General features: G+C 42.7%; 1 protein-coding gene across 4 annotated transcripts; it reads left to right on the forward strand.

The window, feature by feature from the left end:
* The first annotated feature begins 6,166 nt into the window (after positions 1-6,166).
* Positions 6,167-93,550, forward strand: TJP2 (tight junction protein 2). 4 transcript variants are annotated; one of them, XM_016214265.2, is made up of 24 exons: positions 6,167-6,308; positions 12,873-12,993; positions 57,117-57,170; positions 59,776-59,900; positions 61,026-61,128; positions 62,737-63,358; positions 67,034-67,137; positions 67,733-67,886; positions 69,096-69,204; positions 69,308-69,441; positions 71,066-71,132; positions 71,924-72,074; positions 75,640-75,748; positions 76,994-77,204; positions 77,883-78,070; positions 78,499-78,594; positions 79,293-79,372; positions 79,767-79,977; positions 85,873-85,973; positions 87,168-87,380; positions 88,500-88,610; positions 89,750-90,082; positions 91,415-91,500; positions 92,429-93,550. In XM_016214265.2, exons 1-24 carry the CDS (start codon positions 6,193-6,195, stop codon positions 92,592-92,594), a joined length of 3,765 nt encoding a protein of 1,254 aa, XP_016069751.2. In that variant the 5' UTR covers positions 6,167-6,192; the 3' UTR covers positions 92,595-93,550. The 4 variants fall into 4 exon arrangements, with proteins under 4 accessions (XP_016069751.2, XP_016069752.2, XP_016069753.1 ...); XM_087822696.1 differs by lacking the exons at positions 6,167-6,308; positions 12,873-12,993 and adding exons at positions 48,967-49,117; positions 56,811-56,821; XM_016214266.2 differs by lacking the exon at positions 88,500-88,610.
* Positions 93,551-118,930: the final 25,380 nt, after the last annotated feature.

Here is a 118,930-nt window from a genome sequence, read left to right on the forward strand (position 1 = left end):
GCCTTCTTTGAAGGCTTTTCCAAGCTAAGATCCTTGGACAGAATTGTCCTCTCTCTCCTTTGTCACATTCCTGTTCCACGGTCCCTCACATCTCTATTATAGCATGCTGGGTTGCAGTTAGTTGTCACTCCATGAGACTGGGTCATTCTCTTGGGCAGAAATGGTTTGATACTATTTGTATGTCCAATGTCAGGTCAGAGTGTTTGATAGGGAGGAGCTCAGTGGTGTCCGGGGAGGAAATGAATGAATGAGTGTTAGGTTGGACTAGAAAACTCCACAGGAATTGGAAGCAATGTCAGCAAAATAGGTCTCTGCCTTCAGAACAGAGCTTGCAGTCTAGAGAGGAAGACAAGTGGTAAACAGGTAAACACAAATATGGAATTAGATACTGAGAAGTGACTCAAGGAAAACAGTGTGGTTCAGCAGCAGGTGCAAGGGGAGCTCGAACAAGGAGAAATGGGGGGTCCACATGTCGATGCCCTGGGCAGTGTGCAGTTATCTTCTGGAGGCTGGAAGGACTGGTCAGCACAGAGCCACACCAGGAATCCTCCAGATGGGGCTAGAAAGGCAGGTCAAAGGTTACCAGTACCTCAGCTGCCAAAGGGTAAGGACCACAAGGAGATCTAAGTGGACACTTGGAAGGTCAAAGTGGTCCAGTTGGGAGCATGGAAAACTGGGGTTTTGCATATATTCATTAAGTTTGATTCTTTCAGAACCTCAACAAATAGATGCTATTATTATCCCTTGTTTACAGATGAGGAAACTGAGGCCCTGGAGAGATTTAAAGAATTGCCCAGTTCACACAGTTAAGTAAGTGTGAAGCTGTGATTCAGACACAGGCAGTCTGTTCTGGAGTGCAGGATCTTTGCCATTGCACCTTGCTAACTCTTAATTATGAAGTAAATGCTAATATTATTGGGTACCTCTTATATGCTGATTCCTGAGCAAAGAGAGACACTAGAAATACAAAGATAAATATGACATCATACCTACCATTTAAGTCATTAGAGAATACTGAGGGAGACAGACCTGTAAAAATACGATCTTTTGAAGTCAATTAAAATTTGTTGAGACTAACAAGAAGCTTTTGTTACTTTTCATTTAACTGTAGTACATTGAACCATTGGCAGAGGGAAGAGTTTTGCTATTTCAAATGTGTCTGGAGGGTGAACTGCTCACAAAAAATATATTTTTTAGGGAATAGTGGGCTGACTCATTAAGTTAAAATTTACTATTTATTTATTTAAATATATCTTTATTGATTTCAGAGAGGAAAGGAGAGGGAGAGAGAGAGATAGAAACATCAATGATGAGAGAGTCATTGATCAGCCTCCTCCTGCACGTCCCCGACTGGGAATTGAGCCCGCAACTCGGGCATGTGCCCTGACTGGGAATCGAACCCCGATCGCCTGGATCCTAGGTCGATGCTCAACTGCTGAGCCACGCCCGACCGGGCAAAATTTACTATTTTTAAAAAAAAATATCTTTATTGATTTCAGAAAGCAGAAGGGAGAGGGAAAGAGAGATAGAAACATCAATGATGAGTCATTAATCGACTGCCACCTGCACGCCCCCCCACTGGGGATCAAGCCTACAACCCAGGCATGTGCCCTGACCAGGAATCAAACTGTGATCTCCAGGTTCATGGGTCGATGCTCAACACTGAGACATCCCAGCTGGGCAATAATTTTTGCTTTTAATTATTCTGTAGCAGAGATTAAAAATCTGGGGAAATTGAAAGGGAGAGCCTCCCTAGTTGGTAGGTACCACCTAAGCTGGGCCCCAAGATTCTACATTTCCTTCTTTTTTAAGGGCCTCCTTCCCTCACTCCAGCCCCTGGGTCTCTGTACCCTTCAGCCAGCCTGTTTTCCAGTCTGCTTTTCCTACAAAACCACTCAGCCTTAGACTTCTCCGGTTCTTTCTTTGTGTTGAAGGCAGTTGTAGCTGCAAAGGAGGGTTAAGTTTGTAAGTGCACCTTGTTCTTGCCTGCAGAGAAATGCGGCTTGAGGACGAATTCTTGAAGAGGTATCGGGAACAGGAGGTCAGGTGGGAGAGGTGGAAGGAAGGGAGGGAAGAGGTGAGGAGATGACATCCATCGATGCATGTACATCATCTCGTTTATTATGGAAACCGCCCCGGTGATGTGGCCTTATTCCAGTTGTACAGAGGATGAAACCATTTCTGAAGGCTCAGGTAATTTGTTCGAGGCCGCAAGGTGTTCAACAGCGGCAGTGGGATTCAAATCACGCCTTCCCGTTCAGGCACAGCTCTCTTTCCCAGCGTCATGCGTGGAGGTGGTATGATTGGGCACCACCAGGACGGTGGGAATGGCTTCAGGGTCTCATGCCAGGAGAACCAGGAGGGAGACACACGGACCAGGAACAGGAAAGAGGCGGCTGCTGCTGGGGGCTGGGCAGTGGTTATTTCAGATGTCTGTTGGGGCGGGGGGGGCAGGACAGGATTGGAATGTCGGATTTGGTGGCATCAGTTCAAGGTGACAGTGTAAATCCAGTAGTGAGTGCATTATGAAGAGAAGGGGTAGTTCGGGCTGTCGGGGCTTGAATCTAGGAGAGCCACAGCTAATCTTCTCAAACCCTTGAATAATTCTTTTATATCATGCAGCCTGTTTTCCTTACAGTGTTCTGATGGGTCACCTGAGTAGCAAATATGTAAATATGTATTCTATATGAAGACATTAAGCTGGGCAATGAAGTGACTTGCATGAAGTCCTCTGGTTTATTTGTAGTAGAGCTTAAACATAAAAAAGAAAGAGAAATAGCTGTTTCCCTGACTCTTCTACTTTTAGTAAGGCTTTTTCCAGCTCCCTGAAAAGCAGACCACACCCTGTAAAATGGCCTGTTTGTGGCATTAGTTCATTTCCATGTTTATACTTCTAAAGCACAGGAGCAGTTAAGTGCCCAGTAAAGAAGGAGGCCCATTGTTTTCCTCCAGCAGAAATAAAGTAGAAATAATCCGTTCACAGGAACGTCATTCTGGTCTGTGAAGTTTTATGTTCCATTTCAATCATTCAGAAACGCATCCTGATCATCCTGACATAAAAGACATTTTGAATCATGTATATTAAAGAAAAACAAATAGATAAGTGATTTTTAATCCGAGAGTTGCAGTTGTAAAGAACTTCTAGAACTCAGGTAATTAACCAAATTAATGCATATTTCTGAAGAATTTCTAGAATTTTAAAGGCAATGCCAAAAAATTACATATTTGGATGGGGTATGTTGACTAATTTTCCCCCTTGTGTTATTGGCCTTATGTCCTGTTATGAAGGAGTTCATACAAAGATGACAGTTTTAAAAAATGAATAAATAAATTAGAAAACGGAACAATCTCATTTATGGGAGAAAAGCAGATTCTTTCTAATTATTTGCGAAGGCAGAATTCTTTTCCTAATGAAAGACCCGATTTTAATTTTGTATGAGATCATCATAGATAAGAGTCACTTTGTAAGAGTTGTGTGTTAAATGCATAAAACATTCCTGTAGAAAATGAAACTTTAAAACATGCCATTTGTAAAGTATTGTGTCATTTTCACTGTAGTAAAACACCTTCCAAGGGGTAACAAGTTTAACTGGATATTTTTTTCTAGCTCAGGCTTCATTTCTTATTTGAGAGGGTTGTATAGTAATTTTTATCACGCGTCATTAGAAATACAATTTGTTAGAACAAAGCCTGTTGTGTAAGTATAATTACATCTTCCTGTATGATTAAATGAGGGCTGTACTGGAGCTTTTTTTCAGCCGTGGCAGCTGTAGCCATCCAAGTTCAGCCTATAAAAGAATTCCTGTGACTAACTGGTACTCATTGTTTGCAGAACAACCAGTGGGAGTCACATTCACGAATACTGTGGAAATGAAATATTCCAAATCCAAACCCAAATGGTTTATCCCTTGTTTTCACCACTTTGTTGTGCTCAGATTATTTGTACAGCCAGACCAAGTGAAGTGGGAGCTCTTAGTCTTTTTTTTTTTTTAATATATCTTTATTGATTTCAGAGAGAGGAAGGGAGATGGGGAGAGAAAGATAGAAACATCAATGATGAGAGAGTCATTGGGGATCGAGCATGCAAGCCTGCAACCTGGGCATGTGCCCTGACTAGGAGTTGAACCGTGATCTCCTGGATCCTAGGTCGATGCTGAACCGCTGAGCGAGGCCCGGCGAGGCAGGAGCTCTTAGTCTTTTGTTGTTGTTGGAAGATAACTCAGCATTCATTTGTTCGGGCCTCTGTCTTATAAGTGGGGAAATTGAGGCTTAGGGAGCAGTTGAAGGCAGTTAAAGGTTTAAACTATTAAAAACCTTTAAACTATTTTAAAAAATTGATTAGAGAGAGAGGGAAGAAGAGAGAGAAAAAGAAACATCGATTTGTTGTTCCACTTATTTATGCATTTATTGGTTGATTTTTGTATGTGCCCTGACCGGGGATTAAACCCGCAACATTGGTGTACCAGGACAATGCTCTAACCAACTGAACTACCTAATCAGGGCCCTTTAAACTTTTTTGCTCACACACTCCTATCTGAACCCTACCATGTATATGAGTATATTAATTTATAAATGATACACCTTAATGTAATTTAATATATATTAGTTATCAAAATACATATGAATATTTAAAAAAATAAATACTCAAACCAAAATTTAAATGTATGAGAGAGAAAAAGGAAATAGATGATTTAATATTTTCTTTCCACAGCCCAAAGATTGTTGGTATGTGTAACCCACTTTGGAGACCACTGATTTAGGTCATTCAGCTTAAAAGAAAAAAACAAGGGGAAAAAAAGGAAACTTGCATTTGAAGAAAGAATCTGTAGAAGAAGGTTCAAGATTTGGGGCCTTGGGGTGGGTCTGGGACACATCACTGTGGGTATCTAAGTCAATCAGAATTTTTACATAATGACTCGCTCTTCTATTTTAGTTCCTCTTTAGGTATGAGTTCGTTTAGGCAAGGATCAGCACAACTCCGATAGCATATTAAATAGGAAAAATGTAACTTGAGGAAGTTGGTCAGGGAGGTGTAGAGGTCAGAACTCCTTCAGAGTGACAGAAATGCGGCTAAAACTAAATTTCACAAATGCTGGTTTATTAGCTTTAATAAAAGTGTACCTGGGATCTCCTGGGATGACAGTGGCCTTTAGGTATAGCTGGATCCAGAAACTCCGTGTCATCACTTTTCCATTGGTACTGTTTTTTTTCAACTACTAGTGAGCCCTCTCTACGTGAGGGGGAACATGACCAGCAGCCCTAACTTCCTATCAGCCCTGGTTAGCAACCCCAGTGAGAGGGCATCTCTCTCTAATTGTCATATTTTCATCCCAGGGGAGACTGGTTGACCCAGTCTAGGTCATTGTGTACCGTGACACATCCGGTGGGCCACTATGATGGGTAATCCAACTTTACCCCATGGAAAGCCATCCAGAAAGGTCCCCAAAGCAGAGGGGAGACACCAAAAAAAAGGAGAGGGGGTAGTTTTGGAACATCCCCAAACAATATATTTTCATGCTAGCAGAACTCACCCATGTTGGGTTCTAAAGGTATTTTGAAAAATATTTAAAACAAAAAACAACCCAAAGCGGAATAGGTTCTCAATGAGTTAATCTTTGCTATTGACTCAAAGAGTGTGTAGCATTAAGAAATGCATTGCTGTAGAGTGACGACCACCTCCTTCATTTGTCGGAGTGCAGCCTGTTAGGTTTTTGTAGAATGAGCACATCTGCTTCTGATTTTAGTTCACCCAGGGGCACGCAGGCTTTTTGGACCAATTATTACCAGACCTGGAGATAAGTCACCTCCTACGCTATTAGTACTTGAAGGATTATCGGTCTCAAAGATTTATGGGCGGATTAATTGGGGAGTGTACCATAGATTGCTGTGTTTAGAACCACAGTCCTGCAAATCATTTTCATTAGTGCTTTATTCAAAATTCTGCAGCCTTATATAATACGGATGTTGCCGGGAAATCTGAGCGAGCCCTTTGGTTATTTATCCCTGGTTTGGCCTCAGCCTGGCCCCCACCCTTACCCCCCACCTAGACTTTAAGAGTTCTGTCTGGGGATCACGGAGCATCTAAAAGCGCAGCGGCTTCTAGCTCCCAGTATTGCAGATGACTTCAGTTGCTTCAGCTGAACAGTGACCGAAATTTGCAAGACCTTGTAGTGAGAGAGAGAGAGAGACAAGATGAGGTACAAAAAATACATGGCTATTCTGGAAGCAGCAGTTGGTATCACCCCTCTTAACAAAAGAGAACTTTTACCTGAGAGCAGAAGACATGTGAACCTTTGGCAGCACCCCGGGTAAGCAGGAGGCCAGAAGATGCTTGGGGGGTGTTTGGGGGTGTTTGGGGGCCTCGGTGAAGAAAAGGGTTATCTCTGTTATGAGGGAGTAAATGTTGAGTACTTCAGTGAGAACTTGGTGGGTATGGCCTTCCCATACGGATTTAAAAATAGTCAGTAATGAAATTGATGGTCATAATACTCTAGAAAATTCCTGGTGTAACAGCCAAGAAGATGGAGAAGATGAAGTCTAGAGCAGATTTTTACAACCAGATATTTTAATTTTCTGATTTTGATGTTTTCCCCATGGTCTAGCAATGTAGCAATTCTTAAAGATGAAGTAATCATGCCTTATTTTTTCCCCTATAATGCAAGTATTTCTCTGAAGAGTATGTGTTGACTATGTTTCAGGTAAATACTTTTCTTAAAGCAGCAGTTTTTATTTCACATCTGTTCCTGAAGCCCCACCAATGTACCCCATTCAAGAAGGGTTCAGACATTCTTGTCTGAATGGTTAGAGGCCTCAATCCTGACTTTTTTCCCTGAACTCCCTCTCTGTGTCTTTTACACATTGAGGAGAAGCTTAGGTTAAGGTGGCTGTGTGCTGCTATTTTTAGGGACTGAATTTAATTTTCAAAACTGAATGAGCCACACATTGGCACTCACCCAAGGATCACCTCCAGGAATCTGTGTAACTAATAATATTTCTTTTTAAAAAGTAGAAAGTCACTACCTTTCAAAAGAAATCATATAAGCAATTTGCATTTATTATGGAAGGTTTAGAAAATACAGAAAAATAAGGGGGGGGAATCACACATAGTCTCATCTCCCTAAGGTAATTACTATAGTTATTTAGGTTCTCAGTTGGGGTGGAAGGGAGGCATGATGGTGGTGGAGGGATCGGGGGACATTTGGCAATGTCTGGGCACATTTTTGTTACAACCAGGGGCCGGGGGGAGGTGTGCTACTGGTATGTAGTAGGTAGAAGCCAAAGATTTTTTTTTTTTTTAAACATATCCTCATTGATTTCAGAGAGAGGAAAGGAGAGGAAGAGAGATAGAAACATCAATGATGAGAGAGTCATTGATCGAGCCCGCAACCCGGGCATGTGCCCTGACCGGAACCGAACCCCGATCGCCTGGATCCTAGGTCGATGCTCAACCGCTGAGCCACGCCCAGCCGGGCGAAGCCAGAGATCTTAAAATGGACAGGCCAGTCTCCCACAGCAAAGACTTATCCAGCCCAAAATGTCAGTAGTGCTGCTGTTGAGATGCGTGATTTAGGTAGATTTTCTTCCCATCTGTCAAAGGGAGTTTTTATTAGAAATAAATGACACACTTCTCTCAGAAATGTTAGGGATGCTTTGGAATGGAATCCTGAGACAGTATTATTATGATGACTGTTATTATCATGTTACTGTTCTCTTAAAAAGTAAAAGGAGTGTTTATATGTGTGGCGGGGACAGGGGCCTCTGGTGACTCTAGGAGAGTCCATGTGGGTTCATGTTCCTCATTGGGGGTTATGGAAAACATGTTCTAATGATCAAATTCTGATTCTTCAAGTGGCCCCTAGAGATTGGACATATTGTAGCCCTGGACCGTTGCTGTAGAATGATGGGTGATGAGAGCTGGAGGAGAGTTTTGTCGGGGAGGTAAATAGGTTTCGTGTGGCACACCACAGCCAGCTGACGTGTAGGCTGCTTAGAGTGTCAAGTTAGGGAGGACCACGAGGCCACGTCTGGGCTTAGCAGGAAAGGAATGTGAATGATGATGCATATTTGTTCTGGAAGTATAACTGGAGAATCAGAGAGCTGCAACACCTGATTTTACCATTCCTTAATCTCCTCTTAGCCTTAAAATTTTACAAGTGTGAAACTCAGTCTCATTTGAGTCGTGATCAAGGGCTTGCCCTCAGACAGCAACTGGATGCTCTTAGTTTCTGACTCAGGGTCATTCATTAAGGGATTCACCTAAACAAACTCACATGATTCAGATGTGTGTATTGATTGCCAAATTATTCTAAGTTATTCATTTTCCTCTTCTTCAATGTGTTTTTTTAGAGAGAGAGAAACATTGCTATTAGACACATCGATTGGTTGCTTCCCACACACACTGGGCATCGAACTGCAACGGAGATACATGCTCTTGCCCGGGAATTGAGACCGGGAATTGAACTGGCGACCCTTCGGTTTGTGGCGAAGGGCTGACGCTCTAACCACTGAGCCAAAGCAGCTGGGGCTGGGGCTATTCATTTCTTTTTGGAGGTAACCTTTTCCAGCAATTGGAATAAGTACCCTAAGTAGAACCATCTCTGCTGCTTCTCATTTCCTCAAGCCAAACGAAACAGAAGTCAAATTATTCATTCTACCATAATCCTTATTAAGGGAAGGCGAAAGTTACTTTTTTTTTTTTTTAAGTAGCACTATGCCACAGGGCAATAAGGTCTTCTTATATATGTAATACTTTGAATACGCATGGACAAAATACTGTTTGGCTGATCCCCGTTTTTTTGTTTGCTGCTCCCTTGTCACCTGACACAGCCTTCCTTTGGAAATACTATTATCCCTCACTAATGATGGGTTATCTTCTACTTTCATTTTATTCATCAGTTCTAAATCTTTCAGTGGCACCTCCATGTCTTATTTCTCAAACTTTAATGTGCATAAGAATCACCCTGTTAAAATGCAGATTTTAATTTTGTAGTTATGGTGGAGCCCGAGAGTCTGCATTTTAATATAAGCTTCCAGGCAATGCTGTCAGCTCAGGTGAGCCCAATGGATGGTCCAAATGATTCAGTCCGTGAACCATACTTTGAGGAGCAAGCAGCTAGAGAAGTCCTTTTTCATCATAGCCTACTTGCTTTTCCTTGACCTTGAACTTTCTGATCTTCCTAATGACTTTGAGTCCCAAGCCCCCCCCTCCCTGCAGTTGTTTAGCGATCTCAGTGGTAAGAAGTTAGGTGGTTGGCTGTGCTTCTGTGGAGGGAGGTCTGCCCATGAGCATTCTGACCGGAGATTTCTGTTGGGCTGGGACTAAATAGTGAAGCCAATTTTTCTTGCAAAAATTCTGTCTCATTTTTCTCAAGAAGTATTCTGATTACTACAATATGCAGTAAGTGCTCACTTAATGTCGATAGGTTTTCTGTAACTGCAACTTTAAGTGAAATGATGTATAATGAAACCATTTTTGCCATAGGCTAATTGATATAAGCAAGAGTTAAGTTCCTGTGGCCTATTTCTGGTCTCAGAAACATCACCAAACTTCTAAATAAAGACCTAAAACACTTCCAAATCGCAAACATGAAGTAAATGGGAGCTATACAAACATTTAAGAGAGATTGATAAAAACAAGATAATTCTTTTCCGTACTGCTGGTTCTAGTTCAGGGTCACTGGTGACCAGCGCCCATCTCAGCAGCTCACGGTGAAAGGTGGGAACTCACCCTGGACAGTATACCCTTTCATTGCAGGGCCACCCACACCCACACTTACACTCACTCAGACTGGGACAATTGAGACATGCCGTTCACCTTGCGTGCATATCTGTGGGATGTGGGAGGAAATGGAAGGAAACCAGAGGCCCCAGAGAAAACCCACGTGGACATGGCGAGAACATGCAACTCCCTCCAACAAACAGTGGTCCTGACTGGGAATCATATTTTTTTGTGTGTTAATCCCACCCACGGATATTTTTTCCATTGATTTTTAGAGAGAGTGGAAGGGATGGAGGAGAGAGAGATGGAGAGAGAAACAGAAATATTGATGTGAGAGAGACACATTGATTGGTTGCCTCCCAAACATGCCTCAAACAGGGCTGGGGATCGAACCTGCAACCCCGGTATGTGCCCTTGACTGGGAATTGAACCCGAGACCCTATGATGCTTGGGCCGACGCTCTAACCACTGAGCCACACCAGCCAGGGCTCAGTTTTTTTGTTTAATTAACATTATAAGAAAACCAGATAAAAAGAAATGACATCGCTCAAGAACCTGCTGTCCTTGTAAGACTACATAGTATTCAAGAGCAGCTGCTTTTGCCTTTTAAAACATAATTGGGAGTCAGGTCATGGTTCAGTTTTCAAAACACCCTGGAGTTCATTCAGCACCAACTGCCTCCTCCTTTTTGTACTGTTTCTTGTTGTCTGCTAACAGGGCTGTGCTTGGCCTTCTCTTCTGCAAACAGTGCAGTCTCATGGTAAGCCCAAACCACCAGCTACCAACCAATCAGCTAAATGTTGCAAGGTTGCTGAAGCTCAGATTAGAGGATTTATAAACATGTGCATATAGTAGGTGCTTAGCACATAGTAGGTGCTTAGCAAATATCTGCCCCTACTTACTTAGTTTTAGTATAGTCACAAATGGAGACAAAAGAATATAAGAAAGAAATTGACACCCAAACCAAAAAATTTCTGAGCTCCCTATGGATTTTTCTTGTAAAATTTTGTAGTTTTCTAGCTCCCACTCATGTTACCTGTGAATAATTTTAAGTATTTGTTAATACTATTGCAAACTGAGCTCTTCCTGCCAAGTTTTTCCTTAATTGAAAAGTGGCCCTCGTCAAGAATGGTGTACATTAGAAATGGCTGCTTGTTATTGTTGGTTCCTAAACATGTCAAAAACTTTGGGAATATTATAAAAGAGAGTTAAAATGAGGGTGGCATAGAAGTGCAGAAAACTTAATTAAAAGGCAAGCCAGTTTAATAAAAGAAGCAAGCTCTCTGGAGCTGATATGTGTAGAAACATTTCATTTTAAGGCCAAAAGCATAACCAAGCCCATCTTGATGGACTAACTGTTTATTTATCTTTGGAAGTAATAAAAGAAACCATGTATGGGGCGGGCTGTAAACCCGTTGCTTGCTTTGTAGGATGTCCAGATGGCCTTGCTTGAGCCAGTGTCTACATTTCCTGCTGATCCTTGGAGAAGGGAAATGTGTCCCCTGCCTGTACAAATAAAATCGGCACTATCTTTGATTTCTCTTTCATTGTGTAGGGAGTGTTTTGCACACACGCCACAATATCACTTTGTTTAGCAAACAGAAGAGTATGTCCAGAATGGGGGAGAGGCCACGTTCTTCCTCCTGGAACAGCTCTCAGTGACCGCCCTGCGTGGAGACGCTGGGGCCCAGGCCTAGCCCCGAAGTGAGCCTGTTTCCTTGTGCCATTTGAAAGGCACGTGCAGGATTAATGCAAATGCCCAGAAGGGCTATTTCTTGGATTTTCTAAGGATAAGGCATTAAAAAAGGAAAAGTGTTCGCTGTCTTTTGTGCTTGTGGGCAAACCACACACATAAAGATGAGCCTGTATTATAAATGCTGTGGAAAACGAATTCCCATTTAGTTTTAAATGTTTTCTCTATTGTATACTTTAAAATGGTAATTTTTATGTTAAGTGTATTTTACTACAATTAAGAAAAAAGTTTTCTTGAAATATTTTCCCACCTGCTGAGTATTTTTTTAACCTCACATTCTTATAAGATCTTACTCCTTAGGGGGACCTTCAGGGGATTGATGATGCTAACTTTTACATGGGCAATCATTTTCTCCAATTATTTATTTATTGTTAATCCTCACATGAGGGTATTTTTTCCATTGCTTTTCAGGGAGAGTGGAAGGGAGAGAGAGAAACATCAATGTGAAAGAGATGCATCGATTGGTTGCCTCCCTCATGTGCTCCGATGGGGGCCAGGGACCAAGCCTGCAACTGAGGCACGTGCCCTTGGCTGGAATTGAACCTGGGACCCTTCAGTCCTCAGGCTGATGCTCTCACCACTGAGCCAAACTGGCCAGGGCCTTCTCCAGTTTTTAAAAAATTTATATTTATTGGCTTGTGGGAGAGATAGATAGATACTGATTTGTTACACTTATTTGTGCATTCATTGGTTACTTCTTGTATGTGCCCTGACCAGGGATCGAACCTGCAACCTTGGTGTATCAAGACGATGCTCTAACCAGTTGAGCTACCCAGCCAGGGTGATTTACTCCAATTTTTGAAGACTGAAAACATTAGGGGCAGCAATTCTATTCCTAGATATAGATCTGAGAAAAATTAAAATACCCACATAGACGCTTGTGCATGTGTGTTCACAAGTGGAAACAGTAGAAACAACCTAAATGTCCATCAGCTGATGAAAAGATGAATGAAATATGATAATCTATACATCTAAATATGATACATCCGTTATTTGGCCATAAAATGGAATGAAGTGCTGATACGTGTTATAGTATGGATGAAACTTGGGAATATTATGCTAAGTCAAAGAAGCCAGTCACAAAAGGTTACACATTATATGACTTCATTTATATGAAATCTCCAGAAGAGGTAAATGTACAGAGACAAAAATTAGATTGATGGTGCCTAGGGCCCGGGTGTGATGAGGAGAGGGAATTAGAGGATGGTGGGTAATGTTTACAGGGGTTTTTTCTTTAAATAGTGAAGTTGTTCTAAAATGGGTTGTGGGGATGGTGAATGTACTAAAAGTCATGCTATAAATGGGTTAATTGCACTGTAGGCGATCTTCAGTGCGTTTCCCCAACATCTCACCCTGCCGGGAACGACCGTGTTGGGTTCCTGACAATGCTGTCTTTTTCAGGGTGAGGAGTACCACACGGTTGTCATCTCCCTGTGAGTGGGACTGGCACCCCAGCTGCACCTCCGGGCACAGGTGCTCCACGAAACACAGACTCACGCCGGCACACAGCCTGCTTCACCAGGTACTTGTTTCTTCTTGTCTCCCATCAACCTGGTTACTGGCTCTCTTCCACCAGAATCTGATGTCAATTATTTTGTGTCCTTGAGGTAATCAAGGGCACCACTGTCAATGTTTCTGATGGAGAAATTGCTTACCATCAAAGAAAATGTAATTGTAACATCCGATTTACTAAAAACATTTTGCCTGTATTTATGGTCTGAATTGATAGGTATAACTTTGGGTGAATGTTCACCGAGGCTCTTCCTGGCTAAAGCATGTAAGTTCAACTCCTGTAGTTCAGAATAAAGGCCAACGAAGTGTCTTGGTGTCTGTGGTTACAGGTCGTTCTGGTAGGTCACGTTTTCCCCATTATCTTTGAGGTAGCAGAGTTATGTAAAAGATGTCAGTCACACTGGCTTCTAAAGATTAATTATGTACATGCTTTTAGTGAAAGATTAAGAGCGAGTATTATCTAATTGCTGATTCAGTTTTAAGTACGAATTAAATGAGATTTACAGGGTATTAAGCCGTATTTTGACAGATGCTGGGATGTGTTTGTTCTTAGTTACACTCTAACCCCTGCTTGTGGACCAGTCTGCGATGGCTGCTGGGATGGGGCTGGAACTTTTCTCATCACTTGTTTCGTCACTCCTGGTGGTTTAAGCTCGCAGCCCCTGGTGAGGTGGATTCCAAGCTCCTGCCTTCTAATTGCATAATCTCGGGCACACGTCTTAGTTTCTTTGAGCCCCAGACCCTGTAAAAAGGGAATGTTAACGTGAAGCTAAATGAATTAACATGTAGCAAGCACTGGGCACATACCAAGGCTTTTCTGGGAGTCTAGTTGTCCAAATGGGTCCACTTTAATGGGGAAGTCCTCAGTTTCCACTGCCCTGACAGGGCTGGGAATGGGTTGCTTATGAGATGATCTATATGGAGCTCTTAAAGGTTCCAAACATAAGAAGACACACTTGCCTGGGCTCTAGAAGTGGCTTTCCTGAAAGATCTCTAGGTTGGATTGATTGATGGAGTCAAATGAGTTGGAGGGACAGCATGGAATATGGCAAAGGGGGGTTGAAGCTGACATCATCTGGTGGAAGGAAGGTCTTTTATGACTTAAGCAGAATCACTCCTGATAAAGACCTTCCTGGTTCTGATTTCCTGCACTCGTAACCACACATTCTTCCACATCAGTTTGGTTTTCCCAAGGCAGTGCCTTACTCCGAAGCTCTTTTACGTATGAGCACTGAAGGGTGTCTTTCTAAGATGAATTAGCCTCTGGAAAGCTTGGGTGGTGAGGATTTTTCCCAGAGCATCCACATCTCCCTAGTTTCAGATCCAGCAAATATTTAAGAGCCTTTTATTTGACAGGCACTGAGTTTTCCCTCATATTGTTTATACTCAGAACACCCTGAGAGGAAGGTATTACCAGCTCCCTTTTGCAAATAAGGAAACTGAGATTCAGTGATTTTTAAATGATTTCTCCAAGCTTGCATAGCCCTTGCCTCCCAAGTTTGGTGAGATTCCTATAATACTAGCTGGTTTCTATACGACAAACTCCACAGAGCTTGAAGATTGAACACCTAAACTCAGATAGTAAACAGCTTTTTCTCAGTTCTGATCAATTGGTAGTGCTGCCTGGAGTAAGGATTTGTAGGCCAGGTTTACTGAGCAAGAATGTTGAGATCCGTTAGCAATGTCTGGCATGGGTAGAGGAAGGTACCTGTGGAACCTGCCCTGGCCCTGAGGTTTCCGATCATCACCCTCTAACTGTTCTGTCCTCCTTTTCAATCTTGGAGTCTGGAGAGCACTGTTTGCCTGGTATTTCTTTCTTGATACTTGAAGGGGCTTTATGATCACATTTATGACATGTCAAAGGCATCTTCCCCTCTTTGCCTTCAGAAAGGATGTTAAGAATTTGGGCAGAGAATCACTTCCTAGACATGAGTTCTCATTGTTGGGTAATTTAGGCACCTTAAAGTTATCACCACCTCACCCCATAATATGGGCTTAGAAAAAGTGAGTTGTAAGTGAAAGCTTAAACCTCTTACTTCAGTGCCCGTAGGAGCCCCTCTGTAGTCCTCTCTCCCTTAGGGGCTCCTTAGTCTATAATAATAGTCGGGGAGCTCACTCCCGAAGCCAAAGCCCCTATAATGAACCGTATAAACCCAGAACAGTCATTCTCAAACTTCAGCCGCATCAGAATCACCTGGAGGGCTTATTAAAAACACGATTCCTGGGTCCCAGCTCCAGAGTTTCTGCTTAGTTAGGTCCAGGAATTTGCATTTCTAACAAGTCCCCAACAGGCTGATACTTCTGGTGTCCAGACCGCACCTTGAGAATCACTAAGCATGGCTTAGTTTGTAGTTGAGAGCATGGGCTTGTTTGTAGATGGTGTGTGGCCCCTTTCCCTACCTGTGGTGAAGAGATTTGTCTTCAACATTTAATGAGCATCGCACACAGTGCTGCCTGAGGGAAACCTAGAGGGATGGAAGGCTTGCCTTGAGGGACATGGGACTTTAATTTGGATAGGTAATTGCATTGCTGTGTGGAAAGGTCTGCACTCACCCCTGACAGTGCCTGAGGCATGACTAAGTGTGTGTGTGTGTGGGGGGGGGGCTCCCTTGGGAGGTGGCATTTGAGAGGACACTTGAGGATGAAACCTTGTTGGCCAGGTGTGCAAAGAGGGGAGAAGAAACTCGGGAGCTGAGACTTCATCAAAGGGCCTGGAGATGCTGCACTAGGCTCCAAGAAGAGTTGGGTGCTCGTGCTGAGGATTCCATTGTGATTCCAGAATGACTTGAAGTGTCAACCCACAGTAATAACAGTGAAAGCTTTATGCTCTTGGTTTGGGTGCTATTCTGGTATAGCTGGTACTGTGCCAAATGTTTTACCTACACTGTCTTCATTTAATTCTCCTACCTGCTTTGTGAGGTGTCGGTTCAACTATAATCCCGATTTGTATTCGTTTCCTAGGGCTGCAGTAAGAAAGTACCTCAGGGTGGGTAGCTTAAACAATAGGAATGTATTGTCTCAGTTCTGGAGGCCAGGAGCCTGTCAGGGTTGGCTCCTTCTGAGGATTATGAGGGATGGACCTGTTCCCGCTCGCTGTCATTGGAGTGTCTCACTGTGTCTAGATTTCCCCTGTGTATAGAGACACCGGTCATACTGGATGAGGGCCTAACCTAAAGATATCACTTTAACTTGATGACCTCTGCAAAGACCTACCTCCAAATAAGGTTCACATTCTCAGGTACCGGGGGTTAGGAACTTCAATGTGCAAAGTTTGAGGAGTCACAGTACGACACATAAAACCGTTTTATAGATGAAGAAATGGAAGCTCAGGGAGTTTAGATAAGCTGCCCAAATCACATAGCCCTCAGGCTGAACCACGCAGACTGGTCATTTTTAGTTTTATAGGTAAAAAAAAAAAAAAGCCAGATAGTGGCAATATATAGGTTAAACCCAAGAAGTAGCAGGACTGGGACTTGTTGAAACATAGGTCTGTCTGACTTCACAGTTGTGCTCTTTCACCCTGTGGTTTCCTGGCTTCTAGCATTTTCTTTGTTTCTGCTGTTTCCTCCTGGTTCCCTAGGAAGAGCAGTGATATGGAGATAGGGGACCAAGCCACGAGCCTGTTAGTTAGAGGTGCTTGAGTTTCTGAGTAAGATACTTTTAAAGTACAGTTTACAGTTTTCTATCTTATCTGTTTAAGAAGACCATGGGAAATTATGAAACATTTAAAATTCATGAAAGAAATAGGCCATATTTTTCAAGACGATGTGCTGTTTTGCTGTTAAAATGTTAAAATACCTGTAAATACACAGGTTATCTGAGTATAGGTGTCCGATTCTTAATTTCCTTCTCAAACCAGCCTAAATGTTTATAAACAGTGTGTTAGCCTTATACTTGTATTAGAAGTACATTTACTTGGAATTTTTTCAGCATTCAGGGATTTCAAGCAACCTAATTTTTAGCCATAGGGATTTAGACAAGTGGTTTTGTCAGGGCCCACACAGTAATGCCATGTTTTCCTAAGGATTTAAAATAAAAGAGCATTGCTTCAAATACTTGTCTATAAAGACTGACATTTTAGCAGTTCCAGCAGACTTTCATCATGAGAAATTGGTATTCCATTTAAGTGGAAGAAAAATAAAAATAAGATGGGTTCTTATTTTCCGATGCTTTTGCTATAATCTAACATGGTTTCCAAGCAAAAATTAGAATGCATGTCCTTACTCATAAAATCAGCAAGACAAGTGTTGGCCACTTGGCCTGTGGCCTATCTCTGGAAATCTGAGATGTCTGGACAGTTTAAGTATAGTACACAGATGAGTAATAATCAAAAGCTAGCTTCTGAAACATAAAATGTTAATTATACTCCTGCATGTTGACTACAATCCAGAACCTAAGAATTAAACAATGAGTAGGGGATTGAAAACCCAGAGCTTGCTCTCTCTTACCTTTCACAGCCACATTTCTTTTTTTTTTAAAAAAGTATATATATATATATATATATATATATATATATATATATATATATTTTTTTTTTAGAGAGGGAGGGAGAGAGAGAAACATCAGTGTGAGAGAGAAACATTGATCGGGTGCCTGACTGGGTATTGCGCCTGCAGCCTGGGTATGTGCCTGGCCAGGAGTCAACCTCACGACCTTGGGGTGTGTGGGATGACACTCCAACCGAGTCACACCAGCCAGGGCCTCACAGTCACATTTCTCAAAGGAATTCTCCCTGCTTATTTTCCTTACCACCACCTGCCCTTCTCTTGAAGAGTTTTCCCTCCACCTATTCCAGCCACTTCGGGGTCTAGTAACTGGTGTCAGGTACCCTGTGGGCTTGCCCTGCACTGCCTGAGGACATTTTCATGGTGTCCAGTTCTTCCCTGGCTGGGAGTTGCTGTCTAATTTGCGATCAGCAGTCACAGTGCTGAGCAGCTGCCTGGGTTGGGCCCCTGGTGCTGTGGCTGTGTGGGGAAGCCCGGAGGCAGCTTCTTTTATGATTCCCAAATAACCTGATAAAACTGAGGTAGAGAATTTGCACCTAGCTCCTGGTTGAGAGGGATGTCCTCATTGGAGTCCTGATTTTGGTCCTTATCACATTTTCATCAGCTGAGTGGTTGATGACAGCAGTTTTCAATTCAGCCACGTTTTTAATTTGTCTAGAGAATCCAGCTGTATAGTGAGATTAGACAAAACATCCTGGATGGGATTTCCTCGCCTAATCATAATTATATTGATATTTGAAATGATTGGTTTTTGAAAATGTAATTATTATTATTATTTGATATTGGTATTGTAATATAATTATGATATTCAAAAATAAAAATAATTATATATGATTATTTTTAATTTATTTATTACTTTATATATTTTTAAGGACACATACCAGTATTAGGTCTTTATTCAGTTTGTTACCTGACCAAGGTCTGCGTAATATATGATTATTTTTAATGTAGATGTTAAGTCTGGTTACTAAAATAACACTGCCAACCCACTTGGAAAGAGACTCATAGTCTGTAAAAGTTAAATCTGTCTCTTCTGATGGCTTTGGCTCAGCAGAGTACATATAGTAAGGAAGAGGGATGCCTTCTCAAGATTTAGAACAAGAATGAAAATACTTTGGCAACTGAAGGATGGTTCCATAGAGGCAGAATTACATCAAAGAGAGAGAAGATAGGTAAAAAAATAGGGTGTTATCGGGAATAATAGCTAGGATTTCTTCCAAAAAGTAATAGAAAAGCGCTTTGTTTATGTGACTTACTGTACAGAATGTAAATCTCAGAGAGATCTAAATCTCTTAGAAATAAATCTTGATTGATTTGTTTAAAAACTTAGATAATAACTTTAGAGGCAGGAAAAGCTGAAAGCCGCAGACATCCCCGAAACTGAGTAGATTTCGCTCTGTTAATCTCAGTCTCACTTCCCAGGTTAGCAGGGAATTTGAGGTACCTGCTGTAAACCTGGCTGCACATCGTGGCTCCCCAGCCTGCTCGCTTCTCTTCAGTGCTCTGGGATGCAGCCTTGTCTGAGAGCACTGCCAGGCAAGCTTCACCAGAGGTCATGGGACACCGAGGCTCGGAGACCAAAGCCAGCTGTCCTGCTCACACCATTGATTCCGTTTATTTGACTTGAAAACACAGCAAGAAGCAAGGGGAAAGAGATAAGAACACATTAACATAATTAGGTTGGGCTGCAAATAGGCTAAAAGGTCCACACTTGTGGAACCCTGTGCTTGCAGTGGTCACATGTCCTGTCTTTCTGTGATGTCTGCTTTCCTGGTGATGGTCACAAAGAACAGAGTTGAGGTTGAACAAGGGTCTCAACTCATAGAAGGTACCTGAAGCCAGCTCATGCTTGCTTATCAGAGGAATGCAGGGCAAGAATGCCTGGCCAGTAGCTCACCAGCGATCTGTGTTTAATCTGTGTTTCAGCTCAGAGTATACTGGGGCTAGACTTGGACATATTGGGTGTCACCAATGAGTGATCAATTTAGGAATGACATAGCTGACAATCAGGAGGTGACATGAGCTGAGCTTTATGTATTATTAATATTAAATAGAAAATATTTGTTATTAACAATAAAAGTTCTTGCATACACTATTTTATATTATATTATATCTAAAATGATATTAAATTTATGAATATATTTTGTGAAATATGATTACTATTTAAGATTTACTTTGTCCTTCCATCCCCTTCTATTAATAAGTAACTCTCTTTTGTTTCATTCTTTTCATCTATATTTAACACACAAATGCTCCAGTTATCCTGTTTATCTTTAACACATCTTACAGTTACTTACTATCGACACTAGATACATCTTATGAATTCCCTCTCAGTCTCACAAGCCACTTGCTTCCTCATTATCACTGCAATATAAATCTTAGGAGTGTCATCCATTTGATTTTTCTCCTGTCCTCTATACCAATTAAAAAAATAACTTTAAATAGAAGAATTTATGTAGCAGATTATAGTACTATAGTCATACAAATGGAACCTTGTGCAGATAAAAATGATGATATAGCTTTGTATTGCCATGAAAAAAGAGTCAAGCAATATTCTTATGTAGAATAAAAGGTAGCAGAAGAGCATGTCTGGTATAGTCCAGGTGCGTGAGGTCATGTGCAATATCTACATGTTTACCTGTTCAGAGAGGTACTTGGGAGGATGCTCCTCCAGTTACTAACAGCAGTTTGCTCCAGAAAGTGACATTTGAATTGCATTGTGCTACATTTTTAAATCTACAGTATGGTTTGGGTAAACAAACAAGTATCATTTATATAAAAATGATAGAAATACAAATTATGTCAGCATACAAATACACATGTAAATAAACATAACAGAAAGAATTGTAGGACTAGACCTTTTCTTTTGTATACCAAAGACAACATTTTGCAGAGAGAATTATTTTCTGATCTTCAAAATGTTTTCCTTTAGTATGGTAATCTTTCTTTCGTCAGAAAATCCCAACCCTGTCCCTTGAGCAGAATTTCCCAACCCTCCCTCATGATGAGACCCACCTGAGGGTGAATGTTAAAAATATCAATTCCCCAGACCCCTTTCAGACCTACTGAAGCAGAATCCCTGGGGACAGGTCTTGGATGCGTCAGATGATCGTTATCATCAGAGGAATTTAGGACTCTGTCCTATAGGAACAGAAATGTTACCAGCCACATTTTCCATTTTTATTGAATGTGTCCTGGAAGTGCCCTGTCCAGGCCCAGCTTCCTTTGTTTTAAGAGGCTGTGCTAATTTGCATGGCTGCCCTGGAAAACGATCTCTTTGCAGCATTTTTCTAAGGCCCCTTTCAGGTCTGAGACTTTGAAAATCTAGGAGACTCTTCAACAACTTTTATCTGTTTGGGTAAACAGATAAACACCAGGGGAGGATGCTGGTGTTTGGGATTTGTGCCATTGTTCAGGGATACTGAATTCTTAGGGTTAGAGGAGTCTGGAGATAATTTTTTTTAAAGCAATTCAGGTGTTGCCAGAGGCCCCTCTGGTTTCCCTGGAGGACCATGTGCCTCATGCAGACAGTCCCCTGGGCCTCTCTGACCTCAGATTCCCTCCTACGCCTGTGAGATGAGGGCCTTTTTACTTAGTGAAAATGTTAACTTACTGATGCTTTTTTCAATAAGAACTTATTTAGGGAGGGGGAGCTCTGAAATCCAGTTAGACACCAGAATCACGTTTGAATCGAAGGCTCTAATTTACTGGCTCATAGGCTGGAGTCAAATGGCACTGGTGGCATCTACCTTTTCAGTGTTGCACAGGAAGTTTCAAAGACATGATGCTGCAACATTGTTCAATTGCTGAGTCAGCAAAAGCCCTCTTGTGTTCTGTTAAAAGGAGCCAAAGGGAAACAACCATATCAACAAAGCCCCCCTCTCCCCTCGCTCCAGGCGGTGGTCTCACTGCTGTAGGGGCAGTGGACACAGGGACAAGTGATGGGAAGGGGCTTTGAATCCCGCAGACCCGAGCTGGGATTCTCACTTACCCCCTGCTCCGAGATGACCTCTCTGCAGCAGTTTCCTCATCTCTAAAGGGGGGCAGTGATAGCAAGTATGCAGGGCACTGTGAGGATTTACATTGAATGAGCTAAAAGAGTGTTTGAAAGCTTTTGGCACATAATATTCCTTTCAATGATCATTGTCTATCAGCATTTTATTTTTTCATGGAGGGTTAAGAAGTGGCATCTGTCCCTGAAAGAGTATGGGTTTCGTATAGTCTGTAATATAAACAGGAATAAAATAATAGAAGCTGTGGAAAAACGGAGCACAGTGCCTGTGAGGACCCAGGGCAGCCTGCAGGAGGGGAGGACTCCTGCATAGCGCAGAGCTCTCGTCCTAGCAGGGCCTATCTAGACCAGACTGCTCCAGAAGGTGCTTCTAGGATCTCTAAGCTTGGAGTTGAATCGTGCTGTGCCTCAGCCCTGGTTGACCTAGCTGACCTTGACCTCTGCCTGAACACTCCCAAACCAGCCCCGTTCGTCTCCTTGGAGTCTGCACGTGGGCAGCCTGGTACCATGAGGCCAGCCCAGACAACAGCCACTGTCTTCCAGCCAGAACGCTCCACACCAGTCCAGGGCTTGTAATCCACAGCTAATATTTTTGTGAACTTTGTGGCCAGCTAAACCCATCATATGCCCAGAAACACCATGGGGAGGATGCCAGTGTTTGGGATTTGTGTCATTGGTAGGGAGAGGAGAGGGCGAAAGGAAGGCATCATCCATTGAGAACTGAGAGCTTTCTCTCCCTGGAAGTGTCACTGCTTTGTTTTCATCACTCTTCGTTGTAGTGATAACAGTCATGCCAATGTTTTACCAATAATAATAATAATAATAAAGTTTAAAAGGTAAAGATATGGAAAATAGGCTCCTTTGCGTGTTTCGGACATTTCCCTTTCTGCTCTAGCTCCCCTCTAGACCTCTCCTACCCTAAGCAGACCACCCCCTGCCCCCATCTTTTCACACCTTTGCACTTCACAGTAAGCAAAACACTCAGCCGGACCCCACCTCTTCCTTTTAACTTAAACTCGGCGCTCTCTGGCGGGCACTGCTTTCTGGTAGCCACCTCAAGGGCTGCCTCCTACTTTAGATGGAAAGAGCCATCTAAGCAGGACCTGGCCCTGTGGTCCAGGAATGAGCTTGGCAGGGCCTCAAGATCAACAGGCACAAGGAAAGGCCAGTGTGGCTCCAGGAAGTGAGCGTGGGAGAGCGGGGAAGGCGGCAGGTCAACTCGCGCAGGATTGAGAGGCAGCCTCAGCTCGGCGGCTGCAACAAAACACCGCAGCCTGGGCGCTCACGTCACCCCTTGATTCTCTGCCTGTTACTTATTCCCTGTACCGGGAAAGCTTTCCCCCCTCTTTTTGTCTCACAAACGCATTCCTGCCCATCCTTTAGGATATGTAAGTGACCCCATCTCTGGAAAGCCATCTCTAACCCCCGCCCCTCAGTCCGGGTGAGGAACCTCTTCTGAAAGCGCTCACACCACCCCGAGTCTGCCGGGATCTCAGCCCCGACACCGTTCCCTCCCTGCCTTCCTTCCCATTCACTGATTACTGCAATCCACCGAGCTCCCACAGGTGAGAGCCTCCGTCTTTTATCAGGAGGTTCTGGCTCGACAGAAAGTGTTCAGTAATTTCTTGTTGAATAGAAGTTCTTTGGAGAAACAAATTCTTGGAGTGGGGTTCAAATGTGGCAACTCCACACGTGAAAAATGGGGACTGCAAATCGCTTCTCCAAAGGGTTGTATTGATTTATACTGCCACTAGCAGGGCTCCTCTTATCGACTGAATCATGTGTTTTCAACAACGATCTGAATCGGAGCTATTTATTGTGCCAGAATATTGGTATTTCTGCTATATTCGTAGTTCATCATTTGGAGCAATGTAGTCCATCAGGACTCTCTGCAATGATATTCTGTATCTACATTGTCCAATATTGTAGCCATTAGGTGCATGTGGCTACTGACTGAGCACTGGAGATGTGACTAGTGTCATTAACAAACTGAATTTTTCGTTTCCTTTCATTTTAGTTAATTTAAATACATCAAATATCCGCATGTGGCAACTGGTTATCATATTGGACAACACAACCCTAGAGAGAAAAAAGGAATAATTGGGCAGATGTAATTGCCACATTCTGGATTCCTTTCTTCCTTTTTTAAATGCTGGTGGTATAAGCTCCCTGCTAAGGTGTGACCAGTTCACAAATGCTGTCATTGTTATTATTACTCAGCGCCACCTAATTTGGGAAACATTTTTTTATATGGTGCTCAGATCGGGGGAGTAACACCTTACATCAGGAATACAACCGAAACCTCTGAAGTCTGGAGACCTGGAGGAAACTGGGAAATGTTACTCACAGTGCTTTTTACTCAGAGGCATGCACTTAGCTGCTCCGAAGGAGGCCAGGAGCCTGACACTTACCGAGAGGCATCTGCTGGACTGGTTTTTCCAGGCCAACTGCCAAACTTGTTTTGATTAGGCAGGAAGTGAAGCAAGTTTTCAGGGAGAGAGCCCAACATCTGCATCCTATCAGACCTTTTACCTTTTACCTTCTGCTTGGGAGCCTAGGCGCAGTTTTGCATTTCGACTTAAGAGAATGAGCCGAGTGGGCTGCACTTTTTTCTCTTACAAAGTGGTTTCCTTGAACTTCAAATCCAAAGTCATATTTTTTAATCATTGTACCTGTTTTGATTCTCCAAATAATCTGCATGCCCTTAAAATAAGGAAGCTTTTATGTTGGACAATTCTTTGTACATAGAGGTCTCTAAAACGAATGAATGTACTGAATTGAATTAGGTGAATCCCACCATCAAGTATCTGTGACCTACTGGTAGCCTTTTAAAAGTTGACGATGGGGGGTGGGGGAGTCTCAATCTCTTTATTGGAGTTGTTGGAAACGTGTCAAAGAGATAACCTGGAGTATATTGACTCAAAAGTCATGCTTTATTCTTGAACAGCAACATCTTATACCCTTGGAATTGGGGTAATCAGTTGCTGCGCAGGGAAACGCGGGCACACTGAATGCCGCGTATGTGTCGCTGGCCGGGCAGGCCTCCGGCAGGACAGAAAACTTTGGAATTCCCCGGTTCTCCCTTTCGGGAGAGAGCTGCAGAGGCTCCGCCATCCCCTCCAAAAGTGTTCTTACGGGGCGCGCACGCCGGCTCCGCGTTAGCACCCGCGACCGGCAGGCCAGCCCCGCCCCCCGCCCCCGCCCCCCGCCGCAGGCACAGCTCACAACTCGCCGCGCTGCCCGGGCGCGCGCGGAGCGAGACCCGCCGGCCCGTGCGCGCCGCGGAGCGAACCATGTGGCGGCCCGGGGAGGGTGGTGGCGCGGCCTGGGGGCGGCGCGACGCCGGGGCCCCGGGGCCGCCGGCTGCCGCCGCGACCTCCCGCTCCCGGCCCGGAACGGCGCGTGGCCCCGCCCGCTGCGGGGGCCCCGGGGCGGGGCGCCCCTGAGCCCGCCCCCGGCCGCGCGGGGTGGTAGCGGCCCATTCGAGAGTTTCCCGGGCCTCGCGGCCGGCGCAGAGGCGCTAAGCTCCGGGGCGAGGGGCGGACCTACGCCGCAGCCGCGGGAGGAGGGACAAAGGGGTGCGTCCCCGCTGGCCCGCACCCAGGCGGCAGGTCCGAGGACCGACCCGCAGCGCAGAGGAGGCGGAGGAGGAGCGGGGCCCGCGCGGAACCCGCGCCCAAGATGCTGGTGCGAGGAGACCGCGGGTTTCCACCCAGGCGGGAGCTGTCAGGTTGGCACCATGTAAGTGTCCTCTCGCGCTCAGGAGTTGGGAGAAGGGTCGCGGGGAGGGAGCCTGGGCGCGCGTGGTGCGCTTCCCTCGCGTGCTGAGGGTTACCTGGGATTCTCCCACCGGAGGAGGGGCTGAGGCCGGGGTTGGGCTGGTGGCTTCCCGAGCTCCTGGATGCCCCCCCGCCCCCGTTGGGTTTCAGATTAAGCCACAGAGTGGGAGAAACTGTCTTGAACTCTGTCCTGGAACCCTGCTACCTTGGAGGCATCTCCGAGCCTGTCGTAAGCACCTGCTGTGTGTGCCTTTGTGTTTCCTTCTCTGTTTCAAACCACACTCTCTACTCGATCAAAGTCCCTGGCGTGTGTGCTTGAGACAAACTGACAGCTCTTTGGAAACCAGGATCTTCATTTCCCGCTTTAATCAGCTCCCTCTGCAACATAAGTAAAAGTTGTTTCCAGTGCGGAATGGAGACGGAGCTTGGGAAGAAACCACAGAAAGGGGGTGATGAATGCTTTCTGCTCCGGCATTATCTCACCTGTCATTAGTTCCTTTTCTTGTTTGTCTTCATTTGTCAAGTTTCCGCTTTTACACAGTAGCTTAAGTTATAAATAATCAGAGTTTTGACTACAGGGTTTTAACATTCTCCAAGTGTGGACAAACTTGAGAGTGAATGCTCCAGAGCTTAGTAATGGGATACGCCTCCCACCTCTATTTTAGCTTCAGTTCTAAGGCAGCGCCGCTTCCCTGGCAGCTGTCTGCCCTGAGTAATGGCTGTGGTTCCCCTGCAGTTCTCAGCACAGACGCTGCACAGCCTAGAAACTGCCCTGCGGTCACAGGCTCCCGTCCAGGGCGCCCTGGCAGAGAGGGAAAGAGGCCCTCTCCTTCAGGTCTGTAGGTGGCCTGTGCTGGGTGCGCTGACAGTCACTTTGGAAAGATCACTCCAGGAGGAGACGGTGAGTGGGTAACATCCACACACACACCTGGGAAGGAGATGTTTTAAGTGAGAAGTTAGTAGGAGTAATTGCATTTGTAGCAAAGTCCCCTTCAATATCTCGCCCAAGAGAATGAAATTGGATTCAGTAAATTTTTATGAACAACTTCACTTCAGGTTGGAGAATGCAGATGATAAGAGGGGACCTCCACCCGTCTTGTTGGAGAAGCCTGCAGACAATTAAGACTGATGAGTTCAGTTAGAAATACGGACCTGATGCTGTAGCTTTCCCTTTTGGGGAAGATGAGGGGTGGGTGCTTTACTAAGGCAACAGAGGCTCTTGACGCATTTCTCGAGCTTTTCCAGAGTGGCTGCCAGAGATTGATGAAGGGGAATTTTCTTCCCTGAAATACAGCCCGCAACTTTTTTCCAGGACCTGGCAGCTAATAACTTAATGGGCACCTACTGTGCTCATCACCGAGAGGGGTTTCTGGATAAGCCATACTCAAATTCTGCCTCAAAGAGTCTTTTAGACCTGAAAATTGAGGACTGGGTTTTATTAGACTGTGCAGCTCGCTCAGCTGGAATACCTGTGGCTGAGGGAGGGAGCGTGCAGTACAGATGTCCTGTACTCACTCCCGTCAGGGATTCCTGCAGGGAAGACAGAGTGGCATTTAAACAGATACCTTACATTGTTAGGCCAGCATAAAAAATGGGCCCCACCTTCTGGGGTACTGAATGAAATAATGCGGGGTGCCTGGCATGTAGTGGCTGCTAAGGAAATGGTAACTAATAATACCAACCAAAAAGAGCTGAAACTATGTAAGTACTGGTTCCTGGGGTGGTAAGCGATGTGTGATATAGATGTATAGATAGGAGGTGCCAGGTGGGTGTCCAGGGGAAAGAGAAAGAGTTGCTCACACTCTCTTGAAAGGTCTTGAATGCCAGTAAGAGAACTTTAAGGGGGAAAACAAGTCACAGAAATCCCTGTTGTGTTAATGACTTTTTTCCTACACGGAAGTTAACCAGTTTCCCAGTAAATACTCCGCCTTACCCCCTACCCAGGGAATATTACTATTTTTGAGGCATTTATATGCTTAAGACCAATGCATTTTTACATCACCCCCTGGGAATTCCATTTGCTAGGACTTCTGCCTACAGTTGTTTAACTTTTGATCTAGTTTTTCGTACATTGACAAAAGGTCGTGGGCCAACCATCTATCTTTTGCAGAAGTGCCTGGGAATGCAAGGGGGGGGGGCTGATAAAATTCCTACAGTGCCTTTTGAGTTTGCAAGGTTTTCTCCCTGAAGGTTTTCTTTTTAGGAGGCACATACATTCTTGACACTATAGTTTAAAGAGTCATGCAGATTTGGTTTGGGAGTGGCATGAAGTGTGGGTGTGCCTGGGGTGGGGTGAAGAGGTAGGAAGGGTTTAGTAATCCCTGCTGAAACTTTCAACATACTTCTACCAAGAATGTGAGCCATCAGGGAATTTTTTTTTTTTTTTGCTTTAAAACAAATCCCAGTAAGGAGTTGTGGCTCCAGATTTACTTGTCTAGGTTGAGAGCTGACAGGAATTCCTATAAAATGCCTCATTGATTCATTAGACCCTAAGCATTCGTCAGGGGGCCAAAAGTTGCTAACCAGAATGGCCTTGTGTTGAGAGGCATTTTCCCTGGAAAATTGGGTGGGTGGGGCAGAATTAGGATCTCACGTGTTTTACTGAGCGAGTTTCTTGGTCCTAAATTCAAGGGTATGTAAGGGTCAGAAACAAAGACTCGGGTCAGATTTAATACCTATTTGTGCCTTAAAAACTTCAATTTTATGTGAACTTTCTTAAGGTTAAAAAAGAAATCATTCCTAAAGCTATTTAGGACCTAATTCACCCCCACAAAAATTTTTCTGATGACCCTTGTTAGTAGACGCCTGTGTAGCTAGCAAATTTATGAGGGCCTGAGGTAATATTCCCATTAAGCATTTTTTAAGGGCCATGTAATAACAATGGAAAAAAGTTATCAGCTACTTAGTCCCAACATCCAGTATTGATGATAGCTCAGCCCAGTTTGAAGGTTACCTAGGAAAGTGGTGATGAAGCTTGTATGCCGCCCACATTATCGCAGAAGAGGTGGAGTTCTGAGTTGGAAAGCGCATGCTCCCGCTTTCTGAACTTGATTAGGAAATGGACTTCTCAGAATAGAACTTGATGACTGGCTGCTAAACTTGGTGATTGGCTGCTAGAGCTCCAGCAGGCCTGCAGTGACCTTCCAATGAAGGTACCGGTTTCAAAACAGGTAGTGCCTGCATCATCCAGTGGGCCATTGCACCCAAAGCTTTGTCAGCCTCGATAACCTGTGAGCTCAGGAGAGAGACTACGGGCTGGCATATTGAAAAGATAACTAAGAGTTTGATTAAGCATCTTCTCTGCTTCTTTTGCAGCCCCCCAAACAGTGTTTTCCAAAATGCTATACAGGCAGACTTACAGGTGGTGCAGAGAGGGACATACCCTGTTTTTCAATGACTGTCCATGAATATTGTACTTCAAGAATTAAAAAATATAAAGCCAGCCACCTCACTCATTTATTTCATGAATACGTTACTCAGAATGAGGCAAAAGTAAGTATTAGGCAAAACAGTTCAGTTTAAGAAAAATAGTAAATGACCATGATGAGTGGTAGGAGAATAAGTCAGAAATTGTGAAGATGGTCATTAAATCCCAGACTGGGGAAATACGGCGTAAGATACGAGTGTGACGTTTCTGGAGAGCTGGGTATCCTTGGCATCACCTTCAGGAAAGCTGGGCCCAGAATGGCCTAGAAAAGCCAGGCACGTTGAATTTCACGGACTTTATGTCCTAGCGTGTGCATCTTGCTCTTGTCCACTGAGCTCTTACTGTTATTGCAGACTCGTGAAGCTGTGTAATGTCTTGCCTAATTCTCATTCCTTTCTCTGCTTCCTACAAGCCACCGTGCAGTGTTTAAGGTTTGCTGGTGTGACACTGGCAGGACAGAATAAAAAGGCAGCACTGAAGGTCATCACTCTGTTATCAAGTGCATCTCGCTTGCCTTCCATCAGTGCTCAAGAAGGGAGAGAGCTGAACAGTGCAGCTTCCGTTGGTCTGTGAAGTGGGCTCTACCAAGGATTGTCATAGGAATTAGAAGTCTTGAGATAGGACTGAAGGAGCCCTGCCTTGACCTAGAAAAATGAGTGATGTGAAGTTCACCTGGATAAACAAAACCAGAATAGAAAATAGTTTCTTTCAGTCACCAAGATTGATGCTTGTGTTTGTTCATGCACACCGTTTTTGAGAAATTCGAAGCCTTCCGTTAGCAGCTTGTACTTTAGTCATTTCAAATCAGTACAGATATTTGTTTAGTGCCTCTGCTGGGTAAAGTTAAATCAGGTCCTTAACCTTAAAAACATAATGAAACTTTTCATCACTCACACACCATTGTAAGTTGCAGACCGTAGCAAGATATATTTTGGTACTAATGTTTATTTCAACTTTCAGACTAATATTTAGCCTAATTATAATATTCATGGATTGTAATGTCTATTTATGTTTCTTTTTCTCCCAACACTGTATGTGTGTGGAGGTGGGCGTGGGGGTTGCAGGAAGGCTACCGGGGGAGAAAGCATACTCCTGGTAGATCCTCATGAATAAAATTCGTGTTTGTGTTTTAGGAAGCTCAATAGACCAAAACATTTCAAATTATACCATTAATCATGGCAGAGATTTTATGTCATGTCCTTGAATACAAATGTCCACTAAACTCTACCTATATACATATGTAAACATGGATTTAGAATTATTTAATATGGTAATTAGTATTTCTATTGTGGACTTGAATCATCCATACGAAAAAGAAAAAATGGCATCATCTTTCGAAACGTTAATTATAGTGTGCCTCCTCTGCTGGATACCCTAGGTAAGCAAGGGACTAAATATATACTGTAGCTATATATTTATAGACTGTGACAATATTGTTAGTCGGGGTGTTTGGAGGAAATGTATATAATACACTGTGGGAGAGAATTATTGGGATAGTTGTTGGTAGGCAACAGTTATTAAGCTGTAATGAGGAGGTAATGAGTAAAAGCCAGTTGTATGTTTACTCTTTGGTAGAGGTGAGAAAACACAGCTGGTGCTTTAGATTTTGTCACTTGAGTGGAAGGTGAGCAGGGGAAAGAATGCTTTCTGGTCATCAGTAGGAATTAATGAACTCTTCCGGGACATGTAGCTTCTAGGATAAAGTAAAGTTCTGAATGTAGCTGTATGTTCTCATTCATTGAAAGCCATTTGTTTTCACAGTCTGGAAGGAAGTGTTCCCTGGTCTAGGTTGTGGGGTGTCTTTCATGCCTTATATAGCAGTGCTCCCCCGCCTCCCCGGGGTGGACAGAGCAGGGGAATGCTTGCTGGAAGAAACCAGCAGTCCATTTCCCATCCTGGGGAGACTGTCACCAAATATAGCTGGCAAAGTAGAATGAACTTATTTGAGGGAATTAATTCAGCAAAACAAACCATTTCTGATTTTGAAAAGAACGGTCCTTTTCCTGGTGAGCTCATTTTCTGAAATCCTTTCCTCCCTGCCCTTCTCCCCTCAGGATGAATCAACTGCCTTCTTGAGAGCCTGCGATTGGTTAGTGTGCACATGCTGGTGTTTATTAGAGCCCTTATCACGTCCTCCTGGGCCGCTCACTTCCAGTCACTTCCTGTCAGCTGGGAACCCCTCCCTGGTCTGAGTCATCTTGGTAACCCCAGAAGACAGGGCACCAGGCGCATTACTAAGTAGCACATCGTGAACCGACTTGATCTGGGGGAGGGCTTGCTGCATAAACTAGGAAGAACTGAAGATGCATTGAGAAGGTAGAAGCGTGGATTTCTGTAATGCGTAGATGATAGTTTCAAGGGGGAAAAGTGTGGAATTACATACAGACCATTTCTGTAGTGGCATACCAGCCCCGCCACTAATTAGCTGGGTGCCTTTAGCCAACCCGTGCAATTCTGTTTCTCGGTCTCTTCGTAGGGAAGCGATTTGTTACAGTTGGTGGTCTCTGAAGTCTTTTTGCAGCGCTTAACTTTCTGAGGGTTTTGAGTGTTTGGGTGTAGAGCATAGAGAACATTCTAAATAATTTCTATGGATTCTTGTCATCAAGTACTTCCATGCCCCTTAAACAACTTTTCGGTTTCTTTTTTTTTTTCTTTTAAAAAGAGATCCAGTGGATTCTCTCCGAAGGGCATTTGTCTCAGAGACAAACTGGGAACCCGAGTGGCTGTAGTTGTTTAGCTCATGAAGTGATGGGAAGATCTATTATTCAGTTGCAGCCTAAATAATGTACCAGCACAGTGCGTGCTGGATTCTGTTCCTTACTCTGCAGCCCAGGCCAGCAACCAGAACCATCTTGCTGAGCTTCAAGAGAATCCTTTTCTCCTTTCTCTTCCCCTCCACCCTTCCCAGTAAAAGCTGCATACTGGGAGACTCCAGCACCCCCTTCTCCCCTGTGGACTTCTCCCCCAGGGACCACGTGGCTGTGGCATGAATGTGGGGGTACGGCAGGCCGGCAGCGGGGAGCCCTTTCCGATGCGTTCTTCACAGATGCCCTGAAGATGAGCCTACAGTTTGGTTCCTCTAGCAAGACCTCCCTGTTCACTACTGTAAAATCCCTCCCTGTCACCCGAATTTCAGCATCGCTTCAGGCCCATCTGAGCTTTCCAGCCTGACTTCAGGCAGAGCACTTCGCCTACCTTGGGCTGGTCTGTTTAGTGTCTGGGTGAGTTTTAAGAGGGGAGAGAGATTCGTGGCATCTCAGACACCCATTGAAATTTTCCAGAAATGGAACTGGAAACATTTGTGCTTTTCCTCCTGGTGTTATTGTTAGAGTCTAAAAACAGGCAAGTGGCGACACATTGAAATGAAGAGGCTCTGGGTTCATCTTGATTATCAGTGGCCTTCTTTGTGGCAGAACCTAAATTTGAATTTTAATCAGAGGTCTGGGGGAAATATTTAGTCGTACTGATACTGCGTAAGCACACAGTTCGCAGATGCCTTTACTCCAGAGGCAGGAAGAGCCAGGAAAGCTTGACTCAGTTTACCGAAGAACTGCGGTTAAAAAAATTGGTCTGAAACTGAGAAAAATTTTCCCATAAAAACAGTGGTATCCAGAGTCTGTCCTCCTAAGCCTGCTTAGTCATCCTGAAGCTTTTTCTGTATTATTATTTTTATGGTGTTTTGTTGAAGTATAATTTTCATACAGTAAAATGCACAGTTCTCAAGTGGAGAGCTTGGTGTGTTTTTTTTTTTATTGTGATAAAATACATGTCACATAAAATCAACCACATTATAGTCTACAGTTCAGTGGCATTTAATACATTTATAATGTTGTGCAGCCACTACCACCACTATCTAGTTCTAGAGCTGGACGAGCTTATACATGAATGCATTCCACCTGTGTGGTTACCACCTAGGTCAAAAAATAGAACTTTCTATCACTCTAGAAGGCTCTCTCTTGCCACTTTTCCGACTGTTACCACCCTGCCTGCAAGGGAGCCTCTCTCTGACCTTTCACTGGGCAATAGTTGTGCTGAACCTTGACAGGATCCGTGTGAGTGAAATCAAGATTTTGTGTGTGGCTTCTTTTGCTCAACGTGACCTTTGTGAGATTCATTGTGTTGTTACGTGGTTCCATAGTTTTTTATTGCTGAGTAGTATTCCACTGATAGGAATTTATCATAGTTTGTTTAGCCATTCTTTTATTGATAGATAATTGGGTTTTCGTCAGTTTTTTCCTGTTATGAATAAAGCTGCTTATGCACGTCACGCACATCTTGTTTTGTGGACTTACGTATTTCTCCTGTGTGAATGCCTAGAAGTAGAATTGCTGGGTCGTGGCTTGGGGATATGTTTAACCTTCATCCTGTAACTTTTTTTTTTTTTTATGTTTTTATTGATTGTAGAGAGAGAGGAAGGGAGAGGGAGAGAGAGAAACATTGATGCGAGAGAGAAACATTGATCTGCTGCCTCCCGCAAGTATCCCGACCGGGGACTGAACCCCCAATCTGGGCATGTGCCCTGACCAGGAATCAGGCAGCGAGGGACCACGCTCAACCAACTGAGCCACACGGGCCAGGGCTCATCCTGTAACTTGGAAGTCAGAAAGGCCTGGGTTTGAATTCTTTTGTCTTACCAATTACTTCCTTGGCCTTAGGAAATTTACTTTTCTCCTGTTTAGCTGTAAAATGGGCATTCCATACCCTATTAGTCAGGGTTCAGGAAGAAAACATAACTTTCTAGCAATTTCAAGGAGAAAGAGATTTAATAGAGAGAATTTGGTGCCTACAGAAGATTGCAAATGCTGAAGGGATGGAAAGCCAGGAACCCACCACTAGCTTTCAGATTTGTCCCATAGGAAGTTAGAGAGCTGCTGCCACCCAGAGTCAGGACCTTCGAAATACCTTTCTATCTTCTCAGCCTTTGCAATCCAAGGCGGCTGATACCGCAGGGAGCTTGGAGATAGCTGCAGAGTTCTCAGACACCTCCTGGGTTGCAGTGGCCACCAGAATGGCGGTGGTTATAATTTATCAGTATCACCATTATCACAAAACCCCCAGAGGACCACGATGGCTCTGCTTTCTATAAGGCATGTTCAGAATCAGTCCTTTGACTTCACTGTGGTCTGCTGGAGTGTGGACGCCACCGTAGGACCTACCTGTCACATGAGGCGCCGTTTCTGTTTCTTCACCTACTACGCTGTGTTTCTAGAGACTTTTCTGTATGTGTATGCTTGGGAAATTATAACTTGCGAGCCTACAGATGAATGCAGAAACTGAAAGGTGACTCAGTTCTAAGACTTGCTGCTTTGATGTATAACTTTATGAAATAGAACGAGTGTTTTCTTTTTGAAGTCATTCTGATTTGTTAGTTTTTAATAAAGTAAATAAAAGGCCATATATAAATGTAGTTTATAGATGGGCTAAAGAGGATATTCCTCCCCCCCCCCCCCCCCCCCCGTCTTTATCTTTTGACAAGTGAAATGGAAAGAGATTGGATTTTTTATCCTATTTTGTGCTTCAGCTCTCAGGCTGACAGCATGCTCTAGCCTACGAAAACACTGGGCGAGAGTGGCTGTCGTGTTTCTAGCTTATGTTATAAAACATTAGCCGTAATGTATTGCTCTTGAGACATTTAAAAATCTTGAATCAATTTTGGCAAAATCCTCCCTATGACGATGGCACACGTGGGAAGAACCGAGTTTTTTTTACTTTAGAACATCTCTGAATCTGTTCTCATTCAAACAATTTTTCCCATAACTGACCGATTTTACTTTTTTAGGAACCTTACTGTTACTACTTTGAGGAGGTGGTTAGCTAGAAACAGACTGGCCAAGTGATTTATTGATTAATGTGTTATTTTAGGCTTATATCTATAGTGTTATTTCTGAAGGCTCCTTGCAGAGGAATTTAAAGTGATAAGGAAAGGAAATATTCTAAGGTTCAAGATAGGCATGATCAGTATCTTCGTTTTAGCCTCGGGTTTAGCAGCTAGAGCGAGCTGGCTCTTTTGCAAAGCTTTCTTAAATTTGAATGTGCTAGAAATATATTGACAGAATCCCGTTTTATCTCTTTTTCGCCGGACTTACCCAGTCGGCCAGGGCTAACAATGGATGTCCAAACAGTTTACAGTGGCTAATACAATGGACAAAGGGCTTCACTGTTTGGAGAGTGGAAAATAGAGCTGAAGGGGAGCTTCTTAAGGGCATTGACCTAATTCACTCCTTCGACAAAAATGATTGGTTTTAGACATATACGTCTGGTCTGTCAGTGTTTCAGCTGGTAGTGTTAGAGCCTGAAGAAGGGACATGTAGTGCTGCTTTTTGTGTTTTTGTGAAGTACTGCCTTTATTTCTATTTGATAATATCCTTTAATTTTTTTTTAAAAAAGCGTAGGTCAAATTCTGGCACAAACTGAAATTCCACATAAGTTAGGGAATGAAGAAAGCAGAAATGGCACCATCACCCTCCTGAGTCCCGGAAACCTCTGCACCTTCGGGAAGTGGTTAGTCACCCACATTCCAAAGATAAAACCCTCCTTAGACCTTTCCTCTAAGAAATCGGGGGAACTAGAACTGGGTTAAAAATAAGAATTGGTTCAGACATTGCTGAATTTCTAAGTATTGTGCTTGTGATTCGCTTTGTCTGGAAGACACATTGGCGATGCTTTTGCTATTTATTACACAAATATTTGCAGCCAGTATGCGCTGCCTCGGAGACTATCTGGGGCCTATTAATAGAAGAGGAGCCGAGGAGAGTGCACATGTCACCGAGGTGAGAAGAGCTCATTGGGCTTAGTAGTAAGCTCCAACCAACAAGTGCATTGTTCTGAGTCGCCGAGTGTGATTGGATGTTTAAATATAAATGTTGACCTGATTGGATTCTATCCCAGCAATGAACTGTCCTGAAAAAACAGCAGTAGCGTATCATTCCAGTCACCAGACTTGTTCTTTCAACTTTATATTTGGGATGATGATTTATTATGCACTGAAGTGTCATAAAAACTGGGGCGCTCTCTTGTCTCTTGGTCTCTCTCGTTTGTTCCAGCGTGGGTGGACTAGCTCTGTGTCTTCTGCTACATGGATGGTCCATTATCTCCATGGAAAGCAACATAAGCTTTTTAAAAATCTTTTTAATTTAAAAAATTTTAAAAATTGATTTCAGAGAGAGGAAGGGAGAGGGAGAGAGAGAGAGAGAGAGAAACATCAATGATGAGAGAGTCATTGATTGGCTGCCTCCTACACGCCCCCCACCGGGGATCAAGCCTGCAACCTGGGCATGTGCGCTGACCAGGAATCGAACCTCTGTTTCCTGGTTCATGGGTTCACGCTCAACGACTGAGCGATGCTGGCCCAGCAATATCAGCTTTTTGATTACAGTGAATTCAATCAAAACGAATGCTTGGAAACTGTGAACTCCCCAAAAATGTCCTCGATTAGGCGTGAACTTCAGTGTGTGTGTCTGTCCTTTCGGAAGAGCGGCGTGTTTTCAGTGAGGCCTGGATTCTCCCCGGTGTGGGAGGGGGCTCCGTTTCACGTGAAGAGCTTGGTTGCGAGTTCCTGAGGACAGCTCAGGCTCTTTGCATTCTTAGGCATGGAACAGTTGCTCAGTAAAGAAGGAAGAGAAAGGAGGTGGACCCCAAAGGACTGAAATGTGGGCAGCAGGGGTGTGTATTCTCTCCCCTTTCTTCCTAGGTTCCCTGCCTCCCAAGAAAGCACTTTGCAGGCACCTTGGAGACTATGGAACCTGAAAACTTTGTATTATTGGACTGACACATCTAAAATATGCATTTGTGGCGCTTGTAAAACAGCTCCTGGCTGTGTCCTTGTTTTCTATAAATATTATGGGTGTGTCAGTGGCAGGCTCTCTCCAGCTGAATCCTGATGTTTGTGTAAAACACCTGCTCATGAGGGAGCTCAAGACATAGGCAGATGCAGTTGGTTTTGCTCTGTGCCCTAAGATTTCACTTTTCTCTAGTGAGGTGAAGGAAGTGAGCCACGCAGCTAATGTCCTGTTCGACCCTTGGTACAGATCTCACTAAATTCTCCCAATCAAAACTGGATTTTATAGGGGAAGAAACTGAGGCTCAGAAATGTTAAGCAACTTGCCCAAGGTCACACAGCGTGTGTGACAGGGAGGGGATTTGAGCCAAGGTCTGTTTGACTCATTTGAAACCTGCAGGTTCTTCCAACTGTACCAGCCTCTGCTTTTCAGAATCAGATCGTCAAAGAAATAGGGGGAGAAGAAAGAGACAGCATCCCTCTGTTGATCGTTAGGAGTTTAAAAAATATTATTGAAAGTGTCAAGGACCATCTCCCCTCCTCCGCCCCGCCCAGAAATCACGAGTGACAATAATGTATCAATGTTGTTAAGGGGTGTTTTCCTCCTTCAGTGACCTTTGTGTGTCCACTACTTTATGAGGCCCCAAAGACTCTTAAGATGAGTAAGGCACAGCCTTAGGGGGAAGTAGATTACATAGACAACTAGCTAAAGTCACAATTTTATTATGGAAGTATTAAGAATATGTCTTGTCAAGTGAAAGTCTAATTTCTTCAAGTCCACAGTCACTAGTTAGAAATTGACTGTATTATTCCACCAACCCTCCCCCCAAAAAACAAAGCACGTGGGTTGGGGAATTAGAAAGAGCGTCTTAGATGTGCTGTGTTTGGGAACTTGTCTGTTAAACGTCGGAATTCCATCACAAGTTTCCTGAGGGTCGAAGTACATCTTTTAAAATATCAAATACCTTCAAGAGATTTAGGCTATCAGACACTCACACTTTAGTGTAACGTAGAGCAGTCAGATTCTTCTGTTATGTATCTGACACCACATGCATTGACAGAGTGAGAATTTTGACTGGGGATAAAAATAAAGGGGTCATTTTGGAGCCAGAACATTTTGGTGATGGAGCAGGCCATTATGGGATGCCAGGTGTTTGCCTTTGGATGGATGGGATAGGAGGACAATGAAAACCAGAGCAAGTAGCCCAAGGAGTAGAAAGAGCTAGGAAATCTCTAGACTTTCTTTCCTATTCCTCCCTAGAATCCTATTGTGAGTGCTTCGTCTCTTCCTCGCCGCCTCACCGCATGGCTTTCTTCCCCCGGGACCCAGAATCGATGAGTTAGATGCGCCTCCATGGGCAGTCCAGTAAGGCTGACCCTCTATGAAATGTTGATTCTCGGTTGTATGCTCAGCCATGACAAATGCAGGATATATAATTTTGATCAGATTCTGACTCAGACTTCATGGTGGGTAGTGGAAAAGTTTTTTCTAAAGCAGTGTTTGCCTTGGGTCGTGGGCGCCACATCCTCACGGTCTTTCTGTAAGGTATCCAGACAGCATCCCCGCTTGACATCAGGAGCCAAGGGTTTCACTTCTCTCTGTCCACACTTCTTTGCACAGAGTCTTGCCCAATACATGTGTTGATAATATTCACACATGTAGTTAATTTTCTACTTTGAGGAAAATCTGAAGCAAGATTTTGATCTCAGGCCAGCTTCCCCCTCAGAATGTTATTGGAAATCGTGAACAAGTTCAGATTTTAGATTAGGTAAAGTATAACCAGGGAAGTTCCATTGCTACCAAAACCAAGTGTAGTTCACTTTGAATTGATCTAACTTTTGGATTATGTACCCACCGAGAACTTACATGTTATTAATTTAAAAAGAAAAAGAAATAAACAGGCAAACAAAATAGGATTATCCCCCAATAGTGACTGGATGCTAAGGCCAGTCCTAGGGCTTGTTGAAGATAGAAATGAAAACCGAGGAAGGAAAGCAAAAATTAAAAAGTGTGTGCATCTCCCTTGGTACCTGTGTGAGCACCTTGCAGGCAAAGACTGTGTCTTGGTGAACAGACACCTGGGCAGTCAGTCATCTGTCATTAAATTTTGCGTAAATTGAAACTAGGGACTGGCAAACTATAGCCAGCTGCCTGTTTGGTTCGTTTATTAGTTTGTTTGCTTGTTTGTTTTTCTGCCCACTAGCTAAGAATTGTTCTTATGTTTTAAAATGGTTACATCTTAAATGGTTACACAAGTATCTATATAATGCTAAGACATATCAACCACGTGGCTCTTTAAGAAAATGTTTGCGGCCCCTGGTTCAGAGCTCCCAGAGTTTCTCGCATGTTCTTTTGCCTTCTTGGAGCGGTTATGTTGGGATGCGGACCTGTGAAAGATCCTGGCTTCACGAGGATGCTCTTGTCCGAGGTCCCTCTTGGCTGTGGGCAAGCGAAAGAGAGGAGGGGGTGGGTGTGAGTGCCCAAGGGCTGGTTTGTTTCTGGCTTCAGTTGCGGCAGGTGACTGGTAACGGGCCGGTTGGGAAGTGCTGAGTGTAGCCTTCTTCCAGGTGAAGCAGCAACATCAATACGAGAAAACGTGGAGGAAGTATATGTCAAAGTGCATTTTGTTTTTTGGATGGAGAAAGGGCATAAACTGAAGTGCCTCTCGAATGTAAAGCATTTCTGTCTAGGTTTTGGATGCCCTTATTTCTCGGGATTCCACCTTGGGGAGGGATGCTGTTTGTTGTGTTTTGCGTTGTTAACTATTTTAATTCCAAACCATTCATTGTTTCCTGTCAGAGAAAACTTCAAAGTTATAAACTGCCATCATGGGTTCAAAGTCCCGAAGGAATGTAGCTCAGAAGAACTAATGATGTTCCTCCAGCTCCAGGGATTTGGAAAGGCTTTGGGTTAATAGACGTTCTCGGTGACTGGTACCCTAGCTTAGCGCACATTAATTGTCATTGTCCTCTCTACTATCCCAAGCCTTTCTGCATCCTGAAAACCAGCATCCTGGAGGGTGGGGACTGTGTTCTATGTCCATAGGCCTTTGCTTTCCAAGCCTGGTACACAGTAGATAATTAAATATTGAATGACTGGATGCAATCCATTTTTAAGATCTTTTATTGAACTTAATGCCGCATTGCCCTTTTTTAGAGCTCATTTAATAAACCAGCTCATTTTTTATAAACCAGCTCATTTTATACAGGAAATACCTTTTATAAAACTTTTTTAAAACCAGCTCATTTAATATAGGAAATACCTCTCATTTGTGTGGTACTTTACTGTTTATAGAAACTTCCGCATAAAATTCTTGCTCCATTCTTTGAGATGCATATTAACACCCGAGATGCTCAGGGAACTTAGGGGTCATATAGCTGGTTAGTGACAAACCTGGGACTCAAACCACTGACTACTAGAACCGTTGGAGAAAGCTTAGTGTGCTGTGATATTGTCTACCCCCCACCCCCCTCCCCTCACTCCGCAACCCACAAGGGAAGCAAAAGCCTGACCTGAGTCTTCTTGGCAAATGCAGTAGAAATCCTTACCTGAATTTTCTTTCAAATGACAGGTTTTGGTTGTTGCTATGGCTCCTCCTTGGGTGGACACTTTAAAAAAAAATTAATGTTTTTATTGATTTCAGAGAGAGGAAGGGAGACGGAGAGAGAGATAGAAACATCAGTGATGAGAGAGAATCATTGATTGGCTGCCTCCTGCACGCCCCCTACTGGGGATCTAGCCTGCAACCTGGGTGTGTGCCCTGACTGGGAATCGAACCTTGACCTCCAGATTCATGGGTTGATGCTCCACTGGCCGGGCTGGATGGATACTCTTGATAGTGCAGTTTGTTCCCTTTGTCCTTTGACTTATTGTGGTGTATGCGTCCATTTCTCAGAACGCCTAGCAATCATTCCTGTTCCATGCCCTAACGCGGGTTACCTGGCCACCCTTAGCTAATGTACTGCAAAGGTGTCTCTGGAACCTGACTTAGAAATGATAGTTCTTTAGCCTTTCCTCACAATAAAAGGGGATCTTGACTGGTGCTCAAACCCTCGGCTGCCCGCCTGCCTCAGCTGCCCTGGGAAGGCCATCACAGCCTGTGGAACCCAGCGCCAGGTCTCCCTTTCTTCATCCCAGCTCCTGTGTCCTGCTGGGGCTGCCCACTTAGGCTTACGTTTCTTCTCTGCTTCCTAGTAAAATGCAGAATTTGGACTCAGGTAAGAATACAAATCCACTTGTCCTTCCTCAGACATTGTCGATGAGGCTGAGACCTTCCTGAGACCCAGGCTTCCCCCGTCTGTGCCCAGCTCCGTGGGCAGCATTCCCTCCATCCACAGAGTCACTAAGAGTTTGGAAAGCCTTCCCTGATCACTTCCCCCTGTTCCACACCTTTCTGTGTTTTCCCTTCATGATTATTTTTCCTACAGTTGCTGGCTGGCTCCCTGATCCACGCCTGGCCCTCAGCATGTGAAAGCAGGGCCACGCTTATTAATTCTCACTGTTTAATCTCCAGCGCTCGGTACAAAGCCAGGCATGGAAGGGGTGCTTGGTACATGTTTATCGAGTGAACTGATGGGTGGATTCCACTTTCTGGGTGAAACTTTAACTCCTGTAACTCTTTTACCTGGAAAATTGTGCTCTTCCATACCTATAGTGAGGTCCAGCGATCAACAGTTCCAAAGTGCTGTCTTTTACTTTCTAGATGATTTAAATTCCTTTGAATATCCCATAGTGCCCAGAACAGGGTCAGAAACACTGTAGGGTGTTGATTGGTTGTAAAATGCTTTTGTGTTTTCATTTAATGTTAATGAACGACAACTGAAAGTATAAGTTTTCCCTTTTAGTCATCACGCCCCCTTTCGGTATTTGCAGATTCACTTGGCCTCTTATAAAAGCTATAATGGCGGGATTTTGTTGTGATAAAGTCCGTTTCTAATTTCCTCTAAGTGACGTTTGAAACTTGAAGGGAAACAGCAGTCTCTCCCTTTTTATTTCTGCATTATTGCACCACCTAGTGGATCACGCCTGTTTACTGTGCAATGGTCTTTGCCGATTTCCTGATAATTACAAATGCAACAAAAAGGAAATGCTGGGTACCTTTTTATGCTTTAAGATTGCATGCACTTTCTGCCCAGCAGTTTCTGTTACTAGGAAGAAATGGATTTTCTGAGATGAGCTCAACATTGTTTAATTTAGAATTTAAAAAAGAAGTTGCCCCATGTCTGAAATTTCCCATGTTACCAACAAAGGAAAACAATGAGGAGTTGAGAGAAGGGTGTGTCCTACACATTGTTTTATGGCCCGTTAGTTTAACTCAGTTTATATAATAATGGTAAACAAGATACTAGATCTAAGAATGAGGTGTGCGCCCCCCCCCCCCCCCCCCCCAATTTGGAAACAAGGCTGTTTCAAACATCTGAACTTTTTTTCCTTTAAATTTTGTCAGGAGAAAAAAAAATTAGAAGCCTGTTTTCATGTAACTTGCTTCAGTTTCATCTACTCTGTTTTATTAAGTCCAAGTCATTAGTTAGGCTTGTTGATTTGCATTTTTATTATTTTTAATAGCTTGGCTTGGGCTCCCACAGGTCATCTGGGTGGGAGATGGATGCAGGAAGTTCTCGCCTTTCCCCTTCCTGTCTCTGGTCTTTACTGCCCCCCCTTTTAATGGGGTGTGTTCTAGTACCACTGAGAGTTCTTTGTTTTTCTCCCTTAATTTCCTTGAGATGTAGTGGACACTCATTGTGCTAAATGCACCATGCAAGAACACATTAAATGATCAAGTTTATGATATTTTAAATATGTAACAAATACTTACGCAGTTGAAGCCATAGATTGTGAACTCTTTAATCTTATCCATAGGTTAATGGTTTAATATAGAATTTGTGTGTCTCGTACTGAGAGCCGGTTAAATTAGTGTTTTCAAAGTGTCATCTGCTCAGTTTCATCAACATGCTACACAAAGAATTCACAACCTTAACCACCACCACCCTCACAATCTTTTCTTTTTATTGCCAGAAAAATTAAAAAAAAATTTTACCGTAATGGCCCTGGCTGGTTTTGCTCAGTGATTAGAGCGTCTGCCCACAGACGGAAGGGTCCTGGGTTCGATTCCGGCCAAGGACACGCGTACCTCGGTTGCAGGCTCGATTCCTGGCTCTGGTTGTGTGTGTGCAGGAGGCAACCAATCTGTGTCTCTCTCACAGCGATGTTTCTCTCTCTCTTTCCCTCTCCCCCTCTCTTTCTCTCCCCCTCCCTCCTTCCTTCCCTCCCTCCCTTCCACTCTCTCCAAAAAGCGATGGAAAAAAAATCCTCACGTGAGGATTTAAAAAAAAAAAAAAAAAAAAAAAATCACCATAATAATCCCTGAAGTATGAAAACAAATACTGTTTCTGTAAATAAGTAGTATTTCTTTTTGTCTTCTCAAAATGGCATTTGAAAAACAAGGCACATGACTCATCTTGATGCAGAACTGTTTATTGCTAGAACTTTTTTAAAGTAATGGGGCTAATTTGTTTAATCCACAAAGACTACAAAATAAGGGGGGCGGGCACCACATGCACAACATTTGCCTTAGTATTACTTTTAGTAGCAAAAAATTGGAAACTGTTTAAAAAATTGCTAGGGATATGGTTAATAAGTTATTTACTAAATGTGGCTGTTTACAAGTTTAATTTAACTTAAACTTTCAGTTCCTTAGTTGCAGTAGCTACATTTCAAGTGCCCAGTAGCCACATGTGGCCAACATATTGGACAGCACAGCTGTAGAGCGTTGTCATCACGGCACAGAGATCTGTGGCAGAGCTGCTGGACCCCTGCTTCTCCAACTTAAATGTGCATATTAATTCCAGGGGGCTCTTGGAAAATGCATTTTTATTTTTTTAATTTTTTTATTGATTTCAGAGAGAGTAAGGGAGAGGGAGAGGAAGATAGAAACATCAATGATGAGAGAGAGTCATTGATCGGCTGCCTCCTGCACACCCCCTACCAGAGATTGAGCCCACAACCCGGGCATGTGCCCTCACTGGGAATTGAACCCTGACCTCCTGGTTCATGGGTTGATGTTCAACCAAGCTTAGCCACTGAGCCACCCTGGCCGGGCAGAAAATGCATATTCCAAGTAGAACTTAACTTGAAATTGTGCTTTTCTAACAAGCTCCCAGATGTTGGCAATACAGTTTCTAAAGGTGAGGGTCTTTAAGTTCCTGCATTTATTCCCCAATTCTAATGGAAAAGGCATGTCTTTGAGGCTCAGGATGTTGTATGTAGGCTTACTGGCTCTTGGGGGATGAACCAGGCACAGTGATATATGGCAGAAGCATTGGTCACTCTTTTCTCTGAGAGCCTTCTGAAGGTGCCTTGGGTCTGGGAGGGACCGTTTACCTTGTGTGCTGCATACAGGGCCAGCCCTCCTGGCAGGATGTACCTGAGCACTCTAATCATTAGTTTTCTAACCTGCGTTTTGACAGTTTATAATTTTCTTTATCTTGGTGCCTGTCATGGGGTGGTGGTTTGTATGTTTGTTTTTTAAAGTGAAGCTGTGTTTTAGTGTTATATAGGCTTAGTCAGGTTGAAAATCATAGAGTAGACAGGGCTGTGCCTGTGTTGCCAAATTAGCACCTTCCTTTTTGGCTTATTAATGGCTTCTTTGTAATTACAAATAAGAAAGGTCTGTTTAAATGATAATTATACCTTATTGTTTAGTGTACCAGAACTGTGAACATAGAGGTCTTAAATATAATGTAATTATCAGCTGATGTTTCTTTGCCTCATAGCTTGTTAAAATTGGACTCATGCAGGTCTGCCTGGATTTGGATTGTGACTAGCCACCTAGTGGCTATGGGGACATGTGCAAGTTCCTTATTATCTCAGGATACACACACACACACACACACACACACACATATATGATGTATCCTATACATATGTGTGTATGTATTTTATTTTTTTTATTTTTTAAAATATGTTTTTATTGATTTCAGAGAGAGGAAGGGAGAGAGAGAAGAAGCAATGATGAGAGAGAGTCATTGATCGGCTGCCTCCTGCACACCTCCCACTAGGGATTGACCCCTCACCAGGAATCGAACCCTAACCTCCTGGTTCATAGGTTGACACTCAACCACTGAGCCACACCGGCTGGGCTGTATGTGTGTGTATTTTAAATTAAGACTTTATTTTTCTAGAGCAGTTTAAGGTTTGCAGCAAAATTGAGGGGAGAGCACAGAGATTTCCCATGTACCCCCTTCCAGACCCATGCACAGCCTCCCCCATGGTCAGCATCGCACAGCAGAGCGGTACATTTATTACAGTTGGTGAACTTCCATTGACATGTCATTATCACCCAAAGTCCATAGTTTACCGTACAGTTTACTCTTGGTCTTGTATATGGATTTGGACAAATGTGTAATGACACGTATCCCATCATTATGGTATCATATAGAGTATTCTCACTGCCCGAAAAACCTTCTGTGCCCTGCCTGTTTACCTCTCCCTGCTAACCCCTGGCAACCACTGATCTTTTTATTGTCTCCCTAGTTTCGCCTTTTCCAGAGTGTTATGTAGTTGGGGTGATACAGCGTTTAGCTTGTTCACATTGGCTCCTTTCACTTAGTCATGTGTATTTCAGGCTCCCCCATGTGTTTTCATGGCTTGGTAGCTCACTTCTTTTTAGCCCTGAATAATGTTCCAGTGTCGAAATGTACCACAGCTTACCCATCCACTGACCGAAGGGCATCTCATTGCTTCCACGTTTTGGCAATTCTGAGTAAAGCCTGCTCTAAACGTCCGTGTGCAGGTTTTTGTGTGGACATAGGTGTTCAGTTCCTTTGGGTAAGTACCAAGGAGCACAGTGGCTGGGTCCTATGGTAAGAGTATGTTTAGTTTTGTAAGATCCTGCCAAACTGTTTTCCAAAGCGGCCAGACCATTTTACATTCCCACCAGCAATGAATGAGAGCTCCTTTTGCTCCACACCCTCACCAGCCCTTGCCAGTGTTTCAGATTTTGGCTAGTGGTAGCTCACTCACAGGGTTGTGGGCATCCAGTGAAAAACTGTTTACAGTCCTTGGTATGGTGTTTTGCTGAGTGTTAAGGACTTCCTTTCTTTGCAGTTCTCATAACCCTCACGTCTCCTGTTCCTGGGCGGGTGCGTGTCAAGACTTCCAAGCTGTAGATTAAGCTATTTTGACATGTTCGTTCATGCTGGGAACGTAGAACCCCGTGGGTGTTATTTAGCAGTTTACTGCCCGGTCACCCTGAGTACGTGCAGTGTCTTGAGTACACCTTGTAGGTCATCGCTCCTGGCTATGACCGTGCTGTTCCCTCTTCCTAGAAGGTCCACCCGCCCAACAGTCAGTCATCCTCCAGCACGGAGCTCTTGTAGAACCCTCTGTGGGAGAGAGGGTGGCCTTCGCTGTCGTTGGTGCACAACTCCCTTCACCCCGACCGGCCATCCCCAGTGAATAATTTCACTGTTTCTATACTTGCTGTTTACCCCATCACCCACCTTACTCCAGCCCCACATGGCCCTTTTTCTTTCATGAACATAATAACCTTGTTTCTCCTCTCGGGCCCTTGCATCTGTTGTTCCCTCTCCCTGGAGATCTGTCCAGATTTTCTTATGATTAGTTCTTTCCAGTGTCGCATCCCGTGGCACTTACTGCTACCTGAGATTATAATATGTGTTTACTTGTTTATTGTCTGTTTCCTCCCTTAAAACCCTCCCTGTGAGGGAAGGATTTGGACTTGTATCCCCCAGCATCTAGAACAGGGTCTGACCACACCCAGGTGTTCTGGGGATGTTTGTTGAATGAACCAGTTTTGTATATTTATTTGTCCGCGGCTGTCGTTGCAGAGTTGTGATTATGGCCTGCGTGTCCCACTTCCCCACTGGACTGTGACTGCCTTAGGGTAGGAACTAGTGTCCTTTGTCTTTCAATCCACAGGGCCGGGGAATGGCTGCTCAGTCATGTTTCTTGAATATGTGAATATGGATGTTAGGAAGCCTTGAGAAATAAACCCCTAAATTTTTGAGCTGTCCACCGCAACATGTCGCCCTGAACAACTGCTAGTCAGAACAGGGGCTTCTGTGGCCATTCTCTCTGGCCCTCCCCACCTTGCCTTTTTCAGGGTCTTTGCCCTGTGCTGTTCTTTAGGCCCTGAACACCATATCTGTTTATCTCTCTCTCTCAGTTGAATTCATTGTTCAGATCTCATCTCGGTGCCCTTTGCTCATGGTGAACACCCTGCGCTCCCCAGGCACTCTGACTAGATCAGATGCTGGCTCTCTCCAAGCTTCCTGGGAGTGCTCTACGCATACTGACCTCCATTTGATCCTTAGAGCTTGGCACGTTGCACTTGGTAAACAGTTGTTGAGTGACTCAAGAATCAGTGATAGCGTATGTGCACGCCCCTGTTTGTAGCAGCGTTCTTCACAGTGGTCAAGAGGTGAAGGGTGACCCAAGCATCCATCGGCAGATGAATGGATAAACAAAATGTGGTCTCTACATACAATGGAATATTATTCAGCCTCAGAAAGGAAGGAAATTCTGACACATTCTACAAGGATGAACCTTGAAGACATTACGCTGAGTGAAATAAGCCGGACACAAAAAGACCAATACTTTATGATTCCACTTCTGTGAGGTATCCAGAGAAGTCACATTCATAGAAAGAGAAATAGAATGATGGTTGCGTGGGGCTTCCAGGAGGGGGAAGTAGGGAGTCATTTAATGGGTGCAGAGTTTGAGTTTTGCAAGAGGAAAGAGTCCTGGAGATTGCGTAACAATAATGGACCTCATGCTGCTGAGCTGCATGCTGAGGAATGGTTATGATTTTATGTTGTGTGTTGTTGTTTTTTAGTACAATTAAAATAAAAAGAATTAGTATGGGAAGAAACTGACTTCTGGAAACCTGGAATTCTTAAATTGTAGGATGCCTTTGACTTCTGGACAGTGTGCATAAATTTTAGGGAAAATGTATGTATTTCCTTACCAGAGAAGCTCCAGTGATTTCCTAAGGACTGTCAGAGTGTGGGAGTGAGCTGTCTTAAGCAACCCCTCCTTTCGCCCACCTGGCTTCTCTGCACCAGGCTCAGTGAGCTTAGGGGCCCTGGGCTGAGCCTGGCGCGCAGGGAGCCTGCCTACGTCTACACTGCTGGGGTTGAGTCCTGGGCACCCTGAGCTTCCAGGGGTCCTCCTTCAGTAGGGTTCCTTTGTACTCTCTGCCCTCTTCAGTGTAAGATTTGAAACAGACTTTCATTCACTTCCCATCCTGCTTTGCCGACCCAACACTTACGAAGAACTTATTCTTGGACAGAACGTTCTGCGTGCCTATGTAGTATTAGTGATTCAGCACACACACTTGGTAGAGGTTGCCTTGTCTCACGCAGCCACTGGCCCTCTGAGCTGTAGGTGGTATGATCCCCATTTTATAAAGAAGGCAGCAGAAATCCATCCAAGGCCACAGCTAAGTGACAGAACAGAGATTGCACCCCAGGTCTTCTGCCTTTAAACTCACATTTTTTGTCTCCGTTTCAGGTTACTTCCTACATGGTCTCCAGCTCATGGTCCAAAATTTATTACACATCTCTACCTCAAAAACTGGATGGTACACCTCTCACTTGCAAACTGCTCCGTCTGATGCATTGGTGTAACATACACTGAGTAGCGAGAATGATCACCAGTTTCCGGAGACCATGCTTGCAAAATCCCACACCCGGTCCTCAAATCCCAGGAGTCCCTGAGAATCTTTTCTCAGTGTTCAGAGACCTAAAATGTGCTTTCCAACACTTAATCTCCCCTCCCCCTAAGTGGTAAAGACAGAGAAAGAAACAGATAGGAGGCCCTTTGTTTTTCTTTTATCTGCCAAATTTACAGAAAGGTTGGAGAGTAGAGAAAACGGCTGAGTGAGCACTCTGTCCCTGACTCGCTCTGAGTTGCACCAACTCCCCAAGTCTTATCTTCCTCTGGGGAACGCTGTGAAACATCTTCATGCCTTTTGATTTCTATGTAACATTAGCATTTCAGTTTACCTGAAATGTTACCAGCTTCCAGCCAGCTTACACTGTGTGTGTGTGTGTGTGTGTGTGTGTGTGTGTGTGTGTATAGGAGGGTCAATATAAATAAATTCTTCTATAGATATTCCTTCCTATAGTATTGCTCCCAAGTGCCCTACTTACTGAATTTCTACTTAGATATAGAATCATTTTGTATGTCTCAAAGGAATATTTACTCTGATTCTCTAGTTCCCTTGATGAGAGAGGGAGGAACAGAAAGCCATGAAAGGGCTGCAACCCCACCAGACTGCTCCCCCCCCCCCCAAGTGGTGCTTTTCAGAGCGTTTGGTATCCCTGCTCTGTGGATGTCACTGTGCAAGATGACACAGGATTTGCTGGGAATGTGGGCCGCTATTGTATCAGCCTTATGTAACCATGTGCAGTGGTGGCAATGGGCGAGCAGCCTGGGCTGTAGGCAGTGGCCTGGCTGGTTACTCCCCAAAGGCCATGAAGGCTGTTCAGGTCCTGCAGAAGATGTGGATCCAGGCCAGGAAAAAGTTGGGACTGTTGAAAGGCCATGTGAGTCTCTCTGCAAGTTCTCGCCCCCTTTTCTTTCCCAACTTTGGGGGGGGGGGCAGCAAAATTCCTCCCACAGGGACTCCTTTCTCCTGGGGTTTATTTGTGCTTCTGGCAGCTTTCAGTAACAAATTGTGAGATGCAGATGATAGTCAGTGGGCTTTTTATTATTTTTAGCGGACTTAGGCGAAACTGACGGCCGCTCCCGGGATTTATGAATCAAAGGCTGCTGTTTTCCAGGTGTCGGAACTGTGGAAGCCCGTGTTGCTTCCTGGGGAAAACTCAGGAAGACTGCCTCGTGTAAAATGTTTGCGTTTGGGAATTTCTTGCTTTCAGGTAGAACTTTTTGCTCCCTTATACTGCAGAAACCTATATTCTTATTCTGTGTTTGGGCTTCTAAGTTACAGGGAAGATGTTTTTCTCGTGTCCTTTTTGTGTAGTTCGGACAAATGTAGTGCTTGACGTGTAGGACTGTTTCCTTTTGTGGCTTGGGGTTTTTATCACACGTGACCCTTATGGGCCGATTTTAATTCATCTTTACCTTGAGCTTTGGCCTCCATCACTGGGGAGCAGCAGTTTGTGGACAAAGAGCCTGTTGAGGGGGACACAGGGCACTGAAGACTTTTGATATCTGCCTTCTGGTTAATTTTGAACATGTTTCCATGTTCTTTATATAAAATACAGGATTTTTACTGGCGTGGCCAAGGTTTCTCAAAGGAAAGAAACTTTATAGCAACTCGAGGATATTTTTAAAAGACAAATGAAATAACGATCTGTCTTTGTTTCTTTCTCTTCATTTTTCACGCAAATACCGTACAGTTAACGCAAAGCTTTTTTATTTATGGTAGAACAACCAGCTCTAACTTTCCGTGTCCTGTAGGAACGACTCGTTCTGACACGGAGGGGCTGTTGTTACTGCATGTGTGACAAGTGAGAGTGATGAGAAACAAGTGGGGAAAAGCCCGTGGTGGGTCCTTCGGGCGCCCGGACTGTTGGCTCGGGGGTGAAAAGGAGGCTTGGGGTCCTCTCACCCTGCTGCCCCCCCGAGCTAACCTCACTCTCTGCCTTCCCTTCCCTTCCCTTCCCTGCCTCCTGTGTACCTCCCAAGTTACTGCTGCCGTCTCCCGCCTTGCCTGCCTCCGGTGGAAATGATCATACTTTCTTCTGCCCTTTCACTTTGCAAGATCTGTGCTTCATTCGTAGAAGGTCCTCGGCCAGGAATCAGGTAGCCTGTGATGTTAACTCATGCACGCCCCCATTTTTTAACTTATGAGATACTTGGTACCCAGGAAAGAATTGTATATCTAAATCATAACGCATAATTATAAAACAGACCCCCACGCGCCCATCACATATCCCCGTGGACCCTCCCCGAGACGGACGGAGAGCTCTGTGCCCTTCCTTACCTTGCTGTGCCTCATCACTGGCCGTTTCATCCTGACTTTTGTGTTTGTCATTCCCTTTTTCTTTGTTAAGTTCTACCCTGCACACATACATACGCACAGACATCCCGAAACAAAAGATCAGTTTCTTTGGCTTTTTCCCCCCCATTGTAATAAAAACGGCATAACCTAAAACTTACAGTCTTAACCAAACTCCTACATGTACAGTACAGCAGTGTTAGGCATAGTCATGTTGTTGGGAAACATGGTTTGCGTTTTGAACTCTATGAAAATGATCTCATGCTCTACAAAGCTGCTAGGATGTTTTTCACTCAGCGGTATGTTTGAGATGCATGTGTTGTGGTGGTGTGTGTGTGGCTCTGGTTTGTTTTTGTTTCTGTATAGTATTGCATTTTAATAATATATCACGATCCTTTTTTGCCCAACCTGCTCTTGATTGATATTTGGCTTGTTTTTAGGTGCTGGCTATTGAGGACATTGCTCTTATGAATACTCTCTTGTGTGTCCTTACGCACATATTCACACATTTCTCCCGGGCCAGGAGAGGAGTCACTGTGTCGTGGAATATGGAATATCTTTATCTCTGACACATGTGTACTCTTCCTATGACCCTGCATGTAAACAGCCGCCCGTTGGCATTCATGCAAATATTCTGAATATTGATAGAGATTCTCTGATCCATGCACAGCCCTGCACAGGGTGGGTGGGACTCAAGCCCAGGGATTCGATTTGAAAGGCATGAGCTCAGCTCTCAGCTAAGCTGCTGCACACTGGCAGCCTGCCCCCAGGGATGCATGTGGAGCTGGTGTTTTGAGGAATATGTGTGAGGAATATGTGTGATTATGTAGGGTGCTATGTGTTTCTGAAAAGATAATACTGTGTATAGAAGAGGTGGGGAAGACACTCAGGGATTTGCTTTTAGGGCACACCTTGGTTAGTAAGCTCCACATGGGCTTTGGCTGTTTTACTCACCAACGTATCCCAAGTTCCATGAGCCACATGTTTGGCACGTAGTGGGTGTTAATAAATATTTTTGAATGAACGAATGAATACATGAACGAGTGAGGGAATGAATGAATAAAGGACCTCGATGAATGAAGGGTTTCCTCTGAGACCTTTGCAAAAGGTCACTGCTGTGTGGACTAAATACACATAGTTATTGTATATTTTTATTGCTCAAAGGAGGTATTAAAATTTATTTTTTTCCAATTTCCTTACCTTTAAGTTAAGATTTTAAATTTATCACTTAGCTTAACAGAACATCTATTCTTTCAATACTATCTTTAAGTAGTTAATGGCTTATGCCACAGTTTCTTAACCCTGAGTAGGAAGAAGACCCTGAACAGTTTGATGAGATCCGTATTGAGTTGGTGAGGCCTTTAGGCACCTGGCAAGGTCTGACTGATTAAGAATTTGAATTAGTACAATTGGGAGTGGTAGGGGATTAATCCTCTCTCTGGCAAATCTAATTTAACTCAACCCTGCAGGCAGCACAGGAATAAAGGCAGTGTAATCTCTTCATGGAAGAACAGTGAATTTCAAAAGCCAGGTTTATTCTACTTGGGCAACACTTAAAAAAATTGTAGCAATTCATTTATTTGGCTAAATAATAAAAAATATTTAAATCTAAAACTTTGAAAAGGGAGTTTGCTGTTTTCATTTTAAAAATAAAAATGTATTCTAAATGTAATGCACTCATATAAAAATAATTTCTGCCATACCATAGCTCCTGGGGAAACTTAACATTTTTTGGTATTTATTCTTTTAGTCTTTTCCCTATAAACATATATATGAAAATAGGGTTGAAAACAATGATGTTTTGTAGCTTGATCTCCCCAATAGACATTTAAGTATAGATGTCTGTATATATACACATATGTACCATGTAACTACTCTCCTGTTGTTGGATATTTCATGATTATCTATTTAAAATATTATAAGCAGATGTAAACAAACATATATGTGTGTGTGTGTGTGTATATAGTCTTCATGCACTTGTACAGATATTTTTGTAGACTAAACTTCTAGAAGTGGAATTGATTGATCAAGGGATATGCAGATTTTACATTTTGATACATACTTGTAATTTGCCCCCTGGAAGGTTTGTACTAATTTATATTCCCACGATTTCCACCAACAGTGGACAGACCAGAAAATAAAAAACTCCCTCTCTTTAATTGAAAGCACAGTCATCATGATGAAGAAACTTAAAAAAAAAATTGATGGAAGTTATTATTTTCAATGCTTGTGTATTTCACTGTGTTGATTCATTTAACCTAAATATCACTCCCTCTTTGGAAACTTTGGGGTCCCATGGACCCCATGGCTTTACTTAATCCGAGGGGTGATTATCGCGGTATTGGTTAGTTTTTTCCTGATGATTTTTAAATAGTATTTTGGGGAGGGTGCTCTGTGATGTTTTTTTCTTTTCTTTTTTTTTTTTAAATATATCTTTATTGATTTCAGAGAGAGGAAAGGAGAGGGAGAGAGAGATGGCAACATCAATGATGAGAGAGTCATTGATCGGCTTCCTAGCCCACAACCTGGGCTTGTGCCCTGACGGGGAATCGAACCCCGATCCCTGGGTCCTAGGTCAATGCTCAACTGCTGAGCCATGCCTGGCCGGGCTGTTTTTTCTTAATGTGTAGGGAAAATAACTATATTTAAAGAAGAGTTGGCAGCTGTATTTTACCACAACTTCCAGAGCAATGGACTTTGTTGACATTTGCCAGCTTTGAGGTACAGCATAGTATATAAAGTGCTGAGAAGATGAACTTGGAAAGCACTCATGCTGGTAAGGTCATTTCCAGGTGGTAGTGGATTGGTTTTACTAAGGGCACATCGAAACCTGGAGGTGCCAAGGAGTTAGGAGGTGTTCCGTGGAAATGGAAAACGATGGTCGCCCGGCCGGGCGTGGCTCAGCGGTTGAGCATCGACCTAGGATCCAGGCAATCTGGGTTCGATTCCCAGTCGGGGCACATGCCCGGGTTGGGGGCTGCAGCCGATCAATGACTCTCTCATCGTTGATGTTTCTATCTCTCTCTCTCCCTCTCCTTTCCTCTCTCTGAAATCAATAAAGATATATTTTTAAAAAAAGAAAGAAAATGATGGTGAATTCTGATAGTTGTGTTTCTACTTTCTATTTCTTTAAGAAAACTTAAAAAAAAAAGGAAAACTTTATTACAATTTTGAAAAACTTGTGTTATACTGGCACAGGTTGGAAAATACTGTTTTAGATGTAGACAAAACAATTCCTGAGAAGTATGACTATAAAGAACACTGAGAACACCAGACCAGAGGCACCTGAGTTTCCAGCCTGCCACCTCCAGTGGGCCATCGAAGCCGCGGAGGCCACTGCACGTAGCAGACATTTCCTCAGTCAGTGTCTTCATCCTGTTGAGTGTTGAATGGGTAGTGTATCCACTTCTTGGTTTTGAAAAGAAAACCTTTGAGTGCATGCTCTATGCCTAACGCGGTTCTCAGAGATACAGGACAAAAGTGACTGAGGGAGACATAAACACAGCACAGATCCTAGTTCTTACCTTTCCCAGGTACCATTCTACGTTCTCTTTTTAACCACCAAGGTGATTTGAATTTTATTTTTAATTTTATTTATTTATTTATTTTTTAAAATATATCTTTATTGATTTCAGAGAGAGGAAGGGAGAGGGAGAGAGAGGGAGAGAGAGAGAGAGATAGAAACATCAATGATGAGAGAGTCACTGATCGGCTGCCTCCTGCACGCCCCCCGCTGGGGATCGAGCCCACAACCCGGGCATGTGCCCTGACCGGGAATCGAACCCCGATCGCCTGGATCCTAGGTCGACGCTCAACCACTGAGCCACGCCCGGCTGGGCTGAATTTTATTTTTTAATGTTTAATTTTTGAGGAGAATTCTGGTCTCTTGGAGCCAGATGGCATTAGCTATGAAAATTTCCCAAAACAGAGTGCTTGGGCGGGGATGGAGGGTGGGGGTGGACTAAAGAATTATAAATTCCTCTCAAAATTTTTTTTTAATTCCTCTCAATTTGAGTAATCGGTTATAGCTACTCATGAGCAGGCTGGTTCTCCTTTCTGCTGTACAAACTAAATTGCCTTTTCCTAACCCCCTTCTGCCAAAAGGAAAAAATGATCTGCCAATATGTCAGTTGATAGAATTGCCATTTGTGCGAAGCTTCTTTCCCCTCAAGCCTAAGAGTTTGTTTTCTTTCTCATTTTATTTTTCCCTCTGCTATTTTGGAAATTATGTACTCTAGTTATTATTATTGTGGTTACACCAGAAATTTTAACATGTATATTTAACTCAATGAAGTTTAAAATTGATCAACAGTTTAGCTGTGCTCCTGCATAAAACATTTAGAATAATTTAATCTGGATTCGCACTCTCTGTTGCCCAGTGCTTTAGTTGTCTCTTATTTGTTTAATGCTCACAAATTATACATTATTATTTTAGTTACAGCCAATGTGTGTTCAGGCTTACATTTCTTCTTGTAACTTAGGTCTTCTAGGATTATTTTCCTTCTTTCTTAAATTTATCCTTTGGAAATTATTTTATTGCTGGTTTGTGGTAATAATCTGTCCCAGTTTTTGTGTTTTTAAAAAAATATTTTCTGTTCTCTAAATCAATGGATATTGTTTTAAAGATCTTACTGTACCAACTTCAGGCTTCTATTACTGCTCTTTAGAAATTGGCTGTTGTCCTAATTGTTGTTTTTTTACTAGTAATCTCTTCTGTTTAGCTGCTCTCAAGTCACTTCATCTTTTTCTGCAGCTAGAGTTCCATGTGTTTAAAAGTGTTTTTCTTTTCTTTTTCTTTTTTATTTATTTTTAGAGCAAGAGGAAGGGGAGGGGGAGGGTGAAGGGGGGGGGGAGAGAGAGAGAGAGAGAAGCATTGATGTGAGAGCATAACAATTGGCTGCCTCCTGCACACCCCATAGTGGACCAGGAATCGAACCGGCAACCTTTCAGTGCATGGAACGACGCTTAACTGAGCCACACCAGCCAGGGCTCTTTTTAAAAATTTGCTGTTTGTTGCATGTTGGGCTTCCCATACCTTGAGATGGCCTCAATTCTGGAAGAGACATCTCTTCCAATATTGCATCTCTCCTCCACTCTCTTATCGTCTCCTTCAGAACATTTAATTAGACACACTGTGAGACGTTCACTCTTCTCTTTCATAGGTTTCACTTTTCTAGCACTTTGTGCTGCATTCTGGTTAATTTCTTTAATTTCATTAATGAGTGTCTTCGTCTGTGTAGTATGTTGTTTAATCCATTGTTTGTCTAATCTTAATTATCACACTTTTTTCATTTCTACAGATTTTATTTGCTTTTTTTTTTTCTTTCAGATTTGCTTGGTCATTTTTGATGGTCTCTTGTTTTTTCATTCTACTTTCAATATCCCCTTTTAATTTCCTATGGTAAACATGATGCATATTTAACATACTTTTTTTGGTCTGTGACTGATATTTCCAGTATTTACCATATTTGATTCTGCAGTTTTTTTGTTTCTTTTAACTTTCAGTCGTGTGACTTGCTTGGTGTATGTGTTTCATTTGTGAATTCATGTTCCTCAGGTGCGTAGCTCGGGGATTCTTTGAAACCTGTGTTTTAGTGAGTTCCTTGGAGAGAATTTGCATCTGCCTCTGTGTCCTTGGGTCCTACCAGAGCAGAACCACTTTGGGCTAGAGTGTTTTGGGTCATGTGTGGTCATATCCATAAAATGAATTTCAGTCCTAAACCTTTGTGAGTGTAGGTCTGTTCATAGAAATTCTCCAGCGAGATATTTTTAGTTATTTCCATCCTACCTAGAGCCAAGGATGAGATGCGTCCCTGCCATCTCCCTCTGCCTTGTGTTTTTCCCCCTAATATATCCTTTTTGATCTGATCTCTGCCCTGTTTGGATTCTAGTTTCTCTCCCCAGTATCTTCCAGTAAATACCTGCTTCAGGGCTGCCTTATCTCTCTGGCTTTGAGCTTTCTTGGCATTTCTAGCCTCTAAGGATTTCCCCTCAAGGCAGCTGTGCTAATGCATTATTATTATTTTTAAAATGATACCCACTATTTTCTGGTTTTCCTAGACATCTATTTTGGAATATTGTTAGAAAGTGAAGCCCCACTGGTCTATTTGCAGGCATTTTCATTTTTTACATCCAGCAATACTGCTGGAAAAAAGGGATTTCCACAGATTACACAATTGAACACTATGTGATAAGGCCATGGATTCCTTTGGACGTAAACATGCAGAAAACTTGCCTGGGAGATTACCTTTGACAGGGAGAGGGGGGAGTGGTTAAAAAAAAAAAAAAAAGAATGAAAGATACCTGCTTGAAACTATCCAATTTTCTTTTTAAAGTATTCTATAATGACAGTGTTTTGGAGCCGTAATCATAAAAAGGCTCCCCACTAAATATTAAATTCTCTTTAGGGCCTATCTCTCACTGTGTATTTCAGTAATTTTCCAAGATTCTTAAAAATGCCATTTCATTGAAGGAGAGAGTGTTTGAAAATAAGCAGCATAAATGTTCCTAAAACACATCATCTCTTGGTATATTTAAAGTGTAAGATGGACTTTTTTATATTGAGGTATCTTGAATTAGGGTTTTATTTCTAGCATTGAAGTGCTTGTGGTTTTAATCAAACTGGTTTTGCTTGTTTTAAAACAGGCCCCAGTTATGGAAGAGGTGATATGGGAGCAGTACACGGTGACCCTGCAGAAGGTAAGTGCTGCACATTCCGGAATAGGCCACAGTCATGTTCCTGGGTTTATAGATCATGGGGTCTTCAGAATCCCGACACCCCCCCCACACACACACTTTAGGTAGATAATGCATTGTAGGGAATAGCTGGCAGTAATTACTGCACTAACAAAGATTTGCATGCTATTACCTTGTTTTTGGTTGAGGTCTGTATAAATATAGAAAATTCTAGAGGTTATTTAGTGCATTCACCTATCCCCAGACAGAACAGGTTATGAAAAAATAGAGAAAAAGAGGGGAGGAATGGAAATAACCTGTACTGTTTAAGGACATTGAGGTAGCCTCTACAGCTCTTATACTTTTGATTATAATATATAGAAAACGGATAATTCCCTTTGTGAGTTTGAAGTCTAAACTAAGTTTTAATAATTACTTTAAAACATTTTTTTACCGATTTTTAGAGAGAGAGGAAGTGAGAAGGAGAGAGAAACATTGATTGGCTCCCTCCTGCATGCCCCTACTGGAGATTGAGCCCACAACCCTGGGCACGTGTCCTGACTGGGAATCGAACCAGCAAACCTTTGGGTGCAGGGGACCAACGCCCAACCAACTGAGCCACACCAGCCAGGGCTACACTAAATTTTAAAACATTGGTTTAGCAATCAGGAGACATGGGTGGTTTTCCCGGTCTCACTCCAGATTGTATTAAGAGGTATTGAGTTAATTAGATTTTTAAAATATTCCCCCACCCAATGGTATTGAAGGTAGTAGTAATACCATATGTAAATGTTCTTTATAGTTTACTTAATTTTAAAAGTCATTTCACAGGTATTGCTCCTCTTGGTTAAAACCAGGGAACACAAACAGCTTTCAGTACAGAGAGTCCAACACATAATTGTTGCTTAATAAAGGTTAGCTCCATTCCTTTTTATTCTGACAGCAGATTTTAAGGTAGGCATGATAGGTGTTAACTCTAACCCCACTGAAAGCAAGCGTAGACTCGGAGAGTGTGGGAATGATTTGTGTGCAGCTGAGCTGGACTAGATAGAACTATACTTGTGGTCCCCAAGTCTTATTTCCATCAAGCCACCTTGGTCAGCGTTGCTGTGATTTTCCTGGGCCCTGCAGGGGTCTTGTTCCTGCTCTGAATCCCTTCAGCCTCTGTTACTTCTTGGAGGAATTGTAAGTTCCTCAAATGGAGTCTTCCTTCCTCTACTTTAACCCCTGTCTTTAATGAAAATTTGATTTCTGAGTAAATGTGTATTAAATTAATCCAGGTAGGAAAAAAACACAGATCAGTGCTCAGGTGCTGAAACTTCTGGGGCCGTAATCACGGTTTCATCAGTTGAGGGGTTCCCCTTTTTAGGTCTCACTTTTCAGTTCTGGTGATCTTCTGACTCTTCTGTGCCCCTCCACCAGCATTTCACATACCCCTTGAGTGTGGACCCCGATTTGGCAAAGGTGAGAGACATGTTAGGTCTGGTACAGAGGATGGAGCTACCTCTGCATAAAACCAGGCACGAGGTGATGGTGCTGCCACATTCAGAGCCATGTTGTTAATGGACCACCCAGCCTGTTTGTGTTGGGAATTGTCCGTCTATCAGTGGACATAGTGGGCCCCATGTGGGAAATTTTCTTGGGGGGAAATTTTTTATTCTCTGAGTAGATTTTTATATAACCAAACCCTGCTTTAGTCACATAACCCGAATCATCTGGATGATACCTGGGAGCTTAGCTTTTTTAAACATTACACTGAATTGGGATTGTGTATTATCTGGGTTCCCTGTTACAGTTCTTTTATTTTCTTAGCCTCACCTGAGAGTATTTTTTCCATTGCTTTTCAGAGTGGAAGGGGGGAGAGAGAGAAAGCTTGAAACATCTGTGTGAGAGAGACACATCGATTGGTTGCCTCCCGCTCGCGCCCACCGGGGTCAGGGATCGATCCTGCAGCAGAGGCACGTGCCCTTGGCCGGAATCAAACCCGAGACCCTTCGGTCCATGGGTTGACTCTCTAACCACTGAGCCACACTGGCTAGGGCCCTGTTACAGTTCTTGACCATGGAGGTAGATAATCTGTATTTCCATCTTATGTGCATATAGAAAACACTTTAATGCTTTACTGTCTCATGAGATCTCAAAACTAAGTTTATCTGCAGATTTTATCTTTAAAATCCGTTTACTTTTTTCACCCTGCATTAAAATGGACCCACCAGCTTACCTAACGTGGGAGCTTAAGGAATACTCGAAAAATACGGTTTTAGCACAGATTTGGTTGTGCCCGAAACTGTCCCAGCTCGGGCCAGGATATGGGGACAGGTAGGATGGGCGATTGGAACAGCACAGCCCTGTTTGGACAGACACTGTCGTTTCCCCTCCCTGCCAGCTGCTGGTGATAACTCGGTTGCGGGCTGTTTCTTTAGATAAGGAGTTTCCTTTTAACCCCGTCAGCTGGCCGCGACGCTGCTTATTTGTTCTGTAAGCCCACTCTTCCTGAGCTGCCTCTGGTGATTGCTTCGCCCTTTATTTTGTTGAGTGCTTGTAATAAATCCTGAAAGCCACTTGTGGAAGGGTTTTTAAATTTTTAATTTATTTTTATTTTTTATTTCTTTTGCTCTTCAATGAACAGGACTCCAAAAGAGGGTTTGGAATCGCAGTGTCCGGAGGCAGAGACAACCCCCACTTTGAAAATGGAGAGACGTCAATCGTCATTTCTGACGTGCTTCCAGGTGGTCCCGCCGACGGGCTGCTTCAGTGAGTGGCCTTCCTTCCCACCCCAGCCCCTGCCACCCCACTGTGGCCCTAGGCAGGATGCTCTGGGTGGTGTGCACTTTTAAAATAATTTCTAAAAAGTATACATATGTCTGTGCGTGCTTTTATATACATATATGTGAATGAATATATATGTGAGTTAGGACCATAACATACCAGTCCTTTGGGAACATCCAAATGTTGGAGGAAGGAGAGCAGCCATTTCCTTAGGAAGGTAGCTCTAATGATCACAACTATCATTCCTGGGTTTAGGGACCATTTCTGAACATGGAATAATAAAATTGGCATGTCCCCAACCCCTAATGCTTGCCCAACACTGTTTATTTTAATTTATGTTCATTAAGAATTTAATGAGGATACTCTGGCTTAATGATTATCTGATCTGTAAGAGGGATGTGGAAATTGGGAAAATTCACAACATGAAAATGGAAGTTTTCCAGGTGCCACCCTTCTGGTCTGAAGAGAGAACACCATTTGAAAAAATGCGTGTCTGAGTCCCTCAGCATCATTTCTCAGGGCAGAATCTAAAGTTAATCTTTTGACTGCTGTGGCCAGACAGCTCCAAAGTTTAGGTTCTGTGGGCATTTCAATCAAAAAGTTCGTAGTGTTTCAGAGAGCAAAGTAGACTTTATAAATGATTTCGGGGATGAGATAAAGTAAGAGTTAGGGTTCTGTGAACTCAGCATTTCTTTAAGAATCTGAGGCAAGCTTTTGCCTCCCTCCCGTCCAAAACACAAGTGGATATAAACCGTCTTTGAGGGGTGTTTGTAGACTTCCTGAAGCCCTCTGCACCTGGGGTATGGAGGCCTGATGCAGGATTTCATTTACCCCCAGACCTCGCCATTGTCAAGTGGCTCCTGGAGGGACCTCATGATTTGGGTCCCCCCCACACACAGCTGGTTTTCAGCAGACACAGTCAGAAGTGGGCTGAGTGGCTCCTGGGCTCCTTCCTCAGAAGAACTCAGACTGAGTGGACTGACTAAGCCGTGGGAGTCATCAGACACAGAGCCCTTTATAAGCATTTCACTTCAGTTTGCTGCCTGTTTGTTCTTAAGTCAGTGAATAGATGGGAGTTTTTCACATCCTGCTTTTATTTTTTGTTTGCAGAGAAAATGACAGGGTGGTCATGGTTAACGGCACCCCCATGGAGGGCGTACTCCATTCATTCGCAGTTCAGCAGCTGAGAAAAAGTGGGAAGATCGCTGCCATTGTAAGTTCTGGGTTTGCTTCAGCTCGCCTCTGTAGAATTTGTCTTTATGCCCAGAAGAGAATTACCACTTGCCTTTAAGCACTTGACAGAATGATGTAACCTTGGGGCCGCTACCTCTTGTATCCTCAGTTCTTTAAGAGGGTGATGTAATGGGTGATGTACAGATATATGTAAATAATTCCTCTCTGCCTTTCTCGTCTTTCTCCTAACTTCGTACGACCAGTAATTCCTTTATCTGAGTGAGTTTGCCTTCAGAGCCAGGTTAGACAGTTACTCCCTATGAGAATTAACTAGATTGAGAACAGTAGCAGAAGAGTGTTAACTTAGAAAATAAATTTTAGCTCAAACCTCATTTGTAAAGGCCCCAGACAAGGACTGTTGTATCTTCATAAGCTAGTTCCTTTGGAGACAGTGGCCTTCTATAGCATTCATTCATTTGTTCTCTCACTCATTTAGCAAACACTGGTTGAGATTCAACTGTGAGCCAGATTCCACTTGGCCCTGGAGCAGGTCTGTGCTGCTAGGAGTGTTCACTCCAGCGGGGCCAGTGGACACACAGAGCGAGAATTTGGAGTATAGTGAGTTTAAGGGCAGTGCTAGGGGGATGCACTGGGTATGTGGTATTCCTTTTTTTTTTTTTTTTTTAACTTTATATTATGAAAATTTTCAAACAGAAAGAAAAGTTCAAAGATTAATGTAATAAACACATATATCTTCTACATGTTAACATCCTGCCATATTTACTTATTTTTTTATCCGTGTGTCTATAAACACATGCATATTCTTAGTGAACCATTTGAAGGGAAGTTGCAGACATTACAGTTCAGTTCTACTTCAGCGTGTGTCTTCTAAATAAGGACATTACAAAACTATACTTTTTAAAAAATATATCTTTATTGATTTCAGAGAAAGGGAGAGAGAGAGAGATAGAAACATCAATGATGAGAGAGTCATTGATTGGCTGCCTCCTGCATGCACCCCACTGGGGATCGAGCCCACAACCCAGACATCTGCCCTGGCTGGGAATTGAACCATGATCTCCTGGATCCTACTAGGCCGATGCCCAACCACTGAGCCACACCTGGTCGGGCTACATAACTATACTATTATCCTATCTTAAGAAAATTAACAACTCTACCAATATCATCTAATATCCAGTCCATATCCTAAGATTTTTTTGATAGACTTTTTTTCTTCCCCATGGGATCCAATCCAAGTTCACTCACTGCACCTGGCCCTTATCTTTTATGTCCTTTGAAATCTAGGAGCGTTCCCCGGCCCCCTTTAATGACATTGCCTTTGGAAGAATCTATAGACTGCCTCACTTTCTGCATTTTCATTTTTATAACTTAGTGATTTAAGGTCCCTTGGTACTTCGCACACTCTGAGTAGAAGCAGATTTTGGGGGGGTGCTGTGTTGAGAGCTTTACACTCATTGTCTGACTTTATTCTCAACCCTAGGAGGTCTTTATTACCCCTGTCCTCCAAGTGAGGAAACTGAGGCTTAGGGACGCAGCCTTACTGGAAGGAGAACCGGAGCTTTTAACCCCTGCGTTCTCCTCGGTTGCTTGTGACTGCCCTGCCTCCCCACTGTGTTTTGGTTGACAGGTGGTCAAGAGGCCCCGGAAGGTGCAGCTGGCCCCGCTGCAGGGCGGCCTGCCACTCGGTGAGGAAGACAGGGCCTTCGAGGCCATGGACGAGTTTGACCGCAGGAGCGCCCGCAGCGGGTACAGCGATCGGTACAGCGAGAGGGGCCGGCTGCGCAGCTGGGAGGACAGCCTGGAGAGGGTGCGGTCCCACGACCGGCCCCGCAGCGGGGAGCGGGACCGGAGCCGCGGCCGGAGCCTGGAGCGGGGCCTGGACCACAGCGACTACGGCCGAGCCCGAGGCCGGAGCCTGGAGCGGGGCCTGGACCGTGATGACTACGACGGAGCCCGAGACCGGAGCCGCGGCCGGAGCCTGGAGCGGGGCCTGGACCATGACTATGGGCGAGGCCGGGATAGCAGCCGTGGCAGGGGCATCGATCAGGCCTACGACCCGACCTACAGCCCGGAGGTGGAGCCCAGGCGCAGGCTGCAGGCGGACCCCCGGTACGAGATGTCCCGGAGCTGCGAGCACCTCCGCCTGCGCAGTCCCAGCCTGGAGCCGAGGGGGCGGCCGGGCCATGGAGGCCCGCAGGAAACGGACAGGCCCATCGGGGTCCTCCTGACGAAAAGCAAAGCAAGTGAAGGTAGTAATGCTTGAAGAAGGGGAGCACTAGTGTAACGACAGCTCGCTCTTACATGGCACTCGCTGTGTGCCGAGCACTGACCCAGATGCTTTGCACCGATGAGCTCATTTCACCCTCAGCACGACCTCATGTAGGAGTGAGCGTATCTTTCATTTTATAGACAAGGAAACTGAGGCACAGAAAAGCTCATTGACTTGCACGTTGAGCTTGCACAGGCTGCAGAAATTTGGCTTTGAACGATTAGGCTGGTGGTTCTCAAAGCAGCATAAGTATCACCTGGACGCTTGTTAGAAATGCAGCTCCTCAGGCCCCTGCCCAGCAGCCCCACTGACTCAGAAATACTGAGATGGGAGCCTGGAATCTGTGTGGTTAACAAGCCCTCTTGGTGAGCCTGGTGAAGCTTAAATTGATGAAACCACAATAGAGGACAGTGCTCTAGCATTTTGATTGCATTTTTGCTCTGTGCCAGGACCTATGCTGTGTCGTAGATAGGAGAACTCATTCCTGTTTTACAGGTGGGGATAACAAAGTTCAGAGATGTTTTTGGTGTGCCTTAGGTAGCACAGGGACTTGGGCCTTGAGGAGTAGAAAAATACCAGGTGGCTAGGAAGTCAAGTTATGGCCAGGTGGCCAGAAGGAAGGCCATGTACATAAGCCAAATGCAAGAATGTTACCACCCCTCTGTTCCATGCTCAAAATAAATAAATAAATGCAGAATTTTATCTTCTGCTTGCTTTCCTACCCTGACATGGAAAGTTGCAGAAGCCCACCTTTGTTAAAAAAACCATCTTTCTGTGCAAGTCCGCCTTGTTCCCAGCTTAAAAAAGCAGCAAAGCAGAGCCAGCCCCTCGGCCAGTTCAGAGGACCTTGATTTCCTCTATACTGTCTCCCTGGTGCTCGAGCATAAGCTTAATAAAATCTTCCTGGAAATTTCTCTGGGGTTTCCTCTTGAATTCTATCTTGGGGAGCCCAAGAACCCCAATGCTGGTAACATGCCCATGCATGAGGCAGGCTCTGGCCCAAGCTGCCCATCCGTGTTGCATTCCTGGAGCACTTTCACAGACTTAATCACATCCAGAATTCACTAAAACCCCGGGTGGCAGCTAGAGAAGCTACTAGCACCTACAGTTTAGGTGAGGATTCTGAAACTCAGGGGAAGCGACTTGCCCACATCTTGAATGAACAGGGCTATAGGGCCCAATGTGAGGTATTCCTTGCATTGATTCTTGGATTCTGACTTTTTAAATTCCTTATGACAAATCCTTTCTCTCCTTTTGTTCTCTAATTGTTCTCCTTCCAAGGGGGAAAAAAGATGAAGAGCACCCAAGTGTGCAAAGTGAAAAACTTACTGCTTTCTAGGTTGGGAATTTGCATTTTTAATAGCCTATCTCTGAGGAATATGCATCTTAGGAGGTTTAAGGATTCTATAGACTCTTTCTGTTTATAATGACATCAACCCACAAGAATTGCAAAACCTTTCTACTCCTAGATTGAAAGGTGGACTGAGGTTTTGAGAAAGATGACTTGGCATGAGACTTCCTTCAGAGAGGTCCAGTGCACATTCTATAGGACTTGCACACAAGGTCCTTGAGTTACCTAAGGCAGTGAGTGCTTTTCAATCTTTTTCTCCTGTAATTTTTTCCCCTTCTTCCCTTCTTTCCCTTCTTCCTCCCTCTCTTTCCCCTCCTCCTGCCATAGAAACAACCCCATTTTGCAAACAATCACAGATGGATGTACATATAAAAACTTGAACAAAATTTTCATGAGATAGTACTTTATGTGATACATTCCGAGAGGTTCCATTACATTTAATTTTAAATGCCAGTTGCAACTCACTGAATTGATTCGAAGACTCACTAATGTTGTGACCCACAATTGAAATAGACATTGTTTGCCCTAAGAGACTGCGCAAGTCATGCCTGGTCTTAGTGATACTATACAGGACAAAAGGGGGTTATCGCCCTTTACAGATACGGCATTTTACTCCTCCTAGGCCCTTTTGTTCCTCAAACTTAGAATTCATTTAAAAATAAAAAGTTCCACTTTTTAAGAGACTTTTTTTTTTTTGGCCACTTTTGCTCAGGTTACACAGTAACTTAGCTGTCACTGGCTAGAGTTGCATAAGAATTAATCCTTACAGAAATATGGCAGTAGGCAGGATCTACATTTGATTAAGAAACATGTGATCCATTCCTATGGCCAGCTGCTGCATTTCATGGGCACCAAATAGCCTCCTGGTAAATGTCTTAGAAGCTGGTCAGTTGATTTTTTTTTTCATTTAAGAGATGTCTACACGTACACCAATAATTCTATCTGCAACCTTAAGAGTGCAGTTTGTAAGAGGCTAATGGAATTGATATATAAGAAAGAAGTCACCACTCAGGCTTGTCTCAGCCTCCTGTCCTGAACAGTAGAGAATTGTCATCCATGAAAGAAGGTCCTGTCTTACCCTATTCTTTCTGGAGTGTCAGCTTCCTAAGGGGGTCAGGGTGAACCTCTTTATGGTAAGATTTGATGGTAACTTACTATAAGCCATTTAAAACTTAGCTCTAAACCTACTTCATAACTTTCCCCAACTGTAGAAAGTTACTCTGTAATGTTAAGATTTTGAATCCAGAACAGTAATAATAAAACTTGAATGTGTCTCTTTTAAAACCTAGCTTCCTAAAATAACCAAAATTTGTTCTTAAAAATATGTTTTTACAAGTTTAATAAGTAGAATCAGAATAGTCTGAATAGTATTTAAAATATTTTAAAATATACGTATTTAGTGCAGTGTTTTTTCTTTTGAGAACAATTCAGAGTCCATAAAACCTCAGAGCTGTGATGGTTTTAGTAAATACGTTCTTGCTTTACCTGGCTTATTTGCCCCTTTTCTTCACACACTGAAATATTTTCAGTGCCAAACCCCACACAATCTAAGTGGTTACAGATGAAGGCTATGCAGTTTGCAGTGCCTTCCTATAAAGCAACTGCATTGTCAGCAGAATATGCCTACTGAGATGTACTGAATTGTTTTTTTTCTCCCCAACATTTTATTTTGAAAATGTTAATTTTATAGCAAATACTCATATATAGCCTGCAACTAGTTTTACCAGTTAACATTTTGCCACATTTGTTTTCTTTGTCCTTCCTTTCTTTCCCTTTCTCCTGCCCCTTCCCCTCTCCTTCCTCTCTCCCACCCCCAATCCCGTCCCTCTAGTGTTCTGGAACCACCTGAAAGGAAGATGCAGGCACGTGACCCTTTACCCTTAAATATTTCAGCAGGTATCCCCCAGGGATAAGAACATTCTCCTACATAACCATAATGCCTTTATCACATTAACATTAATATCCCTTTTAAAATATTATAGTACAGTTCATTTTGAAGTTGCTCCAAAATAATGCGCCTGACCCCTCCACCCCCCCCCAAGTCTTCCCCACGTGGGATCAAGGATCTAGTGAAGGTTCATGCATTGCATTTGGTTTTTATGTCTCTTAATCTGGAGTAGTTTCTTTTTCTCTTTTGTTTTGTATGATACTGACTTTTTGGATGACTCCATGCCAGTTGTCTTATAAAATGTCCCTTGTGCAAAATTTACTTTTCATTAATATTTTTAAATAGTCCTAAAAACCAAACTAAGTTTTTGGAATAAGTTGATGAAATATGTGTATGTTTATATTTCTATCTTCTAGAGTATGGTCTCCGGCTGGGGAGTCAGATCTTCATAAAGGAAATGACCAGTTCGGGTCTGGCAACTAAAGATGGCAACCTGCATGAAGGGGACATAATTCTCAAGGTGAGCGGACCGGGGTAGAGGACAGTCAGATGCATTTCCACATTCAAGTGCAAGCACAGGGAAACCTTGTTGCAATGGGCGTCAGTAGTAAGACAAAGGCTGGGAAGAGCACCAGAGCCAGATAACTTTTATCAGAGAAACCAGCCTTGGAGATCTGTAATAGTTTAATGTCAGTTTTTAAAAATATATCAATGAGTACTTTTTTCTTCCCTGTTTGCTTAAAGTTTAAGCTCCTATTCCCTAAACTAAGGAAAGATGAGAGGGAGAGTTGGTGGTATATGAATGCTGAATATTTAATAGTTTTTGTAAACCTCTCTGGTCAGGAGACACCTTCCAGTAGTAAACCAAACCATCGTCTTGAGCTTGGAAGTTAAATAAATTAGCAGAGTAACTTAAGTACACTACAGCTCTCCCACACCTGTATTTGGGATCCAGGCACGCGAGGTTATAATTAATTTAAAGGATAATTCATTTTTATTCAGTCACCCTAAAGCCCCTGTCTGTTTGAATAGATGAGCAAAGTCTTTACATTTTTAGTAGGAGAAAATCTGAATAGTTGTATTGCATATGCCACTACTGTTCTTTATAAACACAGATCAATGGGACGGTGACTGAGAACATGTCTTTAACGGATGCTCGAAAACTGATAGAGAAGTCAAGAGGAAAACTTCAGCTGGTGGTGATGAGAGACAGCAAGCAGACGCTCATCAACATCCCCTCATTAAATGACAGCGACTCAGAAATAGAAGGTAAAGAAAGGAAGCTGTGAACTTGGCTGGGAGCAAGGAAGGCCATTGCTGCAGCATTCTCACCTCTAGTTAGCGGAGCCACCCTGCCAATGAAAGCCTCTCCTTGAAACTTGAATTCCAAAAGAGTAGTGTTTGGTTGTTATTTTCTTTTGAAAGTGTCTGTTGTAATTAGGTTTCCAGTGTGAAATTCTGATGCCCTGTGAACTCCCAGTGGACGCTGATTAGGCCACTGAGAACAAAACTTGTTAGTAAAAAATGTATGTGTGAGCAGTTGGAAGAACTGATAACTACATACATTTGTAAATTGCTCATCCTTGCACTTCCTCATGTTTTTGTGTGTGTTTTTTAAGTGGCTATTAATATTTACAATAAAGACAATGTGGAGGGATAGTATAAACCAGTAGACACTACAATAAAGAATCAAAATAGCTAATGTGTAATCATTGGTTAGCAATCCATGTCACCTCTTTTCTTTTAGGATACTATATTCAGTTCTCAAAATATGAATTATACACAGGATAACATCTTAACCATATACAAATTACCACTAAAAACAAGTAATCATATTTCCTAGTTAACCATCTAATATTGCCTTTGTGTAGCAAAGTTTAGAAAAAATATTAAGTTCTTAAAATTTAAAACAGATGTTGATTTTGAAAAGAATTGCTCTGTAGAACTTAGTTTAATTTCCATTATATCTAAAGTCTACGCAGTTGTTACTGCTATGAGTGCCATGCAGAGAGATCATCCCAGCACGCTAGGAGCTTATAGTGTATTGCCTTGCTATTCAAAGTGTGGTCCTCACCCCATCGGCAGCATCAGCAGTGTCTGGGAGCTTGGCAAAATTGCAGTGTCTCAGGCCCCACCCCAGAGCATTCTAACAAGGGCCCAGGTGATTCGTGTGTGCATTAATGTTTGAGAAGCATATATATGATCCAGTAATTGAATTTTGAGTCTTCGGTAGCAGCTTTGATAGAAGGTGTAATGAAAGAGGAACCTAAAATTCTGTATTTGGCTTTCTCTTTATTAATTAATGCCTTTCCTTTCTAACTATCAGATTTTTTTTTCAGTTCGGGAAGACTATTAGGCTAGTAGCACATTTACTGCCTGCCTCTCTTCCGTTCCCATATCTCCTAACCAGAGAACAGGATAATTTCTGGTACAGGTCTTAAATATTTCATTGAAGTCTTTTCTTATTTTTGAAACCAGATGTCTCGGAAATAGAGTCAAACCGATCGTTTTCCCCAGAGGAGAGACGGCAGCAATATTCCGACTATGATTATCATTCCTCAAATGAAAAGCTGAAGGAAAAGCCGAGGTAAGGTGACATGTCTTTTCCCTTGCACACATCACTGTGAGTGTGCACACGTGTATTTGTGATTCTGCCACAGTATGGAATATTTACATGACGTGTGCTTAAGTTCAAGGGAGGACATCCAGAGCAGATGGTCCAAGATGGGCTCCACACCCACTCCGTTTAAGTGTGCAGGGGATCTTGCAACTGCGGCTGCCACAGAGACCAGTAAGGAACCCAGACAGCAAGAGGAAGCCCCAGGTGAGGCTCATTTTAAACAGTCACTTTCAGAAGTTTCTGCTTGGTAAATCCAGAGGATGGCTGGAAGGAGAGAGAAATTAATTTAAAAAATCATTCTCAAGTATGAAAGAGGCAATCCTGTCTCTCTTTTAATGTTGGGAAAAAAGAAAAGTAAAGAATAACAGCCTTTTTTCTATGCCAAGAGATTGGCCATATTTTATTATGTTTGGTTAGTGATGGTCCTTTTGTCCCCTGTTTCTGATCCCAACCTGAACTGTTTCTGTACATAATACTTCTGACACCAAATGTGTGGGTAGTTTCCTCCCCACAACTACCAATTCTCGAATTCTCTAGACACCCACCGGGTTGTCTTACAGTGCAGTTCAGTTCTGACCCTCACTACCTGGAGTTAGTGCAGACCCCAGAAGTTAAGGGCTCTGCCCCACAAGATGCCCCCCACTTAAGATGCCAGTCTCAAGTCCCAGATTATCACCTTTACTTCTGACCAACCAGTTTTAAACTGGGAGTTCCCGTGACCCTCTTCTCAGGTTTGATAATTTGCTGGAATGGTTCTCAGAACTCAGAAAAGCATTTCACTTGCTAATACTAGTTTATTATAAAGGATGCAACTCAGGAACAGCCAAATGGAAGAGATGCATAGGGAAAGGTGTGGGGGAAGGAGCGCAGAGCTTCCATGCCTTCTCGAGGGGTGTCACTCTCCTAGGGCTTCCCTGTGTTCACCAACCCTGAAGCCATCTGAACCCCAAAGCTTTATGGAGGCTTTGTCATGTGCATGATCAGTTGTTAGCTCAGTCCCCAGCTCCTCACCCCTCCCTGGATGATGAAGTTCCAAGCTTCTAATCATGGTTTGCCAATTCCAGTGACCAGCCCCATCCTGAGGCTACCCAGGAACCCACCAGGCATGTCTTTAAAAAGCATAAAGACATTCTGATTCAAGGATTTGAAATCCTAATATTCCAGGCAGAGACTTCGTTTTACAGAATATGAAACAATGTTTCTTCCACTCCTAACTGCTCATTGATAGAAGCCACTACTAACAGGAGCCATGTCTTTAGAACAAAGGACTCTCCTATCACCCACGAAATTCCAAGGGATATAGGAGCTCTGTGCCAGGAACCGGGGCCAAAGACCAAATATTAGAACAAAGGATGCTCCTGGCACCCCTACCACCCTGGAAATTGTGGGGATTTCAGGAAGTTTGTGTCAGGAACTGGGGGGCAGAGACCAAATATATATTTCTATTAGTCACATTTTGTCATATTTGATTAGTTGAGGTCCTTTTATATCCTATCTCTGATCTCAAGCCCATCCTCTAACCCTGCCTCTGCGATAATTATTATCATGACTTTACATGCATAAATATTTATCCTTGGAAAAACAGCATTATTGTGAGGTGGGGTTTTTTTAGTTTTAAAAAAATAGTGCCTTCTGGTACATGTGATTATGCATCTTGCATTCTAGAGGTTCATTTCTCCCTTATTTTGAGAAACCTTTGGCACAATGTTGTATATGGAGCATAAGGTACAGACTTGAATTTTTGGTGAGCTTTGTGATCTTTATATTTTGAGACAGACATACTCCTTTTAGTCCAAGTCAATAATGATGGGTGCTTTTTAATCTGCAGCTCCTCCTCCAAAAGCAGTACCGAGGACTTTCCTCCGTCCCAGTCCTGAAGATGAAGCAATATATGGGTATTTATTTCGGTGTCTTTTTTCACAAAGCTCTGTCTCCTTAACCAAAACCCAGAAGAATGGTGCTTTTTAACCACAGATGGTGATTTTGCATATAATCAGCCACCTTTAACCTACCCTTGTTGCTAGTGTTTACGAGAAAGAGCAGTCATTTGTAGGAGATTAAAATGTGGAAGTGGGTAAAGTTTGTGATGTTAACTCTGTTTACTTTGTCACTTATCTGGCTGCTTCTCCAGATAAGTGATGCTGAATATTTGAGTTTGGCACGTCAGTAACAACAGACAGGTGAAGAACAGCTTAACTGTGGTGCCTCCGTTGGGGCTGCAATGACGTGATGATCCCAGGGTGTGGAGGGGAGGGATGTGACACCAGGCTCTGCATTTGATAACGAGAACCCCTGGTTCAGTGTTCAAGGGCAGCAGCTCCTGGGTTAGGATGTGGCTTTCTGGAATGCAGGCTGTGTGTCCATTTGACAAGAGTCCTGGGTGGTGGCTTTCCTTTGGAAGAATCATTCAAGTGGCCAAGTGGCCATGATTTTAACCCCTATCTTGCCGCTTTTTTGCTTTCTAATGTTGAGTTGAGTGAACATCCTATACTTCTACTTCACTAGTAAAGTAGGCCTGTTACACTCATCTTACAAGATGAAATTATACATTATGTGAGGAAAATGAGGCTTAAACTATAAATCACTCTATAGATAGAAGAAATTAAATCTCTCATCTGCTAATGTTGGTCCCTGTTTACAAAAATAATCTTCCATTTTTTTCTTCCTGGAACTGAAACGCTTGCAGCCCCAATACCAAAATGGTGAAGTTCAGGAAGGGAGATAGCGTGGGCCTGCGGTTGGCTGGTGGCAACGACGTCGGGATATTTGTGGCCGGCATTCAAGAGGGGACCTCGGCAGAGCAAGAAGGCCTTCTAGAAGGGGACCAGATTCTGAAGGTAAGAAAAGCCCAGTCCTGTTTCTAGAAGTTACTGGGAAAGGGGGGGTCCTGGGGGTCTTCCATAAGGAAGGGGGAGTGGTCCAGCTTGTGAAAATAGATCAGCTGCGGGTTGTTGATGCTCAGGATCAAGGTCTCAGTGTCCCTGGAATGGGTCCTGTCTTCTCAGTCCTGGAACCTAAAATTCACTTCTGGGTGGGAATTTATAATGTTCAAGACCCTTGCAAAGATTTGTATTAGCTTGATTAACAAAAAATTCAAAACTGTAAGTCCTAGGAAGAAGATCTTTCAAAAGATCTTGCTAACATTTGGTTTTTCATCGATTCCCCTTCTGGTTGTCACTCTCAAGGCAGTGTGCTGTAGTTGAACAAAGGTGGGTGCTGCTATCAGATTGTCTGATTTGAATCGCAGCCCAGCCTGTCATTAGTTCTGTGACCCTGGCTTAACCTCTGAGACTCAAGTTTCTGTATCTGTTCAGTGGGGATAAGAGGACCTGCCTTGCAGGGACCCTGGGAAGATGAGAGTAGATAACACAGGCACGTAGCAGAGTTCCTGCCACAGAGGATGAAGGTCAAAATTGTCTCTTCTCTTACCCTTTGGAAAATAATAAGTCGATGCCACTGAATATGTTATTTATATCTAAAGTTGTCCAGGAGGGGGATTTCTCGGTTAATCAAATATAAAGTTACTGTACATGTGTTTGTATAATCTATTGGTTTTAAAAATGATAGCCAACTCAGCTTTGACATTTTTTGCAATAGGTGTAATGTATTTCCCAATGACTTCAGAATAAACTTCAGGAATGTTGAGGACCTCTTGACTATACAAATACAGAATGCTCGAGACCTGGCTTCACTGGAATTTCTACTTCTGTAAACTTGCATTTCTTATATAGGAGCTACTAGGGGTTTGATAAGAGTATCTGGGCTCAGAGGAGAGGGGAATAAAAGCAGAATTCCTGAGGAAGCAGGCAGCAGAGCACAGAATGGGCGGCCCGCTTTCTTCTTGGCCCTTGGCCCCATTGCAGTAGTTCAGATTTCATTTCTGGAGCACATGAAGGGCAAACCTTGATCATGAGCCTGGCTGAAGCTTTCCAGTGATATTCTAGACCCTCTTTGGCTCCGGTTAGGATCCTAGAAGACTAAGTGTACCTGAGTGAACCTTGTGGTGCCACACGATCCTAGGAAACATCACTTACCAAGTGCTACTGATAAGAATCCCATCCAGTGCCAGCTCATACCAATTTACTCTTGGGCTGATGCCAAAGAAGAGAAAGTGTGTTCCTAACTAGTGTTGGAGCCATAGGAAGCCAGGTAGGAATTTGGAAGCTTTTGCTCATGACGGATCAAGGATAAAATATTTGTGTACGAGGGAGTGGGGGGAGGGGGCATTTTCTGAATTCCCATGAAATAAAATAGGGAATTCACAGAGGGACTTGACAAGTTGACCTCTCTGTAAGTTGATAAAGATGGGGAGAGTCACTTCCATGGGTAAAAGCCATGGTATGTATGCAGTGTTTATACTTAAGAAAGTGTCTTGTTTCCTGTTTTCACTTGTGGAAAAGGAAGAACTTGTGGGAACTGGCTTCTTCTTTTCTGATTGTGAATAAATTTTCTGTTGACTACAAAAGGAGTCCTCAGCCCTGTCAAGGGGTGAGAAAGATTGAGCTCGCCTGCCTCGGCAGCCCCACCGCTGCTCAGTCACACACTGTAGCTGATACAGGATCCTCTGCAGGCTCACAACAGGCTCGGGAGACTCTGCAGACTACTAACTAGATAATAAAAGAGGGTATTTATTGGAGAGGACTGTACAACCTAACCTTCAAAGTATCAGCGTGCTGCCCTGTTTTTGTTTGTTCGTTTTTTAACTTTAATTTGTTTCAGAACTCCTTTTCATGGCCACATTGAATCTGTGTGGTGAACTATGTATATATACCAATCACTTTTTTGTATCACAGGTTTTAAGTGCAGCTCTTCCTTTTGTCAGGGTGACAGTCTGACATGTGGAATGAAAACACGAGTGGGCTGTGCTGTGGCCAAGTCTGTGCCTTGTAAATAACAGAAACACATGCTTTTGTGCGTGGCCTATCTCTCTGCTTATTATTTGTTTGGTTTGGTAGTCATTTCTCTTTCAGAAACATTTAAGAGTATGGAAAAGAGAAAAAGACTCCTAAGTTTGCTTATTAACCCCATGGATTTTAAAAGTAGCTACCTTTTGTGCTTAAATTTTGACTATTAAAAGTTTTTAGCTTGATGGAAGGTCAGTCTCACATGGCCATAGAGATGGATAGAGGGACCTTTAAGGTTTTTCCCCAGCCCCATGGCCCTTTCTTATTTAAATAAACATATATAAGCATATACACGCATATAAAAACATACGTTTGGCCGTATATAGGCACACATTTGTAGATCTACAAATGGCATAAGAAACGATCATGTACTAAAGTGCGATAACCCCTAATTGGGGGATGGAGCGATGGGAATGACAGTTATCTGAAGTGCTAAATGTTGTTTCAAAGGAAAAGTTAATGTGATTGCTTTAGCAGATCACTTTATTTTAAAAACACCAAGTAAGTTTTAGTCTAGTGCCTATTTTCACTGAATTGTAAATTCAAACGTTAATTAATAAACTATTTTTAGTAATAAAGCACTATTTAATTAAAGGATTTTACAGTCCTCAATGATTGAAGAAAATATTTTATAGGAATTCATATCTTTTTACTTCTGTAATACATTTTTAAATATTAGGGACTTTAAAATAATTTTTGCATTTTACTTATTTATAATTTTCTCTTTTAAAATGGTTTGAAGGGTACAAAACAAAGATGTCAAAATGTCTTCCCCCCACACACACATTTCAATTTTACTTGCTTTCTGACTTCCAAAAGCTATTTACAGTTTTCCCTCCTGAATCAATGGGGAATAAATGTTGTCGTCTCCTTACCAAAAATAAGTGTGTTTCAGAAGCTTAAGTATATAAGCCTGTATATTAGGCTCTTGGCCTGCCATATAAGGCCAGTGCTTTTCAACTTCTTAAACTCACATTAAACACCTTTATGTAATAGAAGGTATAGGAGAAAAGTAGAATTGATCAGAACCTTTGTTTTTAGGCTTTTATTTGAACTAACTTAAAAACAGTGTTAATGTCTTCAGCTGGGCCAGGATGTTTGTTTGCCACAGACCCCACCACTCTCTATTGGATTATAGTTACCTGTTTCATGATTGTACATTACCTCCTTGGCCTCCTCAATGGGAGACTCAAAGAAGACCAACCACAACCACAAAAAGTTCTAATCTGATCTAGTGACAGGTTTTTGATGGAATGCATATTCCTAAGGGGTGGTTGGTGGTGTGGGGAGGCAGGAAGGTGTGGTGATGCCCACACAGTCCTGGCCAATAGCTGGATGCTGGGAGGGCTTGAGCAGGGAACTAAGGACTTCTTTACATCTTAGTTTTGCTCTGGGCAGGCCCTGATGAAAAGGCCTAGATGAAAAGCTCGGGTGGCACCTTTTTATAAACAATGTCTTGTTTTTTGTTTTTGTCTTTCCTGTTTGTCCTTCCTATCAGGTGAACACACAGGATTTCAGAGGGCTGGTTCGGGAAGATGCTGTTCTCTACCTGTTAGAAATCCCCAAAGGCGAAATGGTGACCATTTTAGCTCAGAGCCGAGCTGATGGTGAGCAACTTTGTTCATTAGTTTAATGGTGGGATGAGGATGAGAGAGGTATCTTGGGACCAGAATAGGTAAATTTGAGTATTAAAAAATTGAATAGGGTGGAAGGGGTCAAAGGGGGACAAAAAGGGGACATCTGTAATACTTTCAACAATAAAGATAAATTTTTAAAAGATTTGAATCTAACACCTAATCTCTGCAGACAATTTGAGTACCATTTAACTTACTAGAGAAGTGTTTTCTTTGCACCCAATGAAATAATTTCACTGGCTGTGTCTATTTGGAATATAACTGCTTTTCTGGACAGTGATTCATCCTTAAATTATTATTGAGTTTTTCATATGATGGATGCAAAGAGCCTCACCTACTGGTCCACTCCCACATTAACTCTTAACCAGTCTGACAAGTTGCTTCACCTTATTAGGTCTCATTGTTTTCACCTATAAAATGGGAGTTGATAGTATCTTTCCTGTCTGCCTCAGAGGGTTGATTGACAACAGTTAGTCAGGGTTCTCCAGAGAAACAGAGCCAATGGGGTGTGTGTGTGTATGTGTGTGTGTAGAGAGAGAGACAGAGAGATATTGATTGATTGATTATAAGGAATTGGCCTAACAATTATGGAGGTTGGCAAATCCCAAGATCAGTAGAGTGAATGGCAAGCCGGAGACTCAAGAGAACTGATAATTTAGTTTTAGTCCAAGTCCAAAAGCCTGAGAAACAAGAGAGCTGATGGTGTAGTTGGAGTCCAGAGTCTAGCGGATTTGAGATCTAGAAAGAGCTGATGTTTCTATTTGAGTGTAAAGGCAGGAAAAAACTGGTGTCCCACTCGAAGGTGGGAAGACTTAGTTACCTCTAAGCCAGAGGAAGGTTCCTCTTTTTGTTCTATTCAAGCCTTCAACTGATTGGCTGAGGCCCACCCACATCAGGGAGTGTAATCTGCTTTACTTAGAGTACCAGTTTAACCATTAATCTTATCTCAGAACACCCAAACTAATGTTTGACCCAATATCTGGGCATCCTGTGGGCCAGTCAAGTTGACACAAAAAGTTGACCATCACAGCAGCTCATGAAGCTCGTTTCCTTTCCTTTTCCTGCTTGAGCCATGGCTCCCATAGTGCCTGTACGCTGAGCTTGCTAAGGGGACGGAAATTAAGGGGCTGATCAGAAGGGAGGAGAAGGCGGTAACTCTTTAAGAAAAGACCCGTAGCTAAGCAGAATGCAGCGTCCAGCAATGCTTTTGTCTTTCAGTGTACAGAGAGATACTGGCTTGTGGCAGAGGGGATTCGTTTTTTATAAGAAGCCACTTTGAATGTGAGAAGGAAACTCCGCAGAGCCTGGCCTTCACCAGGGGGGAGGTCTTCCGAGTGGTGGACACCCTGTATGACGGCAAGCTGGGCCACTGGCTGGCCGTGAGGATCGGAAACGAGCTGGAGAAAGGCTTAATCCCCAACAAAAGCAGGTATCCCACATCACACGCTCCCACACGGCCCTCTTTCCCATTACCCGCAAAATAAACCACAGCCCCACCCCCCTCAAAAAGAAAGCCATACATGGCATCATTATTTGTCCCCCACCGTCTACTCGTATACAAGGAGTGGCCTGCAACTGTGAAATAGCCGCTGGCTGGCTGTGTGAGTGTTTAGCATCACACAGCTGGTTGTTGCACTTGGCTGTCTTTGAACGATGTCCTAAGGAGTGCCCGCTGCCTCGCGCGGCCGCGAGCAGATGCCGAGTGGCTGTGGCGTGCCAGCACGCCTCTGGGAGATGTGTCGCCCTTGTCCAGTGCGTGTCCGTCATCCTCAACCTCAGCGGACACTTGCTGGTTTGCTCACGGTGGGGAGAATAGGAAAGACACTTGTATTTTGGCAGGGTTTCAAGTCTGGTTCCTGTACACCAGCCTTTCAGAATGAACCACATTCAGTGTGTCTGTTACTGAGCTGCTCCTAGTGGATTTTATGGGGACCGGGCCTTTACCTGCCCCCATCGGGAAGGGAGAGTCCCCGCTTTTCCCACCCTGTGACCTCTTCCTCATCAAGCTGCGGTTCATCAGAAATACCGAGCAGACTCGGTTGATGACATGCGTGTTCACACGCCTTTCTCAGCTCGAGAGATCTACTCCTGTCGTCTCTTCCCGCAGAGCTGAACAGATGGCCAGCGTCCAGAATGCGCAGAGGGACAACGCCGGGGACAGGGCGGACTTCTGGAGGATGCGCGGCCAGAGGTCCGGCTTGAAGAAGAACTTGAGGAAGAGCCGGGAGGACCTCACCGCTGCCGTGTCGGTCAGCACCAAGTTCCCGGCCTACGAGAGGGTTCTGCTGCGAGAAGGTGAGGGGGCCGGGCGGTGCGGGGAGATGGTCTGTCTGCATTTTCAGACTGTAGCTGTCAAGTACAAACTTATCTGTTTTGCTGAGGCCAAAGCCAGGTTAGAGAGTTGGACTTGTATCCAAACACGAGAAAAGACTTAAAAGAGGCAAGCTGTGCAAACTCGTAAATGGTGGCATATTTCCACAACCTTGGTTATTTTTTAATATTGCCATTCAGGTTTTTATGTATTACCTATCATAAAGTTTATCTTTACTAGTAGGGGAATGAAGGAATATTCTTGAGAAAAGAGCTGGGCTGAATTGGGGGTGGGAGAACATACTGTTTCTTTCATTGAGACATGTTATCAGTAGCCTATAAAATACTTTTGCTTTTTATTTTAACAGCTAAGGAAGTGTATTGTTTTCATGGCCTTTTCTGTCTCATTTCAGCTGGTTTCAAGAGACCTGTGGTCTTATTTGGCCCCATAGCAGATATAGCAATGGAAAAGTTGGCAGTTGAGTTACCTCACCTGTTCCAAACTGCTAGTAAGTCTATCCGTGATTTTTTTTACCTTACAAAATTTTAATTTGAAAATTTTCTAATATACAGAAAAAATAATCACATATACATCACCTGGAGTCACCGTGACAAGTTAACATTTTGCCATATACACTCCCCTCCACCATCTGCATCACTTACACACTTTTTAGAATCTCTGCTGAACCATTTGAAAGTTTAAGTTGCAGACATAATACTTGTTACCCTTGTGAATATCTGAAGAATAAAGACATTCTCTCCTCCTACACAGCCACATTATTTTTTATCACAGCTAAGAAATTTAACACAGATTCAATAATACTATTTAGTATGTGGTATGTTTTTTCAGGTTTTTCTCAGTTGTCCCAATTTTCCCACCTTGTCTTTCATGGCTTATTTTTTAAAATTTGGAATGAAACCAAGGACCCTGAAACACATTTGATTTTTATGTCTTTCTAGTCTCCTTTTTTCTAAATTGCTTGGTGACAATGATATTGCAAAGAGTCCAAACCACTTGTCTCACCTGTGGGGCTGCCTGCTTCTCATGGTTAGATTTCAGCTAAACAGCTTGTGTGGGTCCTTCCTATTCCCTCTCATTAGGTGGCACCTTATGTCAGATGTCCCATCATTACTGATGCTGGGTGGGAATATTTGGTAGTCACTGGTTTCTAAAAAATTATTTAGCCCCTTGTTTTTGCTTTTGCAGAAACGGAACCAAAAGATGCAGGATCCGAGAAATCCAGCGGGGTGGTGCGGTTAAATACCGTGAGGCAAATTATTGAACAGGTGAGAAAATCCATCAGAAAGAACTGAGTCACGGTTTGCTGCAGTCTTTGAGAATAAGAGTCTGTATTTTAATAATCATCAAATGTTAACGGTAAAAAATGAGTATAAATGCAAGATGTTTCTTTGTGTGGAAACTACTTGATATTCTGTGGTTATGATGTATTGTTTTTTCCAGAGTTTTCAGCATTGTACCAAATAACCTGTTAATTCAACTTTCTCAGGAATTCTAATAGATTAGTAATACTGAGTGCACATAATGTGAAGAGAAAGGTCGTCTTTACTTTTTTATTTGAAGTGACAAGTTTTGTCTGATACCACCTTTACTTATTAAGACAAATTCTTGATGCCATATGCCTTTACAAACCATTTGCATACCTTTCCCCATTTCTAACAGGATAAGCATGCACTGTTGGATGTGACTCCTAAAGCCGTGGACCTGCTGAATTATACTCAGTGGTTCCCGATTGTGATTTTTTTCAACCCAGACTCTAGACAGGGTGTCAAAACCATGAGACAGAGGCTGAGTCCAACGTCCAACAAAAGTTCTCGAAAGTTGTACGATCAAGCCAATAAGCTTAAAAAAACTTGCGCACATCTTTTTACAGGTAAGTGGAATTTAAAATGTAGTCCCTGCTCCAAAGTGAGAATTGGAGAATGAAAGAAATAAGAAAATGATCTGAATAGTAATAGAGAATGGTAATCGGAAATATTACTTTTGACTTCTTGAAAAGTAGCTGATCCTATAAAATGTCTGTATTAGACTCACGGCGTTTGTATATTTAATTTAGACAGTTTGGAAATGGTCTTAAAGGTCCGTGACATGCAATGGTTGGTCATTTTGATGAGATTCAGATTTCTGCATGGGGCTGCAAGGCTGGTGATGGAGCCTCGTGTACCACCTAGCACCCACATCTCTGTATAGATTGTGTCCTGTGTGCACTGACCGACAATGAAGGGAACTTAGTTTCATTATTAAAAAATGTCCCACAATGGAAACTTGAACACTTTTGATATTGGATGATATTAAGGATTTATTATTCCTGTTTTGAGGATGATAATGATATTGTGATTATGTTTTTAAAAGAGTTCTTGTCTTTTAGGAATGTTCACTAAAAAAAAAGTTATGGACAACCTAATACATAGAGGTGGGCAAAAGTAGGTTTACAGTTATTCATATGGAAAAAGGCAGGATATGATTATAATAATACAAAAGTAAACTGTGTTTCACGTACAGTCGTGAGGACTGTAAAGCTACTTTTGCTCACCCTTGTATATTTATAGATGACGTAACATGATGTCTGGGATAATCTTCAGTGGGGAGAGCGGGTTGGGTAAAGACAAGACAAGACAAGACAGGCCAAGAGCTGATAGCTGTTGAAGCTGGTTCTGGGTGATGTGTACACGACAGTTCATTAAACTCTTCTCTCTACTTTTGTATATGTTTAAATTTTCCATAAGAGAATATTATTTTTAAAGTTCCTGAAATAAAGATCACTGCTGCTGTTACTCATGAAAGCAAAAGGATTTAAGAATGTGACTTGTTAGGAACTGATTCTATGCACTACCTGGATAAATGGCCAGTTCTGTGAACATGGTATAATTAGGGGTTTAAAAGGGTTACATAAAGTTTTGGTAATGAAAGTTGTGGGAGCCACATGAGACTGTCTGGATGTAATAACCTTAGGATAATGATAGCTCTTTTGTCACCGTTCATCGTCAGCCTGTCATATTTAGCATATCTGACCCTGGGGAGGGAGGAGGGTGTGAATGAATGTATGGCCACATTCGACTCGTCTTTTATTGTCACTGGCTTTTCTTGTTCGATTGAGCTGCACTACTTACCACTGGGACAAAATGCTGTAGCTGAGAGGTCATTTGGCCACATGCGAAGGGGGGAGTGGTCCACCGTAAACTGGGTTTGTGAGTGTAGAGTCGGGAGAACTTGTGCTTTTGATAGATTCACACGTAATCTTTCCTCTTGTCATTTTTACTATTGCGGGTACTACTAGTAATAACAGACTAATAATAATAATTATTACTATTTTTATTATAGTGATAGCTAACAGTGGTTCAGTCTTTCCTTGCGTCGTCTTTTTGGGCCATAAGAAAGGCCCGGCGACTCTGCAGGGTCACACATGTAGTCTATGGTTGAGCCCAAACTGAAACTATGGCGTTTCTGAATGTATGTCCAATATTCTATCTAAGGCAGCACAGAATTATTTTTCTAATATCGAAAGGGGTTACAGTGCAGTTCAACCATTTAACAGGTAATTCATCCATTTACCTGAGGTCCACGTGATTGCGACATGCTCAGCTTATGCCTCCATCCCGCCCTCCACTCCCTCCCTTCACTCAAACTCAAGTCCATTGAATGGCCCTGGGCTTCCCTCAGAGAGTTGAATTGGGGGTTCATGTGAGGATATGAGATACCAGGAAGGGAAGTAATGGGCTGGGGAGGAAGAACCAGGCTCGAGGAGGCTGGATGAAGGGGAGGGCAGGGCAAAGGAGCAGGTGACTTGGGCACTCCCTTCATCTCCCTTTGAGTCAGCATCATTTGCTCTTTGGAGCACAGGCCACAGCAGCCGGATGGGTCTGACGGAGGGCCTGGAGGAACCCATCTATAGAGGGTTTAACAACTCCTGATTCAGCTGCACTGATAAAGTATGAGATCCTTGAGGTCAGGGACTGCACATTCAGCTCCGTGTGCCTAAGGCCAGCATTGGGCCTAGCCAATGGGCAAGTCTTAACTGTTTGTGACTTAATTAGAACTGCCTCTGGCATACCAAACCATTTCTCGCCTAAGCTAATCAAGAAGTTGAAATTTTAGGATAACTAAAGCCAGGAGACTGGAATGGAAAGGTAGACACTGACTATCTGGTTTCATCTAGAACTTTGAAGTGACTCATTCTCACCATATGTTTCCAACTTCTGTGGAATTATGCGTCTTTAAGGATAGATGGAGCAGAGTGCTGAACAACTGTTCCCAGTGAGCCCCAATTTCCACCACATGGCCTTTTACCGTGTTGTTCCAGACTTCCGATTTGCCTCTTTAGAGTTGTGTGGGAGTCACACTAAGTGCTGTTTCCCTTGTCTCACTTAGCCCTACCAGGTTGTGACTAGATTGTGTGTGTTGTGGCCAGAATCAGAGGCTTTTTAAATTTTAAATTTATGGCATTTTTATGAATTAATAAGTAGGAACAGTAGAGCTGCTTTGATGAACCCATCCTTCAAAATCAAGGGTTATGTTGCCCGTAGTGTTGCCAGGCTCAATATCTTTCCTTTTCCATGTTGTACAGTAACAAGAGAACCCTGTCCCGCAGATGAGTGTTATTATGACAGTATTAAAGTCGCTGTCCTTACAAACTCAAGGTACTCCTCAGCTAAGTGGAGATGACAAGGGAAGCTTTATTCTGAGATTTGCCGAAAAGCGACTTAACTTGTCAACGTAAGTTAAAATGTTAGGCTTCCCATTAAAAAAAAATTATCATAGGGTACATTTGCATGTACACATCAAAAAATTATTTTTTAAAACATGTATTGCATGTTTTCTTGGAATTCCTGAAGCACTCAGTTCATGGTTTGTAGACCACTGAAATGGAATTGTGGACTTAGAGACCCAAGCAGGGCCACCCTTCATGTGAAATTGTGGGATTTTTAAAGTATCACAGGATATTTTGGCACTTTTATCAGCTTTCACAGGTTTCATTAATATGAAATTTGTACAGTTCAGCCCTGCGACTTTGGAAATACTGAGTAAATGCTACTTATCATTATTAGTAATGTTACTTTATGCTTATTTTACTGTTTTTCAGCATTACATATTTAAAAAAAATAATTCTGTGTCATTATGTAGTCATTGAAAAGGCCTGGGGGGGAAGTGGATCTTGTACCAACTGAAAGAACCCAAATTGTAGTAGGTAATTTTTGGTTTCCCAGGGGGTTGTAGGGACTGGTGACCACAGGAAGCAGATGGAAGATGCTGTGCTGTTTGGATGGGCACCTCGGTTGACGGTTGCCCATTTAGAGGGAATCCCTGCCACATGAATAGCTTAGTTGAGATTTAATTTACATACCCTACAATTAATCCATTTAAAATGAAAAATTCATTTTATAAATGAATATAAAATGGGTTACAGCCACCACCACAATCAATTTTAGGGCATTTTCATCACCCCCAAAAGAACCCCATACCAATTAGCAGTCATTCCCAATTTCTCCCTACCCCTCCAGCCTTACATGTCACTTTTTGCTCTTTGTCTTAGCACTTCCCAACCTCCTTGGCTGGGGAGGGAGTGCTCTCAGAATCCCAGGACTCCCAGCCAACACAGGCTGGGTGCTGATCCTTTCAGTACACTTTCCTGAGTTTGAGAAATGTACTAAGCCTATCCAAGAGAACACAGCTCTGGTCCAGAGGTGGGGAGCAACAAGAATTAACTAATACTGCTCAAAGTCAAAAACTCTGAAAAACCTAACGAGCAAAAGCCAACAAACAGTAAACCAAAGGTATCAATTCCAGATAAAGGAAAGGTGGCATCATAGTTGTGCGCCCACCCATTAAAAAGAGGTCAAGTGCATGAGATGGATGTTACCAACTTTAGATGTCCCCTTTATGTGGAACTTAGCTACAGTGAAGTCTTTTTTCTTCTTTTTCACATCCTTGACTCAATGTGAATTCAGTAAGAGGTATTATGACCTTTTTCATTTTTTCAGGACATGAACATATTTTCTTTGTTTCATAAATGGCCCTTTTAACTAGGTTTTCCTCAGGATAAAAAGAGACTGTATCTGGTTTCATACAACTCCAACTTAAAGCTCAGAAGGCTGCATAGTGTTCTGTATACATTGAGTGCAGACCACGCATTTGGTCTCTGGGGTGTACAATCTCACTTCTATATCTAAGTACTTATGGCATCACATCTTACCCAAGAGCACAGTAATGTTGGCAAAGTACCAAAGTAAGGATGCAAAAGTCCAAGGAATCAAGGTTAATTTTTTTTAGTTGTCCAATGTATCAGTTTATCCTAATGATATAAATAATTAATAACCAGGGAAATTATAAGCTCACTCAGGATTTTCCAAGGTCAGTGTTAGAACTTCTTAAATGAAAGAATGGTATATGTTACCAGGAAGAAAGAGTGAAGCATAGTTCCTTACAGAATTTGCTTAATGGTTCTTTTTTGGCTATCTATAGAGAAGTATGCAGACTTCAGGACAGAGGGAGTCAAACAACTTTTACCAACAAGCACCAGTTTTCTTTTGGGTGTTTCATAGAATAGAATGCCGTACCCTCTAAGAAAAGGCTATACCATTGTAGCTTTAAAAAAAATCTTAATTTGCCCAGCTGGCGTGGCTCAGCGGTTGAGCATCAACCTAGGATCCAGGAGATTGTGGTTGGAATCCCGGTCAGGGCACATGCCCCGGTTGCGGGCTCGATCCCCAGTAGGGAGTGTGCAGGAGGCAGCTGATCAATGACTCTATCATCATTGATGTTTCTCTCTCTCTCCCTTCCTCTCTCTGAAATCAATAAAAATATATTTTAAAAAAAAATCTTAATTTACCTGTAGTGTGATCATGCTAGGTCCAATTTAACTTATTTTTTGGGACCAATTTGCTTGTCTGGTTTATCCCCATTAGGCCCATACATACATATCGCTCAAGAATGATTTGCACATGCTCTACTTGGCTGGCATTTTATCTTGGTGCCCTAAATTCATGTTTTAGGTGGGCTGTGTCATGCAGTAGCTCAGGTCATAGTCTCTAAAAGCCAACTTCTGAGTTTGCATTTAGGCTTCTTCACTTATTTGGTGTGAGGCCTTGGGCTGCTTTCACTATTGTGCCTCAGTTTCTCTCCTGTGACATGGGGATGATGGCATACCTACCTCACAAGGTTTTGTGAGCATGTATTGAGCTAATCCACGTAAGGTATTCTAAAGTGCTTGGTCAATCCATAGCAAGTGCTATTATGTAAGATAAATTTTGTTCTGAATAGAAAATGTTTATTACTTGAACGTATACCTGTAGAGCTTGGTTAGTCTGTATGTATATTCTGAAATGTTTAAGCCTGTCAAAGTGATATACATTTAAATATTACCTTCAGTATTTTGTTGGAGATATCCAACAGCACACTAGTGTATAGTTTTTTTATTTATAATATACATGTCTATGTAATGGTCTTTAAAATATGGTACTTCTATACCTGTTTTAGGTGTGTTTTCTTTGCTCCAGAAAAGATACTCTTTAAAAACATATTTTTAAAGATAGCTTTTCTGAAAGATAGCCAATCTGAAATGAAATTCATCCATTTTTAGGTTTATAACATCCATCTGTAATGTAAACTCAACTAAAGGGATTTAGTATTCAAATGTGTGCAAACTTGCTCTTGCATTTGCCAAACTTTTAATTCAGATATGACAAAAATGAGTATGAATTATGTCAGATAAGTCTTTACGTAAACATTGCTTTGGAAATTGATGCAAACCTTTTTGCATACATTTCTATAGCTACAATCAACCTGAATGCAGCCAATGATAGCTGGTTCGGCAGCTTGAAGGACACAATTCAGCATCAGCAAGGAGAAGCAGTTTGGGTCTCGGAAGGAAAGGTATGTGGCGTAGATACTCTGCTGAGAGGTGAGAGTCTGTGTTTCGATTCTTTTCTCAAGAGGGTAGTGAATGTAGTCAAGCCGTGCCCATTTGAAGGGGTACCAACATATGCTAATCAAGCTTTCAACTTTATAAATTCTCTAAAAAATTAATAAAGTGAAGGGGCTTGGAAAAAAAAGCAGAATGTGATACATGCAACCCTACATTCACTTCCCTTGACTTTTAACGTAGTAACTAGTATTATATTCCAAGCACACTAATCAGAGCTTACAAGATCTCCAGCTGAGCTCCCAGCTTACTAAGGACAGGGGAAACTCAGAGTGGAGGTGAGAGATGACGTTGAGGGGCGTAGAGAGCATGGTTAAAAATTAATAGAAAGAAGAAAAGCAAATGGAGGTGGAATCATTTGCTTAAAGATTGGCAGAGCACGGGCCCTAGGCACTTGAGTAGGTGATAAGAGCATTAGGAAACTTGCGGAGGCTTCTAAAATTGGCTAGCTTCTCGTCTGTGGACGTAGCTCATGCACAGCTGTCCTAGGCAGGGATGATGCAGAGCGAGTATAGAATTTCCCGGGGTTCTAGGAGCCCTTGTGATAGTCTTCTGTAGTCCAGCTGACCTGAGGTAGCTCGGAGGGACAGTTTCATTGTAGAAATGGGTCAGTTACCAATGAGATTGTTGAGCCCCCGTCTTGCTCTTCAGGAACTGTGTGTTTAGCCCAGGTGTCTAGCATCTCCTGAGTGCTTACAGCTTGCTAAGGCTCTATGGTGGTGACCACACATTGAGCAGGACAGAGCTTCTGCCCTCAAGGATTTGAGGATCTTGTGGCTGCGTGAAGAGGTTGCAGCACAAGGCAGTGTGCAGTTACCGCTAGGAGCCAAGTGCCAGCAGAAGAAGCTGAAGAGAAGCCCGGTTCTGGAAGACACCGCCCAGCAGTCTGAGGAAGTGGGACTCAGTAGCTCTGTATAAGGTGGACGGTGGCAAAGCTAGATAGGGCGGAGGTTCCTAACTCGAGTCCCTGCACAAAAATGAACCGTCATTTAAAGCCGAGTGATTTCGGGAAAATAAAGTTGACTTCCCTCTTTAGAACACATCAAGGTTTCGGTCACTTGGCTGTGCCCTTGGGAATTTTCTTGAGTCCCCACTCCCAGGGGCCATGTCACACCCCACTGACCCTCCAAAACAAATTCCTCTAGATGGAAGGGATGGATGATGACGCTGAAGACCGCATGTCCTACTTAACCGCCATGGGCGCGGACTATCTGAGTTGCGACAGCCGCATCGTCAGTGACTTTGAAGACACCGACGGCGAAGGAGGCGCCTACACTGACAATGAGCTGGATGAGCCAGCCGAGGAGCCGCTGGTGTCGTCCATCACCCGCTCCTCGGAGCCGGTGCAGCATGAGGAGGTGAGGCGAGGCGGGCCCGGGCTGCGAGGCCCGGGCGGGACCCGCAGGTCCTGGTGTTCCGCTGCGTCCCGGCCATCTGCTAACGCAGGGTGCCGTGGAAGGCGTTCCTGGGCGCCGAACAGGTGCCTCGTAGGGAGTCTCGTTCCGAGCCAGTGCCTGCATGACTGTGGTAGTGTCCATGGGAAAGCAGGACAGGAGCCGCGTGCCCTTGGCGTGGTGGATAAATTAACAGCTTTGTGGGCCAGCTGTCCAAATTGCAGGTGGAAGATTATTTTTTAAATACAATATTGTTGTACATACTTGTAACCTTTGATTAGGCCTCTCTCTGTACTCTTAGGTGTCCCTGCTTTTCCCCCATTCTCCCTTTAACCTTTCTGATCTTGCCAAAGCTCCTGAGTGTTTCCCCATCAGTTTCCTTCTCTTGTATTGCAATTTTTGAACTGATCAAGTACATGTCCGATCACGTGTACTGTGCATCCACTGGCTTCAGTGATCCTAGAAATCACATCGACAGGCACTAAGTTAGGAGCAGAGCAACTATTAGTTGCATCTCAGAGGACATTGGGATGATGATCTTTATGGATGAGATTATCCATATATTTAGATAATGATTGCTATGGACTTCCCTGTAGCAACTTCACTCATTTCGGTGAATGATTTTATTGTTTACGAAGAAGTGCCCAAAATTAAGGTGAAGGGGTGGATAAAATCCATCATGACAAAAAATATATATATCTCTACCACTAGATAAGTTGTAAAGAATAAATTAATTCCTTATTGTCCATAGGTATAGATAGCTAATGCTTAAATGTTATAAATGTTAAGGGACAAAGGAGATTTTGGACTTTTGTACTTTAACAGGAGAGACTACTACAGTGGATGCATCTAGTTTAAAAAAACATATCTTAAGCATTTGCTAATGGGATGCCTGGTTTCTGCCTTTTCAGTAAAGAAGCACTGGGTCAGTATCTCAACTTATGCAAGGGAGGGACTTTTGTGCAAGTTGTGAACCTCGGATTCTGAACTCGTGCAAGTGCTTGGAACTCCAGCAAAGCAGACGAGTGCTCTTTTCTCTCTGCTGCTATGTTCTTGTTGTGAATGAACCTTTGTGTCTTGTAGAGCATAAGGAAGCCCAGCCCAGAGCCACGAGCTCAGATGAGGAGGGCTACTAGCAGAGATCAACTTAGGGACAATAGTCCGCCCCCGGCATTCAAACCAGAGCCGCCCAAGGTATGTGGCTGGGAAGGAAGAGGAAGCAGCCCTGGAGTCCCCTGCGTAGCCAGGGAAGAGCACCCACAAGATGGTGTTGAACTGTGTTTTCGACTCACTATTTCTCTATTAGAACCTGCCTTTTGGTCTGTTGAGTGAACCCCAAAATTAGGGAAGGGAGAAAAGATAGAAAGGAGGGAAAGGAAGTTTTAGGAGAATGTACAATTTTAAAACAATATTTTTAAATTAACTGACGGAGAAAGAGAAAAGTTTGACAATACTGCATGCCCAGACCTGCCAAACTCAGACTGTTTTTCTTTTTCTGTCCAATTAGAGTTTTCTGCCCACAATCTGATTTAGATGCACCAGAAAAATCCTTACTGATGATTTGCTAAAGAAAACAACCACCACCAGTGTTTACAATGCCTCTTACAATGAAGGCAGCTTAATTTATTTTTAAGTAAACCATTATCCAGAACAAAATCAATATAAGAACACATGGGCATATGCCATATGATTCTTTATCTCTTCTCTGAATCAAAGCTATGACTATAGGTTTTCCCTTATAACCCAATGAAATTTAACTTAGTAGTTTACATGAGAAGAAAGTAATAATTGATTGTGTGAGCTATCAGAAGTAATTAGTGACCTCGTAAAATATGTCAGTGAAAATTACAAGCAGGCCGAGGACTGAAGTATGAAGGGAAAGTAGCCATTGACGTGATATGCCTTCCCCACTCCCTTCACCAGTCTCATTCATGGCTGGATGTGGGCCTTACCCCCAAGCCAGGGCAGGTACCCTCGGTGTGGTATGAACTCAGGAGCCCGGTCTTCGATCCTGAAGCCTGACTGGTTCTGAGATCTCCTCCAGAATTTGAATCTCCTCTAGAGTGAAATTAGGTCTGATCCACCTCTAGCACTTCCAGGGCTCCCAGCACTTCCCCAGCGTCCTCTTGGGTTCCAGAGTTCTTACTGCTCCTCTGTAGGAAACGAGGAAGGGATCAGGATGCCCGACCAGTGGCTGTTTGCCCTCCCAGATTTGATTCTATGTTGACCACTGATGGAAACTGATCAGGAAATGGAGTGTATTAAATCACTAATATTGATGTGAAAAATAAAATGAAAGCCTAAGGTAAAAAATATGCCATTGCTCTCTGCAGGCCAGAACCCAGAACAGAGAAGAGTCCTTTGACTACTCCAGATCCTACGAATACAAGTCAAACTCCCCTCCAGCTGTTGCCAGTAACGAAATTCCCTGGGCATCTGCCAAGGGTCATCCTCCTCCTATTGCTGCCAAACCTGCCTTCTGCAAGCCTATACTGAAGCCCTCCACTCCCATCCCTCCCCCAGAGAGTGAGGAGGCAGGAGAGGGCAGTGAGGAGCAAGAGAATGCATCCAAGTCTGTCCTGGGCAAAGTAAAAATATTTGAGAAGATGGATCACAAGGCAAGATTACAGAGAATGCAAGAGCTCCAAGAAGCACAGAATGCCAGGGTAATTGTTTTTAAACCACTGGGTTACTTCAAATAAGTTTCATTTCAATAAAATGATTCGCAGTCCTTCTTCCACTGCACAGACATGAAAGGGATGTTCACATGCATGGCACTAAAGGCACGTCCTCTGTGTGTGTCATTTCCAAATTGTCAGCTATTTGTGCGTCCCTTTTTTTCCAATCAAGAAAACCGAACAGGTATAGGTGAATAAGAACCTGCTTTTTGTACTTCAGAACTTTAGGTTGGGTTCTTGAGTGTGAAAGTAGGATAAGAGAATCAGAAGTTGTTTTTTGTTAAAGTGTTTATGTTTGTTCAATATCTGAGTTTTCATTTGCTCCCAGATTTGGCTAACAAACCTCGGGTTGTAAAATTGTTAGGCCATGGATTGTACTTGATGATACTGTTTGTATTTTTGTACCATGTGCAAACATAACCTTTCAAAAGTCAAAGAAGAGTTTAGGTACAACTGTGTGGAGCATATTCTGCCCAGTGGATATGGGAGTTCTCTTCATTTAAGTCTGCCGCAACAGCAGGGCTTCTTAGCATTTTTCTTTTTTTTTATTGTGATAAAATGTACAAATAACATAGCCCTGGCCTGGGTGACTCGGTTGGTTGGGCGGCGTCCCGTGTACCAAAGGGTTGCTGGTTTGATTTGAGGTTGGGGCAATGCCTGGGTTGTGGGCTTGATCCTTGGTGGGGGTGTATGCAGGGGGCAGCCAATCGACGTTTCTCTCTCTCTCTCTCTCTCCCCGTTCCCCTCTCTCTACAAATCAATAAACTATTCTTTTAAAAATAAATAAAATGTACATAACATAAAATTCACCATTTTAACTATTTTTAAGTATTCATTGGCATTAAGTGTTCATTCACATTCTTGTGCAACTGTCTCACTATCCATCTCCAGAACTGTTTCACCCTCCCTACTGCAACTCTGTACCTATTATACTATTAAACAGTTATTCCCCATTTCGCACGCATCTCCATTGCCCCCTGGTAACCACTCTATTTTTTCCTCTGTGATTTTGACTACACTAGCAACCTCATATAAGTGGAATCATATAAGTGACCTTTTGTGACTGCTTATTTCACTTAGTATAATGTCTTCAAGATTCATTCATGCTGTAGCACGTGGCAGAATTTCATTGCCTAAAACGTTTTTCCTATTTGACATGTACCACTGAGCATCACACAAAAGCCTGGAAACTAGAGTTGCTTCTATTTTTCTTCTCCTTAAAATGGGATTGGGAAAATGGGACCAGCAGGAAACCAGCAAGCTGACTGTCTAATGGTTCATTCTTTCCCTCTTACTCTTTTATTTTCTTAATCACCACAGATTGAAATTGCTCAGAAGCATCCTGATATTTATGCAGTTCCAATCAAAACCCACAAGCCAGAACCTGGCTCGCCCCAGTACCCAAGGTAAGGGCTGCTTGGGCAGGTATAGGCCTACAAGAGGGGCTTACCTAGGACTTGAACTCCTAGGAAAGAGTTTTCTTCACCTACATTTGAAAGTACTAAGAAGACTTTTTTACCCCCTGGTCAGCAGTTTACCTTGTTTATACAAATTTAATTGTAAAGATTACAGAGTCAGAATTTCATGGTAATTTTGCGTGTGTGCTAAAACTCTCTGACAAAGCATAATCATTGGTATTTCAAATCAGTCTCCCTTGACACTTTGGAGCACAGATGTGTTAAATTGTGTTAGGATAGCATATGAGCAAAATTCCTGGGTCCTACACCCATTTTGTACTTATTATTTTCTGGCTCTTAGCCAAGCTCCTTAACTCCTTTGCATCACTTAGCAAAGTCAGGCCACTTGTGCTGAACTGTGGTCTGAGGGGAAGGTGACAATCAATTGACTGTGCTGGTAAGATCCTGCATTTAAAAAAATGCTACATAAGCACTAGGAATTACCACAGTGTCTTCCTCTTGAGGTTTTCCACTGGATCATTTCCTGCCTCCGAGAATAGGAAAAAAATAAATCGTATTTCTTGTGGCTATTCTGACGGGAAGCTAGAGTCTAGTTTTACAGCAATAGAAAACTAGGGGCACATTTCTTTACCAATTGAACAGTGGCACTTGTAGCCAATGAATGTAGGGGTGGGGAGGGCACCCCCTGCTCCAGCTGGGGAATTCTTAGTCCAGGGGGCACCTGGATGGCTTCCTCCCTCACTGTACAGGTGGGCATCAGCCCTGACCTATTACTCCCATCCCCACTCCCATCACTCTGGGCACCTGCAGCGGGGCCAGGAGTGTCCCTAGCTTGTCAGCACAGAGTATGGCCCTGAGGTAAGCAGTCTATCTTAGGTGATTGCCCACTGTGCATTTGACCCTCTCACTGTTTAAGTTTCAGATCCCCTGAGCCACAGAAAGGTTCCTCCAGGCCCTACCAGGATGCCAGAGGCAGTTACGGCAGTGATGCCGAGGAGGAAGAGTACCGCCAGCAGCTGTCAGAACACTCAAAGCGCGGTTACTATGGCCAGCCTGCCCGGTACCGGGACACGGAATTATAGATGTCTGAGAATTGACTCTTCTGTACCCGGATGTCCCCGCCTCAGGGCAACACTCCTGCGGAGCCATGGGATGGTTCTGTCCAGTTCAAATGCACTGCGGAGATGTGGTGGGACCTGAGCTCCCATTTCCCCGTGGGGAGCCCAAGGGACAACCAATGCAAATGCAGAACTGAAGGTTCTATTTGTGGGACTGGGTCTGGGGAGTTTGTGGCTTTTTGCTCAGAATTAAGAGAAACACTACAGTTTGATACTGTTGCCTGCTTCAGTGGACCAAAATCTATTAATTCTGTTTGCGTATTTTTAACATGTATGTATATTAAGAAGTGATAACTATTTTTCATTAATAGCTGTATTCAAGGACTCTTTCAGTGTGAGACAGAATGTGAAAAAGAGGAATAAAAATACTGTCGGACTCCAACTAAATTCAAAGAAGTATTTTATTACAACTCTAAGTGCCTTTGATGAGAAGTGTCTTAAATTTTCTTCCTTTGAAGCTTTATGCAAAGCCATACTGGACTAAAACATTGTGACTAAATTTTTATACCAGTTTAAGAGCTATGATTTTTCCCTACACTGTGTCATCTTTTTAAGGCATTTGTGTTTGCAATATTTTCCATAAATTCTGACAATATATAATAGCTATTCTTGGTAGTTTGGCTACCAGTGGTAAATAGCTTGAAGACTTAAGAAATTGGTATAGAAATTTGTCTGTGCGCCACAAAAGCACATACTCAAGAAAAACACATTTTATTTCCAAAAGTGTGTGTATTGACAACAGTTTTATAATTTAATAAAAAAGGAGGACATTGCAATCAATATTTTGCTTTGTGGTGGATTTCTGCACTAATTCCCATTTTTAAATGCAACTTATTGATCATAAAAGTGAGAGCATGTCCATTGCTGAACACTGGAAAATGGAGACCTAAAAACCAAAATAAAAATCACCCATAATGCCATCCCTCAGATAATTTTGGTGCATTTTTTCCAATTACATATTTGTGGATGTCCCTGTGTGTTATATTTGTGGGTAAATTGTGTTTGCGTGCTGTTTCTTACCTTTTCTATTTAACATTCTATCATAAACATTTTTCTTAGGTAGTTAAAACTCATGCAGATATCATTTAACTAAAAGAATACATTGTGTGACTTATTCATAAGTAGACAGTTCTGCTATTGCTGGCTGTTTGGATTGTTTCCAGTTTTTTACCTCTTTTACATAAAATACACCTCTTTGTATATAATCCGTTTTTGTACATCAGTGACCAGCATTCCAATCCTTTTCTGCAGGTAGGTTCTCAGAAGTGGAATTACTAAGCAAAAGCATAGGAACATTTCTGGCTCTTCATGTTTATTGCCAATTGCTTCCTAGAAAAGTTGCATCAGTTGATACTTACACAGTCACTCTTTAAAGGCTAAAATAGTGTATGTTTAGAATTTAAGCAAGACAGCCTAGGAATTTAGGCTTGTATGGATCAAAAGTACACTGAATTTAGGAAAGTGTCTTGGTTCCATTAAGAGTCATTTATAATATGAACTGACCCAAAGGTGTTAAGCTTGTGTTTTGGTTGAATTAGAAATTCAGCTTACTCAGAACTGAGTCATAGATACGCCCTTGGTTGCGTCTCTATCAATGTGGGTGCTGCAATTCCTAAGCCACTTCGTGCAGGGCCTTGAATTTCTGAGCAGTCCTCAAATCTGCGTATTTCATAAATAAAAGCCACCTCTTGTGGATAGAACAAAATACACTAAATACATGATTTAGTTTGCTTCAATTCCAGGAATGAGGGATGGGGGAGGGGAGGCTTTTCGGGCAGCGCGGGGCTGTCTCGGGCCCCAGCGCTCATTCGCGGCGCGCTCAGCGGCGGGCAGGCGGGACCTGCCTCCGAGCAAACCCCCGTGCGCCCGGCGCACCACCGCGCCTGCCCCGCCCCTTCTAATTTCACATTCTGCTTTGTTCTGGGAAGGATTTAAGGCTGCCTACAATATATAATTAAGAAAAAGAAAAGGGGGAGGGAGGTGCTAGGCAAACGAGGAAAGGGAAGCTATCAAAATAGTTAAGACAAAGCCCTGAGCGCGGGTAGAGTTCCCCCCACGCCATCGGGGTTCCCCTGCTTCCCAGGGGCCGCTGTGGGCACAGGATGTGAGCGGTATGCAGGCTGATTCAGATGGTCCCTGAGAGGGACAGTCGTTCCCGAATGTTCTCCCCACTCATTTTCATTCCCTGGGGTCGCAGGCTGCATCACGCGGTCACGCCACTTACTTGCAAGGATGACCGTGGAGGTCCGCGTTTAGCGGTGTTCTTCCACGTGGGCACTGTTTAGCGGTGTTCTTCCACGTGGGGCACTAGCACAATTCCGGGGGCCGTTCAGTAAAAGTTCCTGCGAAAGCACCCAAAGCTGCAAGTGTAGAAACACCCCTCTGCAGCCCGGCGTACCCCAAGATCAATTCTAGAGCATCCAGGGCCAGCGCCTCCCACATAGCGACATGACATGCGTGAAGCAAGGGAAACTTGTATCCATCGTCCTGGAAAAAAAGATTGGCGGTGGGGGTGGGGGGTGGGGGGTGGGGGTAAAACAGGGTAGGTCATGCAAGCTTCACACGGATTTGTGGGATGAAGCCTGGGGCGTTTGAAGTTTCGCGCGCTCGGCGGGTCCCTTTGGGCGGCACCCCGGCAGCCCCTGCCCGGAGACTTCCGGAGGCCGCACCGCAGTCCTACTTCGCAGGCGGCGGGCTCAGTCGGCCAGTTAGAGAAGTGACGCGTAGCTTTGCGTCCGTCCCCCAGTTTACTGTTTCTGTCCACCCTGATTTTGTTTGGTGACTGAACAGCAGTCATTTGGGAGCTGGGGAGACTGGGCTTAATTTGGGTAGCAGATGCGAAGGCCAGGCTTTGAGCCTAAATCTTTCGTTGGGGAAATACAAGGAAATGCCACAACGGGAAACCGGAACTTAATCCCACCCGGAAACGCAGGTGAACATGATAAAGCACGTGCCTCCGAGTTTTCCCACCCAGGCCGCGGGGGAGCTGTTCACCAATCGGCTTCAGGCTTTCAGGGCCGCTCTGTGCGTGCGTGTGCGTGCGGGCTGTGCGTGCGTACGTGCGCGTGCCTGCGTCAGTGGCGGAGATGTCCTCCTAGCGCTCCTTCAAGCAAAGAAATGTAGAGGCAGGCCTTTGGAAGGCTGGGGCCCCCAGTGGTGCAAGGCCCGAGGGCGAGGGCGGGGGAGCCGTGACACTGCAGCCTGATGGTGACTGGGATGAGCATCCCCTGCGTCCTCCAAGGTGAGAGGTTTTTCTCTGTAGGGCCTCTGGGTGGGCTGGGAGAGACCTGGGAGGAGCTGGAGGTTGTCCATAGGGAGAAGGGTGGGGGCGCAGCCTCCATACGTGTGTTAGTTGGGGTTCTCTAGACACAGCCAACAGCATGTGTGTGTGTGTGTGTGTGTACACACACACAGGCACACGCACGCACAGAGCGGCCCTGAAAGCCTGAAGCCGATCGGTGAACAGCTCCCCGACGGCCTGGGTGGGAAAACTGGGCGGCACGTGCTTTACCATGTCCACCTGCGTTTCCGGGTGGGATTAAGTTCCGGTTTCCCGTTGTGGAATTTCCTGCAAGGTCGGCCTCCAGGCTGAGACCCTGAGAAGACTCGCAGCCCGAGGGCGCCGGGGGTCGGATGCCCTCCTGCTCTGTTGGGGGGCGGGTCTATATTGAGGCCTTTCGCTGATTGGATGAGGCCCATCCACCTGAGCGAGGACAATCTGCGCTGCTCCGAATTCACTGATTTAAGCGTTACTCTCATTCCTGGAACACCCTTATAGAAACATCCAGAGTAAAGTTTGACCAAGTAATGTGCTCCCTGTGGCTTCCCCCAGCTAAGTTGACAATAAAATGAACCATCGCAATACCCCATCCCCTTTACCTTATAGGCCACCACTGCAGCCCTACTGCTTGTCCAGTGTCAAAGTATGAAGGAAGGAAGGAAACAGACTGAAGGGAGAATATCACGTATTTACACAGGTGTGGATTTTATATGATACATTTATATACTTTACACATTTATACTTTGTTTTAAACAAAGAGCAAATTTAATTTTAATCAGAAAAGCCATAAAAATTGGGAGAAAACAAAAATAAGAGATTCAAGTAATGTAGTTGAGAAATCCCAATAAAAATAAACTATTTGACATTTAAAAATAATATTCAGTGAAATAAATGAGACTAAAATAAAAGGCTGTGTCCCTGGCCAGGTGACTCTGTTGGTTAGAGCATCACCCTGATATGCCAAGGTTGGGGGTTTGATCTCCAGTCAGGGTGTATATAAGAAGCAACCAATGAATGCACAGATTAGTGGAACAACAAATGACTGTTTCTCTCTCTCTCTCAAAATCAATTAAAAAACCCCCCAAAACAAAAGGCTGAATGGCAACTAAAACATATACGTGTATATATATACAGACATACAGATAAAGCTGATCTTATTCGCATTCTGCCTTTTTATTTTAAATCTCATTTATATATACATAGATATAAAATGGCACAGTTTATACTCCCCAAACTAGTGACTGCATGGCAATAGGAGTATTTTGGTATTTATTTTGTGGAATAAAGGGTGAGATATGGTTTCACTGCTTCTGCACTGTCCCCTCTCTGTTCCACCTCAGAGAGGGCCAAAATCCAGGTTCCTCTGGCTTTGTGAGTTTGAATCTCCCTAGGAAGGGTGATTGGGCAAGAAGATTCTCACTGACAAAAATCATCCTGGGAGAAATAAGTTGAGCTTATGAAAGTAGTTTTGTCTCTGAGGATAAGAGGAAAGGGGAGTGGAGAGAATGGGGACCTGGAAAAATGAAGCGGAGGGGTTGGAGCTGAGCCAGAAACTTCCCAACTCCCTTTCCTCCTCTAATCCCTCACTCACAGGCATGCTCTTTTCGATTTACACCCCCCATTCCTACCCCTGCCATTCTAAAACAAGTCCATTAGAGACTATAGGAAGTATAGAAGCACCAAAGGACCTGTGGGAAACATAACTGATGAATACACACAAACCTCATTAGAAGCACAGGAAATGTGAACTGTAGCAAGATACTTTGGAAGCGTTTGAAACAGGGGAGGGCCAATGAATGCACAAATTAGTGGAACAACAAATGACTGTTTCTCTCTCTCTCTAAAAATCAATTAAAAAAACCCAAAAAACAAAAGGCTGAATGGCAACTAAAATATATATGTGTATATATATACAGACATACAGATAAAGCTGATTTGGAATGTTTTCCAAATGAATGTATCTTTGAGTCAAAATGTAAATCATTCATATATTAACACATTGTTTGGGGGTAGTTTTTATCGCGCGCTCTACTACCAGTCAACATAAAACGTATAAATACGTTTCCCGCATACAATGCTTTAAGTATTTAAAAATATCAAAATGATGTTTTACGCCAATAAGTACAGTGGCATTTTATTACTTAAAAATAGTATGGTGGGCCAGAATATGAGTCACTAAAGCAGTCCCTACCCCAAAGCAAATGTTAGTTCCTCCCTTGGAACTAACAAGGAGATGGTTGCTTTGTCATCTCTGTCCTGCTGAGGCAGCCTAGAGAGGTTATGAGCTCATATTCTGGAATCAAAGTGATTTCATGTTCACACCCCAGTTTTGTCAGTTATTTGCTTTGAACCTTGAGCAAGTTACTCAAATTTTTAAAGCTTCAATTTTTTTTCATTTATAAAATAGGGATAGAAAACTAGAACTAACACTGTATTACAGTTTTTGTGGCACTTTAATAGGATGGTATGCATAAAATGTTTGAAATAGTAGCTGGCACAAAATAAATGCTCAATAAAAGTAGCTTGTATTATTACCACTATCAGTGGTTTCACCATACCAGTTTAGAAACTTGAGTAGTGTCTTAGATTTTTCTTACTCCTCCTACAAATGATGACCTACTTTTTCTACTTAAGAACTATTTTTAATTTGTCCCTCTGTCCCTTTTCCCACAGCCAGTATCCTAGTTCAGATGGTTGTAAACTCTTTGATCTCCCACCCAGCTCTCAGGCAGGATCATCTTTTTAACACTGATCTGAGATTGTCTCCCTTTGCTTTTTAAAAAAACCAGTGGTGACTTCCCCTTGCCTAGAGCAAAGTTTAATTCTTCTATTTTTATTAGGATATAATTGACATATAACACCGTAGAGGTTTAAGGTATACAACCTGTTGACTTGATACATTTATATATTGCAATATGATCAGTACCCTGGTTTTAGTTAATGCCTGTGTCACATCAGGAAATTATCATTTCCTTTTTCTTTTTAATCCTCAGCTGAGGATATGTTTTTATTGATTTTAGAGAGAGTGGAAGAGGCGGGGAGAGAGAGAAGATTCCTTGTAAGAGAGAAACATCTATTGGTTGCCTCCTATATGCACCCTGATCAGGGATCAAACCTGTAACCTAGGTAAGTACCCTGACTGGCAATCAAACCCCCAGCCTTTGGTGTGTGGGATGATGTTCCAGCCAACTAAGCCACTCAGTCAGGGCCTCATTTCTTTTTTTTTTTTTCCCGTGGTGAGAACAATTAAGATCTAGTCTCTTAGCAACAAAGTTTAATTCTTTATCATGGCATTCGAGGTTTTTCTACTGTCCCTGTGGTAGCCTGCATCATTGGCTCCAGTTCCTCACCCCTCTGTATGGATGTCCTTTGCCATATGACTTCACTGTTTCTTCCACTAAAGAGCCTGGATCTCTTTCCTCACCCCTTGGCTCTGGGTGGACCATGTGACTTGCTCTCTTGCACCTCTGCCATCCAGTGAGAGGAAACTCCTCAGACCACCTGCTGTCCCCCTAGCAGGAGGAGAGAGGTGTGGAGCAGAAACAATCTAGCTGAGTCCAGCCTAGATCAGTAAACGTATGAGAAATGATAAACAAGTATTGTTTTAAGCCACTGAGTTTTGGGGTAGTTTGTTATGCAACAATAGACCCCCAAATCCTTTTTCGAGTAACTCCTGCAAAGTCCACATGTGTTTCAATTTCACAGGAGTTGCCACCACTACATTTCTTGAATTCTCTGCTATTCCTGCCACTGGGAATACCCTTCCCTTTTCTTCACCATCTTTCAAAAACCCTAGTCATTCTTCCAGGTCCAGCTAATATGTCACAGTCTCTGTGAGGCCTCCTCTGATTCCTTCAGTAACCTTTCATAGCCCTTCACCTGTATCCACTGGTATTCTAATTATCAATGTACAGATCTGTTCTCTGCTCACTTCTATGTTTCCTTAAAGGGAGTACGTGTGTGTTTATTACTTATCTTTCAATCCTCTTCAGGGCCCTGCATATATTCCAAAAATGTTGTAAAAATGGAATGAATAGAAAAATAAATTGGAATGCAGTGCGTGTCTTTTATTACAAACACAGGTCAGTGATAAAAGACATTGTGCCCAGTTTAAACTTCAGCCCTGATACTGCTGATATAAACTGGAAAACATTAGTAAAACAAGTTGAGAAAATCTCCTCAGGACTTAGTTTGGCTAGGAAAAGGCAGGCTAATATTAAATTATAATTTACAAAAGGATAAAAATAAGATTCTTACGCAAATATAAAAGGAACACATGTCAAAGATTTTATGTAGCTCATTACTTAATGAAGAACCAGTAATATCCCAAGACTTGTGTAAAGAGCATTTGAGGAACCAGGAATATATAAGCAATTAATTAGGAATATTAGAATAAAAATCGTAAGTTAAATACAAAACTGGTTAATATCTACAGAAGAATAAATGATTGTAGGTATCTTTTCTACAAGACAAAAATTATTTGCATATTTGCATCTCTACCAGACCGAAATCTACACATTAACATGTAAATTACACTGAGTCTGAAAACTTTGATCAATAGTTGCCCCACTAATTAGTCACTATGTGAATTATTATTATTAATAGTCGAATAAACTATTTAGTAGGTCATTAGAAAGATTGTCTAAATTTGGACTATAGCAGGAATTCTGGCTAGCTAAGGCAATTAAAAATGTGTATTGAGTGTGTCTGTGTGCAGATAAACATGTGCTGAATGTGACCTATTGTCTGCCTTTCAAAAGTTTGTAAGTTGTAAATTCTTTCATTTGCGTGAGAATTTTCTGAATTGATAGTCTGCTTTGTTCTTTGTACCAGCACTGCATAGTAAACATGGCAGGTGTGCAGTACTACTTTTCTTAATAATCCATGACTTAGTTATGCAACTTGCTCAGAATCCTTCAGCTAATGAATCGCATGTATGGTTTGGACTCAAAACAGTATTCTGCTTCAATTCCTGTCTTCCTCTCTTTTCATCTAAAAGCCCTTCTATCCCAGCCAGCATGGCTCGGATGAGCATGGTTCCAAGCACCAGGTCACCAGTTTGATTCCTGGGGTTGTGTGATCCCCAGTAGGGGGTGTGCAGGAGGCAACCAGTCGATGTTTCTCTCTCATGTATGTTTCTGTCTCTCTCCCTCTTCCTTCCTCTCTCTGAAATCAATAAAAACATATTTTAAAAAAGTTTTTTTTAAAGCCCCCTTCTATAGGATCTCTCGAACTAGTTTGTTGATCATATTGTATGCTTTTTTTTATTTACAATTTTAAAAAAAATAGCACGTTAGAACTGAGTCTGCAAATTGCCAGAACCCATGGAACTAATCTGTTTCAAAAATATGTTTCGTTTGGCCTACACAGAGCAGGTTTAAAAAAACAAAAAAGGTATACTTGGTTCTGGGCCCACCTCTTTGCATGACAACCTTAGGCTGGAGCTGGGTGGCTGCTGCCCTGTACAGAGAACACTTATCCAGCCTCACTTACTAACATGGCCTTCATGATGGTTGAGGGCAGTGAGTTTGCGACCCTTGCCCACCTCTTTCCTGCTTCCACGTTCCTCTTCCAGACCCAAGTGCGGTGCAGCATTTGTGAGGCCACGAGGGAAGCCAGAAGGAACTCCTCAGGCCCCTGGCAAGTTTGCAACTTACTCTACAAGCTAGGCCAGAAATTTCACGTGGTTCTAGAGGGAAATATCTTTTCAGGTTCTGTTCCCTGTGGCTACGATAGTTTAAAGGAGTTGGAATAGAAGCAGATATTTGAGGAAGGGTGGCAGATATGTTTTGTTGCTTAGAAAATTACCTCCTGAAGCTCAGCTGAGTAAAGACCAAATGGGATTTCTGAGTGATGGTCATAAGACAGCATAGGGTTGTGGGCCAGGAATGGAAAATACCTGGTAGCCAGGAAACTAAGACCAGGTGGTCAGAAGAAACTCAAGATAAGCTGAACAAGAAAATGTCACCACCCCTCCACTCCCTGCTCAAAAATGCAGAGGTAGCTAATTTTATCTCCCTTCTTATTGCGATGTTGAAACTACTGACCCACATGCACAGTTGCTCAAGGTTTGATTGCTATATGACCTTTCCGGGGTGGCAGTAATGAGCAGTCTGCCATCTTGTCCCCACAGCGCTGGCAGGAACACAAGTTACCAGGCAATCCAGCTGGAAAGGAAAGTCACCCCACCCTGACATGGAAAATTTCAAAAGCCCACCCTTTCATGCAAGCCCACTTTGTCCCCTGCTTATAAAAGCAGCTAGGAGAGCCAGCCCCCCAGCTACTTCAGGGCACCTTCGTTTCCTCTGTGCCACCTTCCCTGTGCTTGAGCATAAGCTTAAAAATCCGTCTGAAAATTTCTCTGGGGTTTTCTCTAGATTTCTATATAGGGGAACCCAAGAACCTCAGTGCTGGTAACAGCAGTCCACCTTTGTTAGCAAGATGATTGCAAAGGTCAGAACTGTGGACCTGGTCTGGGGAAATGCATTCTGAAATATTCTCCAAAAAAAGATAATGTTGTCTAGTACATTGACAGGAGATTAGGTAATAGTTTCAGGCTCAGCTGCAGGACTTGTCCCTGTGCCTGTATTCCCCTTCAGGCCTAAATTAATTAACATCTCATAAATAAGTCAAGACTTAGCCATCAGTAGATATGCACATGACCGAGGGGAAAGGAAACCAGCTCTATAGTCTTCTGCATTTGGAGTAACTGGATGGAAAGGGGGTCACATGGAAGGATGGCAATGCTCATTTTGTGGGACAGGAAGAGGGGGTGAGCACCTTCTTGCTGATCCCTTTCTTGTTTGCTGGACAGATGATTGAGCTAAGCAAGGGAAGGGGTCCTGAGAAAGACAGCCTGAGAGGCTCAGATAAAGGTAGTCACCTCCTAGTTCAGAGCAAGGGCTGGCATCTCAGCTGACCTGCCTGCAGTCTACTCACTAGTCCTGTGACCTGGGGTGAGTTGCCAGCCTTCCTGAGCCTCAGGCTCCTCATCTGTAAAATGGGCACAGCAGTAGTTCTTTCTGCAAAGTGTGGTTGTAAGAATTAAATGAGGAATCTGTGTGACTGACCCAGAGTTGGAACTACAAAAATATTAGTCCAAACCCCCCACCAATACATGTGAATGCCCTTTCTTCTTTGACAGAGCATAGGGTGTAGAATGCCTCTGAAGGGAGCAAGTTAACAAAGCACAGGGATTGAGAATGTTGGCCCCTGAGCACACCTCCTGTGTTGGAATCTCTCTCTGAAAACAACTTATTATGTGACCTTGGGCTAATTATGTAACTTCTCTGTTATCACCTCAGCCTCCTTATCTATAAACTAAGATAAAAATGCAGATCTCAGAAGGTTGACTGTGAGAATCACATGCTATAATATAGGTGAGCACTCATCGTGGGGCCTGGCATATATGGTTGACCCTTGAACAACTTGGGGGTTAGGGGAACCGACCCCGTGTACAGTCAAATATCCACATAAAACTTTTGACTCCCCCAAAGTTTAACTACAATCACCCTTTGGTATCTGCAGGATTCGTTCCAGGGCCTCCTGCAGATAAAAAAATCCGAGGATGTTAAGGTCCATTATATAAAATGGAATAGAACGATGCATGCAGTCAGTACCCTGCATCTGCAGATTGCCAACCACAGACTGAAATACTCTTTTTGATCCATGTTTCCTTGAATCTGCAGATGCGAAACTTGTGGATACAAAGAGCCAATTGTATATTTGAAAAAATCTGAGTGTTAGTGACCCCTTTCAGTTCAAACCCATGTTATTCAAGGGTCAACTATAGTAGATGCTCAACAAACGTAAGCCTTTCTCTTTGACCTACTTGCAAAAATTTATCATTTTTTAAAATTTGAAGTAAAATTCACATAATGTAAAATTAACAACTATTTTAAAGTGTACAGTTCAGTGGCATCTAGTATATTCATAATGTTGGGCAAACATCACGTCTCTCTAGTTCCCAGACATTTTCATTACCCTAAGAGAAAAACCTGTGCCCATGAAGCAGTTAATTCTCCACACATTGCTCCCCCAGCCCCTGAAAACCACTGGTCTACTTTTTGTCTCTATAAATTTGCCTATTTTGGATGTTTCCTGTAAATGGAATTATACAGTGTATCTTTTTGTGTCTGGCATCTTTCACTTGGCATAGTATCTCAAGGTTTAGAAGCCATTGTTTTGATTATTACTACTCTCTAAATGCTTCTGGCTAACATTCCAGAATTATTAGATTCCTCTTTGGAAGTGAAGATAAAATAATAATAGAAGTTAATGGTTAGAATGCTTTTACAGGACAAGCAGAGCTTCCTTCTCTGCATGTTTGAGTGTCAGATATTTTGCAGTAAGTGAGAGACCAAGGTGTTTTTGGGTCACTGCAGCCCCGTAGTGGCACAAAAGAGTGTCATCAACAACCAGACAAACCAGGTTCTTCCTGTAACATGCACTCATTGAATGCCTGGCTACTTGGGTCACAAAAGTGAACAAAAAGAGATAGGTTCCTAGGGATGACTGTGTCAGGAGGAATAAGTGAGTAAATCTATATGAAGGGCTTAGACCAGTGTCTGTCAAGTAGTACTCAATAGATCACAGCTATTATTATTATTGTTATATTAGTGCCTTGTTTGATTGATGTTTTCTGATAATTAAGAAGTAGAAGTAGTAGTAGCAAGATAGATAGATAGATAGATAGATAGATAGATAGATAGATAGATAGATAGATAGATAGATAGGAGATAGATGCAGTCCTTTGGGGATTCTTCCAGTTGCTATGTAGATCAATTCCAATTATGCATCCCCTGCGTAAGAAAAAAACTATAACTATAGGTGAGTTCAGGAACACCATGAGAGAAACCTGAACCCCACTGGTCACTTGACCTATATAAGCCCTCTCTGACTGGTGGGCAACAGTGGCATTTTGGGTCTACAGAAAGTAGTATCAGTTCAAAGCTAATGATTAGGAATCCTCCCAAATTCTGATTATTTCCCCTTTTCTAATCAATCCACAGTCACCTGGTAAATGGCATCAGGCGCCTTGGAGGAAGACTGGGAGGTACAAATTCCCAATGGTATGGCAAGTTCCTTCTTTAATAGGCCAGTCTCCCCCTCATTCAAGGGGCGCTGGGTGTGTGAACTGTCTCATGTCTGGAAATCGACTGAGGAGCCATGCCTTCTCCATTATGATGAATCAAATCAGACTTTTCTTCACCAAACCTAAAGCTTTTTAGCTATACAAATCAAATCAGACATTTGAAGGCTAGCCATCTGTATCAGTTCTGGGGAGACCATGATCAACTAGCCCATGCCCAAGATCTGTGGGTCAGACTGCTGATTACTGATCACTCTGCTGCCCATTGCTGTAGCCATACCCCCATGTCTTTGTGAATCAAGTGCAACCACTTGGTCTCTCTTATCCTAGGATGCCATTGTTTGCCTCTCTGAGAATCTCACCAACAAAGAAAGGACCAGGAATTGCAGCTGAACTTTCTAACTTTAAATGAATGTTTGAAGGCTAAGATATAGATATCTTGATATTCATGTAATTAATATAAATGCGTAACTAATACCCCCAATCTAGTCCTTTAAAAAACACACCTGTCCTTTAAATCATCGAAGAATGCTGAAAGCCCAATAGAAAAAAGGGTAAAGGATACAATTTCCTAAAAAAGTAATACATATAGCCAGTGAGCATAGGAAAAAATAGTTAACTCCACTAATAACAGCATTAAAAATAAGACAACAAAGAGACACTTTTTCACCTTTGGGGAAGGGTGTGGAGATCCTAAAGGACCTATGTTTTGTAGTTGGTGTATAGATTGGTACACAGTTTCTGCAGGACAACAGCATTGTACATCACAACCCTTCAAAATATGTTTACCTTTGATCACAGTTCTACAGTATTTATTCTAAGGAAATAATATTAAATTGAATGTATGAAGAGGTTGCAGAGCCGGTTTTATGAGCAAAATCTTGGGAATACCTAAATATTCAACAATAGGAACTTGGTTTAAATGAATGATGGTATATACATGAAATGTTATGCAAACATTCAGTCAATAAGCATTTGTTGAGCACCTACTTGGTAACAGTACTGTAGTAAAATTGAGGAATACAGATTATCTCTTTTTTATGGAGCTTACATTTTAGGTGTTGGTGATATAGAATAAACAGACCAATTTTTAAAAGTTGAGTCATGTAAGTGCTATGCTGAAAGTAAAAACGGTGGTATGAAGAACAGTGACAAAGGATGAGGTTACTTGAGGTTAAGTAGATCAGGAAAAGCCTGACTGAGGAGGTGACACTTAAGTAGAGATTAAATGGCGAAGATATTGGAAATAATTATTATGTAGGCCTATATTATTTTATATGAAAATACAGTACAAACCCTATTTTTTCATAAAACCATATTTGTAGGGGTAAGTTAAGGGGTATATGACAGAAATAAGTCTGAAGGAATCGATATTGATTAGAATGGCTTTCCTGGCTGCTAATAACTAAACCTGACTAAAAGCTGATTTAATGATAAAGTAAGTTATTGATTCCTATAATTGAAAAAGCAGGCTTTCCAGAGGCTGAATAATATCCCATAGGGCCTGTTGTCTTTCTTTCCCTTTCTTCTGCATTCTGTGGAGTTGCTCTCTCTCTTATGGTTCCAAGAAGGCTGCCAGCAGTTCCTAGGCCTAGGTTTCTTTATTCATGTCTGGTAGCAAGTAGAGAGCATCTTGCTTTCAACATCCCAGAAAGACACAAACTGTAGTCTGATTGCATGAGCTTCGGTCACGTGACCATTCCTGAACCAAATTCCTTAGCCAGGGTGATGGCGCATAAGCTATCGGGTACCCAGAAATGCAGCTTTTTAAACCACCAGGCTGAGAACCAGGGCAAGAGAATATGTCCCAAAGGCAGTTTGGGGAAACTTTTTGTACAGGAAGAGGGGAAAGTTTTGTGTACCAAATCCCAGTTGTTACATACAGAAAAACACCAAAAAGTAAATAGTGTTTGTAACGCTGAGCTTTGGATAATAGAATTACTGGTGATTTTCACTTTCTTTTTTATACTAAGGTATAAACAATGAGAATATGTTGATTTTATAGCTACAAAACAACAAAGCTATTTCTATTTTTTAAATCTGGCAAAATGAATATAGGCTTTTTTCGGACCTTTAACAACTCTGTACTTTCAGATTGCTTCTCCTTTGTAAAGTGTTGTTCTTGCAATAAAACCAGCTATTCTGGCCTTTTCCCTAAGTAAAAATGAAGGCCCTGTTATAGGCATTCCTGGGATCCTCAATGAAGACTCATACTCTCACTCCTACCCACCTAGTTTCCCTTAACAATTTAGCAGTGCCTGCTGGCTTGCTCTCGCCCATTTCAAATGATCTATACTGGGCCACTGTATGTGATAGGCAATTCTTTTGCATGCAGTTCAGTTACAAAATATAACAGTGCCATCTAATCCTTTCTTGGGTCTCATGAAGCCCAGCTCTACAAGGAAATACCTATTTAATCAAGGTCATTTTTCCAACAATGAAAATTTGTTTCACTAACATCAATCTTCTACCCAACTGGTCTGTTTCAGCACTTTTCTAGATACACAGTACCTCCCATTTCCATGCTGAATTATAGTGTAATCTTTTTGAAGATTGCCCGATTCAACACATGCTTACAACATTGACACTACTCAACTGAAGTATGATAATGTGCACAGCAACAACCAAGTTTAGTTTTGTAACAATAAATGTCCTGACTGCTGCCTGTGAAGGGTAATTGCACAATGTTATAGATTGTTATATCTTTGCAGCTTAATTTCAAAGAAAAAATATGTCTTAGAATCAATGACAGCAAGTTTTGTTGTCTAATAGGGAGAAGTCTTCCATCTTGGTGGTGGTTGTTTTAAGACACTAAATTTTGGGAGTGATTTGCTGTACAACAAAAGCTTAATGATACAATTATTTATAAAAATAACCACGAAATGCATCTGTTTCTAAAATTATACAAATTCCTCATTAAATAAAAGTTAGACATCTGTACAGCATCAGTTCTTGACCACACGTTTTCTGTGCTTAGGATAAAAGGAGAAATGCTAACTTCTTAGCCATTGCCTTTATTTAAATGTCAGCTTGTTTCTGTAAATAACCGCCTAGGTTAGGAAAGCTGAAAGTCACCAAGATTTAAGCGAGGGAGGAAAGACAAATGAGCTCAGATAAACCACAAATCACATTATGGCTGAGAACTCAGACTGATATTTATGAACATTTATAGAAAGATTCAGTCATTTAAAAATATGTGCTTTTAGTGATGAATAATAAATACTTCCAGAATTAAAAGGATTTTTTCCTGCTTCAGCCCCATTCCAGTCTGGTTTCTCCTCCAGAGGAATAAAGTGTCAGAATGTCATTTGAGCAATCTAATGTCTAGATTTTTAAAATTTTAACCTCACCCAAGGATATGTTCATTGACTTTAGAGAGAGGAAGGAGAGAGAGAGAAACAGCGATTGCCCCACCCCCCAGGCATGTGCCCCAACTGGGAATCAAACAGGAGACCCTTCGGTGAATGGGAGGATGCTCTTTGCTATTGATAGTCATTGGAGCTGGGTGATGGGCACATGGGGGAGGGGGTGCAGGTTGTCATTGTTCAGTTTTCTCTAGTTTGTAGTATGTTTGAAAAATTTTTATAAGAAAACATTTCTTTAAAAGGCTGCCATTTAAAAATATATATATATTTTTTATTGAGTTCAGAGAGGAAGGGAGAGGGAAAGAGAGAGAAACATCAGTGATGAGAGAGAGTCATTGATTGACTGCCTCCTGCACTCCCCCTGTTGGGGGTTGAGCCCGAAACCCTGGCATGTGCCCTGACCAGGAATCAAACCACAGTCTCCTGGCTCATTGGTCGATGCTCAATGGCTGATCCATGCCAGCTGGGCAAAAGGCTACCACTTTTAAACAAAGTTCCAAATAATGATTTGTAGTAAATGAGTATTTATCCATATTGGTGTTTAATAATTAGGTGCTCAAAATGTACATTACTCTCTAAGAAATACAGATTGTTTCTGCTAGAAGTAGGCTCTGAAATATTTATGATTTTACAATACAGTGTCTGTGATTTGCTTTAAAGTATTCCAGTGGTGAAGGGAATAGAGATTTTGGATGCAACAGTGTTGGCCATGGGTCAGTAATGGTTGGGGATATTTGTGCTGTCCTTTCTACTTTTGTGGATGTTAGAAATTTTCCATAATAAAAACAGTTTTAAAAAGATATGCTTATGGCCCAGCAGTTCCACTTTTGGATATGTACTCCCGAAGATCTGTTTGTGCACCCATGTTCATAGCAGCGTTATTCACAATAGCCAAAAAGAGAAAGCAACTCACATGTCCATTAATGGTTGAATGGATAAACAAAATATATCATATCCATATAATGGAATATTTTTCAGCCTTAAAAAGGAAGGGATTCTTACACTTGCTACAACATGGATAACCCTTGCAGACATTATGCTAAGTGAAATAAGACACATCAAAAGGTCAAATTGTATGATGCTACTTATAAGAGGTACCTAGAGTAGTCAAATTCATAGAGAAAGAAAGTAGAATCGTGGTTGCCAGGTGCCGGAGGGGAATGGGAGTTATTGTTTGATGAGCATAGAGAAAAAAAGCTATGGAGATGGCTGCACAATTATGTGAATGTGTTTAGTGGCACTGAATTGTACACTTAAAAATGGATAAAATGGTAAATGTTATGTATAGTTTACCACAATAAAAATATTTTTTGAAAGATATGGCTAATTATCAAAAATGGTACTAGGGAGAGAGTACAGAGAGAAAAAACTTGAACTATATGTGAATGTGATAAACACTGCTTGATCTCTAAGAGCTATGGTAATCCTTTCCGTTGTCACGCATGGTGTCATTTCCTTAAACAGATTCTCTGGTTTACAGTCTTGCCTGGACCTTCTTACCCTAGAGTCCTTGTGCTTCAGAGTCAGGAGCTGATGTGTGTCACAGAGCCTGTCGGATAAAATGTGGGGAGAACATCACCGCCCTGCCTTTGGCTGTCTCCTCATTGCTCCCAGGAGTTTGGTGTCCCAAAGTCTGCCAGCTCAGAGAGTGCTCCATGCTCCTCCTGGCTGTCTCTCCTGCTAACCAGACCTAACCACCAAGCAACTCCACGTTTTTCTGTGGAGAAACCCAAGGCCCAGAGGAGGAATGTGGATCCTTGACTGGCCAGAGGAAGGAGACAGTGGGAAGGGACAGATACCAGTGACCTGCCCCTATTCTCTGCACTTCACACATGATACTTCAGACCTTTAGAGCGTAGGAGAGGAAGTAGATTCTCTGAGTGCTTCTACTCAGCTCGCTTTCAGCTTTCACCAGTGCCCAGGTCTGTTGGTGCTCACTTGGTGTTCTCTGAAACTACCTAGAAGTCTGTATTGTCTTGTAAAAGACTCCCAGGATACTCTTGCAGAACTCAGCAGAAGCTCTTTTGTGGCCTATAATTTGGAAGATGTCCAATAGTGGTAATAAATCCATCAAAATAAAAAATATCAATGGTCATTTAAAGACACATTCTACACCTCAAGTGGAAGATGTTGTAAACACAGCCACTTAAAGATAGACAAGGCAAATTTACAAAAAAAGCAGAGGTCAAACTATTTTAAAACAAGTTGTTTCTGTCAATTACCCATATGATTTGTTTTTTCACTTGTTTATACCTTAGCTCTCCTCCCAGAGATGTGTAGAGTAAAATAGATTTTTTTTTAAAAAGGCAACAATATCAGGGTGGAGAAAGCCGGTGCAGGAAAAGAACATGGCACAGGGGTGACTCAGGTGTACACAGTGGTGCCACAGGATCCTGTACTTGATGCTGGTGGTGTGACATAGGTTTGAATCTGAACTTCTCAGCAGTCAAAGTGGGCAGTGCTGTCAATAACAAGAATCACAGAATTGTTAAAAATAAACCAGCTATTCAGAAGAAGCAGAACTTTTCCTGGAACTTCCTTTCCTACAATTCCCAGGAGACCCTGGGTGATGTAAGAGACAATGGCCTTACAGTCACCCTTCCAAAAACAATAGGTAGTTTCAAAGAGCCTTTTCTGAATGTGTCATTCAAGGTGAGAAAGGAGGGACACAGAAGTAAATGTCATTAAAGACTTTCCAGGCATGGCCAAAGACTGTAGTGCAGGCGCATAGCTCTCAGATGGCCAGACATAGTTGAAAGACTATGTTTTAGACTATCAGGTGGACTGAAAATGGTGTAACACTCCATGACTGTTATTTTCCATGGCAATACTATTGACAGAAATTAGCCAACAGCTCTGGCCAAGTGGCTGAGTTGGTTGGAATGTTGTCCCATACACCAAAAAAAGGTTGCAGGTTCAATTCCCGGTCAGGACACAAACCTAGGTTGCGGGTTTGATCTCTGGTTGGGGTGTGTACAGGAGGCAACCAATCGATGTTTCTTTCCCACATCGATATTTCTCTTTCTATCTCTCCCTTCTTCTCTCTTAGAATGAATGAAAACATATCCTGGGGTGAAGATTTTTTTAAAAATTGGAGAACAACTCTTATCTTTGGGACTTCCAAGAGTTGAAGGGAGGGTCTCAAAGGGGAGCTTTGCCTCCCTGCAACAGATACTGCGACTAATCAGTGAACACACAACTGACTACCCGAGAGACCCATCTGATCACCTCAGGGTCTTGTCAATGAAACTCATACCTGCTCCTTGACTGGACCCTTCGCCTGGGTATCAAAAGCATTGAACTTAGCTTTTGTGACCTGGTTCTCTTTCTGGCACACTGTACTGGCACTGGCCCACCCTCACCCTGTGGCCTGAACCCTCCTGAGCCCCGGTCTTGTCCCTGTAGTTGTCCTGGGGCTGGCAGCTCTTACAGTGCTCTGATCTTATTATCCACCAGGTATTCAGAGATACTGTCCAGAATATGCCCAGTCTCTGTATCTTTTGACTTGACGAAAACGCTTGTATCAAGGTCAAATTGACTTCCTCTCCTAGACTCTAAATTGCTTTGTTATCTTCCTGGCAGTGGAAGTGACAGAAGAAAAGCATTCTGGGACTAGGGCAGATGTGTTTATGGGAGTGAAAAACCATAACAGTTTTTTCACCTACCACTTTCATTGACTGAAACAAAAATATTTTCATGTGAAATCCAGACCAGAAACAGTTGTTTGTTTTCTATTTTGGTGTAATTGGTGTTTTATAGATCAGTAGTTGTTAACAAAAGCTCAGTGTGAGGCCAAGTTCGGGCAGTTTGTTCTGCCTTGCACACTTGCTGTTTTTATGGGCCTGATCCTTTGTGTCCCACATGGTCTCTGAGTGGCCAGGAGAATGACCAGACGTCATCTGTCACTAGCAGGATCTTGAAGCAAAGGTTTTCTGAGTGCCAGGTATAACCTATGTGGGGCATCTTCTTGAAGGGATCCCCTATCCTGGATCTTAAATAGCCTGGCACAGAGAGGACTCATCAACAGGCATTAACTTGTCTTTGGGACTTCCAAGAGTTGAAAAGGAGGGTCCCAAAGGGGAGCTTTGCCTCTCCACAACAGATATTGGGTCTAATCGATGAACACACAACTGACTATTGGCAAATGTGTTAGTCTCACATAGAGTCCCTCACAGTGAGTGTTGGTCCGCTCTCAGCCCACTTCCTACTGTATTTGCATATGCAACCTGCCCTTTGTCTTTCAGAAGGGAGGGATGGGGGTAGCCAGAAGGGAGTTGTGCAGGTGGGTCTGTACAGGACTTTCCTCAGCTCTCTGCATAGACCTGTTGCTTAGACCTCTTCATTGTGGTAACTTCATAAAAACACCAATTTTAAGAAAAAGCACTTTTTTGCACATGTAAAAATTCTGGTATGTTTGCTTTAAAAATCTGTGGTCACAATCTGTAGTATATTTAAACTGGTACAACTTTGATTAACTTGCTTAATAAAACTTACTTTTGATATGTGACTTTATAATTATTTTTCCATCTTTATTGAGGTATAATCGATAAATAAAAATTGTATTTATGTTTAGGTATATAACTTGATGTTTTGATATATGCATACAATGTGAAATAATCACAATCAAGCTAATTAATACATTCATCAACTCACATATTTACCCTTTCCTTTCTTCCCCCCTTCCTTTGCCCCTCCCTCCCTCCCCCCTCCCTCTCTTTCCCCCCTCCCCCCTCCCTCCCTCCCTCCAGTAAGAACACTTAAGATCTCTCCTCTTGGCAAACTTCAAGTATACAATACAGTATTTTTTATTGTAGTCACATTGCTGTATGTTAGATCTCTAGAATTTAATAATCTTGCAATATTGAAACATTGTACCCCTTGACTAACTTTTCCCCATTTTTTGCCTCTTACCAGCCTCTGCAAACCATCATTCTACTTACTCTATGCTGCTATGAATTTGTCTATTTTAGATTCTACATATAAGTGAGATCATGCAGTATTTGTCTTTATGTATCTGGTTTATTTCACTTATCCTTTAGGTTCATCCATGTTACAAGTAGTAGGATTTCTTCTTTTTTAAGGCTGAATAATGTTCCACTGTGTGTGTCACACACATATATAATGACCATTGTGTGTATATGTGTACATACATATAGATAAATAGATATCTATAATATCTATAGATAATGTATGTACAATGTGTGTCCATTCATCAATCAGTAGACACTTAGATTGTTTCTATGTCTTGACTAATGTTGCAGTGAACATGGGGGTGCAGGTATCTCTTCAAGATACTGATTTCATTTCCTTTAGATATATACCCAGAAGTGGGATTGCTGGATCATAAAGTAGTTCTATTTTAATATTTTGAGGTACCTCCATACTGTTTTCCATAACAGCTGTAACAATTTACATTCCCATCAGCAATGTACAGGGTTCCTTTTTCTCCACATCCTTGCCAATACTTGTTATCTTTACCTAGCTGTCAATTTCTCCCTTTGGATCTGTCAACATTTGCTTTCTACATTCTAATGTTGGGTGCATATGTATTTATAACTGTTATACTTTCTTGCTGAATTGACCCTTTTATCATTATATAATAACCTATTTAGTCTCTAGAGCAGGTGTGGGGAACGTTTTTTTTCTGCCAAGGGACATTTGGATATTTATTATGTCATTCGAGGGTCATACAGAATTATCAACTTAAAAATTAGCTATGAAAAAAGGTCCTAGATTTATTGAATTTTGAGTCCGCCTGTGGTTGCCTTAGCAGGACCAAACCAAATAATACGGCCCACAGGTCGGATGTTCCCCACTCCTGCTCTCGAGGCGGTTTTTTACTTAAAGTTGGTCTGATATAAGTGTAGCTATTTCTGCTTTTTCTTTTCTTTCCTTTTTTTAGGTTACTATTTGCATAGAATATCTTTTTCCATCTCTTCACTTTCAGCCTATGTGTGTCCTTAAATTTAACATGAGTTTCTTGTAGACAGTATATCATTGAATCTTCTTTAAAATATCAATTCATCCATTCCATTCCTTTTGATTGGGAAGTATAATTCATTTACTTTTAAAGTAATTATTAGTAGCCCTGGCTGAGTGGCTCAGTTGGTTGGAGAGTCATCCCATACACCAAAAGGTTGTGGTTCGATTCCGGGTCAGGGCACATACCCAGGCAGCAGGTTCTATTGGGGCACATGTGGGAGGTGACCAGTCGATGTTTTTCTCTCTCACATCGATGTTTCTCTCTCTCAAATTCAATAAAAACATATCCTTGGGTGAGAGTTTAAAAAAATGTAATTATTGATAAAGACTTGCTAACGTCATTTTGTTAGTTGTTGTCTATCTGTTTTGCAGTTGTTTTTCCTCTCTTCCTCTTCTGCTGTCTTCCTGTGTTGTTTGATGGTTTTGTTTGTTGTTTTTTTTTTGCAGTGATTTGTTTGTATTCTTTTCTCTTTATCTTTTACGTATGTATCTGTTACAGGTTTTTTTCTTTGTGGTTATCCTGAAGCCTCCAAAAAATACCTTGTAGTTACCACCAAATTGATAATTTAACTTCAAGCACGTACAAAAACTGTTAAATCATTGCTTTCTAGGGGAATGGGGCCTGACACCTCTTCGTCTGCCATCTTGTTGATGTCACCTCTTTGATATGTGACTTAATTTCCTAAGTAAGATATCTTCACACTTTCTTCCCAATCCATCCATTCCCCCTGCTGCAAAACACCTTCTGGTAATTTAAATTGTGGTTCATTTTGTCTCTCCTCCCACTGCTTTCTATGCCATTCCTTGAGCCTGGCACTTCTTAAGGTTAATGCATAGAAAGGGACATCATCACCCTGAAACATGGGTTGAATTATTTTGCCTGAGCCTGAATTAAATAACTGATAGAACATTCTTTGAAGTGGTATGTATGGTGCTTGCCTGGCTGAGAGATGGACCATCTCTTCCCTCTCAAGTCCGCAGTGGATACCTTGATTCCATTGGGGTGGAAGATGGGGAGGCAGAGACAACATTTGGGGCCAGATGCTCAGCTTGTGGATGGCCTCTACTTCCAGTGGAGAGTGTTGCATGTGGAGGCTGTGCAGGTTCCTAGAGCTGGAGGAGCTGAGTGAGGAGACAGGGCTTGGAAAACATGAGTAAAATGGAAGAGAACCATTTGACCAAGGAAGGAGAGGCAGCCTTAGCTCCTGGGCTTTGTGGGGGGTGACATCTGTCCTTTCAGTTTTCTCCATTTCCTCTTCCCATGGGTAGGGAACAAAAGAGTTTCTAACTGTTATACCTGTTCTCAAGCAAGTAATTTGTAAATGAAAATCTAGGGACTTTCAGACAGGATAACTCCAGGCTCTGCTCAGTGGGGCAAAGATCATTCTGGACATTTCTTCACATGCTACTTCCATCCAGTGAGGCTGGTTTTACCTCAGAAACTTACGGCCTTTTCGTTAATCTGGGTGTTTCATTAACCCTAAACCTTTGCTTGTCAGCCATGATTAGGCTTGGGTTTGGTTTCTTTTACATTAACTTTGAGATAATTGAGATTTATATGCAGTTATAAGAAATAATACACACAAAACCTGTATATACTTTAGATGGGTTCTGCCAGTAGTAACGTCGTGCATAATTATAGTACATGGTCACAACCAGGAACTGACATTAATATAACTTATTCACTTTCTTGAGATTTTACCCCACTGTTTCACTTGCACTGTGTGTGTGTGTGTGTGTGTGTGTTTTGTTCTATGTAGTTTTATCAAGTTTTAGAGTTTGGTGACCACCACCACAGTCAAGATACAAAATAGTTCCATTACTACAGGGATCCCTTTTGTAACTGCATCTACTCTCTTTCCCACCCCTAAACCCTGGCAATCTCGAGTCTTCCCTCCATTTGTATTGTTTCATCATTTTAAGAATGCTACATAAATAGAATCATACAATATGCAGTCTTTTGAAATTGGCTTGTTTCACTCAGTATAATTTCCGGAACAGTCATCCAAGTTGTTTGTATCAATAGTTCATTCCTTTTTATTGCTGATTTTTTTTGCTGTGATATCAATGTACCACAATTTGTTTAATTTAAAAGAAATTCAGGTTGTTTCTAGTTTGGGGGTACAAATTAAGCTGCTACAAACATTCATTCATGTACAGGATTTTGTGTGAAGATATGTGTTCATTCCTGGGGGATGGGGAGGGATGCTCAGGTTGCACAGTAGTTGCAGATTTAGTTTTTCCAGAAACTACCAAACTATTTTCCGGAGGGCTGTACCATTTTACATTTTTACCAGAAATGTACACGTGATCCAGTTAACTGCATCCCTGCTAGGATTTGATTTTGTTACCATTTTTTGTTAGTCATTCTGATAGTTGTGTAGAGACAATTCATTGTGAATTTAATTTGCATTTCCCTGATGGATAATTATGCTGAACTTCTTTCCATGTGTTTATTGGTCACATATATGTCTTCCTCAGTGAAATGTCACTTCATGTCTTTTGTCCATTTTCTAATTGTATTGTTTGTCTTTTTATTTTTGAGTTTTGACAGTTCTTTATATATTCCAGATACTAATCTTCTACCATACAGGTGATTTGCAATTTTTTTCTCAGTCTGTAGCTTGTTTTCTCACCCTTTAACAGGACTTTTACAGAGGAAGAGTTTTAATTTTGATGAGGTTCAGCTTTCAGTTTTTCCTTTTATATATATCGTGTGATTGGCGTCAAAATTATTAACTCTTTGCCTAGCCCTAGATCCCAAATATTTTATCCTATTTTTTCTAAAAGATTTATAATTTTAATAGTACATCTAACTCTGTGTCCCATTTTGAATTAATTTTTGTATAAGGGCTGAGATTTAGGTCAATGGTGTGATTTTTTTGGTTTTTTTTTTTTTAAACCTGTGGATATCCAATTGCTCCAGCGCCAGTCGTTGAAAGGGTTTTTACTTTTATTTATTTTTTATTCACAAATGGGAGCGAGGTGGGAGGGGGGTGGAGAGAGAGAGAAGTAGCTATTTATTTTAATGACGTAATTGGCCATAAGCTGTGGCAGGTTTAGGGACACTGGGATAAAAATGATGATTAGGTAAGAGGGAAGAATTGCCCAAGGAGGAATTAGCTGAGTTATGTGTTGTTAAAAACTAAGGAAAATAGGGAGGCATTTGACCTGAGCATTTTCCATTTTTAAGTGGGGGAAAGATTGGCAGGAAAGGGAATGGAAAAGATTGATCTGTACCTTTGCAAGTAGATGAAGTAGCAGTGTTGGGCTGGTGTGTAATTCTGAGGAGTAAAGAGGAGGGCAAGGAGTACAATAGGTGGCGTCCAGGTGGGTGTCTGAGGAGGTCATACACAACTAGTTAGAGCTTGAGGAAGATGTCATTTTTGTCCAGGTAGCCTCATGGACTGCAGGGGTGGCAGCACCTCTTGCAGGGCACCCTAACTTCTCTAGGGCATGACCAAACTTGGTATCTCCCAGGAGAGGAATGCCAGGGCTGCCTCTAACACTTTCTTCACTGCATTTGCCCCTTCAGCTTCCTTGTGATGTTGGAATGTAACTACTTAAGGACTCAAGAGGCCTTCCACAAGAGACAGGAAGGCTTAGCATTCCAACTCTTGGTTCCCTGCCATGTGACTGTCTCTAAAAATTTCTCTGTTATTTTTGGAATGGAAAAACCAAACAGGGTATGGCTTCTTTGGATAAGCAAGGTGATTGCTCTTTAGCTTGATTTCAGAAAATAAGCATTCTGGATAATTCTCTTAAATTGGCATTTAGAATTCAAGATGAGTGAGGCTGTAAGGAAGGAAATATTTTGACAGTTAATTCCGTATGTTCATTTTGTTAGTGGTTGTAGTGGAATTTGGAGCAGACTGTAACTAAACATTCTGTCATTTATATGGAAGGAGCAAACAATAGGATGGGCAATATAACCCACTTTGAAATTTAAAAAGAAAAGAAAGAACAACCTGGCTAACTGATTAGCTTTGGGATTCCTCCAGGGCAGAAAAGAGAGGACTATCTAGATGGTGATGGTTTATTTTCTGTCTTCTTTATATGCCATATAGGGTGACACCTATAATCTACATTCAATCCATGTGCTTCTTTCACAGCTTTTCTTTTTTTAACATAAATTTATTGGAGTGACATTGGTTAATAGCATTTTATAAGTTTCAGGTGTACAATTCCATGATACATCATCTATATACTGCATCATGTGTACTCACCACCCAGTCCAGTCTCCTTCTGTAAGCATATATTTGACCCCTTTACCCTCTTCATCCCCTCCACTGCTCCCCTCTAGTAACCACCACACTGCTATCTGTGTCTGTGAGTTTGTTTGCTTGTTTCACTTGTTCGCTTGCTGCTCTGCTTTACATGCACATATGAGTGAGATTGTATGGCTCTTGTCCCTTTCCATCCAACCTATCTCATGGAGCATGATACTCTTGAGAGCCATCCATGTTGTCACAGATGGCAGCATCTCATCCATTCTTACAGCTGAGTAGCATTCAGTGGTATATATACCACATCTTTATTCAGTCAACCATTGGAGGACACTTGGGTTGTTTCCATGTCTTGG

This window comes from Miniopterus natalensis, chromosome 12, assembly GCF_054644295.1.
Source record: "Miniopterus natalensis isolate mMinNat1 chromosome 12, mMinNat1.hap1, whole genome shotgun sequence".
NCBI classification, from domain to species: Eukaryota; Metazoa; Chordata; class Mammalia; order Chiroptera; family Miniopteridae; genus Miniopterus; species Miniopterus natalensis.

Excerpts from the sequence above, each read along its gene's own strand:
- TJP2 (XM_016214265.2), top strand. The coding sequence starts at position 6,193 with ATGAGGTACAAAAAATACATGGCTATTCTGGAAGCAGCAGTTGGTATC. Across the intron at positions 67,887-69,095 it reads CAGCGACTCAGAAATAGAAG|ATGTCTCGGAAATAGAGTCA; the intron begins GTAAAGAAAGGA and ends TTTTGAAACCAG. Across the intron at positions 79,373-79,766 it reads TGAGGCAAATTATTGAACAG|GATAAGCATGCACTGTTGGA; the intron begins GTGAGAAAATCC and ends CATTTCTAACAG.